At 38.0% G+C, this 144,179-nt stretch overlaps 3 protein-coding genes and 1 non-coding gene across 4 annotated transcripts; 2 read left to right on the forward strand and 2 right to left on the reverse strand.

Moving 5' to 3' along the window:
• The first annotated feature begins 18,548 nt into the window (after positions 1-18,548).
• Positions 18,549-19,259, forward strand: LOC111919797 (uncharacterized). Its single transcript, XM_023915386.1, has 2 exons — positions 18,549-18,797; positions 19,008-19,259. Exons 1-2 carry the CDS (start codon positions 18,549-18,551, stop codon positions 19,257-19,259), a joined length of 501 nt encoding a protein of 166 aa, XP_023771154.1.
• Positions 19,260-33,778: 14,519 nt separating this feature from the next.
• On the forward strand, positions 33,779-34,529 carry LOC111919798 (ras-related protein RABD2c-like; the record flags this gene model as incomplete). The annotated part of the gene is made up of 5 exons (XM_042897167.1): positions 33,779-33,860; positions 33,939-33,988; positions 34,082-34,126; positions 34,197-34,274; positions 34,356-34,529. Coding segments are annotated over exons 1-5 (429 nt in total), but the record flags the coding sequence as incomplete, so codon positions are not given.
• A 41-nt stretch (positions 34,530-34,570) lies between these two features.
• On the reverse strand, positions 34,571-69,004 carry LOC111919799 (ras-related protein SEC4-like; the record flags this gene model as incomplete). Its single annotated transcript, XM_023915388.1, has 6 exons — positions 68,610-69,004; positions 35,235-35,306; positions 35,108-35,156; positions 34,959-35,006; positions 34,802-34,876; positions 34,571-34,720 (listed from the first exon to the last, which is right to left on the reverse strand). Coding segments are annotated over exons 1-6 (789 nt in total), but the record flags the coding sequence as incomplete, so codon positions are not given.
• Positions 69,005-105,744: 36,740 nt separating this feature from the next.
• LOC111919801 (5S ribosomal RNA) lies at positions 105,745-105,863 on the reverse strand. Its single transcript, XR_002859603.1, has one exon. It is a non-coding gene; the product is annotated as a 5S ribosomal RNA (ribosomal RNA).
• Positions 105,864-144,179: the final 38,316 nt, after the last annotated feature.

Below are 144,179 nucleotides of genomic sequence, written 5' to 3' on the forward strand. Positions count from 1 at the left end.
GTTGTCTATGTGTTTGTATGAATGAAAGACCTTAGGGGTATCTTGTGGCACTTGTATGGAAGACCATGGGAGTAGCCCATGGCATGGAAGACCATAGGGGTAGCCCAAGGCACTTAGATGTCAAACCATCTGGTAGCCCATGACACTTAGATATCAGACCATGAGGGTAGCCAATGACATTTGAGGGAAAAGACCATGCGAGTAGCCCATGGCAATCATATGTATGTTGTGTGGCATTTTGCGATTGTTTGTTATGTGGTATTTGGGAACTCACTAAGCTTTTGCTTACAGTTTGTATTGTGATTTCAGGTACTTCCGATACTAAGGGGAATGGTCCGACTTGATGGCACAACATTCACTCTCCACTATTTTCTGCACTTACTGATACTGTTACTTTGATAATTGAACATAGGGCTGCAAACGAGCCGAGCCGAGCTCGAGCCTGACCAGGCTCGGGCTCGGCTCGTTTAAATATTTATAGGCTTGAGCTCGAGCTCGGCTCATTTCGAGCCTTGTGGTACAAAGCTCGAGATCGGCTCGTTAAGAATTGTATGGGCTCGAGCTCGGTTTAGGATTGGCTCGTATACGATATACTCTAATTTCACGAGCCTAATTGAGCCAAGTAACAGAGGCTCGAGCTCGAGCTCGTTTAATAAACAACCCTAATATTAAGCTCGAGCTTGGCTCAGGCTCGTTTAAAATCGATCTCGAGTCGAGCTTTTAACGATTCGATCTCGAATAGCTCACGAGTAGCTTGTCTCGTTTGCACCCCTAATTAAACATGTTTAAGTGTAATGGAATTTGGAAACAAGTTATGGATGTAATTTCCTTTTTGAAAATGAAAAATTTTATTTGGAATTTGGGTTGTTACAAGTTGGTATCAGAGCCTTGGTTTGAGGGATTTGGGCACACCCTTTGGTGTGTCAGAACTCAAACTGAAGAAATGATAATCTTTTCAAAAGAAAAAAGAAATCGAATTTTTCTGGAAAAAGGTTTTCTTAAGTAAAAGGGAGAGTGCAATGCGTGCGATCGGCCGAGTGCAAGTAAGTGTTTCCCCAAAAAAAAATAAACCATGCTTATGTATTGCAACTAGTATGTTGATATGTGAAGTGCATGCTAAAGTAGGGCTAAGGATACCTTTATGGGCTATGTGATAAAATTGCCTGATTTGTGTGATACCTTATAGCCTAGGAAATTTGATGCTATATTTTTCTTGGAATCAATGTGTTGGATATAGTGTCTAAGTCCATAACTTTATTTGGTATGTACTTGATCCGACCCGGCATGGTCCATTTGGGTTGCATGGCATTGCAATACTTGGATAGACTAAATGAGAGAATATGGCACTTATGATTATTAATATATTATAAGTTCTAATATATTAATAATTGTGTTATTTAATTAGTATTGATCAAGTATTAATCTAGTATTAATTTGGTGATCAAAGTGAGACTAATTAAATAGATAGGGTTGATTATGACAATCATCAATTCTTTTTTGGTGGATTAATGATCCATGGTTTATGGGTTATGGATGTAACCATTTGGAGCTCCATGGATAGTCCATGGGAGTTACAAACCCATGGGTCATGAGAAATGAAGAGTCATGACAATTATGGGTCTTCTTAATGAAACCCTGATTATGACACCACTATAAAAGGAACCCTTTGGCTAGCAAAATCGTGACCTAGTGTTACTAGAGAGGGCATAACCGATTTTGAGTGCTAGAAGTATTCTCTAAAGTTATTCCAAGTTTTGTGGTGTTGTGTGAAGCATTTGAGGCACAACATTTGGGGTGCTAGGCTCACAAAGTCTTGAAGGAATCCAAGCAACAACAAGGTATGTATTTCTACTAGTTTTTATGTTTCATATATTCCCCATGCCATGCTAGTTAGGAAATAACCTTGAAAAAGAAATTTGCATGTATATAGAGAAAACATAGATTCAAGGTTATTAGGGTTGCATGTACACTTAGGAAGTGTTAGAATGCTCAAAACCCATCAATGGTATCAGAGCCTAGGATTGTTTTCTATATACTTGATGCAAAACTGCTTGAAAATCGAAAATTCTGCTCACTGTCGACTGGACTCGCCGAGTTCATGGGGAGGACTCGCCGAGTCCATGTACAAATTCATCCTACTCGTCGAGTAGGATCATGCACTCGATGAGTAGGTGCGTGCTGGGCAGTCTTTTTGTGTTTTGTTGCTGGAAATGGATTAAAATCATTATCCCAATCTGTTTTGGACTTGAAAAACTGTGTTTCAAAATGATAATGATTATGTTAACCCATTTTCACATGACTTTTATCAATTTTCAAGAATTGTATATGTTAATATGATTCATGAAATTGATTGGCATGAATTTGTGTTCTTATGAGTTTTTAGAAGATCATAGGAATTATGTGTAACCTCCATGTGTGTTTAATTCATGATCTTAATTGTAATGATGGTGTTCATTACTTGTCCTTAAGTTATGGATAACCAAAAGTCACTTCTTTAAATTATGATTAAAGAACTAAAGAGGTTTCATAAAATGAAGAGTCTTCATTTTTATGAACCATTAAAACTCATAAGTTACAAATTGAAGAGACTTGGAATAGTTTCAATTCTTGCCCTCAAGTTTTGGAATTTGAAAAGTCTTACACTCTAATACTTTAATTCCAAATTAAACCTTAGATTTTTAAAAAGTTTAAAAATCAACACTTATACTATTATTATAATTTTATTATATAGATATGTATAAGAATATGTCGTTCTTACCGTTAGTAGGCCTCATTCACGAAGCCGGTCTATAAGGGGGGTATAAGGTTGTTGCCTATAAAATGGTGACTTAATGGGTGTCCACTCTCACCCACCGCTTCCTTGATCGGTGGAGGGTCGTTAGCCGAACAGGTAGGATATGACTTTAAATTCTCATTAAAAGTATAATGAATTATAAAGTAACTATACATTATAAATTCCCAATTTTAGTTACTTTAGGAAAATGTGAATTTGGTGCTAGCCCATAAAATTACACTTTGTACCTTACCAAGTCGTTAGTGGAGCGTGTGTGGTTAACCGGCACACTAACATGGACTAGTAAGAGTGGCAAAGGGTAACTTGACTTTATTATAGATCGGTGGAGCGTGTGTGGTTAACCGGCACATCGATTAGGTAATATTGTTAAGGGTACCAAGTCAATTTGTATGGTTATTCACACCTTGTTTGTGATCCTCGGCATCCCAGTCACAAACTTGAGAGGGCACATTCGAGATTCAAACATGCCATTGAAAAGTTCAATGTATCTCAAAAGATCTAGGAGTTTCAAAATCAATAAAAACTAATAATAAAATATTTCGTCTTATGGTGGAAATTGGTAAATCGTCATTTACCTACCTTCAAATATTTTATAGTGTGGATTACGACATCCCTCTTCCACCTATAAATAGTTTGTTGGATCCTAGCCTTAATATTTCATTTGGGTGACTTATTAAGGACTCTTAATCTAATGAAACTTATCTTCCTTTTATTCCAGATGTCTTCCAATAATGTTGCTGGCTCAAACCCGACAGGCTCCTTTTCCCTAATGAACTTGTGTGGTAAGGTCATCTTTGATGGATCCAACTTTAATGAGTGGATCAAAAACATCAGGATGATTACCCGCTATGAGGACAAAGAATATGTCCTTGGCAGGGAGCTTAAGGTTGTTAATGAAGCCACTGCTACTCCAGAAGAGATTGCGGAGTTCATTGCACATGAAAAGGATGCCACCAAGGTGTCCTGCATCATGATGGCAACAATGACTCCGGAACTCCAAAAATCTTATGAAGATTTCTACCCGTATGAGATGCACCTAGATCTGATGGAAAGGTACCATCAGGGCGCACGTCAAGAGAGGTATGAAATCATTTCCTCCATGATAACCGCAAGGATGAAGGATGGTGAACCCATCACTGGTCACTTGCAGAAGATGCAGAGGTTCGTTGACCGGTTGCTAAAGCTTAATGTTGACTTCCCTAAGGAATTGGCGATTGACATCATTCTCCATTCCTTACCTCAAAGTTATGATCAGTTTCGTATGACTTATCATATGAACAAGGAGGAAGTCACACTTAGCAAACTTCAAGGACTCTTAAGGACAGCTGAAAATGGCCTTAAGGGAAAAGTAGTTGCTACTTCTACTCCTTTAACAACCCCTGTTCTTGCAATTGGGAAAAGGAAGGGTAAGAAGAGGAAAAGCCCTTTAAAGGGTACCAAGGGTAAGACTCTTGATGGTTCCTCTTCAAGTGGGACAAAGAAAGGTCCCATTACTCCTTCTTCGAACCCAAAGGAAGCACAGTGCTTCTATTGCCAAGATAAGGGACACTTCAAGCGAAGCTGCGCCAAATATTTGCAAGATGTAAAGGATGGGAAGGTTAAACCCACCCATGCAGGTATTTACACAATATTGTCTAAAAACTCATCTAATGCTAATTCTTGGGTGCTTGATACAGGGTGTGGTATTCACATTTGTACTGATTTGCAGGCACTAAGAAGAAGTGAGCAAGTGGAGCACGGGAAGATAAACTTAGTCATGGACAACAGGAAAGCATCACCTTTTACCAAGATAGGAGTTTATTCTTTATTGCTTAATAATGGGTTAATGTTAGATTTGAATAAGTGTTGTTACTCGCCCGAAATGGCGAGAAATATTATTTCTTTTCATGGCTTGTACAAACAAGGTTTTACATTTTCATTTGATAATAAAAATGGTGCTATTAATGTTTATTACAATGATGTATTTTACTTTAAAGCAATACCTTGTGATGGTGTATATGAAGCTGTGAATGTTGTAGACAATTTAGGAAATAATGTGTTGTATATTGATTCTTCTGATAGCTTGGACAAAGCATCCTTGTGGCATTGTCGTCTTGGACATGTTAACAAGAAGCGCATAGGCCAACTCCAAAAGGATGGAGTCTTGGAATCATTTGACCTCAAGTCAGATGATAGTTGCGAGTCTTGTTTACTTGGAAAAATGACAATGTCACCCTTCACAGGTACTTGTGATAGGGGTGAAGGTTTGTTGGACCTTGTACACACGGATGTATGTGGGTCCTTCAGAGTTGCTACAAGGGATGCTAATCGTTATTATGTGACTTTTACTGATGATTAACAATTGGGTTCCAATGTATAACCATAAATCCATACTTGAGGTAAAAGACTATTTTACCCCTAACCTAGCTTGGTCTAAGACCGAGACCCAAACTCACACTCTGAAGGCCCAAAAGTGAAATAATCAACCAAGGACCAAATATGTCCCAATTGTTCAAATTGGGACCAAACCCATTACATGGGCCTTACCTTAAAGCCCATGCAAATAACCTAGTCCATACACTTGCTCTCAAATGGCCCATCAATAACCTAATCATCAAAGTCCAAAAGAAAGGTCCAACTCGAAGCCCAACCACGATCAGGGTTTACACATAAAATGACGATTATGGTTAAGTAAGAACACTTAACCCACTAAGGACTTAATCCACTAATTTCATCATTCTACCAGGTCAATCATACGGTGTGATCGGACATAATTCAAAGTTCCAATCCAACGGTCCAAACGCGGGTCCCGGAAAATCCCAAACTAAAATTCCCAAAATTAGGGTTTTCTAAATTCTAATTAGGGTTTCCAACCCAAGCACATGCCAATTAGTCCAATGGTTAAGTTTCTAGATTAATTAGCGTCTAATAAGTCGAGCACCACCTACTACCACCTTGAGCGGTGGTGGTCAATGGTGGCTCGCAGTGGCAGCCACCACCTCACGGTGGTGGTGGTTATGATATTTGGCCCATAAAAGTATCACATGCTTCCCATTCATCAGTCCAAACACATACACAAGCTCACAACCACCAGATATGGTGGCTAGTGGTGGCAGAACGGCGGCAGCCACCACCTTACGATGGTGGTAGTGGGTTTTCCGTTCCAAAAAATGCACATACAACCTTAAGAACACAGTAAACAACATATGCACTCGAACACATAAATGCTCGGCCACCTCCTAGGCGGCTGACGTCACCGGAAACGACAAGAACAGCGGCCAAAGGCCACCGATGGTAGATACGACGTGGGTTTTATTCCGAGCAGTTCCCCGTGGGGAGCACCGTTCCTGTTCGTGAAAAAGAAGGACGAGTCACACTAGATATGTATCAATTATCGGGAATTAAACAAGTTAATGGTGAAGAACCGTTACCCACTTCTGAGGATCAACGCCTTATTTGATCAGATTCAGGGTGCATCTTGGTTCTCCAAAATTGATCTTTGGTCGAGATACATTAAGATGAGGATCATGAATGAGGATGTACAGAAGACTACCTTCTGAACTCATTATGGTCGTTATGAGTTCGTGGTGATTCCTTTCGGGCTCACCAATGCACCTGTAGCGTTCATGGACCTCATCAACTGGGTTTGCATGCTAATGTTGGAGCGAGTTGTGATTGTTTTCATTGATGATATCTTGGTCTACTCTAAGACCAAGGAGCAGCATGAGCAACATTTGTGAGAGGTGTTAGAGACCTTGAGGAGGGAGAGGATTTATGCCAAATTCTCCAAATGCAAGTTTTGGTTGCGTGAGGTGCCGTTTGTGGGGCACATCATCAACCAGGGTAGTATCTTGGTGGACCCAGCCAAGATCGAGGTTGTGATGCGTTGGGTACTTCCGAAGAACGCATATCAGATTCAAAATTTTTGGGGTATTATCGGAGATTTATTTAGGACTTCTCCAAGATTGCAGTGCCTTTAACCTGCCTGTCCAAGAAGAATGTGACCTTTCGGTGGGGTCCGGATTAGCAGTTGGCTTTCGAGACTCTAAGGTAGAGATTGTGCGAGACCCCGATTCTTGCGTTATCTAATGGATTAGATGATTTTTTTGGTATATTGCAACGCTTCTATTTTGGTTTTGGGATCAATCCTTATGCATAAAGGGCATGTGATTGCTTACGCCTCGAGGTAGCTGAACCCTCAAGAGGCAAATTACCCCACGTATGATTTGGAATTGGAGGCGGTGGTGTTTGCCCTCAAAATCTGGAGGCATTACTTGTATGGGTGTAACGACCCAATTTTCACGCCTAAAAAATTTCATTTAAATTAATTGGTTTGTAAAACATTTGTAGTAAAACATCATCCAATCATATCATTTCATAAAACATATATCGTGTCTGAAAACCCAAAACATGAAAATAATAATAATGTCAGAGTACAATCTGTAACATCCCAAGTTCAGAAGTGCAAGTTCAGGGTTCAAAGTGTAAATAAGGATGGTCAACTCGGCGAGTTGAGTCGCGATTCTGGTCGCGTGTCAAGTGGCCAACTCGGCGGCTGGACTCGGCGAGTTAGTGTTGAAGAGAGAAAAACCCTAATCTTCGGGATTGCACCCTATTTAAAGGACTTAATGTCCTCCCTTTAGTCCCCTTAGCCCCCTTTAAAGTACAGAAAACCCTAGATCCGTTGGTGAGAGCATTGGAGAGCAAATTGGAGCTTTGAGAAGTGATTGGTGAAGAGATTTTGATGATTTAGAGGTTTGGAGCAAGGGGCTTTGCAGAGATTGGGATTATTCTTCAGTTGGAGCTTTCTTTTGAGGTAATAATTCGTTGCTTGAGCTTTTGTGCATCTAGCTCTATCATTTATGGATGTTTTGGGAGCATATCTAGTGTTATGATGGGTTTGGAGGATGGATCTGAGGTTGCTACCTCAGATCTGGGATTGAGATGATTCAGAAGTGCATAAAGTCCCTGTCCTTGAGTTTTTGGTGAAGCCTTCTTGTCCCAAACCCTAGCCTTGAGTGTTTATGGATTAGATCTCTATGGATTCACGTAAAGTTTGCCACTTTACGTGATGGATGGCTTGTAGAAGAGTAGATCTATGGATTGGAGCCCTTGCATGACTTGAAAGGCCACTTATGGGTTAAGAACTAGAGGTACTCGGCGAGTCAGATGGGTGTACTCGGCGAGTTGTATGAACATGAGCATGGACTCGACGAGTTTGAAGAACAACTCGACGAGTCTGTTGAAGATTGCCTTGGACTCGGCGAGTCTGATCGTGGGACCCTAACTTTTCTGGTTAAGTCATGAATCGGTGAGTCGAGGGACGACTCAGTGTGTTGAACAGTATAGGACTCGAGGATTCTTGGACTCGGCGAGTCTTGGGGTGACTCGGTGAGTAGAGTCGAGGCATGGGAGTTTTTAGAGCATAGGAACTCGACGAGTCATCGGGTTGACTCGGCGAGTTGAGTCGTGATATGGGGTTTCTCAGAGTATAGGGACTCGACGAGTCAGCGGGTTGACTCGGCGAGTAGAGTCAGTCAGGAAGGTTGACTTTGACTAAGGAATTTGACTCTGACAAAGGGTTGACCAGTTTGATTTCCAGGGGTATTTTGGTAGTTATTGGTATTTATTGGTTTGGCTATTTGGTAATGATCAGTGGTGGAGTTTGTGCTGGTGGTCGGAGCAGCATGGTCTTAATCCTTCAAGTCGGCAGTTGCAGGTGAGTTACCCTCACTATATCGATGGGGTCTAAGCCACCAAGGTCGGCCCCCTTTACCGGATGGAAAGTCGGATAGTTGTTGATTCCTTTATTGTAGAGTTATGTTACGTTATGAGCATGAGATATACGTGTGACCGGATGGTCTTAAGTGCTATGGATAAATAATTATATGATATATGATCCGTATGAGTAGGGATGCGATATGAGTATGAGTTATATGTGCGACCGGAACGTCTTAGTTACCATGAGAAGTATGAGCTAAGTTGATAGATGTTATGTGATTCGTATGAGTAGGATTACAATATGAGTATGAGATATATGTATGACAGGGAGTTCTTATGAGTTACAAAGAGTATGCGATATAGGTTATCTTATGATATGTGATATGTATATGTCATGTATGAACTGTATGTATGTATGAACTGTATGTTATGGACTGGAAGGTAAATGGAGCATGGACCGGAAGGTCAATAGAGTATGGACCGAAAGGTCATTATGGGTAAAACCGGAAGGCCTACCAAGTTTAGGATGGAAGTCCCCTGAGACATTCGGATCGGAAGATCCCATAGAGTTATGGCCTGGAAAGGCGTATGTGCTGCATGTGGTATTTTGGGGGTAATTCACTAAGCTTTCGAGCTTACAGTTTCAGTGTAATGTTTCAGGTAATTCAGGAGATCGTGGCAAGGCAAAGGTGTGATCATACCGCTCCTCAAATTTTATGTTGGTGTTCTGGGATACTCTGATAATAAATGAAATGAAAACCTTTTTGTAATGATTTTATGAATATGGGTCGATTTTGAAAAGTTTAAATTTATTGTAAATTTCACAGTGTTACAAGTTGGTATCAGAGCCTTGGTTTGAGTAAATTAGAGGAACATTCGTGTGAATCCAGTCTCAAATCAAGGAAAGTTTTCAAAAAGAAATTTAAAATGGTTTTCAAAGTAAGTAAAGGAGGATGCGGAGGTACGATCATCCAGAGCCAGTAAGTAGACCCCAAAATACCATGCAAGTTATTTGATTATATGATATGTTAAAACAGCATGCTAGTACTAGGCTAGGGATCTTCATGAATTGCATGATAGAGTTGCCTGATTTATGATGCCTGCTAGCCTAGGATTCCTTCTGTAAGAGATTTTCAGTGTTCCTCTAGGGTGAGGGTTGATTGCTTGTTATGTATGTTCAGCATTAGGGTGTTGCGGTGATACTTGATATAACTATGGGTAAGTGTGGAAGGTAGTATGGGCCCGTACTACTGAAAGCACAGGACCCATACGCGTGTCAAGGAAGTCACAACCCCTAGGATTTGGTTGGGAGTTGGTTCCCGGGTTAGTGGGAAGTACCTGAGGTTTTGCGGTGTTTTCAGTATGGCGGTTACGAGGCATGACGGGAGTAGATCCGAGTCAGGATCAGGAGTAGGAAAGGGCGGTTAGGGTGGGTCGGTGCCACCCAAGGTCATCGGTCAGATGAGTACGGATGAGTTGGATGCTAGGATTCGCGAGATCCTACATGATGAGGTTGCTGCTATGTTCCGGGCCGAGTTGCCGGAACTGTTTGGGTCGATCAAGACCGCCATGGTCGAGTATTTTGATGAGCGTTATGCGGCTTTAGCAGAGACAGCGGTTGTATCAGTGGCAAGGGGAGGAGCCAGTCGGGTCGGGGCTTCCAGTATCGGGACTTTGATAACGCAAAGCCCCCTACTTTTGATGGAGTTCTGGATCCGATTAGTGCTATGAGATGGTTGTCGGATGTGGAGGATTGTTTCTTCACATGTTCATGCCCTGCGGATCAGAGGGCGCGGTGTGCTCTGAACCTATTAAGGCTCGGGGCGAAGGATTGGTGGAGGTTGACCACGGGAGCTTATTCGGAGGCGCAGTGGGCTGCGATTTCTTGGGAGCAGTTTCGGGAGATGTTCTGTGCCCGTTATGTTCCACGAGTGGAGAGGGACAGGTTGGCACGGGAGTTCTTGGAACTGGAGCAGAATTCGGAGTCGGTGACGAAGATCACTAGAATGTTCACTGAAAGGGCGATGTTTTGCCCTGAATTTGCATCGGAACGGGCTCAGATGCTTTGATATGTGAGTATGCTCAAGGGGGATATCAGACAGTTTGTGGCTACGCAGAGGTGTGAGACCTTGCTAGAGTTGCAGGAGGTCGCTCGGCGGAGTGAGTTGGAGGTTGATTTGCAGTTGCGAGAGCAAAGGCAGGCCCCGGTACAGTCGCAGCCGGCGTTGAAACGGTCCATGACAGTTGATTCCAGGATGGGAGGTCAGAGTAGCCGCACTTGTGAGAAGTGTGGGAAGGGTCATACCGGAGGTTGTAGGTCCGGTGGTGCGTGCCACAAGTGCAGAAAAGAGGGGCATTACGCGAGGGATTGTCGGCAGTCAGCCCCGGTTCGGGATATGAGGATTTGTTATCATTTCCATCAGGTTTGTCACTTGAGGGCCAGCTGTCCTCATCTTGTTGCCAGACCAGTGCAGGTTCCAGCACCGGCCACCTTGAGGATTATTGGCAGGGGTCAGCATAGAGTGGAGCCTCCAAGGGCACGGGGTTGAGCTTTTCAGCTTGTCGTAGAGGAGGTCAGGTCAGAACCAAATACAGCTGTGGGTATGTTTTTATCTTGTCATCTTGTCATCTGTTGGAGTATGTATATCTGCTAAGTCTTGTTCGCGCGAGTTATAGTATTGTATTTGTTAGTCCTTTTCGCCAGGTTTATCGAATGATCGAGGGTTTTGGTATTTAGAGTCGTAGTTGGTTAACATTCAGAAGGATTGATGGTGGGGAAACTAGGTTTCTCTATCTGGATGCCAGGAATAGCATTGGCAAGATGAGGAATGTTCAGTTGAGGGTCAAACTCTTTTAGAGTTCGAGATGTGAACTCATGAAGGCTGATCGTTTTGAAGGAATTAGTGCATGGATAAAAAGGAAATATCTTGAGTAGGGTTGATTAAATGATGTCGTTTGGCTTGCCAGTAAGTGGAAGCCAGTGCTCTAAATGGAGAGAATTGGAAAATTCTCAGAAGAATCGGCAAGCGTTAGAGGTTGATTAGCTGTTTGGGATTCAACAGGGTTTCAGTCAGCCAAGAGCGTGGGTTGGTATATGAAAGTTTCAGATAGGTGGGGAGGGGTGCAAACCAAGGTTTTTGGAGGAAGACGATCGGATGTTGTGAGGTATAAGGTTAGGCTGGAATCTGAGAATATGGAATGGAGTTAGAGTTCAGAACCCCAAGAGGGCTAGAACAGTATATGCGGGAGAGATTCCCAGAGAGGATAGTTCATGATGATGTTTGCTAGTTTTAGCGGTCCGAATAGACTGAAGGCCGGAAGGCATATCAGTTAGACCGAAGGCCGGAAGGTGTATCGTCAGGCTGAAGGCCCTGGAGGGTAGTTCAGCCATACCGAAAGTTCTGAGAATGTTTCAGGGTGGCTGTCGGCCTGGAAAGGCAGTTCAGTCATGCTGAAAATTCTGAATATGTTGTTAGATCTATATGAGGAGATGGACTGTGTATGTTGCGATGCTATAGAAATCAGTAGGTCTGGCCCAGGTATTGATTGTGTTAGTGGAAGGCAGTGCATGGGCCCGAGAGTCCTTGCAATCAGATTCAGAGCATATGTGACGAATGGGGTAGTTGTTAATTTGCGAATGATGGTGTAGAGTGGGATAGGAGTATTGTGGAACTTGGTTGAAGTCGCGAAGTTGACTGGTGGACTACCTTAGATAAGGAAAAGGAAAGGTATGTAGCTCCAAGGGGGGGGGGAGTGTTGGATCACGGAAGTGAAAACAGTAGCGAGAATAAAGGATTGAAAGTATGTCAATATGGTGTTTGGGCATTGTGATTGTGCTAGTGCTATGGAAGTACATTTGAGTTGGATGTCTACTAAGGCCAGAAGGCAAGTCATGGTAAGGCCGGAAGGTTTACCAGAGTTAGGGGACCGGAGGGTACCGCTGAGACACAATTATTGGAAGGATTTCAGGTAATGTAGAACCAGAGGAGTTCGGAAGGGACGTAAGGATAGAATCTTGGATTCTCAGGTTGGTTGTGATCAGGAGCTTATGTATGTAGTGGTAATTCATCCTGGAGGATGTCTGAGGGTGTCTTCAGTTTGTCGGGTTTTCCCAACCCGAGGGTGCTGGAGCAAGTTCAGCATGTGTATGTGATTGCGGAAGAGAACTCATGGGAGTTGCTCAGGAGCTGAAGGAAATGTCATCCTGTCAGCACGGAAAGAAAAAGTGTTGGATTCAGAAAGGGAGCGGGATAAGTCTCAGCAGTGGATTCGGTAAAAGTAATGTCAGACAAGAAAGGGATAGCAGTGGGGTACTGGGTCGAGACCTGGTGGTTCGTGGTGATATCTAGATGGAAAGAGGCAAGTGATCGTTATGGTTCGGAATGATTGAAGTGTCATTGGGTGGTATTTGGTTGATAAGTGTGGTTGTTAGAGGAAGGAGCCGGTGGTCGGCTTGAGGCGGTTGTCAGGAAACCGCAGAGGGAAGAGTTGGGTTTTGGGTTTCTATGGTGATGTTTTGAGGAACCTGGATCAGTTAATGCCAGGAGATGCTTTGCGGGAGTAGTTTTTGGAATTGTGTTGTCGCAGGCTTTGAGGACGAAGCCTAATCTAAGTGGGGGAGAATTGTAACATCCCAAGTTCAGAAGTGCAAGTTCAGGGTTCAAAGTGTAAATAAGGATGGTCAACTCGGCGAGTCCATGGGTAGACTCGGCAAGTTGAGTCGCGATTCTGGTTGCGTGTTAAGTGGCCAACTCGGCGAGTCGGCGGCTGGACTCGGCGAGTTAGTGTTGAAGAGAGAAAAAACCCTAATCTTCGGGATTGCACCCTATTTAAAGGACTTAATGTCCTCCCTTCAGTCCCATTGGCCCTCTTTGAAGTCCAGAAAACCCTAGATCCGTTGGTGAGAGCATTGGAGAGCAAATTGGAGCTTTGAGAAGTGATTGGTGAAGAGATTTTGATGATTTAGAGGTTTGGAGCAAGGGGCTTTACAGAGATTGGGATTATTATTCAGTTGGAGCTTTCTTTTGAGGTAATAATTTGTTGCTTGAGCTTTTGTGCATCTGGATCTATCATTTTTGGAAGTTTTGGGAGCATATCTAGTGTTATGATGGGTTTGGAGGATGGATCTGAGGTTGCTGCCTCAGATCTGGGATTGAGATGATTCAGATGTGCATAAAGTCCCTGTCCTTGAGTTGTTGGTGAAGCCTTCTTGTCCCAAACCATAGCCTTGAGTGTTTATGGATTAGATCTCTATGGATTCACGTAAAGTTTGCCACTTTACGTGATGGATGGCTTGTAGAAGAGTAGATCTATGGATTGGAGCCCTTGCATGACTTGAAAGTCCACTTTATGGGTTAAGAACTAGAGGTACTCGGCGAGTTGTATGAACATGAGCATGGACTCGACGAGTTTGAAGAACAACTCGGCGAGTCTGTTCTTGGACTCGGCGAGTCTGGTCATGGGACCCTAACTTTTCTGGTTAAGTCGTGAATCGGTGAGTCGAGGGATGACTCGGTGTGTTGAATAGGATAGGAGTCGAGGATTCTTGGACTCGGCGAGTCTCGGGGTGACTCGGCGAGTCGAGTCGAGGCATGGGAGTTTTCAGAGCATAGGAACTCGACGAGTCATCGGGTTGACTCGGCGAGTTGAGTCGTGATATGGGGTTTCTCAGAGTATAGGGACTCGACGAGTCAACGGGTTGACTCGACGAGTAGAGTCAGTCAGGAAGGTTGAATTTGACTAAGGACTTTGACTTTGACCAAGGGTTGACCAGTTTGACTTCCAGGGGTATTTTGGTAATTATTGGTATTTATTGGTTTGGTTATTTGGTAATGATCAGTGGTGGAGTTCGTGCTGGTGGTCGGAGCAGCGTGGTCTTAATCCTTCAAGTCGGCAGTTGCAGGTGAGTTATCCTTACTATATCAATGGGGTCTAAGGCACCAAGGTCGCCCTCCTTTACCGGACGGAAAGCCGGATACTTGTTGATTACTTTATTGTAGAGTTATGTTACGTTATGAGCATGAGATATACGTGTGACCGGAAGGTCTTAAGTGCTATGGATAAGTAATTATATGATATGTGATCCGTATGAGTAGGGATGCAATATGAGTATGAGTTATATGTGCAACCGGAAGGTCTTAGTTACCATGAGAAGTATGAGCTAAGTTGATAGATGTTATGTGATTCGTATGAGTAGGATTACGATGTGAGTATGAGATATATGTATGACAGGGAGTTCTTATGAGTTACGAAGAGTATGCGATATAGGTTGTCTTATGATATGTGATCTGTATATGTCATGTATGAACTGTATGTATGTATGAACTGTATGTTATGGACCGGAAGGTCAATAGAGCATGGACCGGAAGATCAATAGAGTATGGACCGGAAGGTCATTATGGGTAAGACCGGAAGGCCTACCAGGTTTAGGACGAAAGTCCCCTGAGACATTCGGATCGGAAGATCCCATAGAGTTATGGCCTGGAAAGGCGTATGTGCTGCATGTGGTATTTTGGGAGTAATTCACTAAGCTTTCGAGCTTATAGTTTCAGTGTACTGTTTTAGGTAATTTAGGAGATCGTGGCAAGGCAAAGGCATGATCGTACCGCTCCTCAAATTTAATGTTGGTGTTCTGGGATACTCTGATAATAAATGAAATGAAAACATTTTTTTAATGATTTTATGAATATGGGTTGATTTTGAAAAGTTTAAATTTATTGTAAATTTCACGGTGTTACACAATCCCAGAACATCTCATAAATGCGGAAAACCAAAGAGTGTGTGTATGATGTGCCACTACCGCGCCAACTCCTTCCCCTTTGCTGAAGAGGTACCTAATACCAAAACTGAAAACTATAAGCACGAAGCTTAGTGAGTTCCCCCATTGTACCACATACCATACAATCACATAACATACATACTGCCAGGCATTTCTGGGGTGCCCGACCTACCCGGTGCGACCATTCTAGGGTGCCGACCTACCTGTACGGCCAATCTGGGGTGCCGACCTACCCATGCGGCCATTCTGGGGTGCCATCGTACCCGTGTCAAGCCATTCTAGGGCGCTGAAGTACCCATGTCGAACCATTCTAGGGTGCTGACTACCCTTCGGTCCTAACAACCGAACCTCGGGGACTATTTCACCCCCTACCACTACTATCACATATATCATAGCATAACCTATTGTCAGACATATCTGGGGTGTCTGACCTACCCTTCGGTCCTAACAACCGAATCTGGGGGCTCTTCCCCCTCCTGCTACCTCTATCTCATGTAACATATCATGCTAGCAGCTAAACATGTCATAACATACTGTTTGGCATATCTGGGGCGCCTAACCTACCCATCGGTCCTAACAACCGAGCTATATATCACTATCACATACCATATCACGCTAGCATATAACATATCAGGTAGTAACCACACAGATGAATATCATAAATACAAACATCTAGCATACGATCCCTACTGGTGGCCCGGCATTGTGGCCGTTAACCCACCGCTACTAGAAGGTAACTCACCTCGTAGTAGTTGTTGAATTGTGCAGGAATCCTCTGACTACCACCGGTGCTGCTCCGGAAATCCTCAGGCTATAATTCCCACAAAACACTTAGTTAGAAGCTGACATCTACTCTTAGGCTAAAATGACCATTTTACCCCTGACCAAGTCAAATTCAAAAGTCAACTTCTAGTTGACCTGACTCGCCGAGTTGGCTCGCCAACTCGCCGAGTCCCTATCCTTCCATTTGACCTCATACCTGTCTCTACTCGTCGAGTTTTCCTTCTAAATGAACATCGACTAAATCCTCATCCGACTTGCCGACTTGTATGAACAACTCGGCGAGTTCATCATCAACTGATACACAGGTCCTGTCCTTGGCTCGCCGAGTTCTACAAACAACTCGTTGAGTTCATCTTCATCCTATGAACACGTTCTGTCCTCGACTCGCCAAGTTGATGAACAACTCGTCGAGTTCTATGAAGATTGCCTTGGACTCGCCGAGTCTGCTCATGCACTCGCCGAGTCCCATGAATTTCCAGAACAACCGCTTAGTCCAGAATGTTGGGTCACCCCTTAGGACCCCCTTAAAACCTTTGCACACTCAACTGGGTCCTTATGACCCTCAACTGATATGGGACAGAACCTAGGACTCGCCGAGTCCAAGAACGGACTCGCCGAGTCCAAGAACGGACTCGCCGAGTTGGTCACAACCACTCACCGAATCTTCGCTTTCTGATGTACAACACTTGATCAAAATGTAGATCTATTCTTCCACAATCAATCTAGGACGTAAAGTTACAACCTTTACGTGTTTGCATGGGACTTTAAGCTTAAAAGGTCCTAAAACAAGCTCTCACAATGCATGGGGCCTTCCTTGAGATCAAAAGCCACTCCTTTCTTCCTTGTAACCCCTCAAAGGACCTAGATCCGAAACATCACCCTCAAACCATGCTTGCAATCATGGTTGGTGACCAAAATGGCTTAGAAAAAGCCCTAAAACTCCCCAAAATGGTATCTATCAAAAGAGCAAGCAAGGTATAGACTTTATACCTTCTGAAGTCTGCAAATGATGCTCAAAACCGAATCCTTCAAGCCTCCTCTTGATCCTTCAAGCTTTTCCTTCCTTCCTTGGATCACAAAAGCACCAAAATCACTCCAAATGCCTTAGATTGCTTCAAAAACGGCTAGGGTTTGCTATGAGGGGTCTTCTGGGAGCAAATGGGGCTAAGAAGGCCGAGTTAATGTGTTTAAATAGGGTGAAAACCCTCAAATTAGGGTTTTTTCCCAACAGGGTCTACTTGCCGAGTCCGGGACTCGACTTGCTGAGTCCACAACTTAAACTCCGCGCCTCATCCCGCTTCTACTCGGCGAGTTGGTCCTTCAACTCGCCGATCCAAGACCAAATGCAAAATATTTAAAAATTTTAATAGAAAGAACATGTACCAAGAACCTGGTGCAACAACGGGGTCTGATGTACTATCTACACCGACCATAAGAGTTCAAAGTACTTGTTGGATCAGCGAACTTGAATATGTGGCATCGGAGGTGGTTAGATGTGGTAAAAAACTATGACTGCAAGATTTTGTATCACCCCGGGAAGGCCAACATGGTGGCTCTTGATTTGATCCATAAGGCGTTGTGCTCATCGATCTGAGATATTTGTTTGAGGATGACTGTGTCTTCACCCTTGATGGATTTGATCAACGAGGCTCAGGTAAAGGGATTGAAGAAGGAAAATTGGAAGAATGAGCAGATTTGAGGGCAGATTTCGTAGTTTGTTAGAGATAGTCGGGGGTTATTGACTCAGTGTGGTAGGCTTTGGGTTCTGACATCAAGTGGGGTGAGGCAGATGATTTTGGAGGAGGCGCATAAATCCAAGTTTTCTATGCATCTAGGGGCTACGAAGATGTACCGGGACTTGAGATTGAGCTATTGGTAGCCCTGCATGAAGATAGAAGTTGCTTGGTTTGTTGAGTGGTGTTTGACATGTAGGAAGGCCAAAGCCGAACATCAGTCAGCAAGGTCCAATCATTACCCATCCCCATGTGGAAGTAGGAGGAGATCACCATGGATTTTATCACAAAAATACCCAGGATGACGTTGGGTGTTGATTCTATTTAGGTCATTCTGGACAGGTTGACCAAGAGTGCTCATTTTTTTCTGATTACTGAGAGTATATTCACCGAGAAGTTAACGGATATCTATGTTCAGGAGGTGGTAACGGGGTGCTGGTATCTATGGTATCAGACCGTGATGTTCGTTTTACCTCCATATTTTGGAGGAAGTTCTAAGAGGAGTTAGCCACTCAATTGCATTTCAGTATAGCATGTCACCCCAGACCGACAGTCAGAGTGAGTGGATGGTCCAGACACTCAAGGATATGCTTAGGGCTTGTGTGTTGGATTTTGGAGGGCATTTGGATACTTACCTTCAACTGGCAGAGTTCTACAATAACAGTTATCATGCTAGTATCGACCGGACACCATTCGAGATGTTATATGGAAGGAGGTGTAGGACCCCGGTTTTTGTTAGGGGGAGGTTGGTCATCAGGTCATGGGGAGCACCGAGGTGGTGCTTAAGACCACTGAGTTGATTCAACAGGTGCGCGACAGGTTGTGGATCACACAGAGTCATCAGAAGAGCTATGTTGACCGACGTCGTTCGAATCTTGAGTTTCAGATGGGAGACTATGGTGTTGTTTTTTTGGAAGTGGTTAAATGTCTTTTGTCTTTTTCCAAGTTTGCGGAAGAAGCCGTGCACTTGCAAAATGTCTACCCGCCAAAAGGGAAAAGTGCTCAAAAAGTACTTTTGTAGAAAAACAAACGAGGCCTATGTGTTACTGAAGGTGTCACCTTGGAAAGGTGTCATCCGTTTCAGAAGAGTGGAAAGATGGGTCCCCGATTTATTGGTCCATTCAATATTTTTTCCCGGATTGGCAGGGTTGCATAATAGTTGGATCTTCCTGATGAGCTCAATCAAATCTATTACACCTCCCATGTATCTCAATTGCAGAAATGTGTAGCTGATGATTCTGTGGTTATCAGGCTAGATAATATTCAAGTGAATGGGTGTCGAAAATATGTGGAAAAACCCATTGATATTCTTGGTAAGAAGACTAAAAATTTGCGTAATAAAGTGGTGAATGTGGTGAATATACAATGGCATCACCGGGGAGGCTCCGAGTGGACGTGGGAACCGGAGGACGAGATAAGAGAGCACTACCCAAGTTTATTTGCATCAGGAGACTTTGAGGACAAAGTCTAATTCAATGGGGGGAGATTTCTAATATCCGAATCCATGTATTTCCTTTTTAAGCCCTTGATATAAATTATTTTGCAAAGAAGACCCTCCGTATGTTGGGCATGCGTGTATGTACGCTTAGCATACATAGGCGCATTGATCGTCCAGCCGAGCCTCATACGCGAGGTGTATGTGGCCAAAAGGCTAAAACCCTAATTTTCAGACATGAGCCCTATTTAAGCTCATTTATACCTTTGGACCTTATCCATTATCAGCCTCCACACCTTTAAACGTCCCTAAAAACCCTAATTTCCATTAGAGGTGATCCTTGAGCTTGAAGTGACATTAGTATCCCTTTTTGGTGTGTTTGCAAGAAGGAGAAGTTGGTGAGCAAGCCTTGGACGTGGTTGAGCTTCAAGATCCTGAATCTAAATCATCTTGGGAAGCTTTTGGAGGTAACAAGTCGATACATTGTTGATCCTTTTGCTAGATTGAGTTAGGGTTTGTTCATAAGCTCATTTTTGGTCCATGGAGTATCTTTTGTGAGTTTGGGAAACTTCAGAAGCTTGTAATGTTAGATCTTAATCCCTTTGGCACGTTAGAAGCATAAATATGCTATCTTGGAGGTTATTATGGCACCATGCATGAGTATAACTTTTTAAAGTAAGTCTTAATGGACAAAATCGGATGTTGGGCTCCTATCAGGCATGCAAAGGCATAAAGTTGCCAACTTTATGCCCTACAACCCCTTAAATGACTAAGATCTAGAATTTGACAAAGTAGTTGCATGGATTAAGCACTTAATGGCTTAATAAGCTTAACAACTTATGTAACAACCCGTTGTTTTCGAGTCAATAAAAGCCAAACTCTTTTAAATAAAATTTCGAGTTTTATTTATTTCGTTAAGTTCATAAGGGTTAGAATATGATTTAAATTATATAAATGATGTTTAGATAAGTATTTATTGATAGGAATAAAATGAACTTTAAAATCAAAACTTTTCCCTTCGGAACCGAAAGCCTTCGGACTTCAAACTCTCAAGAAGGTCGTGAGCTTCTTTCTGTTTTCTTTCAGCTTCTTCAGCCTCTCTAGCAACCCGAGCGCTCATATCAATGTCCTTATCTCGACCTTGCTTTTTCAAGAGATCAGCGATCGTCTCTTTGTCGTCGTCACTATCTTCAACAATTTGTTTCCCTTTGTCTTTTACACCCGAACCTGAGGCTTGGCCTGTTGGAGGAGGCTCGGTTGTTTTTGTTGCTGTAGAAGTGGGAGGCAGTTGAGATACATTCTCTCCCCCTTGTTTTGGGATGGACACGAACTCAAGGAGCCCTTCAATTTTGCTCAGGAGAGAAAGAGCAGGAGCAAGCTTTTCTGCGAGAGTACGCCTCACTGAATAGTTTAGTATCGGATCATGTCCTTCCAGGATGTTTGAAATGGCTGCGTGGACATCCGAAACACATGAAGACACAATCTCTCGTTCAGATCGAAGAGATTCAATCTCCTTTTGAGAATTGGAGAGTTGAAGGCTATTGACCTTAAGAGCAGTGGTCTTTCTAGCAAGAGCGTCCATGAGAGAGTTTTCAGCAGCTAGATCTTCTTGAAGCTTGGTGAGGCGCTCCTCAATGGTCGCCTTAAACGCGGAGTTGTCGTCGGTGAGAGTTTAACGAAGAGTGGTGAAGGACGTCAGTTCAGAGGAAACTGAGGTAGCCAGCTTGTTAACGATGGGGTCAAGCTTCATTTTAGTGGCTTCGATTGTTTCCTGTAAAGACTGCAAAAGAGAGGAGGCATCAGTAAATAGTTTTTCGACTTTTTCGGTCGCAGCCGCACAGGCTTTGGTGGATGCATCAATTGCGACAGTAGTTGAGCTAAGAGAAGCTTCATTAGCTTTGGAAACAGCATCAACAATCTTCTGAATAGCAGCTTCAGAAATGGTAGACTGTCATGAAGAAGAGGAGGCAATGAGCGAATCAATCTTCTCGTGAAGCTCCTTGAGATGCTTCTTGGTGACGGGAGCATCATCATCGTCGTCACTCTGCACCTGATACGGACTGTAATAGTCCGAATCAAATGTCATGTCCTCCCCACCAACAAATGGTTCTTCATCTTCTACGGACTGAGCAGGAGAGGAGGGTGGATGTGAGGGTGGAGGCTCGGTAGTGGAAGTAGGTTCGGGTTGTGAAGTAGGTTCGGTAGTGGGAGTGGGTTCGGGTGCTTTAGTAGGAACCCCCGTATCAGATACGTTGGTTCTTACTTCAACTGTTGTTGTGGTAGCTTCAGTGAAAATGGGAGGGGGTACTGGGATGGAAGTTGGTGGTATGTGAGTGGTGGATGTTATGGGGGGAATGGAAATAGGAATGGTGACAGGTGGGGAAGAGATAGGTGAACTGGAAAAATGTACTTCTGGGGTAGGCGATCATGGAGGAGTGTTACCACGAGGTGACTCGTCAGAGTCTGAATTTTCTTCCTCAGATTCGCTTGAGGAGGAAGCTAATATCAGCTTTCGCCTGGGTTGGGTTTTTCTCTTCTTTAGTGGAGGAGAGTGAGCAGCCTTGGTCGGTTTTCGTTTCTTGGGAGAAGGGCCTTTCGCTCCCTTGCCAACCTGTTTGTCTTTTCCCTTTTCATTCTTCTTTCCCCTTGGAGCGGGCTTATCAGCTTCGTGGATGGATTTGATCATCTCAGGAGTGAGCTCTCTAGGACCAAAGCGACGAAACTCCTTGTAGGTTCGGATGATACGGCTTTCAGCAGGAACGTCTCCAAACATTGACTTAGGAATGGAGCCACTAAACTGAAATTTTGATGCATCGGAGACTATGATCTTCGTGGTATGGAAAGTACCAATCGAAGAGAGTGGAGAATCAACAACAATGGGGACGTGATACTTGTCCATCACCCATTTGGTGACCAACGTCCAGAATCGAGCGTAGGAGATCTCTGAATGTTGAGATGTGGATGCAAGGCTCTGGATCAGTTGCTGCCATAACACCGACCCATAATTCAGGTTGATACCGTTGGATACCCCATAAAGAATCGTGATGAACAGACAACTCGCTCCGTCTGAACCGACACTGCGTTCAGATAACCCTTTGAACAGCACAATAAATAACCCGTTCCACTGAGGAGGCAGGCACGATTTCTTGAACTTAGTGACCGTTGTCAGCACCTCAGTATATCCCATATTATAGAACATAGAAAACAAGTGACCCACTTGAATGGATTCAGGGTTAACCTTAGATGAATCGGGTTCAAACCCTAGGAGTGAGCAGAATCGCTGCTTGGAGATTGACCCCTTGTGATCAAGAATGTCAAAGAAGATCCTATCGACAGACTTATCGTAATGAGCAGTGGCGAAAATTTGGGATAAAAATTCCATTGGAACAACTTCAGCTTTGGTGAGAGCAGGAGCAAGCGGCGAGTATTTGAGGCATTCGATGATCGGGAACATGAAGGCGTCGTAAACGTGTGGAGTAAGATCGATGATCAGACTCTGTTGAGGACGAATCGGCAGGATGTGGGAAGTGGCATGAACATATGATGAATCCGCCATTGAAGTGAAGAAGTTGGGAGAGATGATGAACAGTAGAATACTTAAAGCTTTTCTTGCTCTCTGAAGTTTGGGTGCAGTAAAGAGGTAAATAATGGTTGAAGTTACCTTTTATACTGTGGCTAAAGGAGAGAGAAGAATCCGTTCCCAAATCTTCGAAGGAAATACGAAGGGTTTTTCGGAGGTGATTGATGTATGACAGTTGGTAGCACCGATGATTACGCAGGAGAGAGAAGAACTGTCCCGATTCATGCGCCTTCCCATCAAGCGCCGTTTAAGAAAAACGGTTCCACTTCGCACGCCTGTCATTCAAGCGCCATTTAAAAATCAAATCGATTGGAGTCCCGCCTGAGTCAGCATCTTATCCCTTTAGAGTGAACGTCATCTTAAAGCAAAATTACCACGTGGATCAATATGAGCCACAACTCTTTTATAACTTCAAATCCCATTAAAAAAATTTGCGTGTAACAAATGAAACCAAAATTGTGGAAAATCAAAAAGATTTTCGTGCTTAGTGTGTAAAAGAAAAGGAAATAAAGCAACACATATGAGGGAATTTGTGATGTCAGTAAAGACACGAAACAATGGATCCCGTGCACGAATCTCTTCCTTCAAAGTCAAGAGAGACTTTAAAGTGTTTGTTTGGTTTCCCGTTGAATAACAATCAGACACTTATTGAGAAATGTTGAAAGGCTTCTTGTAACCAAGCTAATTTAGGTGGCTTTCGCTTCAGTTCAGAATTCTTGATCTTGATATAAGACAGAAATCGAACGAAGTACTTGTGAGACCAATGTAGTCTGTTGAACAAGTAAGTTTGAAAAAATTTAAGTGGCAATGTAAAATAGTTTATGTAAAATCTCAAAAAAAAATAAAAACTGGATTCCAAGGGAAGAAATGTTATGGGATTTAACAATTTCATAGGAATCACACAAAAGGAAATTAGAGATTTCACTTTCCATCCCTATGGATAAGTCCATCAATTCGTTAGTGAAAGCTAGAGCAAAGTTGATTGTTCACCGTCAATGCATAGTAGGTATTGAATTGTGGGTTTCACTTTGTACGTAGTGGCACGAAGCTAAGATCATGAACACAGAAATTGTTTAACCATAAACCTCAGTGGTAATTTCTGAGAGTCTCAAGGGTTACATGTATGAAGCGAATGAGATGGAGAAAAATAGTGTAGATGGTGTAAAGAGACCAAGGTACCTCTGCTATTAAAATAAGGACCAAGCAAAAAACTCTTATCTCATGTGAGAAGAGAGTAAGGTAGCTCATGATTAGAATAAATATAAAAACCTAATTGGGAAGATAAGGTTTGTATATACCAAGTCAGTAAGGCTATTATTCTGAATCGGGTGAGGCTTTGGACACATACAACAACATGCTTCTAGGGACACTTAACTAATGAAAGAATTTCCACACAAACAGCCACACAAAAATATGAGAGAAAAAAAAATTTCATACAAAAAAAAATGTTTTTAGAGTTTTTGATAAAAAATAATTTTGAAAATTTTAATTTAAAGAGAAAAAAAATGAGACAAAAAAAATTTGGAACCGAACCCGAGCGTTCGGTCTATTTCGGTTGCAAAAAAAAAAATTTGAGAAAGAAAAGAATTTTGAAATTAAAAAAAGAAAAAAAAACTTTGAAAATAAGAGAGATGAAATTTGAAAAAGATACAAAAGGTTTATAGCCAAAGAAACTACCTTTGAGTGAGAGGCGAAGAGAATAGGACCGAACCCGAGCGTTCGGTTCATTTCGGCACACACGTGAACCGAACCCAAACGTTCGGTTCATTTCGCCTCCAACTTTTAGTTTTGAGAAGTAGTTTTTGGTACTGACTCCGATTCCATCATTCCAAGCCCTTGTAGAATTTTATTGAAACTCGCTTCAGGAAGAGCTTTGGTGAAGATGTCAGCCAGTTGATCAGTGGTTCGAACAAAGTGAATTTCGACGTTCCCGTCTTCCACATGATCCTTAATAAAGTGATACCTCAGTGCTATATGCTTGGTCTTGGAATGTTGCACTGGGTTATGACAGATCCTAATTGCACTTTCTGAATCGCAATATAGTGGGATCTTTTTCATATTGAGTCCATAGTCCTGGAGCTGGCTTTGGATCCAAATCACTTGAGATGTACAGGAGGCAGCTGCGATGTACTCTGCTTCGGCTGTTGACAGAGAAACACATGTCTGTTTCTTTGATTGCCAGCTAATAACTTCCCGTATAGGAATTGGCAGCCTCTAGTGGTGCTTTTCCTGTCTAAACCACATCCTCCAAGGTCTGCATTTGAGTAGGCTTGAACGAAGAAACCTGAGTTTGATGGATACCATAGACCGAGGGAGGTGGTTCGTTTCAGATACCGGAGTATGTTTTTCACTGCAAGCATATGTGGTTCACGAGGATTCGCCTGAAACCTAGCACAATAACACACAGAAAACATTACATCAGGCCTGCTAGCAGTAAGGTACATTAAGGACCCAATCATCTGGCGGTATAGCATAATATCGACTGCCGGTTTTTCCAAGGATGGTGTGAGCTTGGTGCCGAACACCATTAGAACTTTGACCTTTGAGTCTCCCATCATGCCAAATTTAGCAAGAAGAGTCTTGGTGTATGCTTCCTGGTTGATAAAGATGCCTTCGGGTCCCTGTCTAATGTTTAAACCAAGGAAAAAGTTAATCGGACCCATTGAGCTCATTTCAAATTTAGTCTCCATCAGCTTTCTGAATTCAACTGTTAAGCTAGGATTCGTTGAGCCAAAGATGATATCATCGACATAGATTTGAACTATCATAAGGTGGTTACCTTCCTTCTTACGAAAGAAGGTTGGGTCAACCGAACCTTGTTTGAATTTTGACATCTTTAAGAACTTAGTTAGTGTTTCATACCATGCCCTAGGTGCTTGTTTCAGACCATAAATTGCTTTGATCAGAATATAACAGTGATTTGGGTACTTTTAATTGACAAAACCAGGAGGTTGCTCCATGTAAACCGTTTCTTCAAGTTCTCCATTCAGAAAGGCGCATTTTACGTCCATTTGGTAGACCTCGAAGTTCTTGTGTGCAGCGTAGGCAAGAAATATTCGAATAGATTCCAGCCTAGCTACCGGAGCAAAAGTTTTTTCGTAATCAATTCCTTCTTCCTGGCAGTATCCTTTCACCATGAGACGAGCTTTGTTTCGAATCACATTGCCTTCCTTGTCCATTTTGTTTCTGAAAACCCATTTGAGACCAACAACTGAGGCATCTTTAGGAGTTGGAATGAGGCGCCATACCTTGTTTCTTTCGAACTCGTTGAGTTCATCTTGCATAGCTTGAACCCAGTCAGAATGATCAAGAGCAGTATTTACTGTCTTCGGTTCAACTTTTGATATGAAAGAATTATACATGTAGAACTCTACTTTGGAGAATAGAGATGTTTGCTTTGTCTTTAGTTGAGATCAGGTGAGGACCTTTTCAGAGACATTACCCACTATCTGAGATACAAGATGATCTCTGGTCCATTTAACAAGAGGAGGGTAATTTGGATCATAGGATGGATCCAATTCAGCATTGACCATTTCTTCCAATTCAGACTGACTATCGTCATCGTAGAACATATTGGAGTTCTCCCCCTCGACTGATGAGCTTTCAGGTGTAGCTGGACTTTCTGGTGCTACAGGACTTTCGGGTGTTGTTGAGCTTTCAGGTGTTGTTGAGCTTTCGGATGCTACAGGAATAGAATTCTCCCCCTCAAATTGTGAGCTCGGTTGTTTTGAAGAAAGTGGATTCTCCCCCTCAACTGAAGCGCCTAGCTGAGGAGGTTCATTTGGAACTTGTTCGTCTTCATCCATTCGTTTGGCGGCATCTTCGACAATTTGCTTCAGATGGTTGACTTTGTTGTCTGCTGCCTTGGCTTCCGAGAGAGTAGCTTTCTCAGGTTCATCGAATAATTCCACAAACTGATCGAACAGATTAGCAATCGAGGCCGTGACTTGACCTGTTTGAGAGAAAATCTCTCCAATTGCTTCTTCAGTAAACTTTATCTTCTTGATGTAGTTGTCATCGAAAGTCACATAATATGTTTCTTCAATTTTTCTGGAACGCTTTTTTAAAACCCGGTATGCCTTTGAAGTAAGAGAGTATCCCAGAAAAATTCCTTCATCAGCTTTAACATCAAACTTGTTACGATGTTCTTTGGAGTTGAAGATGAAGCATCGTGAACCGAATACGTGGAAGAATTTTACGTTCGACTTCCTATTATTGATGATCTCATAAGGAGTAAGAGAGAAGCGCTTGTTGAGATAAGACCTGTTCTGTGTAAAACATGCTGCAGAAATAGCATCAGCCCAGAAATATAAAGGAAGAGAAGCGAAACTTAGCATCGTTCGGGCCGCCTCACACAAGGATCGGTTTCGTCTTTTGACAATTCCGTTATGTTGAGGCGTGTAGGGCCGAGAAGTTGTGACTGGTTCCTTTTTCTGCCAAAAAGTCTTCAAATTCTTTGTTCTTGAACTCCAGTCCATTGTTGCTCCTGATGTTGCGAACGACTTTTCTCAGTTGCGCTTCAACCTGCTTGATGAACATCTTTAGCTTAAGAGTTGCCTCATATTTGTGCTTCAGAAAGAACACCCATGTAAAACGTGAGAAATCATCAACGATAACAAGAATATACTTGCTACCGCCAATGCTTTCGATTGATGATGGACCACACAAGTCAATGTGAAGCAACTCAAGGGGTTCAACAACTTTTGTGTTTATAATAGAAGGGTGACTTTGATGACTTTGTTTCCCCATTTCACACGCAGCGCACAAATGTTCTCGATCAAACTTGAGAAATGGGAGACCCCTAACATGACCTCCTGTGACAAGCTTGTTGATGTCTTTGAAGTTGAGATGTGAGAGCCTTTGGTGCCACAACCAACTTTTGTCAGAATGAGCTTTGGACAAAAGACATATAGCTAGATTTCCTTTGATTGGTTTGAGATTAAGAGGAAACATTTTGCCTTTTCGGTCTGATTTGAGAATGACGTTGTTTGATTTATTCTCTATTATTTTTAAACCTTCATCGTCGAATGAAACCTTGAGACCGGTACCGCCCACCAGTTGAGATACACTGATGAGATTGTGCTGCAACCCTTCAACGTACGCCACCTTTCTTATTGTAAAGTCTCCATTGGTTATCATCCCATAACCCTTTATCGTTCCATAAGAGTTGTTGCCGAACTTGACATTCCCACCATTTTGAAGAGATCGAAACTCCCTTAGCTCTTCCTTCCTTCCTGTCATGTGACGTGAGCATCCACTGTCAATGTACCATTCTTCGTCGAACTGCTCGTCACTTATGACCTGCAAAAATTAAGCAGATTTAGGAACCCAAAGTTTCTTGGGTCCACGTGAGCCTTTCACAGGAACAGGAATAGTAAGAGTAACATCAACAAGATATGTTCTTTTTATTAATGTTGTTTCATATTTCTTCTTAATAGTGAAAACTTTGATTTTGTTAGGGTTAGTTACAGACGTTTTGGTTTCAGATTTTGGTGTTTGGGCATTAGTCTGCTTTCGGTTTTCCTTGACTAAGGAAATCTTCGATTTTCCTTTCAAGTTCGTTGATGAATTTGAATTTTGTGTAGGAACAGAATTGGGTTTAGATGAGAATTAAGAATGAGAGGAATCAGAACGAGTGAATTTAGAATGGGAGTTTTTTCTGACTTGAGGTTCTAAATGACCCTTTTGTTTTTGGTCATTGGAGGGACCGAACCTGGACCTTCGGTAGCTTTTGCCTTCGTGACCGAACCTATCCTTTCGGTTGTTGTTGCTCTCGGGACCAAATTTGTCCTTTCGGTTGCTGTTGCTCTCGGGACCAAATTTGTCCTTTCGGTTGCTGTTGCTCTCGGGACCGAATCTGTCCTTTCGGTTGTTGTTGCTCTCACGACCAAACCTAACCTTTCGGTTCTGTTCCTCATGTGGCCCGAAAGCCTTTTTCTCTGACTTTGAATTTCTATCATGATAAGAGAAATGAGTGTTTTGAGAGCACCAAAATTGTTTTCGCTCAGAGAGATTCTTTTTGTATCTTAGGTTTCTTTGCTGCTTTTGATTTTTCACCTGTTTCGGTTGTCTATGGATATTAGCCTTTTGCTTTAGCTTCTTGACAGCCGGTTCGCTCTTCGTAGATGAGGTTTCGCTTGTGGAGTTGACTTCTTCTACAGGTATTTCTTTTGTGCCACTTATGCTTGGCACGTCAAAGTTGTCAGGCTTATTTAGCGGCTCTGGTACATATCTGATGGGTTATGGGCCATAAGACATCCTATGTGCTCATACAAACCCTAATGCTTGGATCTAGGTTTCTCTATTGTACATGCTTTGAATCCAAGACTATAAACCCTAATTCTAGCATATGGAAATCAGAATTCACATGTAAATAGGTTTAAGAACATACCTTGATTGTTATATAGCAATAACAATCTAATTCCTCCTTGAATTGACCTTGGAAAGCAGAGAGTCACAAGTGTCACTCCTCTAATGGCTTACAAACACCATAAGCAAGTGGAGAAGGTATAAAGAGAAAGGAGAGAGGTTAGAATTCGTATCTAGGACTTCTTGGGAAGGAATACCCGAATTCATAACCCTAGGGGTGTTTATATAGGTGTAGGAATAGGGTTTCAGTCATTATCCTTATCTAGTTGCTTATCCACCAAGCAACCAATAAGATAATCCTTGAATCCTTATCATACTTGAATTCTAAGGCTCTATATCCTTAAATTCGTCCAACCTAATAATAAGATAACTCTTACCTTATTTTGTAACTATCACATAATTACAATTCAGCCCCTCTAGTTTAATTAATTACACTTGATCACAAAATTAATTCTTAATTAATTATTGACCAATATTAATTAAACAAATATGATTTCTCCTTTAATATATTATTCTTATAACATATTAATAAATCATATTATCCTCTCTCTCTTTATTCATTTCTCCAATCAAGTTGCTTTGGTGAAGGCAACCCAAAAGGACCATGCACCATCGGGTTAAGTACATACCAAAATAGTTATGGACTTAGACACTAATCCAACAATATCTTCCTTTTGTTTTCCAGGACGTTCGCTCTGACATACCAACTATTTCGTCGGCATTATCTATAGGAGCTTACCAGAAGAACTCATCACAGCCATCTGCGTTATCTTTGTTTACTATGGCAGTGAGTTCGGCTGTTTGATGTTCGGTTACTCCTGTGACTTTATACACCTGATTTGGAGTAGTTCTAACCTTCTAAAACACAAGAGTTTTTTCTTTAAGGGCTGGGGACTTATTCTTGGACAAACAAGCGAATTCCACAGAATTTTCAGAAATTAGATTTCTGTGATTTTCGGGTTCGCTCTTGACAAACTCAGAACAGTCAACTTCAACCTCTACAGAAATTTCACTCATATCATCGTCCTCATTAAGTTCAGATGCGTTTTCAACATCAATTTTATTTTCTGAACTTAAATTGGCACTCAATGAGTCGAATTTTTGTATGGTTTCGGTCCTTAGTTTCAACTTATCGTTTTCATCCAAAAGGTTTTTCAGCATGTCCTTATGGTCTTTGGACTTTATAAAAGATTCTATTTTGTCCAGACCGTACATATAAGTAGGATTCATATCATCAGACAAAACAACACTTTCACAGTTGTATGCTTCAGCATCGATTTCATCCTCCTTAAACTCAAGGAAGGGTAAAATCATGCGATGTATTTTCTGCCCTATTTCACAATTCAGATGCAGTTGAGTAATGTTAGCGTAAAGTCTTTTAGCAATTAAACAAAAAACATTTCTTTGTTTTAAAAGTTTCAAATTGTCTCTTTGCAAATAAATGTTTTCATCCTTAGACTTAATCAGCTCTGACTCCTTCTGCTCAATCCACATCCTTCGCTCCTCACTCTTGGATGACACCCTATTTATTTGGTCAGTTAGGTTAGAATTGGTGACCCGTGTTTGAGTTAAACAACTATCCAGATTTGAGATTTTTGAATTTAAGTTATTTAATTCCTTTTCATATGATTTCTGTGGAATTTTGAACGAAATAAAAAGATATTGTACCTTCTTGATCAATTCATCAAGTTCATTGATCTGCACACTGAGAGGTTTTGTTGTGAAGCATAAGTCCTCTCGCTCCTTGGTGTCCTCATTTCCACCATTTGTATTGTATCCCCTCATGTGAGATACGTCAGTCACCATCAGACACTTTCCACTGCTTTCACCACCATCAGTCGCTGAAAATTGACAGCATTAGTAAAATGGGTCATCCATCCAACTCATTACATTTGGTAAACCATAGAGACATAAATGAAATTTTACAATGTAATTAAATATGAATAAATCATGATAATTAAATGATTCCTATAAGCACGATAGCTAACCAAATTAAGTGGGTTTTTCAAATATTTGGATTTTATGGATTCTATATTTTTAATCACCGAAAATTATTAACATTTTTATTTAACATGAATTTTCCCAAAAAAAAATTATTTATTTTTTATCTATCAAATATCAAAGAGATAAAAATCATTTCATTAGTATATTTGTAATCATATATGATTAAGAAAAACATTCGTAATCATATACGAAACTATTGTATATCCAAAATATGGATAAAAAATCAATACACTTTATAGTTATAAATGAATAAAATAAATTTAATATATAACTAGCTTATAGGTTTATTCATAATTGAATAAACAAAAAAATTACAATGTAACAATTACCTATTTTCTTATAAAATTAAATGAATACAATACAAACAAAATTTTGAATGAAGTAATTAATTATTATTTTAGGGAAAACTATAAAAAAAAGTCTTTATATATCGGGTTCATAGTTGATTTACTCATTAAATTTTTTTTTATTTAATTAAGTCCTAAAAAACGGTAATCGTATTCAATTTAACCATTTTATCCGGTCAACAGGCCATCCAACTTTCAAAAATTATATTTTTTGCACAGATTTCAAATTTTATTATAAATTTGGTCTAAAATTTATATTTTTTGCCTAAATTTTAAATTATATTATAAATTTGATAAAAATTTTACCCGTTTGGTCAAAATTTCAGAATTTTATTACGAATTCATCATAAATTTAGTTTTTTACTACTTTTTTTTCTCAAAATAAATTTTTAATATGTTTTTTCTTTAAAAAAATCATATTTATACAAAAAAAAACATATTTTCACATACAAAATCTTATATTTTCTATATAAATATTTTGAAAAAAAAAATTTTGTATATGAAATACATATTTTAAAAAAAAGGTATTTATTAAGTACATAAATATATACAAATTCATTTTTATAAAAAAAAATATAGACAAACACATATTTTACAAAATAAATTACATAATAAATAAATATATACATCTAATCTTAATTGCATACATACTTGTATACAACATTGCGTCTTATCAAAAATAAATATATTTAAACAACATATACTACCTTTGAAATCATATATTTTTAATTATATTTATCAATGATTATAAAAGAAGAATACATCTGAACTCTAAATGCATGAACATAATACAATCAAACACCATTTTATAAAATAAAAAAAAACGCTTAGAACTAAAGATTTCCTATCTCATCATGAATATAAACAAATCCATCGTTTTTTTTAATCTCCTAAATTTGGATTTGATGGCATTTAATTCCATCTTCCTTTATCGGATTTAGAATTTCCTCCATAGGCTATACCCACCAAGATTATATATCAAAGTCAACTTAAAATCATTTTGCCCAAACAAAGCTCACAAAAGAGTTCATGTTAAATTCCTTCACCCAAAGAATTTTCTCCTAGCTTCAGCAAGTTGCCCCTAAACCCAAGTTGCAACACTCAGAGCCAAAACCTTCTTCCTGGTGGTCCAAATAGGCAGGGGCGGACGCAGGATTTCATAGTAGGGGTTGCACGGGAAGATTACGGGTTGCACGATAGTAGAAAAAATTTAAAAATTTAAAAATTTTGAAAACTTTTCCACTGCGGCCGGAAAATTTAGGGGTTGTCGGTGCCACCCCGGAACCCCCCTAAATCCGCCCCTGCAAATAGGGACCCCCTAGCTCAAGCAAGTTGCCTCCAAACCATTAGTAATGGTTTAGTTTTGTTCGGTTTTAATTTTTGAACGGTTCGACTTCAGTTTTAGCTTGACAAAAATCGTAACTAACGCTTCGGTTTGACCTAAAAACCGAAAAAACCGGACCATGAACACACTTAAGTAAGTCCATGATCTCTCTTGCTCTCTTTCAAATCTCATTACATTGTTTTTTGTATTTTTAATTGAAACATTTTATTAGTCCTTTTTTAATAGGGCTGTAGCCATTTGTTCCAAGACCATTGAAAGTTGTCATGTATTCTCTTGAGTTCGTATAATAGAAGCTCTCTTTCATTTGTAGTAACTTTCAATCATTTGTCTCTTGCTTTCCAAGTCATTAGTAAGCCTGACTTAGTATATGAAACAATGTAAGTCCATGATCTCTGTCGCTCTCTATCAAATCTCATTACATTGTTTTTTGTATTTTTCAATTTAAACTTTTCATTAGTCATTTTTAATTTTTTTCTTCGTGAAATCATTTTTTTGGACCTGCTTCGATTTTTTTTTATCAACCGTAACAATTTTATTAGGGATTAGTTTGGATTTGGATTATCAAAGTAAATCTCTCATTTTCCTATCATTTTTTCGTTTGATCGATGTCTCATGGATTTATCGAACGGCGTAATGTGTAAGAGGATTATGTGTAGACAATTTGTCTCTGTTATGGGATTGGAGTTAACGCCAATGCATTCTAATGTACTATGATTAAATCATTGGATTAATGGTGAATTATGAAGTTTTGATATGGATTGAGAATGATGATAAATGATTTTGTATCTGATTTTGATTAATGACAGTATGAGTCCTTCAATGCATATAGATTCTCATCTCTAACACTTATTCATTTTCAACATGAGCATACATAAATAAGTTCCCATATCTACTAGACATAACACATGTTATGCCTTGCAACAATTATTTATTCAAGCTTTTGCTGATCGGAGATTTAGTAGTTGGCAAATCATGTCTTCTGCTCAGATTTGTTGTAAGAAAATCATGTCATTTATAATTACTTCACTTCTTTATTGTATTTAATTTTCTAATATTGATCACTTTTCTACATGATAACTCATATCTTGACAGTTATATAAGCACAATCGGTGTCGAATTTGTAAGAGTTTTAGTTTATGTCATATCAATTAAAACATACAACATTGTGTTTTGTTTATCTTTGTGTATAATCAAGTTTTAATTTCTGTCATAGAAAATTCGTACTGTGGATCAAGATGGAAATACAATTAAGCTTCAAATTGTGAGTATTTTTACAAATATATATATTAAAACTTCTAATTGTTTCCTTAATCAAAATCATATTATTTATTTGGGACACTACTGGACAAGAAAGGTTCATGACCATTACTAGCAGCTACTATTGTGGGCCCATGACATTATCGTATGTTTCTTTAAATAAAAATATATCATCATATCATGCATATTTCACCACTTTTTAATGTTCCTTGTATTTGGATTTATTGCAGATAGTGTATTATCTTACTAACCTAGAAAGTTTAAACAATTTGAAACAATGGTTGAGTGAAATTGATCGTCGTGCAAGTGAAAATGTAAACAAACTTCTAGTTGGTGACAAATGTGATCTTTCTGAAAGTAGATTTGTTTGCTTTGATACTGCAAAGCAAACAAATCTAGAAGGGGGACAAAAAAATATAAATTTGTACCTTTGTAGTATGAATTTTGGATCAAAGCAAACAAATCTACTTTCAGAAAGATCACATTTGTTACCAACTAGAAGTTTGTTTACATTTTCATTGGCATGACTATCAATTTCACTCCACCATTGTTTCACATTGTTGAAACTTTCTAGGTTAGTAACATCATACACTATCTGAAATAAATCCAAATACAATGAACATTAAAAAGTGGTGAAATACGCATGATATGATAATATATTTTTGTTTAAAGAAACATATGATAATGTCATGGGCCCACAATAGTAACTGCTAGTAATGGTTGTGAACTCTTCTTGTCCAACAGTGTCCCACTACATGTCCCAAATAGATAATATGATTTTGGTTCTTGAAACAATTAGAAGATTTAATTTATATATTTGTAAAAATACTCACAATTTGAAGCTTAATGGTCTTCCCATCTTGATCCACATTGCGAATTTTCTATGATAGAAACTAAAACTTGATTATACACAAAGATAAACATAACACAATGTTGCATGTTTTAATTGATATGTCATTATGACATAAACTAAAACTCTTACAAAGTCGACATCAATTGTGTTGATATAACTGTCAAGATATGAGTTATCTTGTAGAAAAGTGATCAATATTAGAAAATTAAACACAATAAATAAGTGAAGTAATTATAAATGGCATGATTTTCTTACAACAAATCTGAGCAGAAGACATGATTTGCCAACTCTTGAATCTCCGATCAGCAAAAGCTTGAACAAATAATTGCTGCAAGCCATAACATGTGATATGTCTTGTAGAGATTGGAACTTATTTATGTATGCTCATGTTGCAAATGAATAAGTGTTAAAGATGAGAAGATATATGCATTAAAGGACTCATACTATCATTAATCAAAATCAGATACAAAATCATTTATCATTCAATCCATACCAAAACTTTATAATTCACCATTAATCCAATGATTTAATCATAGTACATTCGAATGCATTGGTGTTAACTCCGATCCCGGAATAGAGACAAATTATCTACACATAATCCTCTTACACGTTACGCCGTTCGATAAATCCATGAGACATCGATCAAACGAAAAATTGATAAAAAAATGAGAGATTTACTTTGATCATCCAAATCCAAACTAATCCCTAAGAAAATTATTATCGTTGCTAAAAAAAATCAAAGCAGGTCCAAAAAAATGATTTCACGAAGAACAAAAGTAAATAGGACTAATGAAAAGTTTAAATTGAAAAATACAAAAAAATAATGTAATGATATTTAAAAGAGAGCGACAGATATCATGGACTTATATTGTTTCATATACTAAGTAAGGCTTACTAATGACTTGGAAAGCAAGAAACAAATGATTGAGAGTTACGACAAATGAAAGAGAGCTTCTGTTATACGAACTCAAGAGAATACAGGGCAACTTTCAATGGTCTTGGAACAAATGGTTACACCCTTATATCTAGGGTCTTTACACCTCCTTATCGAAATATTCTAGACGCTACTTCTTCTTTCTTTATACAAGGCTATTCTAAAATAATCTATATAAATATTTACATGTTTACATGATTCCATAAAGATCATGATGAGCTTTCATGTCCTAGATAATTCTAGGACGCTCTAGGATCTTCTGGGTCAATCTAGCATACTCCACCAGCTTCTCGGGTACTTTAGAAAATTCTAGATACAATTCGTGAAAGTAAGGTTACCAAGCGTTTTTTATTTATTTTTAACAATTAATTTTAGTCTATTTTATATGTTATTATATTTAGTCTCTAAACATTTATTATTTTCTTATATTAATTATTATTTTCATCTTATCTTCAATGAACAAATATTAAATTCATAATGGTTATATTATATTTTTATCATTTTCTATTCATATATTTATAACAGGTTTAAAAAATTTGTATTTTGATAAATATATGTTTAAAATGATTGTGTTATTAAGTACAGATGTAATAACTTTTATATATATATATATATATATATATATATATATATATATATATATATATATATATATATATATAATCTTAATTATTTTCAACAATATTAAGTAAAGGTGTGACCCACCTAATGAATTCAAAATCATCAATTTATATGATAAAAGTAAAACTATATATTTTGAAGTTTTATGATCTTTAGAAGTCTTTGCACATTACTATAAATAAAATCTTTCAAGTTATATTTTTTTAGTGTAAGGCATTATCTTTTACCCACCTATTATAATCAACTTTTATGCAATGTAATTCCTTCTTCTAGTTGTCGACTTTTTTACACGTTTTTATGCCTTGTGGTTTTTCCCACAAAGGTTTCCATCGATATTCTTTGTGTTTTTATTTATGATTTGTGTGCTTCTAGTGATCATCATGATATAATTATATAACTATTACCATTATTTATAATCCAATACATAAAACACATTAAAATTGATGAGATAAAAATATGTGATGGTCTCAAATTGTAACACCCGCAGATTTGGGTTGGACGATTAAGATATAATAAATGATAAAAATGACTTATTGATAGAATATTATTTAGGATAAATAATCTTAACAAAAGTTATAATATATGTGACGAGAATTTCGTACATATAAAAAAATTTTGAAATCCGACTTCGTATGAAAAAGTTATGCGTCTTCGAAGTTTCACGATTAAATCGACACGGTTATGCGCGTCGTAAAAAGTGAATGTTAGATAGGTTTCTTATTAGCCTAAGCAATCTAAACGAATGTCATAGTAATTATAAAACCAAGAGCATGCATATAAAGAACGTCAAAAAGGTGTTCGTATAAAGAAGATACAAATTTTTGAAAATCTGAAAAAGTTCGCGCACACGGCGTGCGGGGTCTTCTAGAAGGGATCATGCAGGTCCAGCCAATTTTCGCCATGTGTTGCAAGCAGAATGGGCCACATCACCAGGCGTGACGTGCTTTTTCAAATTTTATACATATGGGTTGTCCTCCGAATATGCTCCTCACAAAATCAAATCCCAACCTCTCTCTCGAGTTCTTTTCGATTCTAGCCTAATTTCCCTTAGTTTTTAAGGTTTCGGCAAAGCCCTAAAGTTCCTAAGAGTCCGACATTAGTAGCTAGCATGCTAGAGTTCTGCCAGTGCAGTTTCCAGACTTTTGTTAGGAAATCTTTGTAAGTTAAATTACACTTAATATTATTTTACTGTAATTAGATTTATATTTATAGTCATTACTATGTTCTTATAAATAAGATTTATCAGTAATTCCAAATCATTATACTGAGTGATCTACTTATGGGAATGATTTCTAGGCAGGATTTAGTGAGGTGTTTAAAGTGAAATTCCCAAATAGTATACTATGTATACAAAACAGACCCTACCTGGTGGTTGTCGAGGCTAACAAAATAAATAACCCTAAAGCTTGTACACTAAAATAATATATAGTGGTAAAGGGGTCAAATCAACTAAGATTGGTTCAATTTGATGCTCAATGTAAATCTCTTTGTAAAATACTTATAAGATGACAATAAAAAAAATGGGAGTTTTAGTTTTTTGATATTTTAAATAAAACTAGATTTAAACTTGGATTTAAAGAACACAATTAAACAAAAGCAAAAACTTGATGTAAAATCAATGAGAGAAAGATGGTTGACTTAAGGTTTCATCAGTTAAACACTTGGTAAATATATCATTAGAATCCAAAGTGTAATACTTGTAAAAAATCTATAATTTGGCTATAGTAATCCAAGAAGCTTGTGATTACCTAGACTTTTCTTAGTTATTAAAAAAGCTAGAAAAGCTCATAACATATTTCCTTAGTTAAACTCACAATTTCAATTAAGCATATAATTAGTGAAAATTAACTAGCATTAAGAACCAAAAAGTCACAAAATCCAAGAGGAGTCAAAAGCTTCCACTACCATGTTGGAGAAAAAGTTTTTGTGATTGTGTGAAGTGAAAACTAACATAAAAATCACTTGTTGCTTGCTAATTTGATGATCCATTACTTAATCAATAAATCAGCCAACTAATAACTACAAATACATTTAACTCATGAGAAAAACATACAAGTAGCAAGAAGAAGTTAAAATATAAAACATTCTCATAAAGATTCAAGAACAAGTTCATGGAGGTTTTCAACATTCAAGTGATTTCACCAAAGTTAACCAATATTAGTTTAGCCTAGCATAGCTAAACTCAAGAAAACAAAATAAAAGTTAAGAGTACCAAACATATAGCAAGAATCAAGAGCAAAATGATGATGTTATTCAAGTGTAATGGTGTTCTTGAGGCTTCAAAATGCAGAGGAAAACTCCAAAATAAGATGTGTAGAAGTGTGGAAAAGTGGCACACCAACCTTCCCCATATAGCACAAAAGAAGGAATTCCAAAAATTCCCTTGCAAGGCCTTGCACGGCCTGCATGTTGTTGCACGGGTGGTGCGTGAAATGGGCTCTTCTATGATTTGGGCCTCCAACAGCCCACTAGCCCAGAACATGTCTGATCAGCTTGTAATCCATTGGTCTTCAAGTTTTATTTAATTTAAGCCCAATTTGTCTTCTCCAAATCACTCATAGATCACTTACTCATCCGATCAATGATTTTCGCATGCTCAAATATTTTCCCGTCTTCATTTAAGTAAAAGACCATCTTCATTAAGTTTCCATAATCAACAATCCCATGAATTGCATCATCTTAATTAGTCTTCTAGCCTAAGATTCTTTATCGTCCTCCAAGTCCATTTGTTTCCCAAAGGTCCCGAACATTCCCGCTCCGCTAGTCTCCTTGAAATATGCAATTATGCTCACAAAACTAGAAAGTACCCGAAGTAGTCATAAAATAACAAAAAGGAAAATATGCATGAAGATTACTAGATTAGCTAATTTATGAATGAAATATGCTATAATAAAATGTAAAAAGAAGTAAATAAAATGAAACTATCAAATTACCCCAATCTTGAACCTTACTTGTACTCAAGTAAGATAAGACTAAAATGAACTCTAGATGAACTAACCTAAAAAAGAAAAAGAATGAACATATTAGGTAGGAATTCATGACAACACCCTTAAAATAAAAACATATAATCCATTTTTTAGAAATAAGAATCGCTTTAAGGAACGAGCCTTTGTTACACTTCTAGCAAGAGATACATATTGAACGAGATACAAAGCAACCATGCATACTTCACTAATATGATTCACGTGACATAATTTCACGATCCGATCTAGCCCACACTCCATAAGAAAGTGTTCCTCTATTAGAATATTCCTTACTCCCCACAACTTTCTCCCCACGTCAAGGAATAAAACGAAGAAAAATAACTCGAGCCAAAAATGAAAAGTAACAAGCTATATACAAAGGTTGACAAAACTAAATTCATCTAAAAGTGTAAGTGCACCTACCAAAATGAGATCGATGTAACGTGAATACCCGAGCACGTGATGAGTAATGGGCACAATTGTAGTTGTCAACTAAATATGGAGTCTATACTACAAATACATCAAAATAGAAACGAACTATACAAGATGGAATCTGAAATAATCTAAACATTTAATAAACAAAAAAGGGATACAAATCATTGGCCCGACCCTTTTATTATTATTATTATTATTTTGTATTTTTTTTTTGTTTTATTATTTTATTTTTTTTATTTTTACAAAAATAAACCAATATACAATTACAATTACAAATATAACGACATGAACTATTACCATAAAATCTTTTAAACATACCATGAGAGAAATACCAAAAACTTTCTAACTATATTCACATTTTATGATAGCGATAATATCCGACTTTTCTAAGTAATTTTAAAGACTTTTAATAACCAAAACAAACAAAAATAAAACTTCAACTTTTCAAATGATCAAAACTTGACTCTTCTAACATAAAAAGAATATATGACACTTCACATAACACATAAAAAATAGGTTTTAAGTAAGAATTGTTGAAATTGGTGCAAGACTTTCTGAACGAGGATTTAAACAAATAGTCTTTGATTTATGAGACACCAAATAACTACAAATGGAACAATACTAAAAAAGGGTAATTGTGTTTTTTTTAGGCTTGATTTTTTGGTTTACCAATGAGCTTTACAAAGATTACATCAAATAAAAAAAAATACAAAGCACAACTATATACAAACTACAAGTGACATCTAAATCCAACCCAATTAAGAAGCTAAATGACTAAATCGAGCAAAGATAAATGCAAAAGCTAAACATAACTAAACTAGGCCTAAATTGAGATCAAATAGTAAAATTTGACTATATCATAAGGTGATGTGATATAATATGAAGTGTAGCAGATAGACACTAAGGATCTTAAAATAACATAATCTAATTCTTATTCCTTTCTTTGGGGTGTAATTCTGATTTGTAAGGAACATGAAAGTGAGGAACTAGTCGGCTTGAGACTAAGCTATTCCTCTATTTATGCCATAATTGTCATAATTTGATTCATCAACATAACTATTTCGCACTCTCTCCCCACGTTTATATAAAAGAAGACGTAACAACTGAAAGTCCCTATGAGTGATTCTATTTTTTGTGAGTTTCCAAAAGAATTGTAATTAAGGTGTGTCGAGACTTTCAAGTAAAGATATTCGGGAATGAGAATAAAGAGATAACAAAAATGCATGCAAATGAACCTAAGTTAAATGTTATGCTAAAATAAAAAAGTGGAAAAGAAGAAAATAAATTCTTTTTGGAGTTTTATAAAAAAAATGAATGCAATTTAAAGACTAATATGCTATGCAGCCTAACTAAAAATGAATGAAAAAGTAAAAATAAAAGGTAAGACCCCACCCCAAGCTTAAGAATAAGCATTATCCTCAATGCTTAAGGTAAGGGAATAAATAAGTTAACTTGGAGGATCAGATGTCGGGAAATATCCATGGCGGTAGTGGAAGTCCCACATGTCCTGGACTTAACGGGAAGTGGAGGGAATGTATTGCTCCAGTCTGTCGACCCGGGTTGCCACATCCTGAATAGTGTGGGTGTTCTCTTGAGTATGGGCATCTATGCGATTGACAGTAGAGAACATAGTAGCGATCTGGATAAATAATGTAGGGGGAAATATGTTGGAATATCATGTCCCCCTGTTGTTGTGGCTGATACTATGGCAAAGCAAACTGTTGTTCAGGGACCTAAAAGTGGTCCTGATACATAGGTTGTTGCATCTGCGGATGGTCAAAATGGTCCTCCACATGGGGTATCTCATTATCATCATCCTCTTCTTACTCTTTATTCTTATAGTCGGATTGTACACCCACTGGAATCAACTGATCTGGAGGAAGCCAAGTTTCGGTTTCAGTCAGAAGGAATGTATCACCAATCTAGCTTGGGAGGATGTAAACCGCATGCTTGTCACCATCGAGCCAACTGTATATGTCATTGCCCCGATCTTCCAACATATCCATTCTCTCTAAAGTGTCACAATCAAGTAGGAAGTTGGGTTGGCGACTATCAACCGATATGTAATTGGGGGCGGGGAAGTCTAGGCTGACGGATCGACCTATAATAATAATAATCTCCCTAATGTAGATTTCTCCCGAGGTTCGCTGACGGACAACATCGTATTTATCGAGAAAGAATGTAGAGAAATTGGGGCCTCTTCTATGTGACACGCTGTCTAGGAAGAAGAGCTCACACCTATTTATTTGACCGGGCTCAAGGCGACCGAAGATGCCTGTAACATCCCCTTGTGGCACGTATCACACTATTGTCCACTTTGGGCCACTCGACACGAGGACTTCCTAGGGGGTCACCCATCCTGGTACTACTCCCGCCCGAGCAAGCTTAACTGCAGAGTTCTTATGGGATCTGCTGCCCTCACGACTTTAAAACGCGTTGTTATAGGGAAGGTATCCACACCCCTTATATGGAGATGTTTCGTTCTCCTTCCAAGCCGATGTGGGATCAGATCTAACCCACTTTGACACCCCATTATAGGGTTCGACGTCCCCGTCGAACACATCAATCCGTGCCCTAGCTCTGATACCATTTGTAACATCCCCCTCTGGCACGTATCACAATATTGTCTGCTTTGGGCCACTCGGCACAAGGACTTCCCAGGGGGTCACCCATCCTGGTACTACTCCCGCCCGAGCACGCTTAACTGCAGAGTTCTTATGGGATCTGCTGCCCTCACGACTTTAAAGCGCGTTGTGATAGGAAAGGTATCCACACCCCTTATATGGAGATGTTTCGTTCTCCTTCCAAGCCGATGTGGGATCAGATCTGAAGGAGAACTAAGCATTCCTTATAAGGGGTGTGGATACCTTCCCTATCACAACGCGTTTTAAAGTTGTGAGGGCAGCAGATCCCATAAGAACTCTGCAATTAAGCGTGCTCGGGCAGGAGTAGTACCAGGATGGGTGACCCCCTGGGAAGTCCTCGTGCCGAGTGGCCCAAAGCGGACAATATTGTGATACGTGCTAGAGGGGGTGTTACAAATGGTATCAGAGCCAGGGAACGGGTCGATGTGTTCAATGAGGACGTCGAACCCTATAATGGGGGGTGAAAGTGGGTTAGATCTGATCCCATGTCGGCTGAGAAGGAGAACTAAGCATTCCTTATAAGGGGTGTGGATACATTCCCTATCACAACACGTTTTAAAGTCGTGAGGGCAGCATATCTCATAAGAACTCTGCAGTTAAGCGTGCTCGGACGGGAGTAGTACCAGGATGGGTGACCCCCTGGGAAGTCCTCGTGCCGAGTTGCCCAAAGCGGACAATATTGTGATACGTGCCAGAGGGGGTGTTACAATGCCTGTGGAGGGATCTGGTGTGAAACTCACCAATTAGGATGAACTATCTACTTTGACCTTTGTCGGCTCAGATTGAACGAGTCAAGACCGGTGATTTGTGACCAAAAATGTGTATTGGGGAACACAAGAAACTGATTTACTCATGAGAACGGGTGATGATGTTGTTTGAGCGATCCACTCCCATGATAGAATTCAAACATCTGTATGAGAGTCGATGATTTTGACCTTGCAACTGGAAGGTAAGGACCTCCGCCTCATCATCTCTAGTGAAGGTGGACAGGAATTCCATTGTAGGATCTTCATAGGTTCTGGCATAGAGATTAAGAAAACATGCAACAGATTCTGCAGAACAAAGTCACCACACCATTGTGTACCCTAAGATTCCTCATTGATTCCTTATGGTAGAACTTTGTGGGTCGGATTATACATCCCAGAAGGTTGGAGGGTTACCTTTTTTATTTCCGCATTTGTGAGGGTAGGACCGTCTCCCTCATCTCCACCTTTCTTTCACTTCCCGGTGGCTTTATGCGATGTACCGACATTCTTTTTTGAATTTAGATCAACGGTTGATCTGTGTCTGAGTTTTACTCATTCTTAAAGACCTGCAAAAGCAAACCCAATTCACATAGTAATCCCTTTTCTCACCACTCTCAAAAATAATACTATGACAATATTTAGAACGAACACAAACTATTCCAATAAATAATTGCACGCAACTTTTGACAATTCAAAACAATTTTAAACAATACCAACCGATTCCGTTTAACAATTCCAACTAAAATTTTGCAACAATTCTATTCAATTTCAACGAGTTCCAAATAAAGTTTAAACAACTTTTCAATAAAATTTCCAAGCAATATCAACCAAATTTATCAACTTTCGAATCAAGCTTTTTAAACAATTTGGGCACTAACTAATAATCCTAAGCAATTTTCAAAGCATATTTGTTCGTAATTTTCATATTAACGCATGTAATGTAAATAAAGTCAAGGAAAGAGTATACTTGTTTCGATTTTCGCCCTCGAAATTTAAACCTTGAACCCGAAATCCCATAAGTTGCACCCCAAGCATAATGGTTGTTCATCGGTGCCAAAATGCAAGACTCTTTCAATAATATGAAGTTTTTGACTTAACTCTTGCTAAAATTCCGACAATTTTTTTGGTGAGATTTTTCAATTTTGCTCGGTTTGATGCTTAGAGCTCAAAAAAAGAAACACTTTGGTGGTGTCAAAATCACGATAAATGGTCAGAGTTGGCCGAAAAATGGCCAAAAAGCCACGAAGTGGTGGTGGCAGCGCCCCCTATTCCGACAACAGATCAGAAAAGTTTTTGGGTGGGGTTTGTAGATCTCGGAAAAACTAAGAGAATGACGCAAGTTTTATCGAATTTTGACCGACGGTAATCTCTATTTTTCCGGCGAAGTGGTTGTTGGGTGGTTGTGTTTTTAAGAGGAATGAGGTGGATGAAGAAGGAGGAGCTGCACATTTTTATCTATGGGTCAACAAAGGTCAATTTCGGTCAATGTTAGTCAAGGGAAGTCAACAGGTCAACTCATTAAATCCCTTGGTCAACACTTTGTCACGAAAAGTCAAGAGTCATCAAAGCTGGTCCAGCCTCATACGTGGGTCTCACATGGTAGGCACATGGCCACCTATCAATCACCGAGAGCAAGTTCACTTAAAGCTAAAACTTTTTGATCAGACATACCCACGCATGAAGGAAGCGTAGGTGCACACAGGTCATGCAACTTGGTCGTGTAGGTGGGGCGTGCACAGGAACGCATGAACTGTAGTGTCTGGCTCCTTTTTGCTTCGATTTTCTCATACTTTTGGCTTGCATTTGAAGGCCTTAACACATAGAAAACTTGATTTCTTCAAAGAAAACACCATAGAAACCCCTAGACGTATTCAAAATTGATGGGTTTTACATCTATTAACGCGGATAAATCTTTAACACTTAAGGGTACATGTAACCTATTAGATCTATGTCATAACACCATTGAAGTAACATTCTATTGAACAACAAGAGGCCTATGAATCTTAGGTACTTTCGAAATTGAAAAACAAGTTAAGAATTACGTACCTTTTGATTATTGTAGTAAATAATCAAAAAACCTTTCTTCATTGGTTTAGAAGCTAGCACCACAAGTGTCATGCCTTTAATGGTTCACACCCAAACCCTAACAACTAAGGAAACTTGAAGAGAGAGGATAGAAGAGAAAAAATTTGGTTGTACTCTCGAGGAGTCAAGTGGCCAAAATTTAGAAGCAATGAGACCCTATTTATAGCTGACCAATAAACCCTAGATAACTCTTACCTGATTATATTAATAATATCTTAAATCAGGTAAATAATTAGTTTCCTAATTATCTCCAAGGGATATTCTAGAAACCCTAGAATCACTCCAAAAATCGTCCACCTCTCATGGGGAAGGTTCTGGAACATTTTGTTCAACTATTGAACAATTATAGCTTAGGTCCTTGTACATTTAATTAATCCAATTAATCACAAAATTAATTCCAGTTAATTTCTGATTAATTACTAATTAAATAACAATATTTCTAGTTAATATATTATTCTCATAATATATTAACAAATCATTTATTTTGATTTCTAATTGATTTATTAATCATATAATAAATTAATAAATCTCTCTCTCTCTCTCTCTCTCTAAAAGTTATCTTATTCAATTACCAGGTTTAAGGATAACCCAAAAGGACTGTGCTACCATCAGTTCAAGTATATGCCAATTACAGTAATGGGCTTAGACATGTAATCCAACAGTCTCTCACTTGGATAAGTCTATATAACTATAATTGCCAGTAAAGTTCTAAATCGATCAACAAATTGTAGCTTCCAAAAGCCATTGTCAAACTCTAACCCAGTCAGTTACATGTCAACATGAGACATGGATTGAAATCGATTTCATTTTCCAAAATTCTGTTTCTAGATTTCCCGATTTATGGCGACTGAAACTAGGCTATTAATTAAACACATCAATTCAGTCCAGGCTTGGCCAAGCACTTCAGATGGCGAAATCAAATCATCAAGGGGCCCAAAGATATCGCTTTTCCCATTAGGAAAAAAGGAACATATAAAATTTGACTCATATGCTTTCATCTTTTACTCACCAACTCGCACATGACACTATGTTTTATAATATCAAATTGCTGATGCGTTTTCACAATACCAATGTACAACTGACTTGTAAATTACAACTTATATATCTATGTTTTAGGAATATAATATATTATCGTCTCAGAATGACTCGTGATAAAATCCATGAAGTAATTCTTTGAGCGTGGGTTTATCCAATACTCGAAATCCCTATTTTCTAAGTACTCATTAATATTGTAGCAATCTTATTGCAATGCCTAATCTCCATAGACAATCTACAATTCAATTCATAATAGTCTTATTTCACTACTTACTTCCAAAATTCTAAGCGACTGTGGAATTTTGAATAATCAAATTATTGAGGAAGTAAAACATGCAAAGTGAAACACAATAATAAACTAATTAACTATGGTCTCAAAATTATTTAATATAAATAAAACTCTTATTATTTAATCACCATAATAATTAAGAATTTATTCATTGTTTAATGTTTCGAGTAATCAACTAACCACTTGAATTAAACATCGGTCATGTTGTGTTATCAACATGCATATTATGTCTCTGTATGTTCCTTCCATTGTGAACAGATTGATTGGACACTGTTCCAATGATGCTCATTTCACATTTCTAAATTCTTGTCACAGTCTAAAATGTATTAGAATTCCAACCTTACATGAATTGATTTTTTGTGATGCGAGGTTTCAAAGTCACAGAGACTGAGCCAATGATATTAAAGAATATTCCATTGGAACTTTTTTAATAAAAACAATTCCAAGGTAATGGAGGTTCTAATTCAAGGTACGCTCCTTGAACATTTTTCTGCATTAAAGTTTCCAATTCACATGTAGACTGAATAATTAACTCCCTTTATGGAAACTTTCAATATTTCCATATGACCATCAATTTTGACCAAGAATCATCTCAATATAAAACATGTCACTATGGTCTTTCCAATCAATACTATACTTCCAACTGTCCATATGTAACCAATCTTTAGTAAACCTCAGAATGTTCTTGATAATTGTTTAACAACTTCAGTAATACAAAATTCTAGTTCTTTTTCTCTCACAATGCTCCGAGCATTTTAAAAAATTAGAATAAGTGAATATTTTAGCATATGTAATCGGTCCTATATATGAAGCATATGGGATTCGAATTATTATGTCTCACATAAGGATTTGATGTTTATAATGTTTCTATTGCTAAAATACTTCTACACATTGAATTTCCTATGTTAACCATTTCAACATGATATTCATAAATGTTTATGACTAAGTTCTATTGAACCCTACAATCTAAACTTTTAGATTTGAAACGAAGTATGAGTGTCCTCACCCTTAAATCTATTATAGCGAAACAATTTTCAAACTTTGCAATTTGCAAATTGAAAACTTTGTTCCCTACAAGCAGCATTGTCAACATGCAATACTAGCATAACAATTATGCTCCCACTAGCTTTGACATGTACCCATAAAACATGACTTCTAGAAATTATAACTCTTGCCTTTTCTTACTGAAGTACATATTTTTGTTAAGCAATGCTTTGATAAGTCTCCAACTAGACTTCTTAAGCTTGTACACCTCCATCGGATAACATATGTGTGTGTTTAACCCTTTTCAAAACTTATAACTATAAGTTTGAAAGTTCAAACAATTCCTTGCCATTCTTCACAATTCGAAATATGAAAAGGGATATCGTAATCATATTGTGAATTTGTGAATGAAATTAACACAACCACTAACCATGTTGATCTTTATCAGATACTTAAAATCTATGAATGGAAAGTGTTTCCTCTTAATTATTCTCATGAATTAGAGACAAAACTTTTTCCACCTAGATCATATGGTGTACACTCTCCCATTCATGTGAATCTATAATTTCCAACCAACAATCATAAGATAAGGTTTAGGACCAAACCAAATTCAAAGTTAGCGTTCTTTTCATGGATTGAATTTCACAATTCTAAATTTCTTGCCCTCTGGTAGCTCAAGGGCCTACTAGTGTTTTCGTGTTGTTAAGAAACCCACTCACATTAATCAATGTACTCTCACTGACCAACGTGCTTTGATTTTTACAGTCAAATGAGAACCATAGAACTCATAAGCATTGCCAACTCAATTGGAAGGTGCACAGAAACAAGAATGTGTCAACTGAACACGATAGGTTATCAACCTCAGGTCATGTGCTAGTGATGACCAAAAGGTTTATTGTCGACTAACTCCTAAAACTCTCAAGATCAATAAGATTGTAACAACCCGTTATTTCAAATCAATAAAAGTCAAAACAAATCAACAAAATTCAAACATGTTAAATAAAAATCAAAGATGTCAAATTTTAGGGTAAATAATGTTATTATTTATTTAAAACATTATATATATTTTGATATTGAAAATTTCATCCCAAAAGTATGGACCGAAATCACCATTTGGTGATTCCATATGAGCCCGAGAACACCAACCGAAAACCTCATTAAAGACCCCACCTCGGACCGAAATCAGTCCTACCGCAAACTGTTGGATTAGTGTCTAAGTTCATAACTATTTTGGTATGTACTTGACCGGATGGTGCATGGTCCTTTTGGGTTGCCCTCACCAAAGCATCTTGACAGGATGAATTATGGAGAGAGAGAGGATTAATTATGATTTATTAATATATAATGAGAATAATATATTAAAGTAGAAGTCATATTGTGTAATTAATATTAGTCAATAATTAATTAAGAATTAATTTTGTGGCTAAAAGAGATTTATTAAACTTAGGGGACTAGAACTATCAAATGTGTGATAGTTGAATATTGGGCTAATGGACTCCATATTAGAGGAGTGGACGAATTCTATGGGGAAACCGAATAGAAATCGTCCAAGGCCTCTAAGGAGGGAGTCCATGGGCTGTATAGGGCCTAAGCAGTCAAATTAGGGTTTCCTTGTTAGATATCCCTAATAGTCTGAGTATTTAAGGACCCCTAGGGCACCAAAAACGTGGCTAAGAGTTTCCATAGGGTTTCTAGATGTTTTTGGGTGTCTCTCCTCTTTTCATTCTTCATCCTCTTGCTCTTGGTGTTTATGAGCCATTAGAGGTGCAACATTTGAGGCACTAAGATTTCAAGAATCAAGATCAAGAAGGTTTATGATTGTTATTGCTACATAAAAATCAAGGTAAGATCTAAACCCTATTTACATATATTAATTCGATTATAGTATGCTAGATCTAGGGTTTATGAGCTTTGGATAATTTGCATGTACAATTAAATAAACCTAGATCCAAAGTTTTAGGGTTTTGCATGTGCATCATAGGATTGATGATTTGCTCAAAACCGATCAATGGTATCAAAGCCTAGGGTGTTCTTATATTGTATTTGATGCAAAATTATGTTTTCAAAGCTGAAAAATTGTGAATTTCGAATATGACCTGATTCACGTCGTGAATTCAGTCTGACAACACAATTTTGAGATTTTTGCCTTAATTTGCTTTGAATAATTACCTTAAATTGTTTTTTCAAATTAAAATCAGATTTTTATATTATGGTAATTGATATCCTAATTAAATTAATGGATAATTGTCAATTCAAGATAATTACTTGTTTTATAAGATAAAGATTGATTATTTGTAATTTGATTTGAATTATCTTGTGAAAAATTAAACTAGTTTAAATTTAGATAATTCAAATTATTTGATTAATTTAATTATTTGTAATTTGATCTAGATAGTTTTGAAAAGTTTCAAAACTTGCCCTCAAGTTTTCTAATTTAAATTTTGATTAAAAGTTTAATTTTGAAATATTTAAATTCTAAACCCTAATGTTTTGAAAAAGTTCAAAACTTTCCCTCAACTTTTGAAATTTAAAATTTGATTAAAAGTTTGATTTTGAAATATTAAATTCTAAAGCCCTAGTACTTTGAAAAGTTCAAATTACACCCTTATGGTTTATCAAATTAATTAAGTGAATAATTAAAAGAGAGTTAATAAATCCATAAAGCTTTGGTTTACATTTAATTAAATTAAAAGTATAATTTATTAAATTAGACCACCTAGTATTTTAAAAGTGTAAAATACACCCTTATACTATATATAACATTAAAAATCTAATATTATATATGTATAACTTAAACTGTTAGTCTTACCGTTAGTAGGCCTCATTCACGAAGCCGATCTATAAGGGGGGGGGGGGGGGTATAAGGTTATGGCCTATAAAATGGCCGTTTAATGGGTGTCCACTCTCACCCACTGCTTCCTTGATTGGTGGAGGGTCGTTAGCCGAACGGGTAGGATAGGGCAAACCCTTTCCTTTGAAAGTATAATGAAGTATAAAGTAATTAAATTTTTTTACAAAATTCCCAAACTTAGTTACAATAGGCAAAAAGTGAATTTGATGCAATTCCATGAAACTTTGTAGCCTTGTGAAGACGTTAGTGGAGCGTGTGTGATTAACCGACACACTAAATGGTTCTAAGCAAAGGTAGCAAAGGGTGACTCAATGTTTGTCATAGTTCGGTGGAGCGTGTGTGGTTAACCGGCACATCGAATAGGTGACTGTAACATTGGGGGCACCATGTAAGTTTGCATGGTTATTCACACCATGCTTTGTGATCCTTGGCATCCCACTCACAAATCGAGGGGCATATCGAGATTTAAACATGCCATTGAAAAGTTTAATGAATCTCAAAGGATCTAGGAGTTTTTCAATACATTTGAAACCTAATCTCTTTTTTGTTTTTCATGGTGGAAAATTAGTGAATCGTCATTCACTTACCTTCAAATGTTCTGCAATTTGGGTTACGACATCCCTCTCCCAAGTTGTAGAGTATTGTGTTGGGTCCTAGCCTTAATATCTCATTTGGGTGATTTATTAAGGACTCAATCAATCAACTAACTTGATTTTTCTCTCATTTTATAGATGTCTGATTCTAACTGTGGTCTTCCCGAATCCCATGGAAAAGGTTTTCCTGCTCAAAGCGAAAGTTTTTTACACAATGAAGGTGAAAGATCGATCCATGCATTGTGGACTAGCTTGGTTTCACTTCCTCCACCTCCTCTTGTTGTTCTCCCAAATCCACTTGATCGAAGAATTGAAAAGTTCAAAATCACTCAAGCCCTGTTGGCAATGAAACATGAAGATGGAAATCCGTGTGTGCTCACGTCCTAGGGATTAAATCACACATCGATAGGTTGACAATGTTGGGTGCATTTTTTCCAAAGAAGTTGGTTGTAGATTGGGTTCTTCAGTCACTCCTTAAATCGTATGATAAGTTCATAAAAGAGTATTATATGATGGATCTTGACGCGACCCTCATTGACCTAGCTTACATGCTTATTGGTGCTGAATCAGAAATGATTTGGCAAAGTAATGGAGCATATTTGTATGGTAATTCAACCAACCATGCTTCCGTGGTCGCTCCAAGAGAAGCCACCTATTTCTGTTGCCAAGAGAAGGGGCGTTGGATACAAAGCTTCCCAGAGGACCTGAAGAATCTAAGAGATGGGAGAGTCAAGAAGTATGGCTCTACTTCAGGTAAAATCCACTATCTAAATCCATTAAGTTCCTATTCATTGATTCTTAATACATAATGTGATAAGATTACATTTGAATGTTTTGCAGGATCAGAGAAAAGAGAGGAAGCTTGATGGAAGAGCAAGATGAGTCTGATCACGAAGAAATGGATCACAATCGCATGGATTCGAAGATCAAATTTTGAGCTTAGAAAGTTATGATAGATTTGTTAGGAATATTTGATTACATAGTTTTTAGTTGATTTTGCATTGTAAGGACATGTTTTCTGCTTTTTTATGAATAAAATAATTTTTTTTGATTTGTCTTATATATATATATATATATATATATATATATATATATATATATATATATATATATATCCTTGCAATGAAATCGTTGTGAAAAATTGATGTTTGTGTATTTCTATAAATGGATGTGATTCTTAGTCATGTTATTTATGGTAGTGTCAAAATTTTCTAAGTAAGGAAAGATTCTCATCACCCAAGTTTCAATTGGACAGAAACTTGGAATCATACAACTTGTATTGTGTGATGTATGGAAATCTTTGTACTTAGGAAATTAAGACTAATTCCTTGATCACACAAGTATGTGAGTCGAGTAAAGGACTAAAGGAATAGAACACAATGTTGTGCACTAGTCAAGTTCACCACAAATAACAATGAGACTATTCGTCATAATTTACCAAATGTCTGGGAAATGTGGTTATACTTACAAGATTAAGTGTAATTCTGAATCATTGAAAAGTTTCAATTAATGGCAGAACAAATAAGAAGAATCAATGAAGGAAGAAAGATAAAAGTTTCTCCAATCTAAGAAGAAGGGAGAATACTTTTATATCAGTTTTATGATCATCTTAATGATTAAAAACCATATCACAATTGATCCTATATCGCCATCTTAGTGCACTAGTATGGCTAAGAGGAGGAATTGGAAATTGTTGAAATGGTTAAATCAAAAGGAAGAGTCATACTTCGTTCCAAAATCAAGTCTTAGAATCGTACTCCAAGATTGTGAATTAAGTGACACACACTCATCAAATGTGAAGTGGAAAATTGTTTTCTTATTCTTGCACGTTTGAAATTGGTAAGTTGTGATGTCTTGGAGAAGACAAGGACCGACTAAGACCAAATTTGTGTAATGATTTGTCTTGAAATAGACACACACTAACTCTTGGATATTTGTTTATCAAGAAATGTTTCTTGATAAGAGAATCTAATTTGTTAAGAGGTCAGTAGGAGTCTGAAGATCTTGAAAAGATTCAAGAGCTAATCAAGAGTAAACCTATTAAACACTAGCACACGACTTGAGGTTTGTAAGCTATCGTGTTGACAAAATTTTATTTCTGTGCCAATCCTATTGAGTGATTATGCATATGAGTTATACGAGTTCTCAATAGACTGCATAAGGCAAGCACCTTGTTCAATGAAAGTACATTGAATGGCATAAATGAGATGCTAGATAACTTGGAAGCAATGGTGGGACCCTTGATGGAAAGAAATTAAGAATGAACAAGTTATGTCCATAGGATTTTGAATATGTCACAAACATTATCTTTCGATTATGGTTATGGAAAACTCATATGGATAGGAACACATACACCATAAAATCTAAGTGTCACAAGGTTTCTCTCCTTCATGAAAATGATTGTGAGGAAATGCTTTCACTAAGAGATATTTTAAGAAGATAGCGATTATGTAAATTGCATTCTCAAATTCAATTATGATTACGGCATCCCTTTTCATAGTTCGAATTGTGAGATTTGGCAATTAGTCTGAACATTTGGGACTTAGTAATATAAGTTCTGAATTAGTTTAGATACAGATGTGAGCTGTCTAAGGAAAGGTGTTTGATTTTGAGAAGCTTAGATAAAGGCTTATCGAAGCACATCGTATTGGAAATACGAACTTTGGAAGTCAATAAGTATTGTCTTCTAGAAGTCCAACTGTTTTCTGAATACGTGTCAAAGCTAGTAGGAGCATAAATGTTATGCTGGAATGGATATAATCATCATGTTAGTGGGAGCATGATTATTATTTAAGTATTGCAAGTTGGCAATATTAATTATAGAAAAACAAAAGTTTCACTTTGCAAAGTGGCAAGGGTTGAAAGTTGTTTTTGCTATAATTAAGGGAGAGAATGTTATACTTCGTTTCCATTCTAAAAGCTTAGATCAAGAAATTTTAATTGCATTTACTCAAGGGTATATTTATTATTTGAATTCTCAAAATACGATTATAATTACGGCATCTCTCTTCATAGTTCGAATTCTGAGAAAACGACGAATAGAAATATTATGACGATATTATAGTAAGAAACTGGTAAAGTATCATGTTTTTATTATGAATTGTATCCCATACGCTTCAGGTATAGGATCGATTGCATAAACTATAATATTCGATTGTTCTAAAATTTTCCAAATGCCTAGGGCATTTAGAGGGAAAAAGGAAATAGAACCGGTTTTGACTAAAATAATTAAACAACTATTAAGGACAATCTAAGGTTCACAAAGGATAGGTTGCTTATGGACAGTTGGAAGTATAGTCATAGATGGAAAATATTGACATTATGAATATATAAGATTCTATTTAATGAGTTGTCATATGGCAAATATGGAAATGTTTCCTTATTGGGAGTTGGACGTTGAGAATCTATGTCTAGATTAGAAACGTTTATGAAAGAAGGATGTTCAAAGGAATGTACTTTGAATGTGAGACTTCATGACTATGGGATTGTCTTGTAACAATCTCTAATAGAGCACTTTGTAATTTCATTGGCAAAGTCTTGGTGACTTTAGCGTTGTGATATTACAAAAGGACCGTTGCATAAAAGGTTAGAATCTAACATATTCTAGTAGTGGCGAGAATTTTGTATTCTTACACTAATGGATTAGGAATTTTGAAATGAGCATCATTGGAAATGTGTTCATTTGATCTATTTCACAAAGTAAGGACCATAGGTAAACATAGTGTGCATGATAAGAGCATGGGACAACTGTTGTTATAATTCAAGTAAGAAGTTGATTACCCGAAACAACAAATAATGAGCAATCAATATGGTGATTAAATAAAATGTTTTATTTATTCTCAAAGGTTTGGGACCATATAGGATTAGTATTATTCTTGTGTTTCACTTTGCATGTTTTGACTTCCCGAATAATGCGATTATTCAAACCCTCCACAGTCGCTCATTCTTTGGAAGTAGGAATGAAAGAAGACTGCAATGAATATGACTGTAGATTGTCTAGAGTGTTTTAGACATAGCAAAAGTTTACTGCAGGGTTCATGAGTGCGACTATAAGATTAGAGTATTGGAATAAACCCACGCTCACTTGGATCGCTTCATGGATTTTATCACGAGTGATTGGTGAGACGATAATATCTTATATTCTTGAAACCGAGATGTGTAAGTTGTATCTTGCGAGTCGGTTACACATTGATAATATGTAAACGCACTAGCAACTTGGTGTTATAAAACGTATTGTTGTGTGTAATTCGGTGAGTGAGTACAAGCGAGCTTTGAGTTAAAGTTTATCCGTTCCTTTTACCCAAATTGGGATAAAAGCGATATATGTGGGCCCCTCAATGATTTAGTGATGACACCCTAAGCGCTTAGCCAATCCGGGACTAAGTTGATGTGTTCAATTGTAGTTTGTTGTCAGTCGTCATAAATCGGAAGCCGGGAAACAATATATAGACAGAGAGAATGATTTAAATCCATGTCTTAATCTATACGATATCTAGAATGGGGGAATACATGATCCTTTATCAAAAGGACACGCTTCTGATAAGATCAGAGTTGACAGCGGCTTTTGAAAGCTACGATTGCAAATCAGGATCTGAAGTCATATGCATAATAGTTATTAGACTTATCCAAGTGGGAGACTGTTGGATTAGTGTCTAATTCCATAACTATTTTGGTATGTACTTGACCCGATGGTGCATGGTCCTTTTGGGTTGCCTTCACCAAAGCAACTTGATAGGATGAATTATGGAGAGAGAGGATTAATTATGATTTATTAATATATTATAAGAATAATATATTAAAGGAGAAATCAAATTGTTTAATTAATATTAGTAAATAATTAATTAAGAATTAATTTTGTGGCTAAAAGAGATTAATTAAACTTAGGGGACTAGAACTATCAAATGTGTGATAGTTGAATATTGGGCTAATGGACTCCATATTAGAGGAGTGGCCAAATTCAATGGGGAAACCCATTAGAAATCGTCCAAGGCCTCTAAGGAGGGAGTCCATGGGATGCATAGGGCCTAAGTAGTCAAATTAGAGTTTCCTTGTTAGATAACCCTAATATTCTGAGTATTTAAGGACCCCTAGGGCACCAAAAACGTGGCTAAGAGTTTCCTTAGGGTTTCTAGACGTTTTAGGTGTCTCACCTCTTCTCCTTCTTCATCCTCTTACTCTTGGTGTTTACGAGCCATTAAAGGTGCAACATTTGATGCACTAAGCTTTCAAGAGTCAAGATCAAGAAGGTTTGTGATTGTTATTGCTACATAACAATCAAGGTAAGATCTAAACCCTATTTACATATATTAATCCGATTATAGTATGCTAGATCTAGGGTTTATGAGCTTTGGATAATTCGCATGTACAAGTAGATAAACCTCGATCCAAGGTTTTAGGGTTTTGCATGTGCACCATAGGATTGACGATTTGCTCAAAACCCATCACAGACCACTTCAAACTGCAAACCTCATGACCGAAATCTTCTTATGACCGCAAACTCCCTTACACCGAAAACCTTCCTTGACCGAAGACACTATGTTCTCGGTTGAGTGGATAGACCGCAATCTCCTTCTTTAGGCGGTGTCACACCTCCCTAAGTGATAAATTGCACTTCCCTATACATGCTAAATTATATTTTACTCCATATATATATATATATATATATATATATATATATATATATATATATATATATATATATATATATATATATATATATATATATATATATATATAAACCGATAACCATCTCCCATAACTCTCATTTCCATTTAGAAAGCTTCTCAATTTTTGCTCTCAAAGTCCATACGAAATCACCATATGTTCTTAAGTTTTCTTTTTTCCCAGTATCTTCAAACCTTCAAATCTTCTTAATTACCTCAAGAACATCAAGAACACTTCATATCTTCAAGTTTCCTAGGAAGAACCATCATTTAAATTAATTCTTAGGAATTAATTTCGTAAGCACTACTATTACCATCTAGTGTTTGTTTAACACTTTAAATAATTATTTATCTAATTTATAAGAACTCATAAGGAGAAAACAATGACATATTTACGAATAATATATTATCAAATAATTTTATTTGATTATTAACTTTACATTCAGATTTCAGGGCAAATATACTATCGAGGGTTTTATTTAAATGATAAAAAAAAAATAAAACATTATTTGCAAGTACAAAATTTCTAGATTTACGCAGAGTTACACGAAAAGCAATACACTATATTATTTACTAATATGGTACGAACATAATTTCAGAAAAACATATACCGAGTATTCTTCTGCTAAAGTCTATGATTACTTAATGTATACGTTAGGGTTATATATAATAAAGATTCGATAGGTAGTGGAATGTGTGATTTCTGTCTTTCTTCCTGTTACTTGTTTGGTTGTGGGCTTAGGGCAGAATCACCCAGTCGACTGTCCATTCGATATTAATTATATATAATTAGATACACTAAGCAATCATAGGAGGTAATAGTACGGGTCATACCAATTACATGAATCTGATGCTCAAATCATAGAGTATAAACATATGAAACTTCTACATTTTGGTCTCAAAGTACTAAGACTAAAGCTTATTCACTAAGAAAATATTGGATTTTCTAGAAAAATACACAAACATTTTCAAGGAACAAAGAACTTATTTTCTAAAACAAAATGCTTATGAACTCACCAACTTTAATGTTGTCTATAACTTATACTTTTTGTTCTCAAAGTACCCACCATGATGTCTCTGACACACAACACAAAAATCATCATAGACTCGCTCGAGTATACTCACACTCGATCACCCATCCCTACTTGCCCTTAGCATCCTAAAGATTCTTACTTGGGTTGCATACAGATCTGGTGCTTCCAGTAGTATGGGCCCAATACTATCTTACACACCAACATGTAGTCACCCCAAGTCCTCCTCCTTGGATCCCAATTCACAAGTACTCTATTTCTCATGACTAACAGACTACTCTCTCAATAGACCCCTCATATGCTCATCTAGGTATCTCTCCTAGATTATCCCTCGACTCAGAATTCTTTCTACGTAATTTCATGCAAGATACTTCTACTCAGCATATACTCAGAGAAAATACTAGATAGCAGCAACTCCTAGGCTAAGTCATCACAGATCAGACAACTCGAGCCCTAATATGAAGCACGTAGCCTATCCTCTAGCATGCATCCCTAACATCTCATAAATATTGTAACACCGTAAATTTCAAGACAAAATTTTCATTTAAAATAATCATTTTTTTAGAACACTTGTTTAAAATCTCATTTATAATCGAATTACAAAACATAGCTCCATTTTTACTTGCATAGAAAACCAGGATCCTCCAAAATATGACTCTTTCTCTGGTGTGTACAATCAAGCCGGTGCCGTCCCGTGATACTGAAAGAAACCTGCAACACAACATAAACAAAACACTGTAAGCACGAAGCTTAGTGAGTTCCCCAAAATACCACACACATAACACATATAAGCCACTCGAGGCTATAACTCTATGGGTCCGTGCACCCAAACTCTGTGAACCCTCAAGTTCTAACTCTGTGAACCTTCCGGTTCTAACTTTAGGAACCCTTCGGTTCCAACTCTGCAAACATGCATAGCATAAATCACATTGAAATAATGCAGTACAACACATAACATACATGGCATACAAATACTCTGTCACATAACTCTGGTTACCTACTCAAGGTAAAGTATAGTGAGAAGACTCACCTGGCAAGCAGAAAGCAGATATCTCCATACTTGAATCTCGAACTCGCCACCGCCTAACACGTAAGGCAAAACTCTCATGACTATAACTCTCGAGACTAGAATATATCCTCTCAATGCACCCTCTTAAGGGTAAAAGACTATTTTACCCCTCTCTTGGCCCAAAGGCCACATCGCTGACCAAACCCTAAAAGTCAATGGTCAATCCTTGGTCAAAATCAAAGTCCTTAGTGAAAGTCAACCCCTGACTGACCCTACTCGCCGAGTCAACCCTATGACTAGCCGAGTTCCTATAATCAGAACTTCACTCAATCCGCGACCTAACTCGCCGAGTCACTGCGAGACTCGCCGAGTCCAAACCGAGTCATCCCTTGACTCACCGATTCTCGACTCAACCAGGAAATATCGGGACTCTTCGACAAGACTCGCCGAGTCCAAGAACAGACTCGCCTAGTCGAAGACTATCATCAACCTACTCGCCGAGTTGTTCATACAACTCGCCGAGTTCCAGGCCATCTTCATCCAACTCGCCGAGTTGTTCTTCCAAATCGCCGAGTCCCAGCTCATCTTCAAGCAACTCGTCGAGTACACCCATGTGACTCGCCGAGTACCACCGGTCTGAATCCATTCAGAAGCATTCCAGGCCATGCAATTGCTCCAAGACATAGATCTAGCCTCCTACCACTCATCCATCACATAAAGTGGCAAACTTTACGTGAATCCAAAGAGATCTAGACCATTTGCACATTGGGCTAGGGTTTGGGACATGAAAGCTTCACTAAACACTCCAACACAGGGACTTTCATGCTCTCTGATTCTTCTCCCTTCCAGATCTAAGGTAGCAACCTCAGATCTAACCTCTAGACTTCCCATTACATCCATAGACAAGTTCCCATAACCCCAAAATGAAGAAACAACATAACAACAGCCCAAGAACGAGATATTACCTCCAAGAGATGCCCCAACTGCAATGTAATTCGAATCCAAGCAAAGCCCCTTGCTCCAAGCCTTCAATCTCCCAAAATTCCTTCACAATTACTTTTCCAAGCTCCAATCCACTCAACTATGGTGCTTCACCGCGATTTAGGGTTTTCTGGGGCTCTAGGGGTGATAAGGAGGCTGGGAGGAAAACATAATGTTCTTTATATAGGGCTCAACCCCGAGAATTAGGGTTTTCTCCAATCAGCGCCTACTCGCCGAGTCCTCCTCACTGACTCGCCGAGTCGGCTACTTAGCACGCGACCCAGTCGTGACTCTACTCGCCGAGTCCATCCATGGACTCGTCGAGTCACTCTTTCACAACTTACTCTTTTAGCCCTTCAACTCTACTCTTGATATTTCGGGATGTTACAATTCTCCCCCACTTAAATTAGGCTTCGCCCTCGAAGCCTACGGCAGCTCAACTCCAAAATACTCCCACGAGGTGCCAGCTGGCCCTAACTGGACCAGGTTCCTCAAGCATAACCATCGAACTCGAACTCACTTCCTTTTTCCTTCGGGTGTCCTGACCATCGTCTCAATCCGGGCACCGACTGTACCCTCTGATAATCACACTCAACAATCGAGAATTACCCATGAAGCATCACTGCCCCAAATCTCAACAATCACTCGACCCATAAGGGCTAGAAAGCCATGAACCATCGGATCCCCAATCCGAATCCCACTTTATCCATTATGTGCTGACAGAAAGACCCATTCTTCAATCTCAGAGCAGCTCCCACGAGTTCTCCTCTTGCAATCACATACGCATGCTGAACTTTCCCATCACCCTTAGGTTGGAAAAAAAACCTGATGCATTGATGATACCCTCCAACATCCCCCCCAGGATGAACCACTAGTACATATCCAATACCCTGATCAGAATCAAGCTGGGAGTCCCAGACTCCCTCCCTGCATTCATCCTGAAACTCTTGGCTCTACACCCGTGGAACCCCTTCCGCGTCCTCAGCAGACATCCCAACATGATGTCATTCCATACCACTGTCACATACACAGTGTTCATCCACCATACTCCAAATCATCCACTCTCACTACTACTTTCACTTCCGTGAACCAACACTCCCCCCCCGGGGGTTACATACCTTTCTCTTCCCTTACCCAGGGAAACCACTAGCCAACCTTGCCACTACTCCATGTATCACACATGCTCTGGGTCTGCTCGCAAGGGCCCTCAGGTCCATGCGCTACCTCTCCCCAACAAATGAGGGTCCGACACCTCCTCCCTCACAACAGCTCAAAGGGTGGCATACCAATGCACTAATGATGGCTGTTGATATAGGATAACTCAACCAAAGATAAATATGTGTCGCAACTCTCTCCGAGATCTAATACACATGCCTGAAGCATGTCTTCGAGCGTCTGAATCACTCGCTCGCTCTGATGTGTCCTCAGACACATCATGATAAGCTCTAGCTCATTCCTCATATCCCTCTTCGAGACGGAGCACCAGGTCAGCTTTTGACTCCACAGCTGAACCTCCAAAGGTCACCCATATCATGATCCAAATAACCCACTAACTTCCTCCCCGTGACCACTATCCCGGCCCAGGGACGCGCAAGTCACAAAATTCTCTTTTTCCTCATGCGAGAAAATACAATCCAACCGAGGATCGCCTCAACTCTGATCTTTGGTTTCTGCTGTGCATATCCCTTGCGCATCTCGCCGCATCTCCCGACAGAGACGGTGACCCCAGTCTCGCCCCGGTTCAACACCCAGGCTCCAGAACTCAATACTAGGGCTACTCAAGCCCAAAAATCTTCCACATCATACACTGATCAGAGTTCATTCCATCATCACATTCTCTTGCCATCTAGTGAGTACTACGGCTCCCCGCAATATCACAACACCCTCTAACTAGTGAGTACTATGGCTCCCCGCAGTATCACAACACTCTCTGACTAGTGAGTACTACGGCTCCCTGCAGTATCACACCACCCTCTGACTAGTGAGTACTACGGCTCCCCGCAGTATCACAACACTCTCTGACTAGTGAGTACTACGGCTCCCCGCAGTATCACAACACCCACTGACTAGTGAGTACTACGGCTCCCCGTAGTATCTCAGGCAGCTACCCATACTCGACTCGAATACACATTCCAGACTCTAGAAGCAAACGACATATCAAAATGCCCACTCTTGCGAAGATCCACTCTCTTAATAATCTCCCTGGATGCCCATACTCGAAGGGCTCCCACTAGATCCGTAGATACCTGATACATCGCAAGTCGTTTCAACTTAAGATTTACGAGTAACTCCGAAATAAAGGTATCATAACCGGATACCTCGGAATATCCCAACAGAACATCACAAGATCCTGCCACAACCACTGATTCCCTTACTCCCAATACCATACACTCACGACAATACATTTCCTTTGAATCCCATACTAATTTCTGATATCACACAATGCGCAACTTCAGTGCATCCAAACACTCAATTGGAATACAAGGAAGGCGCTAACCCTTCAGAACACATTGATGATCCTCCGAAACCCTTTCCACTACTGCTCAAAAATTCAAGCAAGAATACACATCCTAGCCCGGGAATAGGCTACTCGATAATCAGCTACCCAGAAGTTCTCGACTGCCCATACCATCATTACGAGCCTTCCACTCGAGACGACTCTGACCACCATCAGATTCCTGATCATTGACCACCCGCCGTGGAGACACCCATCCTTCTCTTAGACATATATCACATGCATTATCTCGCCCTGCACCTTTCCTTAATCACCAATGACCCTGATCTCATGAATTCAAGCCACAGGTTCTACATCCAACCCCTAACCGCTCTTGCACAAATCTATGGTTCTCTCAATAAACCACCCGGTTCTCCCCCACTTAGGGTTCGAACCATCACTATCTGACACATCAACAACCTCACGAACTATTTCCACCAGCCATAACGCACCTGCCCCTGGAAGGTGCTACGCAACACCCGATAATCCCGTTTAAGGAAATTAATCGATCTCATAACTCTGATCCTCAGATGAACTCCTCAAGAACTTCTCGCCACGACTGCCCCTAGTCGTTCCAAATCTCGTACCAATCTAGTACCAAACAACTCAACTGCTCAATAACATCCCTGGCTCATAGACCGATCCACAAAATCATCGTACCCCTCACCACATCTCATCAAACATCGCTCCAACACCGGGATCATCCCAAGAACAGGGACCCACTCCCATATTCCACAACCAACATAGATAGAAAACTCTCTGCACTGCTAAACTCGACTGGACTCCCCACTGGTACCACTACAATACATCCTACTATACTCAAATAGGTGTAGTGTGGTCCTCGACTATCTCAGTCCCAACTGACTATCTGCTCATGATAAATCACTGCCTCGTGGCACACATGCTACCTAATACTCTGGGAGAAATCATCATCAATAACGACCTGCAGGGTTTACCCCCAAACCCAAAACTAAAACATCAGGCCTCTCACGTTCCGCACACGAACATAAATAGCACCACTCACATAGAAGGTGACCTCTCCTCTATCGACTGATTGCTCAACTCAGACCGAAATTCTCCTATCCCTCTAACTCCTTACCAAAATACTCTGATAGGCTCTCGAGGGACGCCTCTCCAAACTCAATCATGGCCTATAGGCCTAAAACCCATAGCGTCCAATCTCCACCTCAACAATCATGACCGGATAACCAGAGAATCACAAGCATCATTCACTACGAACCATGGTACTCATCCCATGACATCTCTTCTCAATATGCTCCGGTGTATGGTACCCAAACCATAGCATCACTACTCCATCTGCTCCGATGTATGATACTCGAACCATAACATCACTCCTCAATCTGCTCCGATGTATGGTACTCGAACCATAACATCACTCCTCAATCTGCTCTGATGTATGGTACTCGAACCAAAACATCACTTCTCAATCTGCTCCGATGTATGGTACTCGAACCATACATCACTCCTTAATACGCTCATTAGAACCTTCAGAAGACTCCCTGTATCAAGTATGGGTCCTCTGCTTTCAGTAGTACGGGCCCATACTACCTGCCACATCTACCCATACTTTCCACACGGACTATCCCGGAGCTCCTAAGTAGCTGCTCGACCTTCTCGTTCACCAATTATGTTGCGTGCTCGCTCCCCAGCAAAATTCTCTACCCTGCCAGTGCACTCATCTGGCTAAGATTACTCCCTAGGCTCTCCTCAGATTCCCACACTTCTCTGCCATCAGCTGCTGAAGAGCCCCTAATGATGCCAGCCATCTACCTCCTGAATATCGTCATATTGGCTTGGTAGCTGACTCCCATAATCGAGAGTTCCACAAAGCACGAAGCAAGCAGCATTCGAGCATCGAAGAATATATATGACTCACTCTGGGTGATAACTCTGCTTGCTTTGCTCATCCTCGGAAGTACCACTGAACTCTGCAACTCTTCCCCTCGTGGGCTCTAACTATTCTTTCTCCAAGTACCACAATACTCATAAGGTATCTTCCCTAGATTACTCCTCTACTCAAATCCCCTAAAGGATTCCAATCAAATATTCTCACTCATCACATACTCAAAAGCACATCGCATAACACAGCAATTCCTAGGCTAAGGCATCACAAATCAGGCCACTCTAGTCCTAATATATGGAATACCTAGCCTGTCTCTAGCATGCAATAATATCTCATAAAGTGCATCATAAACATCTCATAACACAAAAGTAAGGGTATTTTGGGAAATCACCGTTCGGGCTCTGGCTGATTGTACACACTGCTCTTTCTCGTTTTCTCTTTGAACTCTTATTCGCTTTAGAAAATTATTTCTTTGAAAACTTTGCTTACTTCCTCAGTTTGAGTCCAGAATTACCCGAAGGCGCATCTGAATCCCTCAAACCAAGGCTCTGATACCAACTTGTAACACCGTAAATTTCAAGACAAAATTTTCATTTAAAATAATCATTTTTTTTAGAACACTTGTTTAAAATCTCATTCATAATCGAATTACAAAATATAGCTCCATTTTTACTTGCATAGAAAACCAGGATCCTCCAAAATATGACTCTTTCTCTGGTGTGTACAATCAAGCCGATGCCGTCCCGTGATACTGAAAGAAACCTGCAACACAACATAAACAAAACATTGTAAGCACGAAGCTTAGTGAGTTCCCCAAAATACCACACACATAACACATATAAGCCACTCGAGGCTATAACTCTATGGGTCCGTGCACCCAAACTCTGTGAACCCTCAGGTTCTAACTCTGTGAACCTTCCGGTTCTAACTCTAGGAACCCTTCGGTTCCAACTCTGCAAACATGCACAGCATAAATCACATAGAAATAATGCAGTACAACACATAACATACATAGCATACAAATACTCTGTCACATAACTCTGGTTACCTACTCAAGGTAAAGTATAGTGAGAAGACTCACCTGGCAAGCAGAAAGCAGATATCTCCATACTTGAATCTCGAACTCGCCACCGCCTAACACGTAAGGCAAAACTCTCATGACTATAACTCTCGAGACTAGAATCAATCCTCTCAATGCACCCTCTTAAGGGTAAAAGACTATTTTACCCCTCTCTTGGCCCAAAGGCCACATCACTGACCAAACCCTAAAAGTCAATGGTCAACCCTTGGTCAAAATCAAAGTCCTCAGTCAAAGTCAACCCATGACTGACCCTACTCGCCGAGTCAACCCTATGACTCGCCGAGTTCCTATAATCAGAACTTCACTCAATCCGCGACCAAACTCGCCGAGTCACTCCAAGACTCGCCGAGTCCAACAACTCTGAGTCCACTCGCACACAACTCACTGAGTCATCCCTTGACTCACCGATTCTCGACTCAACCAGGAAATATCGGGACTCTTCGACAAGACTCGTCGAGTCCAAGAACAGACTCGCCTAGTCCAAGACTATCATCAACCTACTCGCCGAGTTGTTCATACAACTCGCCGAGTTCCAGGCCATCTTCATCCAACTCGCCGAGTCCCAACTCATCTTCAAGCAACTCGTCGAGTACACCCATGTGACTCGCCGAGTACCACCGGTCTGAATCCATTCAGAAGCATTCCAGGCCATGCAATTTCTCCAAAACATAGATCTAGCCTCCTACCACTCATCCATCATGTAAAGTGGCAAACTTTACGTGAATCCAAAGAGATCTAGGCCATTTGCACATTGGGCTAGGGTTTGGGACATGAAAGCTTCACTAAACACTCCAACACAGGGACTTTCATGCTCTCTGATTCTTCTCCCTTCCAGATCTGAGGTAGCAACCTCAGATCTAACCTCTAGACTTCCCATTACATCCATAGACAAGTTCCCACAACCCCAAAATGAAGAAAAAACATAACAACAGCCCAAGAACGAGATATTACCTCCAAGAGATGCCCCAACTGCAATGTAATTCGAATCCAAGCAAAGCCCCTTGCTCCAAGCCTTCAATCTCCCAAAATTCCTTCATAATTACTTTTCCAAGCTCCAATCCACTCAACAATGGTGCTTCACCGTGATTTAGGGTTTTCTGGGGCTCTAGGGGTGATAAGGAGGCTGGGAGGAAAACATAATGTTCTTTATATAGGGCTCAACCCCGAGAATTAGGGTTTTCTCCAATCAGCGCCTACTCGCCGAGTCCTCCTCACTGACTCGCCGAGTCGGCTACTTAGCACGCGACCCAGTCGCGACTCTACTCGCCGAGTCCATCCATGGACTCGCCGAGTCACTCTTTCACAACTTACTCTTTTAGCCCTTCAACTCTACTCTTGATATTTCGGGATGTTTCAAATATCTCATAACACAATAAATAAGGGTGTTTTAGGAAATCATCGTTCGGGCTCTAGCTGATTGTACACACTGCTCCAACTCATTCTTCTCTTGAAACTCTTTATCGTTTTTAGAAAAACTTATTTATTTTGAAATTTTTTCTCAAATTCTCAATTTGAGTCCAGACACACCCGAAGGTACATCCGAATCCCTCAAACCAAGGCTCTGATACCAACTTGTAACACCGTAAATTTTCAAACAAAATTTTTATTTAAAAATCACATTAATCTCATTAAATACAATCAAAAAAATCCCAAAATATCAAGTTATCAAAGCACATGTCCGATAATATAAAATCCTGGATCCTCAAAACATAACTACGCCTCGTGTGTACAATCAAGTCGGTTCGTTCTCGTGATCCTGAGAAGTACCTGAAACACATAACACATAACACGGTACACACGAAGCTTAGTGAGTTCCCCAAAATACCACACATATCTCATTAGCCTCTTATGGCCATGCTCAAATAAGACCCTCCGGTCAATGTCTCTTATTGGGACCCTCCGGTCCCACAACTCGAGTGGACCCTCCGGTCCTAACTCAGTAAGCTCAGAATAATACACAACACAAGTCACAAAGGTATAATGCAGGATACTACAATACTCAAATTAAGCACATTAGACCCTCCGGTCACACAAAGATTACCACTCTAGGTAAGTATAGTGAGAAGACTCACCTCGTAAGCAAGCAAGCAAATAACCTCGTACGCAAATCTCGACCTAGCCTCCGCCTAACACATATGATAATTATCTCTAATTAACACTTAAATCATGACTCTAAATAAACTAAGTTATTTTCTCTCTCAACTCTTGGAATCGGTAAAAGACCGTTTTACCCGTCCATGGTCCCGATAATCCATGTCTTGACCAAACCCTAAAGTCGACATAAGTTAACACTCAAGTCAACAGTCCATGTTGACCTGACTCGCTCAGTGCATCTATGTGAGTCGCCAGGTCCCTTCATTTCCTCAAAAATTTCGTGAAAACCCAACTTAACTCGTCGAGTTCTCTCATCAGCTCGCCGAGTTACCCATGTCCAGACTCATCAGGGAAAACCCTATCCGACTCGTCGAGTCAACTCATTGACTCGGCTAGTCCATTCAGTCTATGTGCTCATTTAGATGGTTTAAGGCAGGTCTATAACTCCAAACTCTAGATCTAGCTCTCTAAGGCTCAAATGTCACGTAAAGTTGCAAGCTTTTACGTTCATGCATGGCATATTAAGCTCATAAAGCAGCATGTGTGGAACCCTGAGTTGATCCTGGAATGAGCTGAGGGCACTCGGCCTTCCGATGGCTGGTCTGGTTATAGTGAAAGCAAACTGCAAACCCCTTAGGGCAATCCTTCACATTATGCCCCTCTTTACCACAATTGTAGCTAATACCTGCCCAACATGATCCCTCGTGACGCTTGCCGCACTTGCCACAAGTGCGGCCCTTCTGGCCCCCAGCTCTAGTATCATCGGGCTTAGCCCGCTTCGTCGTCGGCTACGACTGCACTGGTCTTTGGTCCTTACCTCGGGACTCCTCAACCTCTATGGTCTGTAAGTCTAGCTTAATCTCCCTCTGCCTAGCATTAGTATGAATCTCAACCATTGTCCGGTATGATGAGCTCGCCACGAAATCTCGTATATCCCTCCTCATTATGCTCATATATCAGCTCACACGTGACTGTTTAATGGACACGTGCTCAGGGCAAAACAACACCCTCTCCTAGAACATCCTCGTAATCTTAGTCACTAACTCTATCTTCTGCTTGAGAGACAGAAACTCTTATACCAAACGTTCCCTCTCCACCGGAGGAACATACTCATATCGGAACAACTGTGTGAACCTCTCCTACATCACTGCAGCATGTTCTACAGAAGTAAAACTGGTAGTCACAAATTTCCACCAGTTCTTCACTCCCAAGCGAAGCTGGTTCAGCGCAAACCGAACTCTCAAATGATATGGGCATGAATAAGTGTAAAAGCGTCCCTCAATATCATAGATCCATCTCATGGCAGCCATCAGATCCTGATTCCCATCAAACTCTGGTGGCTCCGTTTTTCTGAACTCCTGAAATAACAACGAGTTACCTCCCTGTGGCCTAGCAGCGGCGACAGCTGCAGTGGGTGCAGTGGCGACAGCTGTAGTGGCTGCAGCAGCAGCCTCCTCAGTGACAACAACATATCGCTTGTCAAATGCCTCAATCAGTGTGGTCTTAACAGACCCAAACAACTCTGGTATCGCCTCTCGAATGGCTGTGGCCACCTCCTCATGAATCATCCTACAGATCTCATCATCACTAGTCCCGCTGCTCCCGGGGCTGTGGCGTGTACCCACCATGATGTCTCTAAAACACAACACAAAAATCATTAGAGACTCGCTCGAGTATACTCACACTCGATCACCCGTCCCTACTTGCCCCTTAGCATCCTAAAGATTTTTACTTTGGTTGCATACATATCTGGTGCTTTTAGTAGTACGGGCCCAATACTACCTTCCACACCAACCTATAGTCATGCCAAGTCCTCCTCTTAGGATCCCAATTCACAATTACTCTATTTCTCACAACTAACATACTACTCTCTCAGTAGACCCATCATATGCTCATCTAGGCATCTCTCCTAGATTATCCCTCAACTCAGAACTCTTTCTAAGTAATTTCCTGCTAGATACTTCTACTCAGCATATACTCAAAGAAAATAACAGATAGCGGCAATTCCTAGTCTAAGGCATCACAGATCAGGCAACTCTAGCCCTAATATGAAATACCTAGCTTATCCTCTAGCATTCATCCCTAACATCTCATAAATCTCTCATAACACAATAATAAGGGTATTTTGGGAAACCACCGTTCAGGCTCTGGCTGATTGTACACACTGCTCCAACTCGTTCTTCTCTTGAAACTCTTTCTCGTTTTTAAAAAAAATTATTTCTTTTGAAAATGTTTCTCAAATCCTCAGTTTGAGTCTAGACATACCCGAAGGTACATCCGAATCCCTCAAATCAAGGCTCTGATACCAACTTGTAACACCGTAAATTTTCAAACAAAATTTTCATTTAAAAATCACATTAATCTAATTAATACAATCACAAAAATCCCAAAATATCAAGTTATCAAAGAACATGTCCAATAATATAAAATCTAGGATCGTCAAACATAACTTCGCCTTGTGTGTACAATCAAGTCGGTTCCTTCCCGTGATCCTGAGAAGTACCTGAAACACATAACATAACACGGTAGGCACGAAGCTTAATGAGTTCCCCAAAATACCACACATATCTCTTTAGCCTCTCATGGCCATGCTCAAATAAGACCCTCTGGTCAATGTGTCTCAGTGGGACCCTCCGGTCCCACAACTCAAGTGGACACTCTGCTCCTAACTCGGTATGCTCAAAATAAAACATAGCACAAATCAAAAAGATATAATGCATGATACTACAATACTCAAATAAAGCACGTAAGAGCCTCCGGTCACACAAAGATTACCACTCTAGGTAAGTATAGTGAGAAGACTCACCTCGTAAGCAAGCAAGCAAATAACCTCGTACATGAATCTCGAACTAGCATCCGCCTAACACATAGGATAATTATCTCTAATTAACACTTAAATCATGACTCAATAAACTAAGTTATTTTCTATCTCAACTTTTGGAATGGGTAAAAGGCCATTTTACCCCTCCATGGTCCCCATAATCCCTGTCTTGACCAAACCCTAAAGTCAACAGAAGTTAACACTCAATTCAACAGTCCATGTTGACCTGACTCGCCAAGTTAATCTATGTGACTCGCCGAGTCCTCTCATTTCCTCAGAAATGTTATGAAAACCCAACTTAACTCGTCGAGTTATATCATCAACTCACCGAGTTACCCATGTCCAGACTCATCGGAGAAAACCGTATCCGACTCGTCAAGTCAGCTCATTGACTCGGCAAGTCCATTTAATCTATGTGCTCATTCAGACGTTTTAAGGCAGATATATAACCCAAAACTCTAGATCTTGCTCCCTAAGGCTCGAATGTCACATAAAGTTGTGAGCTTTTACGTTCCTGCATGGCATATTAAGCTCATAATGCCAATACAAGCTCCAACAAAGGTTCAATGCAAAAAAGTTTGCCTGTAGCTCAATAAAGTTCAGGTCTTTGGACTCATTAGACCACCTACAGTGCATATATGTGGTTTCAACCTCGATACATGCTCAAGTGACTCAATACCACCAAAATGGATGGGAGAAAAACCCTAAAACTACCTAACCCAAAATCTCACAAGGAAATGATCAAGTTAGCATCTTTTTACCTCTAACTGAAGAAAAATCCTGAAAAATCTCTAGATCCAAAAGCCTCCTCTTGATCCAAGCTTGATTATCTCTTCTTCTCTTCCAATGGATCACAAAACACTCAAATATTATCTCTCTTTCTCTATTAGCTCACTATGGCCAATTAGGGTTTCACATGAAAGATTTTGGGTGACTAGTGAGGCAGAAATGAGGGCTTAAGGCCCTTTAAATAGGACATAAACCCGGAAGATTAGGATTTCCACTTATAGTGCCAACTCGCCGAGTTGGTCTCTCCGACTCGTCGAGTTGGTTGAAAAACCCACGTGGTCAATTCGTCTCTACTTGACGAGTTGGGGAACCCACTCGTCGAGTTGCTCAGTTTATTCATAAATAAATATATAAATATTATACATGGGAGTCGAGATGTTACAACTAATAAATTAACTATAATATGTTAAAAGAAGAACTAAAGATATTATTTTAATATTGAATTTTAGTTTATATATAATTACACTTTAGGTTTGATATTAATTTAAATTTATTAACCAACTTATATTTATTATTAGAAAGAAATTTAAAAGTCATGGGAGTTTCAAATGAATGTCGTGAAAGGAAAAATATTTCCTTTATAAGATATATAGATATAGACTGGGTGAATACCCGCACGATGAGCAGGATACAATAATATATTTGAAATACTTATAAATATATTAATGAAGTTGTTGTTTTCTCTTATATAATAAATCTTATAATAAGATGATATAAATATTGTTTGTTTTGAATTATATGATATTATAGACATCTTTTAAAATTCTATAATCTCAGTTGTGTCAATGGCCTCTACATGCGAGTTATTCGTGAATAAAATTAAATATAATATATGGTTTAATGATATTTATAGTTGTTTTTATAAATAATTAATTTTAAAAAGGTTATTTTCTTGTCATTTTAATTTCTATCATTGTGATTATTTAAAACATCAAACATTGTTATTTTTTCTAAAGATAACAGTATATTTTTTGTATATAATGTTACTTTTAACTATTTTTGTTGTAAGTGTTAGGATGTAAATCCTTGAAAAGGTCGTTTAGATTCAAACAGATTAAAGCAAAGAACACAACGATGACTCAAAAATATGTTCAATAATTAAAAGTCACACCTCAGAAGAGCTCGACAAAGAATTTCTACTGTAGAGGCGTGATTAGAGTTACAAGCTAATATCAGAGTTAACTAAAATACGATGCATGCATGCATCTTAAATACTCTAACCCTAGTAGATAACTATGGGAGGACAGGCCCAACCCGTTTACATAAAAGACTATATACAAAAAGCCCAATGACGCAACATCTAATACCCAAGAATCTCCCCTTTTGCGTCAATTGAGGCGAGAGAAAATCAATTCTGGATTCGCTTGTGAACTTCGAAAACCTCCGGATTTATGCTCAATAATGCTTTGTGAACCTGTACATACCAACAAATCATGCCTGAGAAGCATTTCTTATGACCCTCATTGTTGCCCTTGTATTTGTTGACAAGATCCAAGATGAATTCGAGACAGGTTGTGGTGTATAAGTGTTTGTCTGGGAGGAAGAAACATGTTTTGCGATAGTCAGCATCGTTTTATCCCTTGCTTCGAAGACATCGTACCAGCTTTCCTTGTAGATTTTCCCAAGCTTCAACTTTTCAAACCCCTTAGGAGCTTCTTTAGGAACCGCAGTAGGCTTCTTTCATAACACTGCAACTATCTCTACATCTATAGTGCCCACCTATTGAATATACGAAATGATCATAAGCTTAAGGTGATGGATGACAGGTCCGTACTTCTGCGAGTCTCACAACAACAAGTTGTAAAGGATTATCCAGTCATAAGGACTGATACACGTTAGGTCTGTGAGAGTGAACTCATGAACTTGACTCGCAGAACCTCTAACAACTTTAAATTTGGCATTTGGAAAACTGTCAGTCTCAATTGGTCCGGTTACCTTCACTGTCGTGATCTTGTTGGCACTCCAAGACTCGTATTGCAGCCTCATGTGCTTAAGATAAAATTGGAAGAGAAGTTGATCAACACTGTTATCAGAGATGGGGAAATTTGCAACCTTGATGAAAGAATGAAACTTGAAGGTTTTTGATGTAACTGAAAGATCCAATTGTGAGACCTGAGTATTCTGGAGTTCGAACGACACAACCGGTTCTAACCAATACTGATTCGGTGAATCAACAGCTTGACTTTGAATTCTTTTTAGTGTCTAAACAGGAAACAAGAGTTTCTTGCTTTCAAGAGTGGACCTTGCTTCTCTTTCAACTTTCTCCTTAGCTTCAACCTCTCTCACTATTCTTTGATTTTCATCCAATTCAGCCTCACAAACCTTTCGCCTTTTGAGTTCTTCTTCATCATCGTTGTTATCAACTATTGGCTCTTCAGAAAAAAGATTGTCTTTGCCTTTAGGCTCAGATTCTCTTTTAATACTTGGCTTGACAGAAGTGGTTGGCTGGGTTAAAGTTTTCTTTAATTGGTCTCCCCCTTGTTTTGGAATATGAGAAGATTCTGGAACACCCTCCAAGCGGTGTAGCATAGTGAACACTAGTCTCAGCTTTTCAGCTAGATGTTTCTAAATTGTAATTGTGATCATTGGGTCCCTGGTCTCAATGATATCTGAGAGTAGGCCAGTGACATGAGTGATGAAGCTTTTCATAACTACCTTCTCAGACATCAAATCCTAGACCTTTTCATGCTAGACTGTAAGAACCTTAACTCTTTCAGTTTTAATGGCAAGGGAGTCCATTATTTTACTTTCCATGGCCAAATCATCCTGAAGTTTGGAGAGTTTCGAGGAGATGGAGGATTTGAATGCTTCGTGATCAAAGATGATTCCAGTTCGTACTTCTTGAAGTTTTGTTCGTTCAACCTTAAGAGACGAGCCAAGATTTGCAATTGCTTCATTAGTACCTGTTGTATTAGTCTTAAAAGAAGACTGGAAGTTTTTCATAAATGTAGTGGCATTAGAAATTAGTTTATCGACTTTTTCGGTCGTTTCCTTGTAGACTGAGGTAGAGGCATCCACAACCTTGTTCATCTTTTCAAGATTAGGTTAATGCTCCTTGGTGAGGGTTTCAAGGATAGACTTTACTAAGGCTTGGAAATACACATCAGAAGAAGATGGTTTGGAAGCCTGTAGCAGAGAGTCAAGCTTTTTGTTGATGGCTTTTAGTTACCCCTTCGTAATTGAAGCTTCATCATCACTAGCAGTCTGAATAGTGAATGTACTCAAAGTAAACCATGCTAAATCATCTTCATCATCTCCATAGATCATAAGAGGATCATCTCGATTTATTGGGGAAATGGTTGGAGACATATGAGATGATGTAAAGCCTGAAGTTTTAGCCCCCGCATCAGATGCATTGACTGAAACAACCGGTTCTCCAGGAGTTGTTGGAGGAATAGTTGAATCAGTGTATAAATGTGTAGACAAGGGAATGGTGCTTTGAGGTTGAGTTGAAATAGGTGGAGGGCATGGTGCAATGGTGATCGATGTAGTGGTGGTTTTAGGAGAAGGATGAGGAGATGGAACAAAAGCATTCTTGAAAGTCCATAATATTGTGGTTTGAGCTAGGTATTAATTTTGTATAGATCTGATTAGGGTGGCAGTGTTCGTATAGCAGTGTAGTAATTTGAACTTGATGTATGTGTGCAGCCTCACATGTGTGTGTGGCCGCACACAGTGTGTGCGGCCGCACACGCGTGTATGGCTGCACACTCGTGTGCTGGTGGGGATACTATTTATAGGAGCTGATTTGTGTCAGATTGTACTTGTTGCTGAATAGTGCAGTGTGTGTACTTCTCAAGGTATACTTGCCATTTATGATATAGATGTGTGCATGCTTGACGTTATCTCTTTTCTACTCCTTCTACACTTCATTTTGATTGTTATTTGCTTCATTGATTACTAAATTGGATCCATAGTTTTGGGACTAACAATTGGTATCAGAGCTTGCATTGTATCAGTCAATTTTGTCAGATCTGGAGCTTATTTGTTCTTATTTTTAAAAGATAATTCCGTTTTTTGATAGATCTATGAAAAATAAGGGGGGGTTTCTTCTTTTCATTTTCATAAAAACGAGTTTTTGATCGAGTTTTGAAGCAAAAAGGGTGAAAAACGTCGTTTTTTCGCGAATCTGTTGAAGGTGTGCGGCTCGGAGTGTGCGGCTCGACGTGGCTCGGTGTGCGGCTAGAGAAGACGGCTTGGTGGATGGCCTCATATAAAAAAATAGAAAAAAAATAGGAAACAGAGTAGAGGGAGCTGGGGATCGAACCGGGGTCCACTAGTTGAGAAAAGGCGCATATTACCAGTTGGACTAACAAGTCCTTTGTTCCCATTTTTCGAAATTTAAATGATATAGTATTCACAGCAAGATTGTTTACAGATAAAAAAAGGGGAGCGGATTTTTGGAGGTGCTAGGGATCAATCTCGGGTCTCCTCCCAACTCAACCAGCACCCCTTCCAACTCTTCTAGGCTGCATGTTGATACAATCCTTCCCAATTTAATTCATAAGGCGTCTTTATTTCGACCCTTCTTTCGCATTTTTTTTATATCTTTAACCCAAAAATCAATTTCTTTATTTTTAAATTACATTTTCAACCCAAAAACTTTAGTTTTTAATTTTTGACTTTTTACTTTAAAATTGGGCTTTTGACTTTTAAGTTTGACCTTTGACTTTACACTTTGAATTTTTTGTTTAATTTTTAGATTTTCAAATTTAGCCTTTCGGTTTGACTTTTAAGTTTGACTTTTAAGTTTGACTTTTTAAGTTTGATTTTTTAAATTTGAATTTGAAGGTTGACTTTCTCGATTTTTAAGTCAAAGGGCAATTTAAAAAAAAATTAAAAAGGAAAAAAATGAGTTCCGCATCAATTCCGGTAAATAAAATTTCATGTACTCCATCTTGTGAAACTACTATTAAATTTCTCCGAGATCAAATCGACTTATTAAAAAGAGAAAATGAGGATCAAGACTATGCTAGCTTCAAACCAAGGGGGAGATTGAAAGTCCATAATATTGTGGTTTGAGCTAGGCATTAATTTTGTATAGATCTGATTAGGGTGGCGGTGTTTGTATAGCAGTGTAGTAATTTAAACTTGATGTATGTGTGCAGCCTCACACGTGTGTGCGGCCGCACACGTGTGTGTGGCTGCACACTCATGTGTTGGTGGGGATACTATTTATAGGAGCTGATTTGTGTCAGATTGTACTTGTTGCTAAACAGTGCAGTGTGTGTACTTCTCAAGGTGTACTTGAAATTTATGATATAGATGTGTGCATGCTTGATGTTATCTCTTTTCTACTCCTTCTACGCTTCATTTTGATTTCTATTTTCTTCATTGATTACTGAATTGGATCCATAGTTTTCGGGACTAACAATTCTGAGTTTGGGTTACCGCAGGATTTGATGTCGCATCTTCGTTGCAAGCAGACTCTTCCTCCTCGTTGCAAATTGGTGGTTCTTGTTCATTAAGACCATCTGATTGAGGTTCAAACTCCGAAATTTCACTTTCGGTTGGAGTGGGGGACTTGCGTTTGCGAGAAGGTTGCTTTCTCTTTTTTGGAGAAGCGGTAGAAGGAGCAGTTTTCGCATTTTGCTTTGTAGGCGGTTTCGCAGCTGTTGAAGGACCTTCCTTATTAGTTGTTTTCTTTTCTCCCTTCTTCGCACCTTTTTGTCCCCCTTTCTTGGGTTTGTCTGCCTCAGCTATAATTCCTTGTATTTCTGGAGTTAAGGGACGAAACCCTGAAGTAGTCAGTTTCCTGTATCCCTCCAAGATTTTGCTAGACACAGACACATCACGAAACATTGCCTCTGGAATTAAGCCAATGAAAGAGAACTTTAAAGTATCAGAAATGATAATACCAGTGGTGTGAAAGGTAGAGATTGAAGCCATCATCGAATCTTGCATCAGTGGGATCTTAAGCTTTTCAATGGACCTTTGGATAATGATGGTCCAAAAACATGCACAGGAGATTTCACTGTGACGTGTGGTAGAGAGGGTGCTTTGAATAACCTGAGCCCATAGAACGGACCCATAATTGACATTCAAACCTGTGTAGAGACCATAGAGAATCGCCATGACCATCGTATTGGCACAGTCGGACCCAATCACTCTTTCAGAAAAACCTTTGAATAGTAAAGTAAAAAGACCATTCCATTGAGGAGGCATATTTGGCTTCCTGAACTTCGATACAATGCTTAGGATTTCTTTGTAGCCAATTTGGTAAAACATATCTAGAAGGGTCGTACTAGACATTGTTTCAAGGTTGTTCATGTCGTCTATCTGTGGAAGCCTTGGAAGTGAACATAATCGATTTTTTTATGGAAGTTGTGTGGTTGTGGATTTCAAAAGTAATCCTCTTTTCTTCCTTGATATAATTGGCAAAAGAGTAAGCTTTAGTCAATATCAGAACATTCTCCATCTTGGTGAGTGTAACAGTCAATGGAGAATACTTGAGACATTCAACGATTGGAAGCATAAAACTGTCGTACTTGCACGGCTCGAGATCGATCACCAAGTTCTGATGTTGCTTGATAGCCAGTAGGGAGGAGTATGCAGTTTGATCTTGAACAAAGACATTTTCAGAGGAGCCCGCCATTGTTGAAGCTTGAGAAAGAAGAAGATGAACAGGAGATTGCTATGATCGCCAAAAATATTTGAGAAGATTTGTGAGTGGTAAAGGATGAAGAGTCGTCAAAATCCTTATATATTGTTTGATTTGTGAGAGAATTTTGGAGAGAGAATACATCGGTTACTGAAACGTCGCCTGAAAAAACACGATTTGACAACTGTAGATGTCAGACCCATGTGTCACACGGCGGTAAAGTAGATGTCCATTCAAAATTTCACGCGCCCATTTGAATTCTTACCGACAGGAATTGTCACGTCAGCATTGCCCCTTTCGCAGTTTTAGTTCGCCAGTCTCTTATGAATATGAATTTCATTTTAAGAGAACATAAGTTGAACTGCGAACCTGAAAATAAACGTAAGTGCTACGAACCAGACTTTTTGAAAATCACAAAGATTTTCGTGCAAGAGTGTCAAAGATAAAGAAATAAAACAACACTTTTATGTGAGATTTTGTGATGTCTAACTAAAGACACAAAATCGTGGATCCCGGGCATAGATCTATTCCTTCGAAGTCAAAAGACACTAAGAAGTGTCTGTGTGGTTTCCCGTTGAAATACAATCAAGTGTTTGATAAGAAACATTGAAAGGCATCTTTTAGTAGGCTTACACGGTGGCTTCATCTTCATCCAAACTATGAAACTTGACATAAGTCCAAGATTTGAGCAAAGTACTCGTGTGACCAGTGTAGTCAGTTGAACGAGTAGGTTTTGAATTATTCTGGTGACAAGATTAAATTCTAAAATCTCAAAAAAAAAAAAACTGCACCTTATGGGAAGTGTCTTGGGATAAGAACACGTCATAAAGATCTCGCAAAAGAAAAAGAGATTTCATGGTACAAACCACAAAAGTGGCTTTTGTTAATTCCATGGTGAAAATCTTGAACGTTTAATTGTTCACCGTCAATTCATTTCAGCTTGTTGGATTTTGGGTTTCACTCAGTTCATGGTGGACAAAGCTAAGATCATTAGCACAAATGTTGCGTAACCATCAACCTTAGTGGTATTGCTGAGAGTCTCAAGGGTTGCATTCATGTGTGTGAAGGCAGTGGAATAGTGAGAAGGTGGTTCCAAAGAAGTGAAAGTACATCTGCTATGCGAAAGTGACCAAGCAGATAACTCTTAACTCCAAGTGAGAACAGTAACGTAGCTCATGACTAATGTGAATTTAACAGCCTGGTTGGGAAGAAACGATTAGTAGAATCGGTTCATTAAGGCTTCACTTCGAGTCGATTAAGGCTTCGGGCAACATGCAGCAGCATGCTTCTAGGGAAACTTAGATAATACATAGATAAAGAGATTTATACCTGCCCCATCATAGGAATTGAGATATGATATGTATATGTGCCTCCATGATCTTCTTAAGATATTTTTGGTGTTTTTGAGATTTGTGAAAATAAAAGAAGTAAAAATAAACACAAATAAAATATTTTTGTATTTTGAGATTTTCTGAAAAAGAATTAAAAACAGAAAAGATTGAAAACGAAATAAATATAAGAAATAATATACATAAAGTACAAAAGGATATTGGAAAATCCAAACCACGAATGAACAGTTGACTGCGAATTACTGCAAGCGTTCGCACCGATTCGTAGTGTTAAAGTAGACTGCGAATGAACAGTGGACTACGAATTACTACGAACGTTCGCACCGATTCCCTGTGTAATCATTATGTAGGCGAAAGTTGTTCCGGAATAGATTTCAGCTTCCATCATTCCTAGGCCTTGAAGAATTCTACTGAAGGTAGTTTCAGGAAAGGCTTTTGTGAATATGTCAGCTAACTGATCAAAGGATCTTACGAAGTGAATTTGAATGGTGCCATCTTCGACTTGATCCTTAATGAAATGATACCTCAGTGTTATGTGTTTCGTCTTTATGTGTTGCACTGGGTTGTGACAAATACGAATGACACTCTTGGAGTCACAGTATAGTGGGATTCGTTTCATGCTTAAGCCATAATCACGAAGTTGGATTTGAATCCAAATGACCTGGGATGTACATGAGGCAGCATCTATATACTCAACTTCAGCTGTTGACAGGGATACACACGTTTGCTTCTTGGATTGCCAACTGACAAGTTTGTCATCGAGAAATTAGCATCCTCCAGTTGTGCTCTTTCTATCTAATCCACATCCCCCAAGGTTAGCATCCGAAAACGCTTGTACGAAGAAGCCTGAGTTCGCACGATACCATATGCCAAGCGATGAGGTTCGTTTCAAGTATCTGAAGATATTCTTGACGGACACCATGTGAGGTTTGCAAGGATTTGCTTGGAACCTAGCACATTAACAAATGGAAAACATAATGTCTGGTCTACTAGCTGTTAGTTACATCAATGATCCTATCATCATTCGCATTTTTATTCTCCCCTTCGAATCACGAGAAGTCCTCTTCACCAGGAATTGAAGTATTTCCTACGAATGGAGGTTAATGAGCCATTGTTGGTGGTGAGTTATTTTTATCAGAGGGTGGTTCGGAAGTGAAAGACGAAGTAGAATCCTCCCCCTGCGATGGAATGTTTGTATCTTGTGGTGTAGAGTGCTCCCCCTGAGAACGTGCATTGGAGTCAGAATTCTCCCCCTGGAATGTAGTATTCGTATCTTGAGAGATGTTCGCACGTGGTGGCTGTTGTGGCAAGTCCTACGCAACATTGTTCATTATTTTCATCAATTCGTCATCTTTGTTGTCATTTGCTTTTGATTCGGATGAAATAGCCTTCTCCGGCTCATCAAAAAGTAACATAAATTCCTCATACAAGTTGGCTAGAGGAATCGTGGCTGGACTTGGCTTATGAAAGATTTCCTTCGTTTGATTCTCATTCGAATGAATCCTCTTCAAGTAGTTGACTTCAAACGTGACATAGTAGGTTTCTTCCATCTTTTTGAATCGTTTGTTAAGAACCCTATATGCCTTAGAAGTCAGCGAATATCCTAAAAAGATACCCTTGTCATCTTTCGCATTGAATTTCTTTCGTTGTTCCTTGGATTTGAAGATGAAACACCTGGAACCAAATACATGGAAAAACTTAACGTTTGGTTTACGATTATTGATGATTTCATAAAGAGTGATAGAAAATCGATTATTCAAGATGGATCTGTTTTGGGTAAAGCATGCAGTTGCGATGCATCCGCCCATAAATAAAGAGGTATGCATGCGAATGACAGCATGGTTCTTGTAGCTTCGCACAAGGAGCGGTTTTGTCTTTCAACTACATCATTCTGTTGTGGAGTGTATGGAGCAGAAAAGTTGTGTGAGACTCTCTTTTCAGCAAGAAATTCTTCAAACACTTGGTTTTTAAATTCCAGCCCATTGTCGTTGTGAATATTGCGAACCAGCTTTCACAATTTAAGCTTAATATGCTTTATGAAGTCCTTGAGTTTTGGTGTGGCTTCAGATTTCTATTTAAGAAAGTACACCCAAGTGGAACGTGAAAAATCATCAACTATTACAAGAATATACTTACTACCACCGACACTTTCATGTAGAAGTTCTAGAGGTTCGATGACTTTCGTGTTTACTAACATTGGATGACTTTTTCTGCTTTGCTCCCCTATTTCACAAGCTACACATAAATGATCCTTGTTGAATCTTAAAAGAGGAAGCCCTTGCACATGATCACCAAGAACAAGTTTGTTGATGTCTTTGAGGTTGAGGTGCGAAAGTCTTCTATGCCATAGCTTGCTATCGTCTGAGTGAGCTTTCGTAAGCAAGCAAATTGCAGGCTTCCCTCGTATTGGATTCAAATTTAAAGGATACATTTCACCTTTGTACTTTGACTTTAGAAGAATTGCTTTCCTCTTCTTTTCTATGATTTTAGATCCTTCGTCATCAAATGAGACTTTTAAGTCTGTCCCCACAACCAACTGTGAAACACTTATGAGGTTGTGCTATAAACCCTCTACATACACCACCTTATGAATCGAAAAATCTCCATTCGTTATCATCCCATAACATTTAATCCTTCCAAAAGAGTTTTTTCCATATTTCAAATTTCCACCATCTTTGAGAGCACAAAATTCTTGCAATTCCTCCTTCCTTCGAGTCATGTGACATGAGCAACCACTGTCGATGTACCATTCAGAGTTAAATTACCCATCACGTATTACTTGCGAAAATCAAGCAGATTTAGGAACCCAAAGTTACTTGGGTCCTTGTGAGCCTTTTACAGAACATGGAAAAGTAATTCCAAGATCAACCATATAAGTACATTTAACTAATGTGGTTTTATCTTTCTTTGTTATAGTGAAAACTTTTATTTTATCTTTTGCGTTTGTTTCTTTTGGAAAAGATTGTTTTTTTTTATTTTGATTTTTATTCTTTACGAACTCTTTCTCAACTTTCTTTGAGTTAGTAGTCGATCTGTTGGTAAGAGCATCAGAATCCGAAACTAACTTTCCATTTCCTTTAACATCTTTGGATGAAGGTTTGGTGGGTTGTGACTGATGAGGTTTTGGTTTCTCCATAGGTTTCTTTGAAAAAGAAGGTTTTGAACAAAGTTCCTTTTGGATTCCTACGTATTGCAAGAGTGATAGTGTGAACATTGACTGGGGTTTGCATGTGAGCGAGCTTTCGCATTTCGATTGGAAAAAATTTCATTGCGAACATAGTTGGGATTTTGTGATTGCCAAAATTGCTTCCTTTCATTGAGATTTCTTTGATATCTCATATTACTTCAACATTTTTGAGCTGCAAGTTGCTCTGAGAACTTATGAATGTTTGCCTTGAGTTCTGTCTTTCTTGCATGAGGTTTGTCTTTCACTAACTGAGGTTCGCTTTGAACATCCTTTGTTCCACTTGGACTTCCTTTCTCAAACCTAGAGTGATTGTTTAGTAGTTCTGCCATATATCTTCCTTTCACCTTTGTAACGCCTGTGTTTCCGGGCTTGCCACTTTTAGCAATATAATAGTCTAGGTTAACCTTTGTAACCCGTTTTGAAATAATAAAAGTGTATTATTTGAGTATTATGTGTTTTGTGCTTAATTGCTTAATTATGTGGTTTGATTAATTAAGAATAAAAATAAGCGTCAAAATTTAAGTGTAAAATAAACTTAATATATTTGGTTAATGTCGTAGTAGTTGAAACGAGATTTCCGAATATATATAGAACGCCCAAATCTAACTTCGTATGAGGAAGTTATGATTTATCGAAGTTCCGGTATAGCGATATACAGCCTGTTTTACTCGATTTGAGATCGATCGGTTGTTAGCCGAAGCAATCTAAATGAGAATCGAAGATCTCATTGTTGGTATTGAAACGATAAAAAGTTAGGCGAGAACGGACGTCAAACGAAGAAGTTATGAATTTATAACAAAAGTTTCTGTCCCGGCCTATTAAAAATAATTAATAAAAATAAAGTCAAAATTAGCCGACGGAGTCTAAACGAAAGTCGTAGAGCGTGGTCTCACCTTCGCGTGGATATAAAGAACGTCGAAAACGGAGTTCGTATGAAGAAGTTATGAATTTCCGAAGTTTATTAATCATTTTGTATTTATTTTTAATTCAAAATTCGGAAGCATTATCCGAAGGAGTCACCGATCTGATCCGAGGTACGCCCCGCGTACTCGAGTACGCCCCGCGTACTCCGAGGGATGTCGACACTCGCACTCGAGCACTTCGGATACGTAAGCAATGACGTTTTGGGCAGTACGCCCCGCGTAACGCAGTACGCCCCGCGTACTCCGAGGCTCCAGCCTCCTATAAATAGGATGCGAGGGTTCCGGGTATTTTTGCCAATTCCCTCTCGTTTTCGTGTCGAAGCTCTGTGCAAAAACCCCCGAAGCTACCCCGAAGTCCCGGTATCATACTCTAGCCCCGAGGCAAGTCCCGAGATCCCGAAGATCCCGAAAAGTGCGGTTCCCGAGTCGAAGCTCTGCCCGCGAGAAGTTCGATTTTCGAGAAGATCTTCCAGATCTGCTGAGGAATACTACTTCTATAAGCCGTAGTGTTGTCCGATCATCTTCTGATCAAGTGAGTGTGTAGTTATTTCTTCTAATACAATAATACGAAGTATTTTATATAAAAATACGTGCTATGTGTATATATTTGGTTGTGTTATGTGTGAATGTGTATTCACTCTCTTCTATCTTATAGATCTGCTTATTTCTTTATGAGATATGTGTTATGTGTGTGTGTGCCTCATCTGTTATGTGATATATGTGTTGATTAAAGCATGCTATACAGGTTTTCTTTAAACTATGTATACAAATGTATATTTTTATCTACTAATATGTTGGGTAGAACATGGGTAGACAGTTGGTGTGTAATAAACAGATGAGAGGCCTCGTTGTTGTTTGATTGAGTCATCTAGCGGAGTTTAGATGACGACCACTGGCTATTCTAGACAGTCTTGTGGAAACATTAGCAGGTTCGCCACCTGTAGGTGTTAATGAACTTGGGTGTTCATTCGCTGTACTCCATCCCCCTCATGGTTGCCTTATTTGACTTATATTGCTGAGGTACCCCCGAAGCATGTGTTGTCGCCCCGATGAAATATTCTTAGACTAGGTCCCTTATGTTAGTTGTGTTAGGGACATTAAAGTGAGAATAACGGGAATGGGTAATTGGGTTATTGTTGGTTGGTGAAAACTAAATATGATATTTATTGTGGGTTGAAAACCCTATATGCTCACCAGGCTCCCAAGCCTGACCCACTCAGTTTTAAATTGTATTACAGGTAGTGGCGGAAGGGCATGAGATGGATGAACCATCAAGTTGTTTTGTTTACAAGTCTGCATATGTTTATATTTGCTATATGACTTGTAATGTATTCGTTTATGCTTATTGGTCTGTATCGGAACATGACACCCCGAGTTTTGATTATAATGAAAATACATTTCTTTTATGAAATGCTTCGGTAAACAATGTTTTATCATGTTTTGTTTTTGGGAACAAATTCCGCAACTCTTTCAAATCAAAAGGATTTACTCTGAAAATATTTAAAAGCATAAATGAAAATCGGTCTTTTCTGGCCGAGATTTTGGGGATGTCACAGTTGGTATCAGAGCATTAGTTTAAGCGAACTAGGAATTTGTTGGATTTCTAGACTTAAACTTAGAATGCTAAGTGAAGTTTTGAGATGCGTGTCTGTTAAGTTTTAGACACGAGCACTAGTTTATTTTAGGAAAGTTGCCTAAAATGCGTTATGTGCTAAATGTTATATGTTGCCATATATGATATTATTTGTTCGGATCTATGGTCTGTTGCCGACCGGATCTAGAAACCTTATGTGTGTAGGATTCTAAGCGTACATCTACGATATTAGAACTAGCATGTAAACGTTTCGGAGCGATAAGGATGATTTGAATATCTATCATGATTGAGGATCTAATTTCACCTTATTCGGTGTGTAGATCAAAATGGTGAGAACAAGAAGTGGAGTTGGAAATGCTGACGAAAACAGGAATCAACCACCAGTGATTGAGCCAATACCTTCGTAGCAGCAGCACCAGAGCCAATAACCATGGCTGGTGTGCAATTGATGATTCAGACGATGTTGGATCGTCAGATGGATGAAACTAGACGGTTGCTTCAACAAAATCGTGAAGAACTGTCGATTCGTGTGGAAGAGCCTGAACTGAATGAAGGGCACTCAGAAGGAGGAAACTTCAGTGGGTCTATTGGTCAAGCCAACCCACCGATAGTTAGGCAAGATAACCATGAAGGAAGGATTGATGGAATGGGATGCAAGTACAAGGACTTTTTGACTTGCAAACCATCGACCTTCAATGGAAAGGAGGATCCGATTGGGGTTATGGATTGGATCTCCGAAATGGAGTTAGCCTTTATGACATGTGGCTGTAGAGGTAAATTGCAGACTATCTATGTCGTGCGTCAATTCCGAGGTGGAGCTGTTCGTTGGTGGAACACTCTAGGGAAGACTTTGAGCCCTAATGAGCCACTGCAATTGACATGGGCAGAATTCTTGGTGCAGTTCAAGCGCAAGTTTTGTTCGGCTCAAAATCTGTTGGAGTTGGAGAATAAGTTTTTGACATTGACGAAAGGTAGCATGTCAGTTGATGAATACACCAATAACTTCACCGATAAGATGGAGTTTGCCTTGCGTATCGTTCCAGACGAGCTGACAAAGGTGGATCGGTATGCGAAGGGACTTCCATGGGAGTACGAGGTGCCGGTACGTCAGGCACTTACTCTAGAGGCAGCTATCTGGGCTGCCAAGTCTGTGGAGAACATGATAAAGGGAAGAACCACCGACAAGGTTGAGGTTGGTGAGAAAAGAAAGTTTGAGGGAACATCTGGTTCCGGTAAAAGAAGCAAATTTTCGAAATCTGATTCGAAAAAGTTTGGAGGAAAAGGAGGCGAAGCGAAGTGGTGTGATAAGTGTAAGAAAAAGCACTTTGGGAAATGTAGCGAGGATGTGACCTGCTACAAGTGTGGGAAGGTGGGACATTTTGCCAATGAATGTCCGAACAACAAAAGGATGTGTTTCGGTTGTAATGAAGAGGGGCATATTTTGAAAGACTGTCCGAAGAAGAAGGAGGCAGCTAGGCCCAACATTCCACCAAAGCCGAAGGCGAGAGCCTTCCAGATGACACTTGAGGCTGCTAAAGATGAAGCTGATGTCGCTTCAGGTACCTTTCTCGTAAACGAATTACCTGCTCATATATTGTTTGATTCTGGAGCCAACTACTCCTTTATTTCGCATGAGTTTGGTAGAAAGCTAGCTTTGCCTATTGATAGACTAGATGATGCTTTATTAGTCGAAGTAGCTAGTGGCAAGTTTGTACCTGTTAGTCATCGTATGAAAAACGTCTTGATCGACCTTAATGGAAATAAGTTTCTCGAGGAATTATTGCCTATCGAGCTAAATGGTTTCGACATCGTCTTGGGAATGGATTGGCTTAGCGCCAATGATGCCGAAATTTTGTGCAAGAAGAAGATAGTTAAAGTAAACCCGCCTGGAAAAGATTCGTTTATGGTGTATGGGGACAAACGACGAGTGAATTCTGGGATCATTTCTCTAATGAAATCCAGAATGTGTTTGACCAAGGGATGTACATCATATTTAGCATTTGTGATTGATGCTAAGAAGGAAAAGAAGGTGATGCAGAGCATTCCAGTGGTGTGTATTTTCCGGAAGTGTTCCCCGAGGATCTTCCTGGATTACCACCTGATAGACAAGTGGAGTTCAGAATAGACTTGTTACCAGGAACCACGCCAATTGCAAAAGCACCATATCGATTAGCACCGACGGAGATGAAGGAGCTGATGATACAACTTCAGGAGTTATTGGACAAAGGTTTCATTAGACCTAGTTCATCGCCCTGGGGAGCTCCGGTGTTATTTGTAAAGAAGAAAGATGGAAGTATGAGAATGTGCATCGATTACAGAGAGCTGAACAAGGCAACAATAAAGAATAGGTATCCGTTGCCAAGGATTGATGACCTGTTTGATCAATTGCAAGGTTCGAGCTATTTCTCGAAGATCGATCTTAGGTCAGGATATCATCAGCTAAAAGTAAGAGAGCAAGATATCGAGAAGACTGCATTCAGAACTAGATATGGACACTACGAGTTCTTGGTTATGTCGTTTGGACTAACTAATACTCCAGCAGCGTTCATGGATTTGATGAATAGGGTTTGTAATCCTTTCCTTGATAAATCCGTGATAGTGTTCATAGACGACATTCTGATCTACTCGAAAAGCCAGGAGGAGCATGGCAGACACTTGCGAGAAGTGTTAGAAGTCTTGAAGAAGGAGAAGTTGTATGCAAAGTTCTCCAAATGTGATTTTTGGATTCGTGAAGTCCAATTCTTGGGTCACGTGGTCAACCAAGAAGGGATAATGGTTGATCCAGCGAAGATCGAAGCTGTGATGAAGTGGGAACAACCGAAAAGTCCCACAGAGATTCGAAGCTTTTTAGGATTAGCCAGATATTACCGCAGGTTTATCCAAGGCTTTTCTTCGATTGCTACTCCATTGACAGCTTTGACCCACAAAGGAGCTACTTATGCTTGGAGTGAGAAGCATAAAGAAGCATTCGAGAAGTTAAAGAAGAAGCTATGCGAGGCACCGATACTTTCTCTACCCGATGGAGTTGAAGACTTCGCTGTTTTTAGCGATGCGTCTGGTGTTGGATTGGGTTGTGTTTTGACCCAAAGAGAAAAGGTGATAGCATATGCGTCTCGACAGCTGAAAGAGCATGAAAAGAATTACCCGACTCATGATTTGGAGTTGGCAGCAGTAGTTTTCGCTCTGAAAATATGGAGGCATTACCTCTATGGCACGAAGTGCAAACTTTTCACTGATCATAAGAGTCTCCAATACCTCTTTAATCAGAAAGAATTGAATATGAGGCAACGACGCTGGCTAGAATTACTTAAAGACTACGACTGCGAGATACTTTACCACCCCGGTAAAGCTAATGTTGTTGCTGATGCTCTCAGTCGGAAGGTCAATCTTGAAAGGAAGAGGCCAAGAGCGTTGAGAATTGAAGTTGTCTCGACTATTGTGGAAAGTATAAAGAAAGCTCAAGAGGAATCTTCTGAGAAAAATGACCGAAAGGAGGAACGTTTGGGTAAAACGTTGGTGTTTGGTACTAACGGTCATGGACTGAAGGTATTCCAAGATCGTATTTGGGTACCTAAGTCAGGAGGAATTAGGGATCTTCTGATGGAAGAAGCTCACAAGACCATGTACTCGATTCATCCGGGTAGCACTAAAATGTATAGGGACCTGAAACCCTACTACTGGTGGCCGACAATGAAGCTTGATGTTGCAAAGTATGTGGCTGAGTGTGTGACTTGTGCGAGAGTCAAGACACAACATCAGAAACCGTACGGGAGTTTAGAACCTTTGCCTGTGCCTATGGGTAAGTGGGAAGACATTGCTATGGATTTTGTCACTAAACTGCCCAGAACAAAGAATGGTCACGACATGATTTGGGTGGTCGTTGATCGATTCACTAAGAGTGCGCATTTCATAGCGGCCAGGGAGAAATGGTCTATGGAGAAGCTTGCAAATTCTTACGTGAAGGAAATTGTGAGGCTTCACGGTGTTCCGTTAACGATTGTATCGGATCGTGATAGCCGTTTCACCTCAAGGTTTTGGAAAAGTCTACAAGAGGAAATGGGTACCAAGTTATGTTTAAGCACAGCTTACCATCCGCAGACTGATGGTCAGAGTGAAAGAACAATACAAACACTTGAAGATATGCTGAGAGCATGTACCTTGGAATTCCTAGGTAATTGGGATGAACATTTACCGTTGGTAGAATTTTCCTATAATAATAGTTTTCACTCGAGCATTAAGATGGCACCTTATCAAGCCTTGTATGGACAGAAGTGTCGTACGCCGTCTTGTTGGCTTGAGGCTGGGGAAAAGCAGTTTATGGGACCGGAGTTGGTTCATCAAACTGCTGAAAAGTTGAAAATAATTAGGGAAAGAATGTTAGCAGCTCAAGATCGTCAAAAGAGCTATGCTGACAAGAAGCGAAGACCGATGACTTTTGAAATTGGAGATTCGGTTTTGCTTAAAGTCTCGCCGTGGAAGGGACTTATAAGATTTGGTAAAAGGGGAAAGTTGAGTCCAAGGTTTATTGGACCGTTTAAAGTCCTTCAGAGGATTGGGAATCAAGCTTACAAGCTCGAATTACCCGAAGAACTGAATGGAATTCACAACACCTTTCATGTGTGTTATTTGAGGAAGTTCACGGGAGAAGTTCCCGATATAATTCCAATTTCTGAATTGAGAATTGATGAGAACAAAAGGTTGATTGAAGAACCAGAGGCAATTGTTGACCGAATCATTCTAAGGTGGGGAGAATTGTAACGCCTGTGTTTCCGGGCTTGCCACTTTTAGCAATATAATAGTCTAGGTTAACCTTTGTAACCCGTTTTGAAATAATAAAAGTGTATTATTTGAGTATTATGTGTTTTGTGCTTAATTGCTTAATTATGTGGTTTGATTAATTAAGAATAAAAATAAGCGTCAAAATTTAAGTGTAAAATAAACTTAATATATTTGGTTAATGTCGTAGTAGTTGAAACGAGATTTCCGAATATATATAGAACGCCCAAATCTAACTTCGTATGAGGAAGTTATGATTTATCGAAGTTCCGGCTTAGCGATATACAACCTGTTTTACTCGATTTGAGATCGATCGGTTGTTAGCCGAAGCAATCTAAATGAGAATCGAAGATCTCATTGTTGGTATTGAAACGATAAAAAGTTAGGCGAGAACGGACGTCAAACGAAGAAGTTATGAATTTATAACGAAAGTTTCTGTCCCGGCCTATTAAAAATAATTAATAAAAATAAAGTCAAAATTAGCCGACGGAGTCTAAACGAAAGTCGTAGAGCGTGGTCTCACCTTCGCGTGGATATAAAGAACGTCGAAAACGGAGTTCGTATGATCCGAGGTACGCCCCGCGTACTCCGAGGGATGTCGACACTCGCACTCGAGCACTTCGGATACGTAAGCAATGACGTTTTGGGCAGTACGCCCCGCGTAACGCAGTACGCCCCGCGTACTCCGAGGCTCCAGCCTCCTATAAATAGGATGCGAGGGTTCCGGGTATTTTTGCCAATTCCCTCTCGTTTTCGTGTCGAAGCTCTGTGCAAAAACCCCCGAAGCTACCCCGAAGTCCCGGTATCATACTCTAGCCCCGAGGCAAGTCCCGAGATCCCGAAGATCCCGAAAAGTGCGGTTCCCGAGTCGAAGCTCTGCCCGCGAGAAGTTCGATTTTCGAGAAGATCTTCCAGATCTGCTGAGGAATACTACTTCTATAAGCCGTAGTGCTGTCCGATCATCTTCTGATCAAGTGAGTGTGTAGTTATTTCTTCTAATACAATAATACGAAGTATTTTATATAAAAATACGTGCTATGTGTATATATTTGGTTGTGTTATGTGTGAATGTGTATTCACTCTCTTCTATCTTATAGATCTGCTTATTTCTTTATGAGATATGTGTTATGTGTGTGTGTGCCTCATCTGTTATGTGATATATGTGTTGATTAAAGCATGCTATACAGGTTTTCTTTAAACTATGTATACAAATGTATATTTTTATCTACTAATATGTTGGGTAGAACATGGGTAGACAGTTGGTGTGTAATAAACAGATGAGAGGCCTCGTTGTTGTTTGATTGAGTCATCTAGCGGAGTTTAGATGACGACCACTGGCTATTCTAGACAGTCTTGTGGAAACATTAGCAGGTTCGCCACCTGTAGGTGTTAATGAACTTGGGTGTTCATTCGCTGTACTCCATCCCCCTCATGGTTGCCTTATTTGACTTATATTGCTGAGGTACCCCCGAAGCATGTGTTGTCGCCCCGATGAAATATTCTTAGACTAGGTCCCTTATGTTAGTTGTTTTAGGGACATTAAAGTGAGAATAACGGGAATGGGTAATTGGGTTATTGTTGGTTGGTGAAAACTAAATATGATATTTATTGTGGGTTGAAAACCCTATATGCTCACCAGGCTCCCAAGCCTGACCCACTCAGTTTTAAATTGTATTACAGGTAGTGGCGGAAGGGCATGAGATGGATGAACCATCAAGTTGTTTTGTTTACAAGTCTGCATATGTTTATATTTGCTATATGACTTGTAATGTATTCGTTTATGCTTATTGGTCTGTATCGGAACATGACACCCCGAGTTTTGATTATAATGAAAATACATTTCTTTTATGAAATGCTTCGGTAAACAATGTTTTATCATGTTTTGTTTTTGGGAACAAATTCCGCAACTCTTTCAAATCAAAAGGATTTACTCTGAAAATATTTAAAAGCATAAATGAAAATCGGTCTTTTCTGGCCGAGATTTTGGGGATGTCACAACCTTCCAAGAGGTCATTTCTGATAGACCCTTCGTTTCATCTGCATTGTCTATTGGAGCTGACCAAAAGTACTCATCGCAACCATGTTTGTTATCATCGTTGACGATGGACGTCAGTTCAACAATTTGATTTTTGTCCACTCTGTTAGTTTGAAAGACTTGATTAGGTATAGTTTGGACTTTAGGAAAAACGACTGCTTTCGCTTTTAAAATTTATGGCTTATTTTGAGAAATGCTTGCGAACTCAATTGAATTTTCAGAAATCAAAGCTTTCGCAGGTTCAGTTTCATTTTTAACAAACTTTGAGTAATCCACCTCATTCTCTATCGTAATTTCGCACATATCACTGTCCTCATCAAATTCAGATGTACTTTTAACATTAATTTTGTTTTCTGAACTTAATTTGGCGCTCAATGAATCGGACTTCTGCATAGTATTAGATTTTATTTGCTTCTTGTCTTTTTCGTCCAAAATCTGTTTTAACATATTTTTATGATCTTTGGGCTTAATGTATGATTCAATTCTTTCTAGTCCAACTCTGTAAGCATCAGAGGTTTCATCAGACGAGATGATGGGTTCGCACTTATAACAATCGGCACAATTTCATCTTCCTTTAATTCAAGAAATTGTAAAATCATCTTGTGAATTTTCATACCAATCTCACAATCAAGGTGCAACTGAGTAATGTTAAAATAAAGGCTTTTAGCAATCAAACAAAAAATGTTACGTTGTTTTAAAAGCATCAAATTGTCTTGTTGCAAATAAATTAATTGATCCCTAGACTTAGACAAACCCGACTCGATCTTCTCTATCCACATTTGCCTATCATCGCTTTTCGACGAAACCCTGCTAATTTGAACAGTTAGATTAGAGTTTGTCAAACGAGTTCTTTTTAAACTATCACTAATGCTTGAAAAAGTGAATTTTAGGTCATTTAATTCAGTCTTGTATCTAGACACAGGTATATTAAGAGTTTCAAGAATTAGATTTACCTTGTTAATCAACTGTTCGCACTCATTGATTTGTTCAGGAACTGGTCTTGTTACGAAACAATTTTTGTCTCCTCTTTTACTCTCAGTGGCATTCCATTCATCTGTGACCTTTCATTCATCACCATCAAGCATCTTCCTCTAAATCGCGAATTTTCTTCTTTCTCCATGAACACCCTGCCATGTGTGAGCCTGCGAACCTCATCATCTTCAGAGTCTGTTGACCAGATTTCAACTCCTCCAAACTCGTTTTTAGCTGCATTTTCCCGCACAAATAAATCAGGCAAAGAGTTATCAGCATTCTTTTCTTCTTAATCTCTTCTAGCTTTCGCATGTGGTGAGCGTCATTATCTTCTCCTTCCTTCTTCTCGTTTAACCTTCTCAGCATGCAATCATTGGCCAAATGGTTTTTGCCATGAAAATAGTTGCAATCATAGCCAGAGTCCCCCATGAGCTTCTTCTCCTTTTTGTCTTCATCCTTTTGAGAAGTGCTTTTATTCTCTTCTTTCACCTTTTCAGAGATGTAGTTGCCCTGCGATTTTCGGTTTTTGTTTGAGGGATACATTTTCCTTGCGAACCTTTTAGGGTTTGAAACCATTAAAGCAAACTTGTCACTCGTAAGCTCGCATTCAAATTGATCAGACTCATATCTATGTTCTGCAACCATCTTGCCTTTCGCAACAAGAGCCAGATATCCCATTCTAGAAACAACTTTCGCTTCTTTAGTCACCTCACTCTCGTGTGCCCTCAAAATCCTAACAAGCTTGGCTAAGGAATAATTTTTAAACTACTCATGCGCCTTAACAGTAGAAACCACTGCCATCCATTCAGATCTAAGCCCGTTCATGAATGTAACTTTCTGTTTGATTACTTCTCGTCCAATACCATGTTTCATCATCTTACTCAGAATATGATTGTAGCAATTGAAAGTTAAACTTAAACTTTCTTCAGGATTTTGTGCGAAAGCGCTGAACTCAGAAAGCAAGAGGGTTTGAGTGATGTGCTCAAGATCTGCATCAGTGGAGTAGAGTTCCTTGAGCCTATCCCAAATGGCTTTAGCAGTATCAAAGGAACTAACTAGACGAAAAGTATCAGCGGGAAAAGCGAATCTAATGATCCTCATTGCTTTAACATTGCTGATCAGCTTTTCTTTCTCATCCTTTACATCAAGGAGCAGCTGGTTGTATTCCTTCTAAGTTTTAATAACTCTTCTGGTTCCAGTGTGAACAAAAGCCGCCAGATTGATTGCTTCCTAGATGAGATAGCTATTGTCTTCTAAACCAAGAACATATTCTTCAAAGTGAAGTGCCCAAACTTCATATTCATTGGGAAAGAGAATTGGGATCCTTGTTGTTGATCCAATGTTTCTGGAAAGATTGATGGAGATGATTTGAGAATCATCGTGTTGCATGATGATTTTACTTTGATACCTGTTAAGAATTAGACGTGTAAACTAAGATAGTTTATAGGGTAATATCAAGATCACTGTGTGTTGTAAAAAGTACTATGAAGACGATGGAACAAGATCCTATAATAATGGAAACCCTATTAACTTTGTAAATAGAAGAGATGTGTATAGATTAAACAGTCTCCTGCTCTGATACCAATTGTTAGGATGTAAATCCTTGAATATATCGTTTAGAGTCAAACATATTAAAGCAAAGAACACATCGATGATTCAAAAATATGTTGAATGATTAAAAGTCACGCCTCAGAAGAGCTCGACAAAGAACTTCTACTGTAGAGGCATGATTAAGGTTACAAGCTAATATCAGAGTTAACTAAAATATGATGCATGCATCTTAAATACTCTAACCCTAGTGGATAACTACGGGAGGACAAACCCAACCCGTTTACATAACAGACTATACAAAAATCCCAATGACGCAACATCTAATATCCAACAATAAGTTATTTTAAATAATGTATTTGAAAACTCAAAACTCTTAATTATTTTAATTTGGTTTCAGAAATTTAACTTTTTTTTATTTGATGAATATTGTTAGTTTCTTTGATTGTGATTATTTAAAACAACAAACATTGTTTTTGTTTTTAAAGATAACATTATAATTTTTTTATATAATATTACTTTTAACTATTCTTATTGTAAGTTATTTTTAAGCTACTTATTTGAAAATTCTTAATGATTATAAAAAATATTTTCATGGTTTTTTTTTTGTTAATTTAGGATTGCAATTTAGGTTTAACACTATAATTTATAAGTCTTAGCTATTTATAGAATAATCTCTCAATTTTTTAAGTTTAACTAAAATTTTGATTTAAGTTAACCGTTTAATATTATATTGAAACTAATAATTTAACTATTTTGCATAAAATCATAAATTATACAAAATTTGTGACTTTAAAATGACAATTGCTCACATACAACAACATATCTAAACTAATAAGTTAACTATAATATTTTATAATTTTAAAGTCATAATTCTATAAATATAAGTAAAATGTGAATCCTCACATGTTGTGCGCGAATATAACTATTTAATTAAAATAATAACTTTTAACAAATTGTTATTTAATATTTATAAATGAAAACCAATGTTAGTAGCAAAACAAAAACGTATAGTTAACCTATTAGTTTTATTATCTGTAATAAGCTTATATCATTGGTTATTTATACTATTAATTGATGATTTTATAGATTGTTTTATGTTGTGTAAATAATATATCAAACGCACGTTGATTTCCACATATAAAAAATGCAAGTAGTATGAAAAAAAAATATTACAACTTTTGATGATTTTATATACTGCTTTAAGTTGTGTAATTATATATAAAACATAAGTTGATTTGTATATAAAACAAATAACAAATAGTATTGAAAAATACTACAAGTTTTAACAACATAAAAACAGTACAACATCTACTATAACGTTTACATCAAATGAAATTTATTAAATACTTATAAATCTTTCAAAATGAATATTTAGAAATCAACCTATCATGATATATAGAACCATTATTATTAAAAATGACTTTGAAATAACCGTTGATGGGACATAACTCATATTTTCAACTCCTTCATATTTGAATCACAAACCTTTTCAAACACATGATTTTATTTATCAAAACTTACTTATATACTACTAATATAACTACAATGTGTATAAATAAACGGAAAATAAAAAAAAATTGCATATTAATAACCATAAGTTAAAAAAATTCTCGAATGTAGTGGAAATAAAAAGGCATGACTAATTTACATTAAATTTGAAATCATAACTACATTTAAATTAGAAAACTCTTGAGATGTAATGAGTATTTCGAACTCTTGAGTTATGCAGAATAATGTAATATGAATACTGACAAGTACATGTTATAATAACAATATTATCAGCATTTATCATTAAAATAATGATTTTTATACTAAGTTGCAACTAATACTATAATTTTTAAATATACAATAAAATAGATATAATAAGTTGTGTTTGAATTGAATTAAATAAAGTTTTAGATTTAACATATTTTAATTATAAGTATTATCAGAAATAATTTATTTGAATAGCTTTTATTTCATTAAGTATTATTATATTATTCAAATAACAAGCATTTTTAATATAATATAATCTAACTTTTAGTTTTATGTTATGTTAGACTATTATTATTTCTATATAAAACTGCATGTTTGAAAAAAATTCATTATTATATTAAAAAACTATCGATTTTAGTATTGTATTTTTATTTTTTCCTTAAATATTTGAAGTATTGGAAGAGAATAAATGGTCCAAGTAAAATGTTGATTTGAATTTCAAAGTTATAATAATTGTTAAGTATTAAGACCAATCTAAAAAAAATGTTAAAATTGGTTTTGGAGAAAGGGGAAGTGTTACGTATGTGTTATATTTTTATCACTTATATATTTCTTATGAAAGTATTAATATTTTATTTATTTTATTTTTTCTTTACGGTGAAAAACTAATACGGAAAAATACAATTGACAAATGTAATAAGATATAATAGATCATTTATTTTTATTACTATAAAAACATTTTAAAAAATGGGTACATCCATATTAGTTTCGCGAGAACATTAAAAATGTATTTTATTAACACATAAATAATCCTTGGTTTTTAACAATAAAGTCATATCATATTTTATTTTTTTATGATGAAAAATGAATAGAAAAAAAAAATAAAATTGAAAAATATAATAAGATATAGTATATTACTTATTTTTATTACTATAAAAATATTTAAAAAATGGGTACATCCATATTAATTTTGCGAGCATATAAAGAATGTATTTTTATAAATAAAAAATAATCATTGGTTTTCAGCAATAAAGTCATATCATATTTAAAACCATTCGTTTTAATTAGTCATTATCACCAATAATTTGGAATAATAATTGTAAACTCATTTTATCAAAATCAGTAATAAAAAGTTCTATCGATGTTATTTATAACATAATAAATGATAGAATCTAACATAATATGTAATTAATAGCATAAAATACATGTTGCATAATGTTATATTGGATAGAAAATTTGATTTTCTTAACATAAAGAGAAAGACAACATAATGATACATACATGTTAACAACGTTAATTGTTCTAACCGATAATAGTTGCAATTTCTCTTTACATGCACCCAACTTTAATTTACTTGCATTTACATTTGGAAAAATTACAATTGCTCTCTTACAACCATGGAACCACTCACACAACTCTTCAAACCTAACAAAATAATCTATCATTTTGTGTTGACATACATACAATATGAAAGCTACAATGTTTTTATATAGGCTAAATATATCATTTAATGCCTCAATTAACTACAATGATTTGAAGAGTTTTGGGAGTTATAAATCACAACATTTCAATTAATCATAAATTAAATTGTATAATTTGAATAGTCTTAGGAGTTTCAAATGTGTAAGGTTCAAGAAAATAAGTTTGTTTTATAATATACTAGGCGAATGCTCATGCGTTGCGCAGAAACACCAATATAGTTGAAATTTTTACTAATATATGTTTTTTTAAAATATAATAATAATGTTGTTGTTAAATTTGATATAATAATTCATATACTAAATTGATATAATATATTGATTATTTTAAATTATATGATAATATATACATCTATTATAACTGCATAATCTCAACCGTTTGAATGACTTCTACCTGCGAGTTACTTATGAATAAAATTAAATATAATATATGGTTTAATGTTATTTATAGTTGTTGTTATTGTTAATTAATCTTTTAAAATTTATTTTCTTAACGTTTTAATTTCTATCATTATCATTGATTAAAACATCAAACATTATTTTATAATTTTAAAGGTAACGATATAATAGACGTATGCCTGCACGTTGCGCAGAAACACCAATATAGTTGAAATCTTTACTAATATATGTTTTTTAAAATATAATAATAACGTTGTTGTTACATTTGATATAATAATTTGTATACTAAATTAATATAATATATTGATTATTTTGAATTATATGATAATATATACATCTATTATAATTGTATAATCTCAACCGTTTGAATGACTTCTACCCGCGAGTTACTCATGAATAAAATTTAATAAAATATATGGTTTAATGTTATTTATAGTTGTTGTTATTGTTAATTATTTTTTTAAAATTTATTTGCTTAACGTTTCAACTTCTATCATTATAATATTTAAAACCTCAAACGTTGTTTTTTGATTTTAAAAATAACAATATAATCATTTATATAGAGTTATTTTTAAATATTGTTATTGTAAGTTATTTGAAGCTACTTATTTGAAAACTTTTAACTATTATAAAAATATCTTTAGGAAATATTTTAGTTAAATTGAGATTGTAATTTAGTTTTTGAATTTAGCACTACAATTTATCACTTTTAACTATCCACAAAATATTCATTGAGTTTTTAAGTGGAACTGAAATTTATATTTAAGTGGATAGTGTAATGTTATATTTAAATTAATAATTTAAGTATTTTGTTCAAACTGTTCAAAAGTTGTAGTTTTAAACTGATAATGGTTTATATATAACAACATATTAAATTAAATAAATTAAATATAACATGTTAAAAGTTAAAGACATAACTTTATAAGTAGAAGTAAAGATATTATTTTAATATTGAAATTTAGTTTATCTATGATTATACTTTAGGTTTGATATTTATTTAACCTTATTAACCAACTTATAATCATTATTAGAAAGAAACTACAATTTATCACTTTTAATTACAAATACTTTTGGGTCATTTAAGTTAAACTAAAATTTATATTTATGTTGCTCATTTAATGTTATATACAAATTTATAATTTAAGCATTTTATATAAATTGTACAAAAGTTGTAGCTTTAAAATGATAATGGTTTACATCCAACAATATACTAAAACTAATAAAATAAGTATAATATGTTAAAAGTTAAAAAACATAACTTTATAAGTAGAATTAAGGATATTCTTTTAACATTGAAATTATGTTTATATATGATTACACTTTAGGGTTGATATTTTTTAAATCTTATTAACTAACTTATAATCATTATTAGAAAGAAATTAAAAAGTCATGGGAGTTTCAAATGAATGTGGTGAAAGGAAAAATGCATGGGAGTTTCACATGAATGTCGTGAAAGGAAAAATGCTTCCTTTATAAGTATATATATATAGATATAAAAAAACCAATTTTTTTGATTAAAAACACAAAATGCATACCTTGCTTATTATAGATTATTGAACTTCAATATTTATATTGACAACATCAGACTTTCATTTACACCATAACAGAGAACAAAGGGTCACTAATTAGACAAAAGAAGTATCTTGTTTTCGTTTAGGATATTTGTTTCTATAGAAGTAAGTATTTATAGGCTAAATACATTCGTGTGAAGGGAATTTCAAAAGTCAAATTAAATCTTATAAGTTGAATAGTCTTGGAAGTTTCAAATGAATGAGATTCATTACTTTGAAGGTGAAAGGGTGTGGGGGTTTCAAATGCATTTGATTTAAGGAAAAATGCTAGCTTTATAAGTATGTATGATATATATATATATATATATATATATATATATATATATATATATTAATAGATATAGATATAGATATAGATGTAGATATAGATATAGATATAGATATGGATACAAAAGTAAGGGTAGATATGTCTTTTCACCATGGTTTAACAACCACTACTAGAAACACAACCTTTTATGACGTGCATTGCGTGTCGTAAAACGCTCAGACGACGTGCAAATGCATGTCAAGGAAGGCCCTGTCATAACGAGAGACGACACGCTTTTGTGCGTCCTCTATTTACGATGCGCATTTACGACACGCAATTACGACACGCATTTACGCCACGCGTTTACGACACACATTGTTTATCAAGGAAGACCCTGTCATAAAGGAAGATGACACACATTTGTGTGTCGTAACATTATGACGCACATTTACGACTCACATTGCGTATCATTAAAGCCCCTATCAAGAAAGGTCATGTCATAAATGAAGATGACACACATTTTTGCGTATCATGATTTTAAATGTTTTAAAGAATATATTATTTATATATTTACTAATTTTCAAATTAAAATTGTATTTAATGTCTCATAATAGAAAATAAAATATCATATACAAAAAATACAATCCATTGCATAAAATTTAATGTCATACAAATAATCGTTCCATGGAAATTAAAGATAAAACAAATCAATAGAAGTTGTAACAAAAATTTACAAACTAATTAGATACAAGAAATATAAAAAAAAAAAAATACCCTCAAATGCTTTTCAAAGTCTAATCTCCTTGTCAGCTCTTCAACTCACTTCTCCAGTTTTTCCTTAGCTTCTGTAAGGGCTCCAACATGTACTTCCTACATATACAAATACAATACCATCATTGCACCTTTATTTTTATCAAACACCACACCAACCACATCAATATTTAAACAATCCCAAATACCAATCTACTTTCACTCTACTTCCATTTCGTGCATTAAAGCCTTCAAAAAAAAATCATATCATCTCCTTGAAGTGTCTTGTAGACAATGAATCTGGAGGCAGACGAAAAGAATCAGATACAATAGCAGCAACAACATATAAATGATCCATGTATCCGGTGGTGCTTCTGTAATCATCATGCCCTCTTCTAATACGATTATCATTTTTTGGATTCCTAATAATAATATTATCTCTCTCCCTTCCAATTCCATGCACATTGCCTAAAATTTTCAATATAAATGGGGTCAATTATGGTTCTCTCAGTGTGGCTAGCTTCTTAAGTAGAGAAAAGAGATAGTGGGGGGAAATAACGTCCTGATTGAAAGGAGAAATAGACATATTAAGATAACTTACAGATAGATGAGTGAGGCAAACAATATGAGCTAGACAAGCCTTTTCCTTGAGCCGTCTTGATTGAACAGGAAAATAACAGCTACCACAGTTGTTATTGATGTTGCTGCCACTGCCCTTGTTCGACCTCCTCACCCCCTATCCCACCTTCAGTAGGACTTTCTCCCCTGCTACATTTACACAAAAATCAACACATTTACACACAAAAAAATTTGAAAACTACAAATATCATACTTTCAATGTTTGTATGATTCGAATCCAAGTTACTATTTTGGTTTTTTGACTTTTTTGCCCTTTTTATAGATTGTTGTGTAGTGATCTCATTTGAAAAAGAAACCGCTCATTCTAAGGGACAATAGGAACTGGAACATACTTTATACACACAAAAATAATCATGGAATGGACAGTTGGAAGGGTAGTTAAAAAATGTCCAAAAATGGCAGGAACGCCCTTCACAAGTTCATTATAAAGCAACCAATGCCAGGTCTTCTAACGGTTCCAAGGTTGAATCCTAGGTGGCGTACCTGTGCAATTTATTTGTAACAGTAATATGATTAATTAAATTAAACAAGTAGGACTTGAATTTGAAGGGCATTTATGTCTTTTAAGAAAAAGAAATAAGTTAAAATAGTAGTAGTGGTACCGTATGCATTCCCGATCTCAGTGGTGCTTGCAATAGAACAAACAAGTAGTACAGCGGAGGCCATGAATTAAATAGTGATATAACCATTACATATATTTAATCGCTAACTTATTAAATAGTGATATATTTTCCAAAATTCTAACATATTTACCAAAATACCCTTAAGTCTAAATTATATTCTAACAGTAATAACAAATGGAATTGTATTGGAAGCTTCATCTCACCTGCATTATGAAAAGCTTATTTTCAAATTGAACCTCTTTTGTTAGGAAATCAGCTCCAATGGCTGTCACACCCCAAAACCGAGAACGGCGGAAACATTCTGGGGCGGAGGACGTCATGTAATGTATCATAAAAATGCAAAGTACTAAACAAGCAACAACATCATCCATTGCATTAATAGTATAATTTTAGTTACAAGTGTTCTTTCATAATATAAGACAACACAATGAACAATCAAAATAAAATAAGAGTCTTGATTTCTCCGTCTTCACAAAACCTGGTCGTCGTATCTGTCTATTTGTGACCTGAGAATACAAGTTATTTTGAAAGCAAGTATCAGCCAAAAAGCTGGTGAATTCATAAGTATTAATGTGTTATTGATTTGTAAAACTGTAAAGTAATGACTTGTAAACCTTTGGGAAAAAAAAAGATTATATAAGTATGAAATTTTTGAAAGCAGTTGAAAGTGATTGAATACCCTAGCAAATCCCTATGATTTCTATTAGTATAAAGAGTAGCCTTCTACCAAGACCCGAATGTTTTGAAAGTAGTCTTCTACCAAGACTTATATGTTTTGAAAGTAGTCTTCTACCAAGACTCAAATGTTTAGAAAGTAGTCTTCTACCAAGACTCAAATGTATGGAAAGTATTCTTCTACCAAGACTTGTATGTTTTGAAAGTAGTCTTCTACTAAGACTCAAATGTATGGAAAGTAGTCTTCTACCAAGACTCAAATGTTTTGCTATAACAAAGACGGTTTTCCCCTCTATAATTACTATAAACAATATAAAGTCTACCTCTTCGTTTATGTGAATGTATCACAAAAATAAAAGTAATAGGAAAAATATAGCCATGTAAGTGTTATCCTTTTGTATTAGGATCAACTCGAATTCGCGACTGACGAAAAGGTATTAACCTTGAACATCCGTAGATTGTTCATTTTCCTCTATAGTTGGCAGCAGGTTTAAGGAATGGTTAGTCCCGTAAAGGTACTCCTAATATAAGTATTAACCGTAGGCATCCGTAGATGTTCATTTCCCTCTGTATCTAACAGCAGGTTAAAGGAATGGTTAGTCCCGTAAAGGTACCCCTAATATAAGTATCAACCGTAGGCATCCGTAGATGTTCATTACCTTTGTTACTAACAGGTGGGTTCCGGAATGGTTAGTCCCGTCTAGTTATCCTATTGAACTAGGATAGGAAGAACTAATTTACATGTATAATATGTACTAGTAACTCATCATATAGAATCTAGGTACAAGTATCCATGTAGGTGTATACAAGTAAATGTATTTATGTAAATGTATTCATGTAAGCGTATCTATGTAGACGTATTCGTGTAACAGGTGATGTATAGAATAGACTCACGAATGAACTGACTCTGGTGTAATTCCTTGTAATAGGAATAATGTTTGGTATCTCCTAACTATCCCTATAATAGTTAACTAGAAGGTAATTGATGTCCAAGAAGGTTTATACACCCTTGCTACACAAGAGTGTGGGAACTGAATGAAGGATTAAATCTATCATATCAATCCATATATAAGAACATAAACGTATAGATATAATTTTGATCAAGAGGATGAAAAATGGTTTTGCAAGACATTTAAGAGTTTTGATCAATAACTAACAATGAGTTAATGTCATTTTAATAAACATTTCAAAAGTATCTCCTTTGATAACAAAGTATAACAAAGTTTTGTAAAATCCTTTGTAAAGTTTAACAACTAAGAAAGCTGACTTGAGGTTAGTTTGTAAAAAGTTTTGGAAAGCCATTTACAAAAATCTGTTTGGTAAAACAGCTTAAAGTGTAGTAAATCCTTTAGTATGCTGGTTATTAATCACATAGCTAATATAATAACTAGCATGATTCAACCTGTATTCCCCCCCCCCCCATTAAAGCATTTAAAAACATTTAGAAACATTTAAAAGGTTAATTCAAGGGGTATGAACTCACCTGTAGAGGGTGGTTTGGATGAACTGAACGATGTAGGATTGCTAAGTGTCAAGTGAAAACTTGTACACACCCAAAGATCCTAGTTAACATATAATCACACATATATGTACCTAATTAGTCTTAAACTACTAATTGAAAATTTTAAGACATCCTAGAACATGCTAAACACCTTATATAAGTGTTATAAGCCCTAAGGATTGCATCTAGGTTGTTGTAGGACAAAGCTAGTGGGTTTAGGGTTCCAAAGGACCCCATTCTTGAGTTTACTCCCCAAGAACCGTAACACAAGGAGTTTACGGTCGTAAACCCTTGAGTTTACGGCCGTAATCTCTCAATCCCTTGATTATTTGATGTGTTGAAGCCTTACATGTTCCTTAGAAGTATTTCTACTTGATGGTTTAGTCCTTGGAAGAGATTAGGGCACCTTTCAACTCCTTTGAGGAGTTCACGGCCCTAGGACCAATTCCCTTAGGGTTTGTGGCCGTAATCTCTAATGGACATGTTGTTTTTGTGCTTTCAAGTCCTACACACATTAGGGTACGAGTCTAGGCTAGTTTCATAATGAAAGGAAGGGACTAGGGCACACTTTTGGCCCTTAAAGAAGGGTTTATGATCCAAGGTGTTCTTGGGCTATAAACTCTTTGATCTTGTTGTTTTCTTATGATTTCTTGGTTATTAGACACATAACAAGCCCTATTATACTCTTAGATAGAAGTACTCACGATTTGGGACGAAAGGCCGAAGATCCGTGAGAGAGAATTTGGCTTTTCTCTAGTTGGAAATGGAATAAATGAATAAATATGGCTAAGGACCATATATATACCCATGGGGTTTTGGACTGCAAACTCCATGTTTGGGTCGTAAATTTCCAATTTCTTGAAGTATGAAAGTTTATTGTTGCACAATAAACCTAAGAGCATGCCCTCTCCTGGCATCTCCTAAAGTGTTAATCATAAAATGTTCAAACTTATCCCAAATAGTCTGAAAATTAACAGTAACTGTTCTGACTTCTAATGACTTGATATGTTGTACAGAATGGAAATTTTGGGTTGTCACATCATCCCCCTGTTAGAGGGAATTTCGTCCCGAAATTAGAATTTAGGTTAGGAAGTAAGTATGAATAATCGAGCAAGGAGGTGGGAAAACTTCCTAATCAATTTGTTCTCGTGCTCATAAGTGAAACCGGGTCTTCGGTTGGTATTCCAACGAACCTTCACTAATGGGCGACGGCATTTGCTTCATCCGATTGACCACCCGGTCGAGGGTTACTACGGTTCTTTCACGAAGGCGAGGATCTCATTGATCTCAATCTCGTCGAGTGGGCTTACGAGATTCCTAACGGAAAGGTACGGTTTCAAGTTCGAGATGTGAAGGGTAAAATGTACGTTACTGAGTTCGTGGTGTAGGTTGGGTTTTTGAATTACAGGACTGATTCTGGCAAGAATCTCGGAGGTCCTAACTATTCTGGATTTGGCTTACCACGCTTTCCGAAGTGTATCAAGCCTTCCCAGAGTGAGATTTCCAGAAGGATTTGGCCTCTCACTTGTAATTCCAAGGTTTTCTTCCTCTTGCTTGTCTTACCAGTCAAGGGCCACTCCCTTCTGAGTTAAAGTCATAAGAGGTTTTGTAATCCGCGAAGAGTTCTTAATGAACTCTCGACAGTAGGTTAGCGAGACCTAAAATTTGGAGAATTCCTGTCGGCATCCTTAGTGTTGATAAATTCTCAGCGGTTTTGATTTTGGCAGGGTCCTCAAGAATTCCCACATTACTGGTAATGTGTCTTAGGAATTCGACTCTTCAAATTTAAAAACTCACATTTTAGAGAACTTCGCGTAAAGCTTCTCTGATCGTAAATTTTCTAGGGTTTGTTGTAGATGCTCTTTATGATTTCCTTCTTACTACGAGAGTAGATAAGCAAGTCATTTCAAAAAGACAACGATGAACTGATCCAAGTAAGAATGGCGTACCCTATTCATTAAGTTCATGAATATTACGGGTGTATTGGTCCTATCCGAGAGGTATCACTACGGACTCGTAGTGTCGGCATCGAGTTTGGAAGGTTGTCTTCGGGACATCCCCCTTTAAAACTCGTAACTGATGATGTTCGGACCTCGGACCTATTTCTGAAAAGTAAATAGTTCCTTGCGGTGGGTCAACCAATTCATCTGTGTGTGGCAGAAGGAAATGATTTCTAATGGAAGTCCTGTCGAGGTATGCACCACGAGGACTTCCCAGGGTATCACCCATCCTAGTATTACCCTCGCCCAAGCACGCTTAACTGTGGAGTTCTGATGGGATCCAGTGTATTAGTGCTGGTATGATCGCACCCGCTGAAGTTTGTCTTCTTGAAGAATAAGACTGGAGCTCTCAAAGGAGAGGAGCTTGGTCTTATCATTCTATTGTTGAGTAGTCGTTAAGCTGTTCGAACAGTTCTTGTATCTCCGTTGGTGTGAGACCGTAGGGTGATCGGTTTACAGGAGTCGTATTGGGTCTTAAGTTTGTTCTCATGACGATGCGTTTACTCATAGTCTTGGTCAGTTCTCCGTCCTGAAGTTCATATTAGAAGTCATACATGATTCATCAATCGCAGTCTTGTGTATACGAGTCGTATATAATTAAGATTGAAAAGGTAGTCGAATAACTGATTCTTCTTTAGGCTCACATCCCAACGAGGAAAAGAAGTTAAAGTGGAATCATCAATTCTAAACCTGTAGAACCTTGATTATATACCACCCTTAAGTATACATTCTTCAGTGATAGATCAACCGTATGAATCTTTGGATTGAACTTGACGTACTGTATGAGTGGTACTTCGGGAAGGTGTGCTGAGATTTCCTTCGGAAAGGATTAGAAACATAAGGTACTCCACGATTGAGTACTTCGGTGTTTTGGACTGGCAGCTTCGTTAGAAAGACGATTTCGGAGAAAGAGATGTGCGCATGAGACTGATATTGCAAGGATCGAATTGACTCGAGTCGTATGATAAATTCAGAATCATATGGAAACTAAAGACATTAGATTTGAACATAAGGCGTTACAGACATAACACAACAGTGCAACCTTTAACAGAGTTTATGTACTTTAGATTTACTACAAGACTATTGCTGCGAACAAGGTATACTACAAAAGACAAGTATACGTAGCACGAGGATCCCTTAACTGACGGGATCTCACAAAAGATAAGACTCTAGTTGCACTAGTTCTAAATAGTTTATAAGTCTGCTACAACGAACGCCTTAAATACTTTAATGTGGGTCCGGAGTAGTTTTTCTTGCGGCGGTGGTCGGTAGTATCATTTCGTCCGTGCCAGCATTCGCTGCCTCTGGGCAGTTTCTTTTGTAGTGACCCACCTTGCCACAACCGTAGCAAGCCTGGTTCACACCGGTGTTGGGCACTTGGTTGTTCGGCCTTGTTGGGCTCTTGCAGTAACGTATGGTGTGTCCCTTTCTGTTGCAGTTTGAACACTGCATCTCCCGACAAGGCCCGCGGTGATGGAAGTTGCATTTGCTGCACTTTGGGAGATTTCCAGCATATTTTCTGGCTGGGTTAGGGACAATTGGGATACCCGAAGGGATGGTAGTAGGAGGTACCGATGTCGTGGCTGTGAAGGTCGTTACTGGTGGTTGTTTCTTGTTTGCCCTTCGAACTGATTTGTCCTTAGAATTAGCCCAACACTTCCGTTTGTTACTCTTGGTTTTGGGACTCGGGGTGTCGTGGTAGTTTGTTGCTCGTTGAGGTACTTGATTGTTACCTGGATTGGAATTGTTGTTAACAATCCCGCTAACATTCGCGTTGTTAGCGTTAAGGAGGGTCAGAATAGCTGACACGACAGCCAAGACTGCAGCTTGAAAGGTAGCTGCATCAATCTGAAGAGTTGGTGTTTGGTTGATGGGTTGATCGTTTTTCTTTGGTGACATGATTCTGTTTCACGGAAAGAAAATGAATTTGTGAGCGAGTATGGTTGAACCTAGACGTAGTTCGATCGTTCATGTAAAGAATAGAAGTATGTTCTCGTGGGTTCGACCTACATCCCTATGATGCAGTCCTAGCAAAGAGTGGAAGTAAGTTCGTACAATGGTCTCAAGATGTTTGTCGTTCGCGCCGAGGTATCGTTGGCTGGTGAATAACATGATCCAACCACTAAAAGATACTTGAAAATGTCTCCGGAGTTAAATTACTATAGTCCAATGACTTGACTAAAGCGTGTTTCAGATAGACTCTGATGAAAGTATGATGAGAGTATTTGAACAAAAGCGTGACACGAAAGTTAGCCGACTGTCAACATCATCGATGTTTAAGATTTAATAAGTTCAGGAAAATTTGACCTTGAAGGAGGTATTACATCATATCCGGAGTAGCAAAAGTTTTGGCCGCATAAAGGCCTAACTAAAAGTACCTATAGTACAAGGCAGTTTCATAGAAAATGCCACATAGGACATAGACGACAACATGGTTCTTTTAAAACAAGAAGGAAAGTAAAGTATCTCCTACTGGTGACGATCATGCCTCTGGTGAACTCTCAGCTCAGCCAGTTGACGTTCCACATCAAGTAGGTGTCTTTTGTACACCCTCTGGCGTACTCGGAGTTCTATGGCTTCAGCTCATCATTCAGCCAGTGCTTGAAGCAGTGTTTCATGGTCTCATTCAGATCTCTCACGAGCATCTTCCAGACGAATGGTGCGAAGGGTATGCATTCTCGCATTGGTGACAACTTATGTGATTTGATGTAGGGCTATCATGCCTTGAATCTCATTTCGGGCCACTCTATGGACCAGGATTGGCAAGATTCAGTCTGCTGAGCCCCCATTGCTCAGGTCATAAAAGCTTCGGTCTCCATTAAATGGCATAGGTTGATTCTGTCCTTGGCTCCATGTTTCCAAGCATTCTACCCAAGGAGGCGTCAGGGCCATGAAAAGTCGGACGAGGGTTAGGATTTGGAAAGGGAGCTGCCTGGGGTAGGTTCTCAACCTCGGGTTCGGAGTTATCATCATCCGTGAGGTCTTCAGCGTGGTGATCATTCAAAGGGATCAGATGATCATTCTCTGGTTCTTCTCCAAACCATCCAGCAATGACTTCGTTCGGAAGGTACGGGTTGCCGTGGGGATGGAGTCCAACCATGTTATCTACGCGAGAATTGGGGTAAGGAAATAATTATTAGACGAACTATCTAGATAATTATTAGAAAATCTTCATCAGTTACATCGCTATTTGTAAAGTTCATACCAGTCATATGTAATCAACACAGTATAGGCCTTCGAATAAGTGACATTAACTCCAAATTCACAAGCAATAGGGGTAAGCAAAAATTTCACAGATTCTAAGTCTATAATATCCTAGTTACATATAGCCTTAGTGTATCCATTTAGCAACTATCAACTTAGTAATGAAGATCCTTTTTAGTTCTCATGTAAGTATAGTAACACCAAATACTCCTATAGTATTTTAGGTTTATGTTCTATTGTTCTCATTGTGTTATTTTTGGTAAGATTTTAGACTTGTTGCAACCTCACAAATACACTTAGGCACATGCTAGTCAACCCTCGGATAATATAGTTGATCAGGCTATATCTTCCCAGTTTTGACTATATGTCTCCAAGTCTACTTGTGCTGCCCAACAATCGTAATTCTTTTGTACTATCCTAGAGACACTGATTTTAGTATGAATGCGGGCACGTATACTTAATTAAATATTTTATTGTTTAAAGTATAAACTCTTGGTCAGAGTATTTTAATCCCAATGTATTTATAGTTAGTATATCTTTTATAGGTTGATAGACTTAATTCACTATAAACAATGCTCTGATACCAATCTGTCACACCCCAAAACCGAGAACGGCGGAAACGTTTTGGGGCGGAGGACATCATGTAATGTATCATAACAATGCAAAGTAGTAAACAAGCAACAACATCATCCATTGCATTAATAGTATAATTTTAGTTACAAGTGTTCTTTCATAATATAAGACAACACAATGAACAATCAAAATAAAATAGGAGTCTTGATTTCTCCGTCTTCACAAAACCTGGTCGTCGTACCTGTCTATTTGTGACTTGAGAATACAAGTTATTTTGAAAGTGAGTATCAGCCAAAAAGCTGGTGAATTCATAAGTATTAATGTGTCTTTGATTTGTAAAACTGTAAAGTAATGACTTGTAAACCTTTGGAAAAAAAGATTGTATAAGTATGAACTGTTTGAAAGCAGTTGAAAGTGTTTGAGTACCCTAGCAAATCCCTATGATTTTTATAGTATAAAGAGTAGCCTTCTACCAAGACCCGAATGTTTTGAAAGTAGTCTTCTACCAAGACTTATATGTTTTGAAAGTAGTCTTCTACCAAGACTCAAATGTTTAGAAAGTAGTCTTCTACCAAGACTCAAATGTATGGAAAGTAGTCTTCTACCAAGACTTGTATGTTTTGAAAGTAGTCTTCTACCAAGACTCAAATGTATGGAAAGTAGTCTTCTACCAAGACTCAAATGTTTTGCTATAACAAAGATGGTTTTCCCCTCTATAACTACTATAAACAATACAAATTCTACCTCGTCGTTTATGTGAATGTATCACAAAATAAAAGTAATAGGAAAATATAGCCATGTAAGTGTTATCCTTTTGTATTAGGATCAACTCGACTTCGTGACTGCCGAAAAGGTATTAACCTTGAACATCCGTAGATTGTTCATTTTTCCTCTGTAGTTGGCAGCAGGTTTAAGGAATGGTTAGTCCCATCAAGGTACTCCTAATATAAGTATTAACCGTAGGCATCCGTAGATGTTCATTCCCTCTGTCGCTAACAGCAGGTTAAAGAAATGGTTAGTCCCGTAAAGGTACCCCTAATATAAGTATCAACCGTAGGCATCCGTAGATGTTCATTACCTTTGTTACTAACAGGTGGGTTCCGGAATGGTTTATCTCGTCTAGTTATCCTAGTGACCTAGGATAGGCAGAACTAATTTACACATATAATATGTACTAGTAACTCATCATGTAGAATCTAGGTACAAGTATCCATGTAGGTGTATACAAGTAAATGTATTTATGTAAATGTATTCATGTAAACGTATCTATGTAGACGTATTCGTGTAACAGGTGATGTATAGAATAGACTCATGAATGAACTGACTCTGGTGTAATTCCTTGTAATAGGAATAATGTTTGGTATCTCCTAACTATCCCTATAATAGTTAACTAGAAGGTAATTGATGTCCAAGAAGGTTTATACACCCTTGCTACACAAGAGTGTGGGAACTGAATGAAGGATGAAATCTATCATATCAATACATATATAAGAACATAAACGTATAGATATAATTTTGATCAAGAGGATGAAAAATGGTTTTGCAAGACATTTAAGAGTTTTGATCAATAACTAACAATGAGTTAATGTCATTTTAATAAACATTTCAAAAGTATCTCCTTTGATAACAAAGTATAACAAAGTTTTGTAAAATCCTTTGTAAAGTTTAACAACTAAGAAAGTTGACTTGAGGTTAGTTTGTAAAAAGTTTTGGAAAGCCATTTACAAAAATCTGTTTGGTAAAACAGCTTAAAGTGTAGTAAATCCTTTAGTATGCTGGTTATTAATCACATAGCTAATATAATAACTAGCATGATTCAACCTGTATTCCCCCCCCCCCCCATTAAAGCATTTAAAAACATTTAGAAACATTTAAAAGGTTAATTCAAGGGGTATGAACTCACCTGTAGAGGGTGGTTTGGATGAACTGAACGATGTAGGATTGCTAAGTGTCAAGTGAAAACTTGTACACACCCAAAGATCCTAGTTAACATATAATCACACATATATGTACCTAGTCTTAAACTACTAATTGAAAATTTTAAGACATCCTAGAACATGCTAAACACCTTATATAAGTGTTATAAGCCCTAAGGATTGCATCTAAGTTGTTGTAGGACAAAGCTAGTGGGTTTAGGGTTCCAAAGGACCCCATTCTTGAGTTTACTCCCCAAGAACCGTAACACAAGGAGTTTACGGTCGTAAACCCTTGAGTTTACGGCCGTAATCTCTCAATCCCTTGATTATTTGATGTGTTGAAGCCTTACATGTTCCTTAGAAGTATTTCTACTTGATGGTTTAGTCCTTGGAAGAGATTAGGGCACCTTTCAACTCCTTTGAGGAGTTCACGGCCCTAGGACCAATTCCCTTAGGGTTTGTGGCCGTAATCTCTTATGGACATGGTGTTTTTGTGCTTTCAAGTCCTACACACATTAGGGTACGAGTCTAGGCTAGTTTCATAATGAAAGGAAGGGACTAGGGCACACTTTTGGCCCTTAAAGAAGGGTTTATGGTCCAAGGTGTTCTTGGGCTGTAAACTCTTTGATCTTGTTGTTTTCTTATGATTTCTTGGTTATTAGACACATAACAAGCCCTATTATACTCTTAGATAGAAGTACTCACGATTTGGGACGAAAGGCCGAAGATCCGTGAGAGAGAATTTGGCTTTTCTCTAGTTGGAAATGGAACAAATGAATAAATATGGCTAAGGACCATATATATACCCCTGGGGTTTTGGACTGAAAACTCCATGTTTGGGTCGTAAATTTCTAATTTCTTGTAGTATGAAAGTTTATTGTTTCACAATAAACCTAAGAGCATCCCCTCTCGTGGCATCTCTTAAAGTGTTAATCATAAAATGTTCAAACTTATCCCAAATAGTCTGAAAATTAACAGTAACTGTTCTGACTTCTAATGACTTGATATGTTGTACAAAATGGAAATTTCGGGTTGTCACAAGAGCATACTAGAAAATAAGGAGATCGGTAATTAGAATTTATTGGTTCATCAGAGACATCTTTCCAACCCTACAACAGATTCATATAAACTATAAAAATGTTGAAAAAGTAACATATATGTTGTTTAACTAGCAGTACTGTGATAAAGTAAAGGGTAAAAAGAATTAAAGAATGTGTTCATATGACCCAAGAATACCAAGTGGTGCAGGGTATTTTTTAATTGCGTCCTTGCATTTTAAAATGATAGGCTTTGTGAAAGTTGGAATATGTGATAAAGAGATCTCTCTTGATTCCTGTAAGACAAAGTTCAAAATGACAATGAAAAAATTGGGAATGGAAAGTACTATGAATATGATCGTTATAAATACTAAATAGCAAGATACTGTAAGACAAAGTAGGAAATATACTTTATATTTTTTACCCATATATTCATGATAGCTATGTATTTACATTTCTTTACTCGTGATAACAAATAATAACAACATAAAGTTTCCCTTATCAATAGTGTAGATGATGTTCTTTATAAAATGATAACTAATGAATTATTTAAACAAGTTTTAAGGCATACCTCAAGCCCTTCAAACTGTTTCTCTGTATCCACCCAATACATAGTCTGTTGTAAGTGTTTCCTCTAGGCAATTTACAGTTGGAGGGTGAAAGTATGGTTGTGGTAGCCTCACAACAGAAGGGTAAAAGAGTCAACAAAAAAAGTTTAAAAAATAAAAATAATATAAAAAGATAAATAAGATTAAAAAGGTTACCTTGAATTCAGAGGATCTTTCTCACACCTCAATGTGTATAGTGCAAGTTGTGAAGTACGCCTGGAAAATAAAAATAAAGCAAAATTAACTAATTTCAATAATAATAAGTTAAGAACATACTAAAAATAATAATAAAAAAACATATTGATTTAATGGAAAGTTAGCTGAAAGGGAAGATGACTCAGCACAGGAAGTATTATCCCTGCCTAATAAAAGTGAAGATTATGTTGTCCATTTCAATAATAAGAAGTTAAGAACTTTGTTTTTAAATGTTTAAACTTTAATGAAGTCCTGATCACAATCCCATTGTCTGCTGGTGTTCTGCATATCAATATCTTTTATAAACAAAATGTCATTAATATTTTCATACTTCTCTATAATTCAATTCAATCTCTAAACCAAATACATTTTTTGTGATAAAGACTAAAATTACCAAAAAAAACATCTGGTAGCCATCACTTTATTCAAACTTTAGAAACTGATTTCACTTTGTTAGTTTTTCAAAATTAACATGATAACATAGCATATTTATTTCTCATTCATAAAGGAATTACTTCATTATGGTACCAAACTCATTAATAAGTTAACATAATAGATTTCATACTCTTATACAATCACTGAAATAGAATATGTATTATATTCATTGTTTATAGAATACTAGCATCATGTAGAAGAAACAAAAACAAGAAATTGTTATATAAGGAGAAGAGAATGAAACCTGATTGAAGCCTTGTAGTAGCAAGGATGTCAAACTGATGACAGAAAGAAGAAACAATTTTTTGTGAGAGAAGAAACATGAAGAATGTACCTTTTGGGAGTGAAGCAAGAAGGAGCAGGATCAGATGGGTCTCATGAATGTTAAGTGTAAATTTTGAACATAATCAAAATCTAAGACCTGTAGACATCAAAACGATTAAGCACCAAAAATTCATGTGACCACCAAAGCTTAGAGTTATAATTGAGTATGTATGTCTTATGGAAAAGGATGTACCTGGTGAGGTTTAACAAATGTTGTATGATGGAGTATCTAGATGAGTGGAACAACAAATTCTAGGGTTTTTCCCGAACTTGTGGCGGTGTCGACTGCGACAGCCTGGTAGTTGCATAACAACAGTATAGTGGATGCCTGAATGTGATTGCAGAATTCGAAGCCTGAAGTAGATAGGGCTTCAACGACTTCATCGAAAAGTGACAAAAAGTTAGGGAAAAAACAGCACATGTGGTGAATTGTTAGGGTTTTTTCTATTTTATCCTTTTTTCCCTTTTTCGATCGATAGGGTTTACAAGTCGACTTTTCGAACGTAAGATTTCCCTTTTTCTTCTTCTCTCAGTCGTTTTTGTATCTATCGCTCTCTTCACCAAAGCGAGATGAAGATGAAACAACTTGATTGCGGAGGCCCCTTGTCAATTTGTGAAGACTAAGGTCCCGTTTGATAGTTTCTGTCTGGGAAAGTGCTGTCCGGAAAAGTGCTGTCTGGGAAAGTTTTCTGACTGGGAAAGAAACTATGTTGTTTGATTGTACATCTGATTGACTGTGCTGAATGATGGAAAAAAAGTAATAATTCAATAAAAAATAAATTAAAATAAGTTATTTAAAAAAATTAATAATCCAATAAAGAAAGAAAGAGGCGGGGTTTGGTGTATAATTGTCTTTCCAGCCCATTCAGCCAGAAAGATATGATTTTGAGGCTCTCTGGGAAGACATATCTTACCGGGAAAGACCCCTTCGTTTGTGCAAATCAAACAGTCTTTCCGGTCCATTCAGCAAGAAAGATCTGTTTGGACCTGGAAAGATGCATATCAAACGGGGCCTAAAATATGGAAATGTTGAAAGAAGGAAATAACAGACGTTCACGAATGATGCTCATGTCGCCAGCTCCAAAGCTCCATAATCATGGTCGATATCTAGAATCGTATACGTTTGCTGTTCACAAATTTGTTGTTGAACCCTAAAGAAACTTGTTACCCGTTCACTTTTAGAGTAAATAGCACGGGTGGTCCCAATTTTACCCTTCCACCTCATTTCCGCAGAAGTATTCACTTTTCTCAGAAGGATTAAGCCTTTCGTAGAGCACCCTCTGCAGAAGTGATGGTCATTTACCAAAATCGGTTTTTTTCTAGTCAAAATCTTCGAACACTCAATTCCCTTTGCTAATTTGATGAATTTTCTCAACATAAAATTACACTAAAAATTGACATTGTCACGTTTGTTCAACTTTTCAGAATGCCAACGAGAATTTTTGCAAAATAAAACTATAAATATTTTAAGTTTGAACTATTCGATTATTATTGCTTTTACGGTTTGAGCTTTGAGCATGTAATCATATAATTAATAAGTTATACACTTAAAAGAAGTGGTTTAAATGATTTGCCTTTGTATAAAAATACAAGACGATGTCTTTTTAGACACTACAATTGAAATACGACAACGTTGTTCGTACTAGTGATGTCGCCCCTGCCATACAAATGTTTGGTCGGCAAATTTTATTATCCATCAAGCCTCCCTTCCATTATTGTAATTAAACTAGGTCTAAAAGGCTACGAAGTTTAAAATGTTTAATTAAGAAAGTAAAATGACAAAACTTATAAAAAATCATTATTTTCAAAGAAATATTAATACATAAAATAATATTAAAAACTAAAGAAATCTAAAAAAACTACAAAATTTTGTATTCCCACTAAGAAAATACTAATAAAACACATGATTTGTAGTTTAAAATAATGAAAACCTTGATCTAAGAATATTCTTGGCATGACATTTAAAAAAACTCATATTTTTAAAAATAATATTAAAATGTTATATTAAACGTAGTGTTCTTGCCAAAATCTACCTAATAAATGAAAATGACTTTGTCATATGTCATCTTCTCATTCATTTGGACACATGACATTTTCTAGAAATTTTAAATTTTTCTATTTTCCACTTGTCATTTTATTGTATTTTTGATTTTATTAATTTAAAATCCACATTTAATATATAAGGTAATATATATGTAAGGTATTTATTAGAAAATGGTTTATATATGTAATGTATCTAATGCATTAAAGTCTCATTAATTTTAATAATTCAAAAAATTTCTTATTTTTCTTATAAATTTAAAGTTTTCAAATTGTTAAAATTTTATATTTAATTTTTTTTAAATAAACCCATGTAATACATGAGTCTCACACCTAGTAATATAAAAAACATTGCTTTAAATATAACAATTTCTTGCCATAATGCTGGACAAATTAATTTAAAAGTTTATATTAATATCAAAAACATTATAATTTGTACAACATTTAGGGAGCATGATATGAAAAACATTGCTTTAAATATAACATTTCAACGGAATATTTGACAAATTCATTTCAACGTTTAGAATAAGATAAAAATATATTTTTCTTTATACGAATATTGGATAAATTAGACAAAAATATCATGTGGTTTTTTTTTTGTTTTTTTTTTTTTTTTGGCTTTGGTCTTTAAAGTTTTAAAATCGGAAATATAGTCATTGTTAGAAGGTTTCTAAGGTGTTGTTGGTTTTTTGAAGCAAAAATCCATAAAGTCTGTGGATCACCTCTGCAGTAGAATAGGTGGACCAAACGGCTGCAGACTATAATAAGAAACGTGTTTGTTTTTTTAATATCTGCATACTGCTGCAGCTATTAAAAAATTTAAATAAACTGATTTTATAATCCGAAAATAGTTTTTTAAAACCAAAAATTTAATAATGTATTACATTTCGGCAAAAATTTATGGTATTTCAGCAAAAATAATGATATTTTAACAAAAAGTAATGATATTTTAGCATAAAATAATGATATTAATCAATAAATTATTATTATTCAATATAAAAAAAGGAAAAAAATTCAACAAAAAAAAACAAAAAAAAAAAAAACAAAATGTGAAATAAGATTTCATAAATATATAATCAATATTTTAGCAAGAAAAAAGAAGAAGAAGAGGTAGGAAGAGGTCAAATAAGTGTTGCGCCAAGAAGAACACACGTAGAAGTTTTTTAATCCGAAGAATTTTGAAAAATAAACAACTGCGAGATAAAAAGTGTTGTGCGTGTGTTGCGCCGCGCAACAATAATAGTTCTGAAGAGGTTTTTTCCAAAAAACAAACAGCACCTAAGTGATTTTGGTCTCTCTCTAATTGAATGACTATTTGCCCTTATGCAATGTCTTTTTTTCATTTTCTTTTAATAATACAATTAAAAAAAAGATAAAATAAAATAAATCTCTAAACCCCTCTCTTCCCTATCGCTGCTATCTTACAACCCCTTCCCTTCTCTTGTAACCCTCTCTTTATCGTTTGGATATCTACAAAGGAGAAGAGCTAGGTGAGCCGCCACCTCTCACTGGATCGTCATACTAGTTATCGGATCACCACCTCTCTCGTTGGACCTTCTCCCCGAAAGCATCAACACATGAAGTTTTAAACCAGATACAACACACACATACACACACTGATGATACCATCGTGAACCTTGGATCTGGAAAGACGAAGGCGGTGACTTTACGTGGTGACGACGATCTCTGTTTTTTTTTTTCGATTAAGTTGGCGCCAGATAATGCCAAGGTTCCGGTGGCTGGACAAACGAAAGTTTAGGCATCTGCTCTTTGTTTTTTCTCCCTAATATTTTGTGGTTTTCAGTTCACTGCTAGTTCCCACCTCACCAATGTATGTTAGGGTTCCAAAAACGGCGTTGGGGATCTCGTTTTCAAATCTGAAAACACTTCTCGTCGGTGTTGAAGATCTTGTATAACTTGACAACGCCAAATAGAGGTTTTTAGTTACAATATAATGACTTAAAAGCATAATATATTTTTTGTTTTGTACACATTTGGTCACTGAGTTTTTTTTCGTCCATATTTATCCCTTCAGCTTGATAAATTGAACACATTCAGTCCTTATGACCGGTTACTCTAGGTTAGCCGGGAAAAATGACTTAATAGGGTAATATATTTTTAATTTTGTACACATTTAGTCATTAATATTTTTTTTGTTTCAAAATAAATCATGTTTGTTTTTGTACTTATTCAAAACTTATGAATGATTTCCTAAGGTCTTTTACGTGTGACAATAATTGATGAGGTGTTTGTGGCTATTGATTCTTATGTATATTGCGGTCTTGACTATTTAGTTGCGTATGTCTTATGTTTTGGCTGAGGTCTTGTGTTCTTAACATCTTAACTTCTTCATATGATATCATATTTTAACGATCTTTATATCTATGTGTTCGTTTTTTTGAGTCCACTATAACTTTTGTTAAGATTACTCACGTTAAAGTGTCATATATTTGTACTTACGATTTTATAAAAAAAATATCCATACATGTATTCATAAAAAACGTATGGATATAAAGGTCGTAAGTAAAAATATATTACTTTTTAATGGGAATAATCTAAAGGAAAGTTGTAGTAGAGTAAAATACGAACACACAGATATAAAGATCATTAAAACCCGAGATCGTGTGAAGAAGTTATGGCTTTTAGAACACATGACCTAAGCAACCTAGTAGTCGAGATCACGATGAACATAAGCATCAAAATCCCTAAAACATCTCATTAATGATTGTTCCACATAAGATGTTGTGTGAAAAACCTAAATAAATCATTCAAAAATACCGAATGAGTTCAATAACAAAAAAATGACTTATTTTGCAAAAAAAAAATTATTAATGACTAAATATATATACAAAAATATTAAGGATTAAATGTGTACAAAATGATAAATGTATTCCCTATTAAGTCATTTTTACCAGCTAACTTGAGTAGTCGGTCATAAGGACTGAATGTGTACAGTTTTGTTGAGCGAAAAACTTGAGACACACTTGAACAAAAGTTAGAACAAGTATGATTGCAAAATTAGTTAATCTCAAAGGATCTAAAAGTTCAACAATAATAAGTTAATATGTTAGATGGTTAGATAGTTAGTTGCGGAAATATAAAGAAACATAAATGACAGCAAGTGATATATCAAGTAAACACATAAGTTGATTCATAACATGTAATGCATTCAAACCAAGTTAGTGAGTGAGATCAATCTTAGTGATAAAGTCACAAATGACTTGCTCCGAAGAGAGGTATTAATCAGTTGTGTTCGAGAGGATTTCAGAGAGTAAGAAAGATATGAGATGTGTAAGGATAACTTGAAGATAATTAAGATCTAGAGATGAGTAAGATGAGATCTGTTTTGATTGATAAAGCGTAGTCTCTATTTATAGAGACTAAAGAGATACAATAGATTTACTCTCTAAGAGTAGCCATGCAAGGCATATTGGACAATAGAGAGTATTAAAAGAGATAGATACAAAATAGACTAAGTACAGAAAGTAAGACTGCGGTAGCTTTGATGACTTCGGATGTGATTGCTGAGGGAGATTGACTGCGGAGAGCTGTAGACTGCGGTAGACAAAATTAAGAGGGTCACTTCATGTATCAACTCCTTGTGATCCGCTTGACGATTGTTTGTAGTGGTGTTGATTCTGATGGCTTGTGCGGAATAGAAAAGATCTAGTGATTCATCATACAAATTCAAGAACACAAGGAGTAAATAATTCTTTGTAAGCTCATATTAGATCTAGAAAGAATATACAAATGGGTTTGTACAAGTTTCTCTCTCTAGTCTAACACTCCAAATGGACTCTTACATAATGGGAGTCACTCACTTCCTATTTATAGGAAAAGACTCAACCCATTTACACATACAAAGAGGAAAGCCTAAACAATACATCCAAGCATGACTTTGCACCCTAACATTCTCCCCCTCAAAGTTAGGATTGGATGTCCGGCTTTAATCTCCAACGAGCTAGCGCGATCAAGACCAAACTCCCCCTCGAAGTAACACCGGTCTTCAAATCCGCAAATGAATATTCGACAAACCCGAGAAGCTTCGAATACCCATCATTCTCCCCCTTTTTATAATCAAAAAATGATTATAAAACCCACTAAGGATGAGAAGCGCCCGAGGAATAATCTTCACAATACTCCCCCTTGATGTGTACCAAAAATGAATCACCAAAAATCTTGCACGGAAAAACAATCACGAAAAAGTCACAAAAAAATTTCAATTTATGAAAAATTTTGACTTTTTGGGTGAAAGTTGCAAGATTTTTCAAAATCCGAGTAGATATTGTCATTTTCTGAAACTTGCAGGGACCCGTTGCGCCAAAAACAGCCTAATATGCGAAACTCTAGCCCATTTGCGAAACCGGGCATAAAGCGTTAATTCGCACAAACTGCAGGGACCAAAACTTAAAATTCTGCATTTTTTCAGCTTTTATTGCTATTTTGCGAAGTTGAGTATAAACTGTCAAAAATGCAAAACTGCAGGTACTCGTTTTGACAATTTCTGTATGTTCTTTAAACTTGCGAAGTTGGGTCAATTTTGTCACTTCGTGAAAAGATCAGGGACCAATTTTGAAACTAATTGCTTTCTTCTTCCCCAATTCACTTATACTTATACTGTAAAGGACTTCGCATCTTGTTAATACTTCTCATGTTTCATCAAATGTATCGCATCTTCACCAAATGCGAATGAAACACTTCCCAGTCATCAAATGCGAACCATGTTTGACACACCCAAATGTGAATACTTTTGCTTTTACAAGTGAACTGCTCCAAATGCGAACTAAAGCATCATTGCAGATACGAACCAAAAATTTTTATATGCGAATCCAAAATTGTTACACTCAGCAACCCAAAATCAAGTTTCCTTACTCCTTGCGAACATAAACAAGCACAAAATCGATCCTGATTATTGATTCTTAGTAACAAGCTTCGCGTTTTAGTCAAGATCAACCCCAAATTTGCGAACAGTACTCCCCAATTCTCAAAATCGACTCCAAGTAAACCCAAAATCACAAAATTTGCAATCGTCAATTGTCGACATCTCCCAGTTCGTTCTTTTCGTTATCAGTTACCGATTTCGTCATATCAAATTATTCGATTCATGAAATTTATTTCCAATAACATTCATCCATATGCGAACTCGATATCATCTCAAATATCGATTTCACAAACAATCGATTCTCAAATATGCGAAATTACCATCGATTCAAAGTTCATCATCAAGCTTTTACTTCGCATAATCAATCCTTGACAATCGATCAAAAACGACGTCAATATCATAGATCGATATCATCTCAAACCTGATTATCAACATCCAAAATCGAATATAGACTCCAATTCGAAAACACAAATCAGAAATCGACATATCGTTCTGTGACAATCGAACCATCGAAATCTATATCGACTCAAAATCTATCGATTTCATTAGAGTTCCAATTTCGTTCCTGAACTTTGATTCGCAACTCCAAAAATCTTTCCAGTTCATTTTTAATCGATGAACACGACTCCAAAATTGAAATCCAACTGCCCTTCGTTCAAACTTCTTTTCTTCCATCTACTCCCACTCGATCCTCAATATACTAACATCGATTGACTCCAAAAAATACATCGACTATCAATAACCAGTAACACACCTGAGTTTCAATTCTAATTTCAAACAACATGAATCGAATTTCAACTGAGTCAAAGTCACATGGTCAACAGTCGATTTTGACTTTTACTGGACTTTTTATTTCACTTCATCAATACGATTAGATCTAAATTGTCTATGAGATTGATCATAGAACGATTTCAACATTAAGAAATTGAAGGATACTCGACTACAAGTTAATCGACAAGGTGATATAGAAAGTATTGAGATGAGATCAGGTATCAAGATTAGATCGGATAATCAAGAAACTCAACAGAGTACAACTCTTTGATGCACATGACAAAGAATGGACACAGTAAATGTTTCAAGTTGATTTAATCAACATTTGGGCTCCACTATAGATGAAATCAGATCACGAAAAGAAAAAAAATAAGTGGACTCCAAATATCGATTTGAAATGAAAACATATGGGCTCAAGATTTGATGAACAGTAACTAGATTGATTTTGTCACACAAATGGGGCTAGATGAACAGTACATAATTTCGAACAATTGAGATAAAGAGTATTGATTTCGAAATTAAAAAAATTATGAGAATATGATTTTGATTTTTGGAATTTTGATCTAAACAAAAATAATTGGATCAATCAAAGAGTTTGAAACGGATTTGATCCAATGAGGCAAATCGATCAAAAATGAAAAACGCAAAATACGAATCGAAATCATGGACGTTTTGGAATCCATTTGAGAATTTGAGATACCTTTTTGACGAATCGAGATCCATTTTCAACGAACGAATCAAATTTGGAAGATCTTGGTTCTTTTGTCGGAATGAGAAAATCTCCAAATCGAACATTGTACCACCCACCATGCGAGATGTACAACTCGTTCTTCGTGTTCTTCATCAAACCAAGAACATCTTCAAAAGAACCACCAATACATTTGGGTTTTGACTTCAAATTCAATGCAACCTTTGGAGATTGTTGCTTTGGAACCCAAATTTGCTTCACGGATTTTGGCTTCACAACATATGACGATTTTTGTGAGTAAACCCGCTTATTCTTCCGATTCATCTTCTTCTTCTTTTTCTTTCTCATCTTTTTGCATCTTGAAGACTTGACTTCATGAACAAACCCACTTTCAACAACATGAACATTTTGAGTTTGAATCATATCTTTTGGAGTTTGATATTTGTGATTTTCTTGAACCACCGGCTTCCGATAAGGAATCATTCCTTCAAACGAATCACAAGAACACACAATATCATCGGTTTGAACTCCAATTGAGCAAAAAACTTTTTCATCTTGAGAATCAACTTGAACTCCTTTTTCTTGAACATCAAGAACATGATGATCATGAAGAACATCTTCAACAAACATAAGAGCATGAAGATCACTTGGATTTTCAACAAGAGAAATGAAATACTTATCAAACAATTCTTTTTCCTTTCTTTCCTTTTTATCTCTCTCATTCTTCAGATTATGGCAAATTTGAGTCAAGCATTCAATCTTTGAAAGTGGTTGAAAAATCAATCCTCCATGATCATCCTTCAAACCTCCATAAGAAATCAAAGTATCCCATGAAATCATTAAGCCTTTCAATATTAATCCAAGGAATTGTTCTAAACCGATTTTGTATTTGACATCTTTAATGATCACAATCCAAGAAGCATGCTCCAAGAAAACCGTCATTTTTGATCACTAGAACTTGAAGATTTCTAGAGAGAGAAAGTGATTATGAATGGGTTTTCTAGTGAGAGAAAGTAACACAAACAAGTATTCTAGAGAGAGAAAGTCAAATTATGGATCAAATCAAAGAAAAATTCAACTTCTAGAACACAAAAACACTCTCTAAACAAGAAGATCAATGAACAAAAAGAATCACCAAATCAAAATAGCCATCAAGGATCAATTCTTGATGAGATTCAAGAACACCCGCTCTGATACCAATTGTAGTGGTGTTGATTCTGATGGCTTGTGCGGAATAGAAAAGATCTAGTGATTCATCATACAAATTGAAGAACACAAGGAGTAAATAATTCTTTGTAAGCTCATATTAGATCTAGAAAGAATATACAAATGGGTTTGTACAAGTTTCTTTCTCTAGTCTAACACTCCAAATGGACTCTTACATAATGGGAGTCACTCACTTCCTATTTATAGGAAAAGACTCAACCCATTTACACATACAAAGAGGAAAGCCTAAACAATACATCCAAGCATGACTTTGCACCCTAACATTGTTGTCAAGGGACCTTATCCCCATTTCTACTTTGAGAGAAATTCTCTCAGCAGCCATTCATTCCCTTGCTTCCAGTCGTTCAATCCTTTCGATTAAGGACTGTGGCACAGGATTGTCGTCAAACTATGGTTGAGTAGACTTGACTGCGGCCAGGATTTGATCAACCTTAGATTGAAAATTGAGAAATTCTTTTCTTGAGACGGCCATCTTTTTCTTCTTTTTCTTCTCCTTTGGCTTGGAGGTTGAGTGCTGAGAGCCACTCGATTCTTCTTCTTCAACATACATCATAAGGTCATCATTCGAAGGGCTTGGTTGATTGACCTCTTGAAGATCAACATCGTCAAAACCGAAGGTATGAGCAGAACTAACTTCGATTTCGGTGCCTGCATCTTGGGAGTCTCTGGCAGTTGGAGATGGAGGAGGCTTTGAGGGAGTCTAATCAGTAGTCGCCTCTTGAGCCTTGCGGATGGTATTAGCCATATTGTCCATCAGGGCATGGAATTTGCAGAAAGTAGCTACAGTATTGGCATTGTTGATTGCGTCTGCCCAATACTTAGCCACAGAGAGAATTTCTTGTTGTTTCTGCTGAAGCTACTTTGTTTGTCTTGCTTTTCTTGCTTGGAATGCCCTACGGAAATCGGCATATTTCTTGGCTTCGGCTTCATTGGATGGTTGATACTTACTCCATGAGTCATTCAAATCAATGTCGTCAATTCCTTGAAAGCGCACTAAGGTGTCCCTCGGGTTCACGGATCCTTGCACATTTGTGCTCACCGTGTCTAAACCACTTGTTACTGATGTAAGGAGAGTAGGATTTCCTGAGCTTCCTTGGTCTCCTTGACCTAAAGTCAAGTCTGGCCTCGAATCAGTTCTGGCAAAGGCTGAAGAATCGCCTTGCGGTTGGGATGGTGTTTGAAGTGTTTGGGTGACAGACAAAAGAATGGAGTGCAACTCCTCAGGGGAAAAGAAGTGAAGACGGGAAGCCCTGGAGACCTTAGGGCGGGAGCCTGATCCATCCTCTTGGGATTGACCTAGGGGGAGTCTCCACGTTGTGATGAATCAGACGCACTACTTGTGCTTGAGTGGTATAGGTTGTTGTTTCGAATGGATGTGCGGCCATCCCAGGGACTACCGGAGCCTGTTGAGAGGCTGAGGTATCCGTCCGGTCACTCATATCGCTAGTGGGATCGATTTTGTGTTTCTTGAGGATTGAAATAGGTTGATCATCCTCATCAGAGTTCTACTATAATGATCACTGGTGGATTTTTTCTTTTCTTGGAGGACTTGGAAGGCTTGGAAGCATCCTTTTTAGGAGTTCCTTGTTTCTTGGTGTTGTGGGGGCCTTGACGAGTAGAGACTAGCTGCTTGCGTGCTTTAGGATAATGAAATGTTGGAAAGAGTTGTGGAAGATGGAATTGTGGTACTAGTGGGATCAATAACTGCGGATTGGGTTGGAAGAGGCGGGGTAGGAAGGTATGGGGCAATACCTTCTGTAGCCTCAATGTGATCTGAGACATCAGCAATCTCAAGACCGAGGGTAGAAAGAATGTGAGTGGGTAGTCTTCTTATTGGTCCAAAAATAGTTTGATCATATGAGGGATTGTACCTTTTAAGATCCTTAGTGATAAAGAAGTTGATGTCGTTACCCATGCTGATTCCTGCATCCGCATGGAGGTCGGAGATGCAGAGAGACCAAAACCTTGCAAAGGTGAGTTCCGTAGGGTTCTCTCGAGGGCTTTCTTTTGGAATGTACTACAGAAAATGATCCCATAGGATCTTACCGTAGTTGACGTCATGCCCTGTGAAGACGCTCCATACGAGTTCTAGGAGCTTTAGTCCCATGTTGTCTGTGCCTCCGGTTCTGCCGGATAGACTACGGATGATGAAGTGACAAACGAATTGCTAGACCGCAGGCAATTGGTTTTTCTTGAATTCCCCAATTCCCTTGATTTTCTTCTGGTATCCCATTTGGTAGAGCGCTGACAGTATATTCGCCATTGAAGGAGTGAAAACCTTGATGGATGGATGAACAAGGAGATTTATGGCAGTTAGAAATTTCTCCTTGGTCAAGATGACAAGAGAATCGTTGACTAGATTGAGATACACTTCTTGAAGGTTTTCGAGTGGTCGATAGGCTGAAAATTCACACTTGAAGAGGGTTGAGAGAGGGACAATGTCTGTGAATGAATCGAAGGGTCCAAACAGTGGGTGATTGGACAAGAACTTGATCATCAGTTTTGTGGGGGCATTGCAGAAAGAATGTTCTTCAAACACAGCCCTGAAGTTGCTTGAAGCAATCGTCGGTGTGAGATGTCTTGAGGCAGAGTCTGTACCAGTGGGGTTCACTGATCCAGATGCCTTGGAAGGTTTCTTGGATACACCGAATTTCACCATTGTTGAGTTTTTTTAAGTAAGCTTTAAAGAAGGAAGGTAGAATGCAAGAGAAAGGTTTATGGTTTAGAGAGCGTAAAATTTTCTTTGTGGAGAAGAAAGGGGTTTTATAGTGGCTTAAGGGAGCGGGAAACATTTTTTCCCTAAGTGAATTTGGGTAAAAACATTTGGGTGTTTATTTTGAATTAAGAGTATTAATCTCAGCCACAGATTAAGAAAAAAAGGGATTAAATCTGAAATTTGGGGTTTACCAATGAAGTGTCAGATTCATGACCACGTCTGGTGAATGTGTGGTGAGGGTGAGATCAATCTGTTGGGTAAAGCGAAGTTGTAACAGATTTGATGTTTTAGGGTAATAGGAAGAGACATATTAAAAAGGATTTGATTTGGAAAATCTTTCTTTTTGTCATCATACCTAAAATAGGTCTGACACGAGGTTTATTCAAAAGAATGAGACAGATGCACAAAGAATGTTTTTCTTTAATGTTTTCTCTATTTAATGAAGGATCATTAAATAGTACACCATGTTTTTTTTGTTTTTTTTTTAAATGTAACAGTCTGGAGATCAATTAAAGTGATTGTGGATAGACATTTTATTGCAGATGGATCATATGTCGTCGGATGGATGACTGCGGTAGATGAACTGAGAAGAACACTTGAACAAGAATTAGTAATAACAAACAATAAGAACCATTGAAGTATAATTATGATATATGGTTGCGGCACATAATATATACTAAAACCATCTAACATAAATAACTTCAATTAGGACCGCAACAGAGACCAAGGATGGTCTGCGGTACCTATCAATTCAAAAGGAATTGTGGGTCCGGATTCATCATTCCTAACATTTGTAAGAAAGTGTTGAGTTTTGTAGGGTCAAGTGCCTTTGTGAATACATCACCAATCTCTTCATTAGTATGGACAAAAATTAGTTCAATGTTACCTTTCAGGATGTGATCTTTGATGAAATGATACCGTAGTTCAATATGCTTAGTCTTGGAGTGCTGAATAGGATTGTGAGAAATCGCTATGGCACTTTCAGAGTCACAATAGATTAGTATCCGCAACATTCTGTATCCGTAGTCTAGTAGTTGTGTTTTCATCCATAAGACTTAAGAACAACAGCTGGCTACGGCCACATATTCATCTTTTGTGGTAGACAATGATACACAATTTTGTTTTCTTGAGGACCAGCTGACTAGTCTTCCACCCAGAAATTGACATCCACCTGAGATGCTTTTGCGATCTAGTTTGCATCCGGCATGATCCACATCTGTAAATGCTTGAAGACTGAAATCACTTCCTGCGGGGTACCATAATCCAAGAGTTTTGCTTCCTTTTAAGTACCGTATGATTTGTTTGGCTGCGTTCATATGAGACACTTTTGAGTCAGCCTGGTACTTGCGCATACACCCGTTGCAAAAACTATATCCGGTCGGCTAGCAGTGAGGTACATCAGAGAGCCAATGATACCTCTATAAGACTTGTGAACAACATATTCACCTGAGGGATGAGCATAAATCTTATAACTGAAGGCCATGGGGACCTTAGCCGAAGAACAATTATCCATTGAGTATTTTTTTCAATAGTTCTGAGGTGTATTTTTCTTGATGAATGAATATCCATTGAAGAACTTGTTTCACTTGAAGTCCTAGAAAGAAATTAATCTCTCTATTCATGCTTATTTGGAACTTATTGGTCATGAGCTTAGCAAATTCATCCACCATCTTTTGATCAGTTGAGCCAAAAATGATATCATCCACATATATTTGTACAAGCATTAGATGATCACCATTTACTTTTCGAAACAAAGTGGGATCAATCGCTGCTCTTTTGTAACATGAAGAGACAAGAAATTCAGATAGAGTCTCATACCAAGCTCTAGGGGCTTGTTTTAGACCGTAGACTGCCTTTTCAAGCTTGTAGCAGTGGTATGGGAATTCAACGCTTTCGAAACCTGGAGGTTGCTGAAGATAAACCTCTTCTTTTAATTCCCCATTGAGAAAAGCACTTTTCACATCCATTTGATGAACCTTGATGTTTTTGTGTGCTGCGTATGCTAAGAAGATCCGGATGGCTTCCATTCGTGCTACCGGAGCATACGCTTCATCATAGTCAATGTCTTCAAGTTGACTATATCCCTTGGCAACAAGCCTTGCCTTTTTTCTGACGACCGCACCAGATTCAACTAACTTATTTTTGTACACCCATCTTGTGCCAACAATGGTGTGGCCTTGTGGTTTTGAAACGAGCTGCCATGTTCCTTTTGAATTCTTCCAGTTCTTCTTGCATTGCGGAAATCCAGTCTGGTTCAAGTAATGCTTCTTTGATCGATCGAGGTTCGACTGAGGACAAGAACGTTGCGTAGTGGCAGTGATCGGATAAGTCCTTGGATGACTGAGTCTGGATTCCTGCGGATGGGTTGCCAATAATTTGACCTAGTGGGTGGTCTCTCATCCATACATGTAGACGAGGTATCAGATGATCAACAGCTGCAGTGGAGGGAATGTCTTCAATATTAGAAGACTCAGCAGTTGGAGAGGGTAGTTCCCCCTGGACTTGAGAACATCTTGCTGAAATGTCTTGAACTGGGAAGGCGAGATTAGATTTATCTTGGGCAGATGACGAAGGTTCCCCCCTGGAGTGTAGAAGGGAGTTCGCCTTGAACCTGCGAAGTTTCCCCCTGGATTGCGGATGGGAGTGTGATAACCCATGAATCTATTCTTGTGTCAATGTTTTCTATGTTTTCATTATCCGAATCCAAAGAAACGTTTGATGGTTGAAACTCTCTGCGGATTGGATCTTCATCTTCTGGTACTGGAACCTAGATGGTTGTTGTATGGTCCGGAGTGGAGTTTTCCCCCTCAACCGGAAAGGTGGAAGTATTTAGCGATACTTCTTTGGACGTTGTTGGACCAGATACATCTGCATGTTGTTACTGAGCTTCTAGAGACACGAGAACTTCGGATAACTTGGCTATATCAACAGGATCAAAGAGATCATCATAGTTTATTTCAACTAGATTTAATGGACCCGAAGAGGCATGAATATCACTTTCTAGAATTGCGGTGGTTTCAGTTGGTGGAGCGGGGTTGCGGATATGATAGTCATCAAACTTTACATCGAAGCTTTCAATTATCAACCTTGTACGTCTAATGAGAACTCGATAAGCAACTTTGTTAGTGGAGTAGCCAAGGAAGATGCCTTCATCAGACTTCAGTGCAAATTTATTGAGGTGATCTCTGTTGTTTATGACGAAGCATCTACACCCAAAGATATGGAAGAATCGAACATTTGGCTTGCGGTTGTTAAGAACTTCATATGGTGTTTTGTTGAGACGTTTGCACACAATGCTTCGATTTTGAAAAAAACAGGCTGTGGCCACTGCTTCGGCTCAGAAGTAGAGAGGAATATTTGCAAAATTGAGCATAAATCTAGCAGCTTCTACTAGAGTACGGTTCCTTCGTTCTACTATGCCATTTTGTTTTGGTGTGTAAGGAGCTGAGAAGTTGTGTGTAATCCCTTTGGAGTCCAATAAACTATTTAGAATATGATTAGTAAACTCGGTTCCATTGTCACTTCGGATACGTCTGACTGATAACTTGATCTGAAGTTCTATTTCCTTGATGAAGTTGATCAACATCTGCGGTGTTTTTGACTTGAGTCGAAGAAAGAAGACCCATGTGAAACGTGTGAAGTCATCCATAATAACCAGCATGTATTTTTTGTGATGAATACTGGCTACGGTAGATGGACCGCAGAGATCAATGTGTAAAAGTTCCAATGGTTCAGAGATTGAGGAATCAATCACCATCGGATGACTTGCCTTGAATTGCTTTCCACACTCAGATGTAGGACAGAGAGTATCATTGCTGAACTTGAGGATTGGAAGACCTCTGACTAGTTCTCCGGTGACCAAGTTGTTAATGTATCTGATGTTAAGATGAGCGAGCTTGCGGTGCCATAGCCAGCTGCCTTCGGATACGACTTTAGATAGAAAGCATAACTGTGGTTTGCCTATGATCAAAGATACATATAGAGGGTACATAGTACCTTCGGATCTGGACTTGATCAGACAAGTGCTTCTATCGCTTGTCATTACATAGCAAAACTGGTCATCAAATTCAACACGATGGCCTGCTTTACATAGTTGACCAACACTGATGAGATTGTGTTTAAGGCCTTCTACATAAGCAACCTTTGAATAGAGAAGTTTCCTGTAATGAGACCTCATAACCCCAGATTATCCCATTAGCATTGTTCCCAAAAGTGACATTTCCACCGTTGCAAATTGGCCTGAAATCTCGAAGGTATTCTAACCTTCCCGTCATGTGCAAGGAGCAGGCACTATCGATTAACCATTCTTCTTCTTGTTCCTCCTTGCACAAGGCCTGAAAATTACACGGTTAGTTTAGGCATCCAAACTAGTTTGGATCCTGGGACAATAGATGAGCTTTTGGTTGATGCATGAAAAGAGGTTGCAGGGACTGATTTCGTGTCAACTTTTATGCCTAGTCCTGGGTTTTTGTGAGTTTTTAGAGTGTAGTGCCTTTTTGAAAAGTTACAAGGTTTTGAAAAGGATCAGTTTTGACATGAGAAAACTTTTTCTGACAACTACATTGACATTGACATGCTGAAATTTTGTCCTTTGTATTGACATTTTGTTTGGTCAGCGGTCGAAAGGGTGTAGTTGATTTGTGACTGGTCCGAGGTTGGTAAGATTTGACACGTGAACTTTTGGGTTTAGAAAAAGTTTGTCTCGAAGAAGATGTTGCACGTGTAGATATCTTGGACCTTTTCTTGGGATTTGGAAAAATGCCTTTCCATTTGTTGAAATTTTGATGTGATTTTAAAAGTGGTGGAGTGGGTAAGATACCCTTCCATTTTGGGTCATCTGAGGGATAGATTTGAAAACCATTGTTTTGAAAAGACCTTTCTTTCTTTTGGGTTTTGTCAGATGAGTTAGGAATGGATGTTGAAACTTCACATTCCTTTTTGCATGGTTTCTTGATGGGAGAGTTTTTCGAAAAATAGTGAGCAAAAACAAACTTTTTAGGACTCTTAGATTTTGGAAATCTGATATGTCTTTTGTTTTTAGAAAAAGTTCGTCTATTTGTGCCTCGAGAACGAATATCCTCTTTGAAAGCCCTTTTTGCTAAAGTTTTTGGAGATCCGCAATCATTAGTGTTTAACAGCGGTTTCCTGGAAGCCTTTGAAAAAATTTGATACCGAGGGCTTGACTCATCAGAACTTGAAAATTCAGGATTTTGAGAACATTGACCTACTTCAAATTTTTTTTATGGGTAGTTCATGGTGAATTGGTTGAAGAGTCACTGGACCTTCGATTGTGGACTTTGGTAAGGAAGACTTAGCTACTGTAGCATAAGTCTGGGTTGTGACGGGTATTGGATTTTTTTTAAAAATCATGACAGCAGTGAGAGGCACTGCGGTCTGAGGACAAGGGTGGAAAGTCCTATGAGACTTCGGGACTTTCTATGACTATTTCTTCATCAACAACAGATGAGGTCTGAGAATTTGGACTGATTGTGCCACAGATAAGAGATTGATCACATGTGTGATCCGAAGCCTCAAACACAATTTCCTCAATGACACAGTTATTACTTAGATTTTGAAGTCTACCGAAGTGTGTTCTCATATCTTCAGGAAAAGTCTTGTCATTGACTGGAAAATGAAATTCTCGGTCCGGAGAGACATAAAGTCGATCTTTGTTAAACCAGGGTGAGGAATCCTCTGCAATAGGATATCTATTGGACCAACCCCAATTGTATGTATTGTCCACGATTCCATTATTAACTAAATTTTCAATAGCTTCACTTTCATTGAACAATTTTTCTATTAAAAGATTTAAACGTACAATCTCACTCTAAGCTAAATGTCTTTGGTTCAAAACTATTTCTAGTTGGGTTTCACTCAACATTCTTGCATCTTTTTCTAACTCTAAATCTCTTTCTAACATAGCCAGTCGTCATCTCACATGAAACATCTCTTGGGACGCTATGTTCTTCTCATCTAAGGCTTTGTTGTAGTCTGAAAGGACGGCAGCACATGTGTCATTAAGATTGTCTATGAAAGGTTGACAGTCATGCATGTTATAGTTTAGAGTTCTGATCATGAGTTTTACCTGATCGATGATGCTTAGAGTTCCATCCTTTTCCATGTAGCAGTAGTTCCTTTCCAGCTTCGTAGAACCATAATCATCAACAGTTGCTAGCATGCAGATTTTGCCTTTTCCTTTGATGTTGCTGATGTTTTCTTCTTCATCTATGGATGACCAAACTTGATGATCTCTTTTAACATGAGCCACATATGCCCTAGCCTTTTCCTTTTCCTCTAGTTCTTGAGCTATTCTAAGGTAGAATGCTCTGTCTTTCACTACGTTGGCTTTGCAATCCTTTGCAAAATGATTCTCTTTGTTGTATTTGTTACATATTACAACATCACTTTTGTCTTCTGAAGGGGTACCGGAGTCAGAGATTTGAATGGACTGCGATGTCTCTTTTGATTGAGTGTTTTGAGATTGCGATTGTGGGTGTGAACTTTTAGGATAATGAGAGTGATTGTTTTGCGGATTGAAGTTACGATTGAAAGGAGGTTTGTTTATTTGTTGATTCTTGAGAAAAGAGTGAGGTGGTAGTCGGTTGAACTGTTTACTAACTAGAGCAATTGCTTTTTGAAATTCTTCTTCATCATCATACTCATAATCAGCTTCGTATGACTGTGGAGTGGTGTCATACGAGGGAGAGTAAGACTGGTTGTGAGGAGCTTGTGCTACAAGAGAAAGTGATCCTCCGAAGTCAGAACAATCTTTGAGTACGATGGATTCTTGTGCTTGCAATTCCCCATATAACTTGTAGAGAGACAGGGAATGAATCTTTCTATCTCCTTGAACTATCATCTTAGCAGTAGTCCAATGTCTTCCTAACCCGTTGAGAAATTGAAGGTTTATTTCATGGTTACTGCGGATGGTGCCAGCATTTGATAACTTAGTAACTATCAGATTGAACCTTTAAAAGGTCTATAAAAAGGTTGTGTAAAAAGTGTTCACGAAATTTAAAAAATAATATAATTAAAAAAAAAGTTTGGAGACTCAAGACCGATCCTAATGTATTTTGGGTCCAGGGCGAAAACAAAAAAGTAACATTTTATTATTCATTAAAAAAAATTATATTGCCAAATATATATTGGTTTTTAGGGGTGTTAGCTAAATAACAAAACAAGTTCAACCGTAAAGATTTGCAAAAAACCAATGATGAACCAACACTGAAAGTTAGACTGGAATGAAAAACAAGCAGAAGTTTTTAAAAAAGACAAAATTTTCGGTTTGTTTGGCTTTTTATTCATATAAAAAACTAAAAAAATAGCAAAGATTAATACTCAAAAGATACAATTTCATGTATAATTTGATTGATTAAATATATTAAAAATTAAAATAACTAATATGTTTTCACAATATTTTCATTGACATTTAATATAATTTAGGATTCAATACTTGATTTTCAAACGAAAAAAGTATTGTTTACTAACAAATAGATAATATTACAGTTAACCTACGACTTATATGAGAGAGACTTTTGGCTAATTCGACACTTATCTTATCCAAAATCAGCCTTGAAGATGAAGCATAAAAGCTGGACGGAAATTCCCTCCAAGTTACTTATTCCCCAAGCACCACTTTCCTTATCTTTATTTGCTTAATCCCTAAGCCACATTAGTTTCCTTATTCCAATCCAACTCTAATATTCCATATAATTCCATCTCCATCAACTATAAATACCCCATATCATTCCACCAGTTTCATAATCTATGATATTCCACTTCGACTTGTGCAACAAGAAAACTTCATATTTGCCATTTTGAGGGTCTAGGAGGCGGCCGGAAGGCCGTTAAGCTAACGGGAGCGGAGATCGGAAGGATTGGAGAGCGGATACATGTCGGTAATCATATGGGCTGCTAACGTGACCATGTTTAGCAGTCCATTGTGGTACTTTTCTGTATTCAATATCTGATTTAGGTGTAAAAAACCTTTTACTTTGCGTTTATGATTGAATGAAACTTTGATTATTAGACTAATTGCTATATTTAATTGTTTATTTATGTTTAATTTATTTTTCCAAGCTTGTTAAAAGATCCTTATGTGGTAATGATGATTATTTTCTGTTAATTGTTAAGTGAATTGAGTTGTGTGAACACCTGCTTGATTGCTTGTCTCTTATGATTTTGATGACCATCGAGATTATAAGTCTAGGAATAACGAATGTGAAACTAGGATTAACTTGAGAATAATTAAATTAATGTGTGAGCCTTGTTTGATGACCATCAAAAAGAGGTTAAATTGAATTAGTAATTTGATTAACTATATTTATAAGTCTTGCTTGATACGAACTGAACACTAGGAAGCATGTTAGTTTAATCAACTGATCACTGTTTGAATTGACTTGTTTGCTAAAGGATTAGTTATAGTGAATGCGAATCTAATCATTTTACGAATCGGTGAACATGAATAAATGAATTTGTGTATGCAATTATCTATGTTTTTAAGGTGTAATTTATCTAAACCAAAGTACCTGAAGAGATTTGTTTTCCTGTTAGTTTATCGAGAGTTGTTAATTGTTAGTTTGAGATTTATTAAACCATTTTCTTTATTAGTTTTGTGTGACCTGTAACCTATAATCAAATATATTAAATTAATCCACCGTTCCCTGTGATCAACACCCGACTTACCTAAGCTATACTGTAATCTGACTAGGTACACTGCCTATAAGTGCATAGATAGTCTAAGTTTGTTAGGTTATAAATATTAAAATTAGTGGGTACTTCTGTGCACATCACGCTACTACCGTGCCGACTCCTTTCCATTCGAAGAGGAATTACCTGAAACCAAAACTAAAAATCGTAAGCACAAAGCTTAGTGAGTTCCCCCATCATACCACATACTATACATAACACATATTGCCAGGCATATCTGGGTGCCCGGCCTACCCTGCCGAGCATAACGTGGTGCTCAACCTACCCTTGTTAGGCATACCGGGATGCCTAACCTACCCCTGTCAGGCATATCGGGGTGTCCGACCTACCCATCTGGTTTATCTCAACCGATTACGGGGACTATTTCACCCCATACGACTACCACATAAAAACATAACGTAGTCATACTGTCAGGCATACCGGGGTGCCCGACCTACCCCTTGGCCCTATCGACCGGATATGGAGATTATTCCCCCTACTACCACTATCACATAACATCATATCGTACTAGTACATAAAACATAACAGATAGTGGCAAACCAGACAATTATCACAAACACAATCATCTCAACTATAATCAACTACTAGTGGGCCGATATTGATGCCTTCGACCCACTTCTACTAGAAGGTAACTCACCTCGTAAAGTTGCGTGTTGAATCTCACAGAAGGTAATCTCTAACAGCTTCTCCGATGACTCCCAGCTACCATAATCACAATAACACTTAATCATAATCTATAACACTACTTAGGGTAAAATGACAATTTTACCCCTTTGGCCTAATTTGAACCATTCATAAGGCCCTACTCTAACTTATTAAACCCAGCCCACCTATGGCTCATCAAAGGCACCCTAAGGGTCGACTAATGGCCTAATTTTCTGAATTGGGTTGTACTCCCCAAAATGGGCCCATTACAAGTCCAATAATAATTTCAAAGGACCCAACATGGCCAAATAGGCCCAATGCTCTACTTCCAAGTCCCCAGGCCCAAAACTATACTCCATAGTGGGCCACAGGGCCCAATAGTCTAGGCTCAGTCCCTAAGGCCCAAAAAGCCCATTGTATCCATTCTGCATGCGTACACGTAACGTACCTGACACGTACGCCCAACGTACATTGGCCTTGACCGCAGACGGGGAAGTTGACCCAATACGCGCAGCGTACCAGGGTGTACACTTAGCATACTCGCTAGCTTTCTAGGGACTTTATTTTTGACTTAATCCATTAAATCTTCACGTCCAAAATACAGATCCCGATCCTTTAAGACCTCCGAATCCAAAAAGTCACAAACTTTTTGTGCTTACATGCATGGTTGGGGGTCAAAGTATGATATTGGTCCTTTAAAAAGCTTTATGACCATCAAACACTTGCATGGTTGTGGCTTAACCATCAAGGTCCGATTTTTATGACTCTTAGTGCCTCTAAGAGCCCAAAAGGACAGCTCTTATGGTCCGAAATCGTCAAGATGCAAGAAGCCTCAACAATGGATTCCAAAAGTGGCATAAAACACCCCAACATCAAATCTAAACATGCAATGGTCAAGTTTGAAGCTTGATACCTCAAATGAGTCAGAAATGGTGCTAATCTTTTGGATCTACAATCTCCTTTTGAATCCATGCTCCTTCTTCAACCTCATTTTTTCTAAAACACCAAAATTACACAAAGAAACCCTCAAATGGAAAAAATACACAAAAGCGGGGGGGGGGGGGGGGTAGGGTTTTCGAGGTGGATGCTTAAGGATGATAAGGAGGCTGGTCCAAGGACATAAGGTCCTTTAAATAGGGATCAAACCCTAAAATTTAGGGTTTAGGACCTGAGCGTACCCTTTGGTACGATGGGCATACGTGCATGACCTCCCCGCCCAAATCTCTTGAGTACGCTGAGCATACCTAGCATGGTACGCCCCGAGTAACGCCCTTCTCAGCCCAACTATCCTGGCCCAAACCAAAACTGCCCATTATTCAATAAAATAAATAATATTAATACCTAGCAAATCTTGGATGTTACAAATCTCCCCCACTTGAATTAGACTTCGCCCTCGAAGTCCGTTTCTGCTATTGGGAATAACTCAGGGTAGTGCTCCCTCATATCCTTTTCCAGCTCCCACGTCCATTCCGAACCCTCGTGGTTCCCCCACTGTACCTTCATCAGCTCTACCCCCTTGTTCCTAAGCGCCTTTGTCTTCCTATCTAGAATGGCTATCGGTCGCTCGATGTACTTCAGGCTGTCATCCACCTGAATATCCTCGAGAGGCACCACTACAGAGTCATCTACCAGGCACTTCTGTAGATGGGAGACATGAAAAGTACTGTGAATCTGGCTAAGCTCGGCTGGCAGATCCAGCCTATATGCCACCTTACCCACCCGGGCTGCAACCCTAAAGGGACCGATGTACTTAGGGCCCAACTTGCCCCTCTTCCTGAATCGGATGACACCTTTCCAAGGTGACAGCTTCAGGAGGACCATATCCCCGACCCGGAACTCCAGGTCCGAACGACGCTTGTTGGCATAATTTTTCTGCCAACTCTGAGCAGTCTGAAGCCTGCTCCGAACCTGCTGGATCCTCTCCGTCGTCTTGAGTACCACTTCGGTATGCCCTATGACCCTCTACCCAACCTCACCTCAGCATATCAAGGTCCTGCACTTCCTTTTGTATAATATCTCAAAGGGAGGACGGTCAATACTCGCGTGGTAGCTATTGGTGTATGAAAAATATGCCAAGGGAAGGTAGGTATCCCAACTACCATCGAAGTCTAGAACTCAATCCTGCAACATATCCTCCAATGTCTTAATGGTCCGCTCGCTCTGACCATCCGTCTATGGGTGAAAAATAGTGCTAAAGTGCAGACGAGTACCCAATTCGTCATGCAGTTTCTTCCAGAATCTGGAAGTGAACCGCACGTCCCTGTTAGAAATCACAGAGACTAGCCCTCTATGTCGTGATACTACCTCCTAAATGTAGATTTCGGCCAACTTCTCGGCCGAAATGCTCTCCTGGATCGGAATGAAATGGGCGCTCTTGGTCAATCAACCCACAATGACCCAAATCGAATCTACTCCCCGCGGGGTCCTGGGAAGCTTTGTGATGAAATCCATAGTAATATCTTCCCATTTCCACATGGGGATGTCCAACGACTGCGTCTTGCTATGGGGCCGTGAGTGCTCCGCTTTGACCTTCCTGCAGGTCAGGCACCTCTCGACTTACCAGGCTACATCCCGCTTCATGCAGGGCCACCAGTGGTCAGGAAGAAGATCTTTGTACATCTTTGTCGCCCTGGGATGGATAGAAAACCTGGATTTGTGGGCCTCATCCATCAAAATCTGCCGCACTCCGCCCCAGTATGACATCCAGACCCTCCCGTGCAGGGTTAGCAACCCGTGACTGTCATAGTCAAACGAGGCCACCTGGCCTATGATCCGCTTGCACTTTCGGTGCTCCTCCTTCAAACCCTCAAACCGTGCCTCTTGGATTTGCTCCAACAGTGGAGTTACTAACGTCATCCTCAAGAAAATGTCTCTGATCACGGCTGTCTTGAGACTAAGCACATCGGCCACAACGTTGGCCTTCCCTGGGTGCTAGAGGATCTTACAATCGTAATCCTTCACCACATCTAGCCACCGACGCTGCCTCATGTACAGATTCAGCTGATCCATGTGGTACCTCAAACTCTTGTGGTCCGTGTAAATGGTACATCGAACCGCATAGAGGTAGTGTCGCCAAATCTTGAGGGCGAAGACAACCGTCCCCAACTCTAAATTGTGCGTTGGGTAGTTTGCCTCGTGAGGCTTCAGCTGCCTCCAAGCGTATCCGATAACATGCCCTCTCTGCATCAATACCGTGCCCAACTCTAAGATGGACGCATCATAGTATACCACAAAATCCTCCACGCCCTCTGGCAGGGTGAGGATCGGAACCTCACATAGCCTCTGCCTCAATGTCTTGAATGTTGCATGCTGCTCAGGCCCCCAGCGAAAGACCACAACTTTCTTCATCAACCGGGTCAAGGGTACGACTATCTTGGAGAAGTCCTGAATGAATCTCCGATAATAGCCTTCCAATCCCAGGAAACTCCGAATCTCAGATGGAGACTTCGGAACCTTCCATCGCATCACGACCTCCACATTGGCCGGGTCGACCAAAATACCGTTCTAGTTGACAAGGTGCCCAAGAAACTACACCTCGTGCAACCAGAACTCACACTTGGAGAACTTGGCGTACAAGCTCTCCCTCCTCAGGGTATCCAAAACTTCTCGCAAATGCTCCTGATGCTTCTCCTGCGTCTTGGAGTAAACCAAGATATCATCAATGAAAACTATCACAGACCGATCCAACATCAGTTTGCATATGCAGTTCATGAGGTCCATGAACGCAGAAGGATCATTGGTGAGCCCGAAGGGCATCACCACGAACTCGTAGTGGCCATAGCGAGTCCGGAAAGCAATCTTTTGTACGTCCTCATCTCTGACCCTCGTCTGATGGTAGTCTGATTGCAAATCTATCTTGGAAAACCAAGATGCCCCCTGAAGCTGGTCGAAGAGATCATCAATCCTTAGGAGTGGCTAACGGTTCTTCACCGTTACCTTGTTGAACTCCCGGTAGTCTATACACATCCTATGCTCCCCGTCCTTCTTCTTCACAAACAGGATCGGGGCTCCCCAAGGCGAACTACTCGGCCCGATAAATCCCTTGTCTAGCAGCTCCTGCAGCTGCGTAGACAACTCCTGCATCTCGGGAGGAGCCAACCGATATGGTTGCTTGGCTATCGGAGTCGCACCAGGAACCAGGTCGATCCTGAACTCTACCTATCTCTCCAGAGGTATCCTAGGCAGCTCCTCTAGGAATACATTCGCGCACTCTCACACTACTAGTACATCACTCACCGTCGCCTTACCCGCCTCCCGAGTATCCATAACATAGACGATATACCCTACACAACCTTGATGGAGGTAGCGCCTAGCTCTCGCTGCTGAACATAAAGCTGGTCCACGCGGTGGCCTCTCTGTTGGATTAGATGTCTAAGCCCATAACTATTATTGGTATGTACTCAACCCGAGAGTAGCATGGTCCATTTGGGTTGCACTTCACTGGAACAATTTGTATGGATAGTCTTTTGAGAATAGTATGTCTATGGTTAATTAATATATTATAAGTTATAATATATTAATATGAAATCATATTATTTAATAAGTAATGATCAAGAATTAAGTTAGTGATCAAAAAGGAACTAATTAAATATGGACTCTTATATATATATATATATATATATATATATATATATATATATATATATATATATATATATATATATATATATGATGGGACAAGTTCATTTAGGTTGGGCTAAGCTTTCATGGATAGTCCATGGAGTTTTTAACCCATGGATCCTATGGAAATGAAAGGTCAAGGGTATTAGGGTTTACATGGATGTAACCCTAATCCTCCATACTATATAAAGTGGTCTTTGGCACATGAAATGGCACTAGTGTGTGAGAGAACAAGAGTGGGCCGATTTCTAGTGTGATTACTATTCTCTCAAGCTTTTCAAGGTGTTTTTGGTGATTTGTGATTCCACTTGAGGCATCCACATTATTGGTGTTATGCTATTGAAGCTCCAAGGAATCAACCACAAGAAAAAGGTATGTCATCCCACTATGTTTTATATTACAAGTACCCCTTGGTATGTTAGTTAGGATGAGAACCTTGGAAAAATCATATTTGCATGTATAATAGAGAAAACATAGATCCAAGGTTTCTAGGGTTGCATATACACCATAGGAGTGTTAGAATGGTCAAAACCCATCAGTGGTATCAGAGCCTAGGCTTGGTTTTCAATTATACTTGATGCAATTGCTGAAAAAAATCGAATTTTATGTTGTCTGGACTGGGGACTCGATGAGTCCAAGCTCAAATTCATCCAACTCGTCGAGTTGGACCCCCTGACTGCATATCTGTGAGTTTTAAGGCTGGAATTGGAATATAATCATTACACTAAGCTGTTTTTGAACTTATAAACCTATTTTTGATGTGATAATGATCATTCTAATCCAATTTCAAAGATAATTGTCAAAAGTTTCATGTTTTGTATTAGTTTAATGGTTAGGCCAATTACATGAAAAATTGTTTGATTTGAATTGTCTTGTTCATATGAGTTTAATCTAGATCATAGTTTTTTGTTTGTTTAAAAGATTATATAAATGGCCTTTAATGGATTCCATAACTTGTCCTCAAGTTATGAAAAACCAAAAGTTTTTCTTATTAAAGAGTCTTAGGTTATGAACTTGAAGAGTCTTTTCCCATAAATTGTTTTATGAGCTCCATAACCTGTCCTTATGTTATGGATGTCCAAGAGTCTTGCCATTAAAAGCCATATTAAACTCATAAGTTATAGAAATGAAAAGTTTTTGAATAGTCTCAAAATTTGCCCTTAGGTTTTGGAATTTGTAAAGTCTCACACACACTTTAATTCCAAACCCTAGAGTTTTAAAAGTTAAAATTCAACCCTTATACTTTATAGTATTATAAGTTAATAATATATATATATATATATATATATATATATATATATATATATATAAGAGCAAGCCGATCTATAAGGGGGGGGGGGATAAGGTTGTTGCCTATAAAATGGCAACTTAATGGGTGTCCACTCTTACCCACTGCTTCCATGACTGGTGGAGGGTCGTTAGTCGAACGGGTAGGACAAGGACTACAATTGTCATTATAAGTATAATGATAAATATAAAGTAACTAAACCTTTTATAAATTCCCAATCTTAGTTACTTTGGGAAAATGTGAATTTGGTGCTAAGCCATAAAATTACACTTTGTACCTTACCAAGTCGTTGGTGGAGCCTGTGTGGGTAACCGACACACTAACATGGACTAGTAAGAGTGGAAAAGGGTGACTTAATGTTTATCATAGATCGGTGGAGTGCGTGTGGGTAACCGACACATCGATTAGGTGATAAAATTAAGGGTACCAAGTTAATTTGCATGGTTATTCACACCTTGTTTGTGATCCTCGACATCTCAGTCACAAGCTTGAGAGGGCACAATCAAGATTTAAACATGCCATTGAAAAGTTCAATGAATCTCAAAAGATCTAGGAGTTTCAATCCAATTAAAACCTAATACCTATTTTGTTTTTCATGGTGGAAATTGGTGAATCGTCATTCGCCTACCCTCAAATATTTTATAGCTTGGATTATGGCATCCCTCTTCTAAGTTATAAAATATTGTGTTGGGTCCTAGCCTTAATATTTCATATTGGGTGTTTTATTAAGGACTTAAATCAACTAACTTGGATTTCTCCCATTGTAGATGTCTGGTTCAGAAAACTATGGTCTTCCCAAATCACTTGGAACAAGCTTTCCTAATGAAGATGATGTCCCGTGATTGGATCATGGAAATCATACTTCTCTTCCTCCACCTCCTCCACTTATTCTCCCTGAACCACAAGCTCGAAGACTTGAAAAGTTCAAAATCACTCAAGCCCTACTTGCAATGAAACATAAAGATGGAAGACATGTGTGCACTCATGTCTTAGAGATGAAGCCACACATTGACAGGTTGAGAATGTCGGGTGTCGTTGTCCTACGGAAGTTGGTTATTGATTGATTTCTTCAGTCACTTCCTGAGTCATATAGTGAGTTCATTAAGGACTACTATGTAACAGATCGCGACATGCCCTTATTCATCTTTCTTATTTGTTTGTTGCTGCTGAATCAGAAATGTTTTAGCGCACTGGAAAAGTAAATTTGGGTGGAAGGTCTGTTTCTCAAACTTCCATGGAGATTGACAATGGTAACATTGGAAGTCCAGAAAAACTTTCTCTTCCCAATGGAAAGGGATCGGCCTTGGTCAACTCGGTTGACCAAAAGGTAAAGGGAAAGGCTAAGTCTTTGATAGTCTCGTGTACCATTCCCAAAGAGTCTATATGTTTTTATTGTCAAGAGAAGGGACATTGGTTGCGAAGCTATCCTAACTACCTGAAAGATCTGAGAGAAGGAATAATCAAAAAGTTTGACTTTGCTTCAGGTAAGTCCACTATCTAACTCTGTTAAGTTCCTAATTGTTGATTCTTAATGCATGATGTGACTAGGTTACATTTTGATGCTTTGCAGGATCAAGCAAAGGGAATGAAGCATAAAAGAAGAGTATGTTGAATCTGATCGCGAAGATGGATTTCAATTCCATGGTTCGAAGATCGGATTTTTGATCTACAACTTAGGGGTTATGATAGATTGCTAGGAAATATGTAATAGCATAGTTTTCATTTAAAGTTGCATTGTAATAAAAGTTTAGTATCATGTTTTATGATCATCTTAATGATTATGAAACCATATCACAATTAATCCTCTAAGGACATCTTAGTGCATTCTTATGGCTAAGAAGAGGAGTCATGAATTGTTGAAGTGGTTAAATCAAGAAGATGATTCATACTTCGTTCCAAAATAATTCTTAGAGTCATACTCCAAGATTGTAACTTGAGTGACATATCTTAAAGAAGGTTGATAAAACTTGTCAAATGTAGAGTAAAATGTTTTCTACTCTTGTACATTTGAAATTGGTAAGTTGTGATGTTTTGGATAAAACAAAGTTGTGTGAAGTGTTTGTCTTGATAAGAGTCCGCACTATCTCTTGAATATTTGTTTGTCAAGGAATGGTTCTTGGAAAGAGAGTCTTATATGTCAAGATGACAGTGGGATTCTAAATGATCCTGAAAGAGTTTCAAGAACTAATCAAGAATAAAACATATAGTTTATCACTAGCACACGACTTGAGGTTTGTAACCTATCGTGTTGACATATTCTTATTTTTGTGCCCATTCCAGTTAAAGTTGACTATGCATCTGAGTTCTACAAGTTCTCAATTGGTTGCATAACATCCTGGAAGCAATAGTAGGCCTTGTGCTGCCAAGTGGCAAGAAGTTAAGATTGCACAAGTTCAATCCATATGAGTTTGGATTTGTCACTAACCTTGTCCTGTGATTATGGTTTTGACAAATTCACATGGATAGGAACATATACACCATAAAATTTAAGTGTCATAAGGTTTCTCTCCGATTCATGAAAATGATGGTGAGGAAACGCTTTCACTAAGTAGATTTTAAGTAGATAGCAATTATGATATTTGCATTCTCAAAGTCGTTAGTGGAGCGTGTGTGGTTAATTGGCACACTAACATGGACTTGTAAGAAATGGCAAAGGTCAAAACAATTGAGACTATGATTACGATATCCCTTTACATAGTTCTAATAATTGTTTAGACACACGTATGAGCTATCTAAGGAAAGGTGTATG

The sequence above is a fragment of the Lactuca sativa genome, chromosome 8, assembly GCF_002870075.4.
Source record: "Lactuca sativa cultivar Salinas chromosome 8, Lsat_Salinas_v11, whole genome shotgun sequence".
Taxonomy (NCBI): Eukaryota; Viridiplantae; Streptophyta; class Magnoliopsida; order Asterales; family Asteraceae; genus Lactuca; species Lactuca sativa.

What these genes read in the sequence shown, in the direction of transcription:
- LOC111919797 (XM_023915386.1), top strand. Translation starts at nt 18,549, where the DNA reads ATGGGGAGCACCGAGGTGGTGCTTAAGACCACTGAGTTGATTCAACAG. An exon ending in AAGGGAAAAGTGCTCAAAAA is followed by an intron (nt 18,798 to 19,007) that starts GTACTTTTGTAG and finishes TCTCAATTGCAG; the next exon opens with AAATGTGTAGCTGATGATTC.